Genomic DNA, 114980 nt, shown 5'->3' on the forward strand with positions numbered 1-114980 from the left:
CGAGCCGCCGCCCCGTCCGCCCCGCGAGCATCCTTTCCCGCGGCGGCGGCGGCGGCCCTGCGCGCTTGGCCGGGGGTGGGCGCCGCCGCCGCTCTGACCCGCTTCTCCTTCCCTTCACGTGACTCCTTCCCTCACACGTGTCCCAGGCGCACCCTGCTCGGCTTGGGAGAGGAAGCCGCCGGCGAGCTGCTCGGCCCGAGTCGTTCGCCCGGGGCCGCCCGGGAGGGAGGGAGGGAGGCAGGCGGCGGCGGCGGCGGCCTGGCGAGCAGGTGGAGCGGCCGGGCGGGCGCGCGGTGCGCTGGCCCCCTGTCCCGCCCGGCGCGCCGCCCGGCCGGGCTGAGATGATCGGGGGGCGTCGGTGGCGGTCGGGGGGCGTCGGCGGTGGCGGCGGGGCCCCCGGGCGGTGGGGCTAGTGGGGGCGGCGGGTCCGGGCCATGGGCTGCCTGCAGAGCGTGGCGTGCAAGGCGCGCGTGCGGCGGGAGCACATCGTGGTGTCGGACGTGTCGGCGTGCATCGAGCCGGGCGCCACGGCCCTGGAGGAGACGTCGCCCATCGTGCTGCGCTACCGAACGCCCTACTTCCGCGCCGCCGCGCGCGTCCTCATGCCGCCCATCCCGCGGCGCCACACCTGGGTGGTGGGCTGGATCCAGGCCTGCAACCACATGGAGTTCTACAACACCTACAGTGACCTGGGCATGTGAGTGGCGCCGGGAAGAGGAGGGGGGTCACGGGGGGGGGTCGCCAGAGGAACCCAGCAGCCTCCCCGAGCCTGCGCCCTCCCTCCCTCCCTCCCACAAAGATGGCTGTCCCCTCCTCCCCCAAAGGGAAAGGCCACCGAGGCTGCCCCGGGAGCAAGAGCACCCCCCTCGGGCCAGGTGGGGGTGGGACGGCGCCCTGGGGAGCAGAGCAGCCCCTTCCTTAGCTGCCGTCTATGGGCAAAGGCTGCTCTTCCTTGCCTAGAGTTTTCCGGGGCCAAGCAGCCCAAATCGCAGCAAACCCAAAGAAGAAATTGCTCAGATGTCTACAGTCGAAATACAAGCCCCCGTGGCAGTTCTCAAGTAAAAGTGAAACTGGGAGCGGTTGGTGAGGTGGCCGAGTCTTCTGTCCTCTCATGTAGCTTGGCCCTCAGCTCCTATGCCCTCCCCTTTGGATGCTCCAACACCTACAGCAACAGGGCCCTTTGTGAGCAGTGCTAATTGAGCTCACCTGGGCAGGTGAGTGCACCTGTCCTCATGCCACCAGGCACCCTTCTCCGCCTGCAAGAAAGCACCTTGGACAGTGCACTGCTGTGCCAACCACTGCAAAGCTACACATCCCCCTTTAGGTGTAGTATCAGGAAAGGGAATCTTCTGTCCTGGCAGTGAATTTCCTCCTGTTGCTAGAAGACTCAACAGCACTTTGGAGCTCCTTTTCATGTGGCTGCCTTGGGCCTCGTGGTAATTTGGAATAACTTGATACTCTTGAACTCTTATCCTTCCTAAGCAGCAATCATAATAATATATGATTTTTACATTGTACTGTACTCTTATTTCAGAAATCCTTATAGCAATTTTGTAAGAGAAGTCAATGGATTGTCTCCATATGAGGAGCTGAGGGATAGTAGTAGCAACATAAAAAAAACCTGTACTGTATGACAGATTCTGCAAAAGAAACCCTTTGCCAGTTTGTTAATTGTCACCGTCTCCCCCTTCTGATAGTAAAGACTGTGTCAGGCCCTGGCAAGGTTCTTTGGGGAAGCAGTTGCATTGTGGGAGTTTCCCAGCAACACTGCCACCAGATAAAAGGCATTGTGCTTGACATTTGTGGGGAACATGGCCTTCATGCAAAAAGTGGAGTTGATCCTTAAATCGAATAAAGGCTATTTGTGATTTAAAGGTCAAGGCCAGCATTTTGAAGTCTTCCCTGACATAGATTGCTGCTGATAGGCCCAAGGCTCGTTCCCATTCATAAATTGCCCCCCACATTTTGGATGTTTCTGAACAGTGTTCAAAGGCAGTTCAGCATAGAACATTCAATCATGGGAAAAAGAAAGTACACACCCTCTTTGAATTCTGTGGTTTTGCACTTAAGGACATAATAGCAATCACCTGTTCCTTAGAAGGTCTTAAAATTGTAGAACCACCTTTAGCAGCAATAACTTGAACTAATTGTTTTCTGTAGGACTTAATCTATCTCTCACATCGATGTGGAGGAATTTTGGCCCACTCTAATGACTGGGCCATTGCAACCCCTTGATTCTGTTCTTTTTCAGCCATTCTGTTGTAGATTTGCTGGTTGGGATCATTGTCCTGTTGCATGACCCAATTTCAGCCAAGCTTCAGCTGTTGGGCAGATGGCCTCACATTTGACTCTAGAATATATAAATGTTCATGGTCAACTCAATGACTGCAAGGTTTCCAGGTCCTGTGGCTGCAAAACAAGCCCCAGTCATCACCCCTCCACCACTGGGCTTGACAGTTGCCATGGGTTGTTTGTGCTGATATGCTGTGTTTGGTTTTCACCAAACATGGTGCTGTGCATTACGGCCAAACATCCCCACTTTGGTCTCGTTTGTCCAAAGGACATTGTTCCAGAACAATGTTTCTTTTTCAGTTGCATTAAGATCCTGCCACAGTAGATATATTAATACTGGCGGTGCTGCAATACTCTTTGTTATTTAAGTGAACAATGGAATGGGGTAGAAATGAATCAGGTTGCATGAGGTATGCACATACTGTGTGTGTGTGTGTGTGTGTGTGTGTGTGTGTGTGAGAGAGAGAGAGAGAGAGAGAGAGAGAGAGAGAGGTGTTGTTGGGTCTGGAGCAAGCACAACTCCCAACATCGCTGGCAATTGGCCTAATGAGAGTTGGATGGCAACAGCATTGGGGGGGGGACAGGTTCCTTATCCCTATTTTAGAGAGAAATGTGGTATCTCAAAGAGCAGCACTACACTTTACCAGAAGAGTGATTAGCAGCAGGAACAGGTTAATGATGTAGCTCTAGAGTAATTGCTATCCCTGTGATCTCTTTCTCTTGTGATTCCTTTGTTCTCATACTGTGATATGGGGAAATAGATAGAGTGGATCCAATCCTGAATCCATCCCTCCTACTGGAATCCCTGAGGTTGAGGCTGATGGATTAGTGCACTTGAAAGTGTTGGGCACAGTCGGCTTCCTGCTGCTTCAGTGGCACCATTGCAAAAGGTGCCAGTCTAGGGATGCTGTCTATGTGAGAAGGTTGTGTTGCAATCAATACATGCTAGCCAAAGCTATTTGCTCAGAAGGCTGTCTGCTGCTGAAGTGTTGTACATCACTTTACTTCAGCTCCTTTGCCATTTACAACGGTAGTTTTTAATCTTTCCAGGCCTGGGATATACATTTAGATACAACCTGAAGCATAGGACTCACTTTTACTATTTTTTCTATACCTTTTATTGTATATTGTGTCTATCATTCCCCTTGCCCTCCTATTTCCCCCCTCCTCTCTCTTGCTCTTAAACATTCTTAACCCATGTCTTGGTTTTGTTTTTGCTTTGTCCCTCTAGGTCAAGCTGGGAACTCCCAGACTTGAGAGAAGGGCGTGTAAAAGCCATCAGTGACTCGGATGGCGTGAGCTACCCCTGGTATGGGAACACCACAGAAACAGTGACCTTGATTGGCCCCACCAATAAGGTCTCCAGGTTCTCCGTCAGTATGAATGACAATTTCTACCCCAGCGTGACATGGGCTGTTCCTGTGAGTGACAGCAATGTGCCACTACTAACCAGGATCAAACGGGACCAAAGCTTTACGACGTGGCTCGTAGCCATGAATATGACCACCAAGGAAAAGATTATTTTGCAGACTATAAAGTGGAGGATGCGAGTGAACATTGAAGTTGATCCCATGCAGCTCTTGGGCAAGCGAGCCCGGCTAGTGGGGAGGACTCAGCAGGAGCAGCCCAAAATTTTGAGCAGAATGGAACCCATCCCACCAAATGCACTAGTGAAACCCAATGCCAATGATGCCCAGGTCCTTATGTGGAGACCCAAAAGAGGACCGCCTTTGGTAGTGATACCACCCAAATAAAAGATACACTTGATGGTATCAATGAGGGCTTTTGCCACCACTGGCATGGATAACTGAGCCAAAGAAGACCTCCGTGTTCACCTGCCTTTTGCAATACAAGTGCAAATAGGGCGTCTTCAAGACAGCGTGAGATCACAATGGCCAGTGCTGGGCCACAGCAGAGTAGCTGGATTTACGGACTTTGGAAGAAGATTTAGGTTGTTTCACACTTCACGTGTGTTCTCATGTGGAAAGAGGCTGAAACACAGAGATCCAGAGTTTGATTTCCAGTGCCTGTGGCCAATGCTGCTTTCCAGCCAACTAGATGTAGTCCTGGAGGCTGTTCTTACCAGACATTCTGTGCAATGCCTGTTCTTTGGGTTAAGGCAGGAAGGGATGGCATATCCCCACAACATGATACCTATGCATTTTTGATTGATAATCAATATTATCACCTGCTCGTTAGAAGGAAGAAAATGTTTACAAAGGGGGAGAACAAGAATGCCGTCTGTTAAGCTTCACTCTTGTAGAAAGTGCAGCTTTAGCCTGAGGAAACTGTCCATGGTGCTGAACTAAAACACATTTTGAACTACCAATAATATCACCCACTCTCCCTTTTTCTGGGGCTAATTGATTCGGCCTCATCGGGTTCAGACCTTTTGCATGTTTCTCAGTGTGTTTCACGTAGTTGTAAGTGTAGGAGTTCTGCCATAGTTTTCTATGCTGTGGGTGAAATGCAAGGCAAATCAACTGGCTATACCTTCAAAACAAAACAAAACAAAACAAAAAACCACTTATCATCCCCAACTCTGCTTTTTATCAAAGCACAGTTAATCTGTATTTCAAAAGTTTGTCTGTGCACAGTATGTTTCTCCAGCTCAGTGGGAAAGGGTTATATCTGGCATGCTGGAAGAAGACCCAGAAAAGCCCAGGCACAATATTGCTCAGTGCTTGGGGTGTGTGTGTGTTGTTGGCATGCTGTTTCTGCCCTAGGAAGATTCAGACTGCCATTGAACAAGGAAAATGGGTAATGTTGGAAACGCTGCTTCTTTCCATATCCTCCCAATCAGCGACAGTTTTGCTCATGGTGGAGAAAAGACTGGGAGAAAGAACCCCACCTGGAGCAAAAGCATTCTCTTGTTAATGGACAGTCAGAGCTGCACAGAAGCTCACAAGGTTAGATGCCACTGACTTACTGACTGGCTGGCTGGTTTGTTTGTTTGTTTGTTTGTTTGTTTATTTATTTCCCACTTTTCCTCCAAGGAATGGAGGGTGGCATACATGGCTCCCTCATTTTGTCTCCACAACAGCTCTGTGAAGTAGCTTAGGCTGAGAGAGAATGACTTGTCCAAGATCACAAAATGACCTTCGTGGCTGAGTGGGGATTTGGATCTGGGTTGCCCAGTCCTTGTCCAACACTATTTGAAAATGCATGACATAGAGGGAAGGTTTTCTGAAAATTATTCCTTTCCCATATTTATTGTAGTTAAGGAAAGTATTATTAGATCATCCCATATTTGAGGTAATTTTTTTGATTTTATGTAGGATAAATGAAGATTGGAAGGTAATGGGGAACTTCTGTATCTTTGTGAGCATTTGTCAGAAGCACAGATTGGCAGCTTCTTTGCTTACGATGGTGATGGTGTCCTAACAGGAACGGGAAGAGAACCTATGGAGTTTAGCTCCTGTGAAATCTCCAGAGATGTGCATTCAGCTTACTTCTCTTTCTGCTCTGTTGCTGACTCCCAGCCAACACCTGTTCTGGAAAACTGGGAGGAGGAACACAGGGCAGTTGACTCTAGCTCCAAGCTTTGGTTTTTGGTTCTCCAGCTGTGGAAATGGAGCATTAAAAGGCTCTTGAGCAAAATTACTGTAGAAAAGTGTATAGAATATCAGAACTACTGACATTAACTCCCAGAATAATGTGAACATACTACTTTGGATAGAAAATGTAGATGAGAGATGAACAGAAGTTGAAGATTTATGTTGAGAATTATAACAAACAACTGGTTGCAGAATCCATAATAGCACAGCAAGTGTGGCCTTTCTGTGGATTCCCACCATAATTCTGCAAGTAGTCAGCTGCTGGCCTTAAGATTTAAATTTTCAAGTGAGCAGAGATTGGCACTCCTAAAGAGTGATACATTTTCCACTGAGTTTTTCATTTATTCCCATCTTTTAGAGCTGTGATTTCATTAGTCTCCAGGTTCCTCACTCAGCTCTGCAGCTGAAGTGCCCAGGGAGGTCTAATCAAAGCAGAATAGAGTGATATTTATCATGATCTGGGCACTATATTTCTGTTGATGTAGCTTAGAATTGTCTTAGCTTTTTTAGCTGCCGCTTCATCCTGCTGACTCATGTTTAGCTACTAAAACCCCTAGATCCTTTTTACATGTACTGCTGCTAAGCCAGGTATCACCTATTCTATATTTGGGCACCTTAGTTAGCCTACCATAATGCAGAACTTCATATTCATTTTTGTTGAAATTCATTTTGCTTGTTTGGTTTTGTAAGTTTTGGCCCAGATCCTGCCAAGATCACCTTGATTCCTGCATCTAAGTATTAGCAAGAACTCTCAGTTTAGTGCCATTTGGAAATTTGATGAGCAAACATTGGGCAGCACTGGGTATAGGGATACCCTGAGGGTTTCTAGGTTGACCCATTGAAGAGCACTCTTTGGGAACAGAACCTAGCTTTCCATCAAAAATAAAATGAGAGAGCTTGTTGAAAATTGTTAAGATACTTTGTGCACATCTGCATCCCTGATCTAGCAAGCCATTAGCTGCAGCCCAAAAGAAGGAGATGAAATTTGCTTGACATGAACTCCTGCTGGCTCTTTGTAACCATTGTGCTTTTTAAAAGACAGACCAACTGTCTTTAAACTCTGTTTAGATTTTTTCTAAGCATTGGTGCCAAGTGAACTTGCCAGGGTCCTTTTGTGTCGCTATCTTCAAAAGGGGAGAATTTGCTCACCATCAGTCACCTAGCACGCTACCTGTTCTCCAATAAGGCTCAAAAATTACAGGGACTCTGCTATTATATCTGCAATGCAGCTCATGTGGCCCTCGACTTGATTTCGTTTAGGGCAGCTGGGTGTTGCTGTTTGCATCTTGAGTAATAATTCCCTTAATTATTTCATCTATCTTTTTATTTTTTGGCAGAATTTCACTTTTGGGAGAAGACAGAGGTGAAGTGGGAGTTGAGCAGTCCCATCTTCTCTCTGTCTTCCACTCACATTTCCACTCAACTGATCTATGGTTTTCTTGTTGTTCCACTTGCTCCAGACTGGCTCCTTGTTGTTTTTAACCTTTCTCACAAGCCTAAGTTCGTCCTGAGCTTTAGCCCCCTGACACTTGCCCCACAAGTTTGGCTGTTCATGTGTCCTCATCCATGAGAGTCTGCCCATGTTTTCATCTCTGATAAAGAGCATTGGAGGAATGTAACCAAATAACTGGTATCGGTTCTCCTTGCAACTTGACTTTACTTCAAGCTCCTTCACTGTTTGAGATACTGTAACTAAAAAGTGTTTGTGTGTGTATTTTAAGAACTGTGTTGCTCAAGTGAAAATCAATCGGGGTGGTGATTCAAGAGGTCCCTCTTAGGCACACTGCAGGACCTCACTGCTTCTTGGGTGAGTGAGAGCATGAAACTCAATAGATACAACTTAAGGTGCAGGGAATGTTCAGGGTGAATGAGCTCAAGATGTTCAAAGCAGGGACTAATATATTGTAAGGACTTTAGTCTTTGTTTGAGTGTGATGCCCAGCTGTGAAGGAATGCAGGTGTGTAGCCCACTAACTAATTTCAGGCCCAAGTCAAAACTGGTCCCCACTCCAGGGGAAACCATGAGGCTGCTTTTTGTCAATAGCAAAAAATAAATCCCTACGCAGAGAGCCAAGAACATGAAACATTTGGCACAACTGGTTCAGATACAGGATTAGGGGGTCATCAGAAGGGTCTCTGGCAGTGCCTGGGTCAGCTGTTCTGACATACAATAGGTAGAAGATCCCAAGAAATGGGTATATTTAGAATGGGATAGAGTCCTAGGAAAGCAAGAAAAATGCAGAGAAGGTAACGGGCCAGTTCTCAAATTACGTTTGGGGCAAGAGAACGCCTGACCCCTTACCCTTTCATTGACCCCCTTAGCTCCTGTTTCTAATGGCTGCAGAAAGCATTATTGGGCTAAAATTGGGTGATACAAGGTGGCTTGTGGGTTTCATTAAGCCCCCCCCTTTCTCATATAACAAACGACTAGCATCTTTAGAGGGAATGGAAAGCCAAAAGAGTATGGCCAACAGTCAAAGAGGCGAGGATGACTGATGCTACATATTGATTGAAAATAGCCAAGCAGATCTTTATGGGGCCGACATCTACCAATGTAAATATGCAAGCCTTTCAGTTAAAGCAGCAGCCCTCCCTTCCAAATTCTCACCTGTGCATAGGGCAATCCTATTTCTAAAAATTAATGCTCCCCTCATCTCATAACTGTTGAGCATTCTCTTTTGATTAAATTATTTTGCATTAAGGATGTACAAAATGGGCACATTTTGCATTCTCAATGGTTCCTAGCCCTTAATAGGTTTTGGAAGCACTGCTGTTGTTATTTTAAGAAAGTGTTTTGGTGTCTGCAAGAGAGCAAGGAGCTTAGCACTATACAGTGGTCAATTTTTTAAAAGTTGAGGTTGTATTGGTTAGGAATTAATATAGACATAAAAATATAAGCATTCACTTGGATATAATGACCTCGTTTGCATGTATTTTTAAACGATAGTGAAATAAATGACAGTTTAAAGGTGAACACTCAGTGTGCTGGTGCACACTATTGGAGTTGTGGCCCCTTCACTTCCCCCCCCAACTGCTGCAACCTCAGTGATGATTTAGACCAGGCTTCCTCAACCTCGGCCCTCCATATGTTTTGAGATTACAATTCCCATAATCCCTGACCACTGGTCCTGCTAGCTAGGGATCATGGGAGTTGTAGGCCAAAAACATCTGGAGGGCCAAGGTTGAGGAAGCCTCATTTTTAGACCAATAAATTTGTGGCTTTTCAGATATATGATTCAGCCGCTATCATCCACCTTAGGAGACAAAAACTATGGCTGAGAATGAGCTTCCTTTCTGCCAAGTTTTGTGCATATTATCCAGCAACAGCCATTGGCACAATAAAACATCCTGCCTGCACTGTTTCAACTTTCTAGGGCAGGCATATCCAGACTTCAGCCCTCCAGATGTTTTGGACTACAATTCCCATCATCCCTGACCACTGGTCCTGTTAGCTAGGGATAATGGGAGTTGTAGGCCAAAACATCTGGAGGGCCGCAGTTTGGGGATGCCTGTTCTAGGGGCTGGCAGCCTTGGCAGTTTTTGCTTTCCCCAGTTCTTCAGGCTATCTTAGAAAATTTTACTGGATCCCACTTGCAACTTGCTATACATTGGATTCAGTGAGTTAACTTACAGGGAACTGTGTGGCAAATTGCACCTTGGATCAGTTAAGTGGACTTTCTGGACCCTACCAACCTGTAATCGTTGCCTCTACCAAATGTGTGCAGTCTTATCAGTTTGCCATGTATGTTTTGAAATGGTTCCCTCATCTTCTTGAAGCAGCCTTCCCCAATGTGCTCCGGCTGCTTTAGACAAAACTCCATCACCCCCAGCAACATGCTCAACGGCCAGGGATGATGGGAGTTATAGTCCAAACTGCAGGCTGAGAGCACCAGGGTGCAGAAGGCTGTTTCAAAAGGATCCAACATCTCTCAGGGATAAAAACAGAGCCTGTTTGTAGAATGGGGACTCAAACTTTCTCCAGCTCTGAAACTGGACATTAACCTTCTCCAGTGCCCAAGCTGCCTTTTGTGCAAATGCATTTCACACCTGTGCCTTTGCACAATGAGCTCCAGCCTCGGGGGGGGGGGGGGGGAGGCATGCATAGGAGCCGCATCCCCAAGATCTGGTACAGGAGGCTGGGAGGTCTGCCTTCACCACTAGAGCCAGTAAAATCCTCATGGACTTTTCAGATCCATCTTCTGGGGCCTCAGGAGTAGAGCAGCCTCCGCCTTGGCTCTCGCAGATCTCAGAGCTGGGTGGCGGCAACTCTGCTAAAAATGCCTTGCCCTTTTTGCGAGAAAGCTCTTCCTGCGCTGGACCCTGGGTTTATCCCACACTTGTCCTCTGCTTAGCAAGCACAGGTCTGAGCAGTTTTGCCTCTGCCCTGCTGCTGGATTCCCCCCCCCCCCCAGGAAGCCTGCTCTTTTAGCACTACATCTGCAGAAAATCCAACGGCTGTTTGTTCCAATGCAGTTTTCCTAGAAGGGGGGGGGGGAGCAGCAGGGTAAATGGAAGTGTGGATGAGCCGAGAAAGCAGCCCTCTACAACTCCATGCCAAATTCTGTGCTTATGTTAATGTTGTGCATCAGGGAAGCAAGCACACTTTGTGTTCTGGACTTGAACATGAACTGCTTTAAACTGAAGGCTACTCAGCTTATTTATTTGATCTATTTATTTTAAGTTATTTTTTTCAATTAAGAGACACATGCACCCTCCCTCAGGCGAGCTCCCGAGTATGCAAGGTCTACAGAAAACTGTGTGTGTGTCCGTCCGATTGTACTGAAACAAAGAGCTATTCATTGTCTTAAGCTTCAACCTTGTTTGTAGTTGTCCTTTTTCAAAAGGATTGGGGGCTCTGAATACAACTTCCATTAAAGCAGGGGTTAGAGAAAGAAGGTTGAATCTATTCCTTTCAGTGTGAGATTCTCCTTTCATACCTTTGTCTGCTCTTTTTGGATCTCCCTCACCAGTAGCAGACATCCGGGCTCTCAAATTTCAGTGGTGCCCAGCATGTCACTAACATTTGGCAGCCCCGCCTCTCAGGGCTGTTCTACAGCATCCTTCTTGTGGTGCCCAGTGCAGCCAAACTGGTCCCAATACTCTAAGACTGCCTCTGCCCTTGCATCCTCATTTTTCTTCTTTCTCCCTTTGTGGGGTGTGTGTGTGTGTCCTTTACTCCTGCAGTATTAGATGTTCCCAGTTTCCAGAGATATTTATAGGAGCAGGAGCATGTGGAAGTCACTTTGGAAAGAAAAATCAGGTATTCTGCCATTTTGAAAAGGCTGGAAGCAGGGAAGGAAGAGGAAAGCGGGCTTTGCAGAGTGCCTTAAAAGACTGACTTTAATCTGTGATGGGAAGGGGATTGCTCTTTATCTCTGAGGGCCAGGCAATGTTGCATTCCACTTCTCTGGGATTTTTAACCAATTGTCAAATACATCATGTATTGCAAACAGAAGGCTGTTTTCTTTCTTTAGGGGAGATGGGGCAGGTTTAAAGGCAGGTTTACTGGCTTCCAAATGTCTAACATTTGGGAGAGGATTCCGTGGACGTTCGTGGTGAAATCAACCAGGAAACTGACTAAACTAGAGGCTCCGATGATCTGTCTCTGTCTCACATCTGCTTTTCTCATTTCTTGGTTATGGTTCAAAGATGATAACATGATGCCTAACCCAACACATGCGTGTGTTTTTCCTGGTAGATACCTTGAAAAACATTTTAAGCATCTGTAAGATGGAACTCTTCAGGAGGGCTTCTCTGGCCAATTTCAAATAATGAGGCAGTTGATGGAGAAATTATCCCCTCAAGTTCAGGAGGCCAGGGAGTGTGGGGAATGCAGCACTGCTATTTGGGGCTGGGAGACCAACTCCAGAGTGGGAAGAGGAAGGGTCTCCTCAAAGCTCCTGGCTAGTGTCCTGCTAAAAATGACCAACTCAGCCTGATAAACTTTAAACAACTGCTGCAAGGGTGCTTGGCAGATCTCTGCTGGAAAGGCATTTCACGGTATGGCACTGGGAATGCTAAATACCTGACTTCTGGCTGAACCCATTTGGGCTTCTGAAACATAGGCGGTCACTATTAGCTCTTCTCCAGATGATCTTGGCGTAGAAAGGCTGAGGCAGTCTTAGGTCAAGAATTTTGTAGACTGAATCTCGCCTGGCAACATATGCAGCAGTTTTCATGCCCTCCAAGTGTCCCTATTTTCCAGGGATAGTCCTGGAATTATGAAAGCCATCCCAGCTTCTGATTTGATCCCAGAATGTCCCCATTTCCCCCACTGGTGCCACTACCACCAAGCTTAGGGCGGAGGAGCCAGTGCTTGTATGAGTGGTGGGGTGGCTGCATTGGGAGCATCCCACTGCCTCTCTTTGGCCACTGCTGCCAGCCTCCTCCCTTGGGCAGCTTGTAGCAGCTGTGGAGGAGGAGAGGCTGCTGCCAAAGCCCAGCCCTGTGTGACGCTCCGACTCTGAAGGGCAGGTAGAAAGAAGGGGGAGCAGAGCGGAGCGCAAGGAGTCCTGCTTAAAAAAATAATAATCAAAAAAAGCTTTGTGTCCGCGTCTAATCTTGTCCCCTTTCTAAAATTCATTTATTGGTGTATTTTTCTTTTTGCACATCTACCAAAGAATGAAATCATATCAAATCAGGATTGAGGGTTTTTTCAGGATGGTGCTGTGTCCCATTGGTGTAATGGTGGTGAAAATGCTCGGGGGTGTGTGTGTGTCGAGGAGGGTCAGTTGGTGGGGTGAGAAAAGGCCCTATTTTCATCTGAGGAATGTTTGCAGGGGGTGAGTTTTAGCAGAAGTGTTGTCAACCATCTGCGCCCATCAGAAGTTTGACTGCTGCATTTCACACCAGATGGAGTTCTGGACTAGGCCTAAGGGAGCAATCCAGTATGGAGGTCACCAGTGCATGGACTAGAGTGGCCAGGCTACCCAAATCCAGATGTAGCTGATGGACCACCTGAAACACTTGAGCCTTGCTCCTTCAGAGGGAGTGCAACCCCATTCAGAATAGGAAATGGGTTTGTCAGCTGTACATGGGAGCCACCTACCCAGTCACACTCCATTTGTTGGACCTCTTCCACTCTGCCACTACATTCTGGCCAGGCTTGCTCAGCCACGCCCTATTCAAATGTTATGGAGAAACAGGTGTGCGCCATCAGCATATTGACCACCAAAATCAGGTTCAGGTTGACGTTAAATAGGATTTGGGGACAAAAGAGTGCCCTGTGGGACCCCATAGCAGAAGTGCCAGGGGGCCAAAAAACACTCCCCCTGCCCTACTTGGTATGTACTCCACTGCACAGGCAGGAAGGGCAACATTGCAATACAGCACCTCCCAATACTCAGTCAAGGATACTGTGGTCTCAAGATTGGAAAGAAAAACTGAGTATCAAACTGGAAATCTTTTAGGCACTACAAAACTCAGTTGTTTTGCTATAACAGACAACCATAGGAAATTAGCGTAATTATTAACAGAGAAATCCAATCTATCACACAATCAAATCCAGCTATTAGGAAATGATGGTGCACCTGGTGCAGGGCAAACTTCAGAAATCCTCTCCTCCCATTACCATGACAGGCATCCTTTGGGTCTCCCTCCCACTCAGCCCCAACTAATCTGCTGTTGCAGGCAAGGGGGGGGGAGCCAGATGGTTGGCGTGGGCTGTCACTCAAGTTAATCCAGCTCAATGCTAGAGAAAGAGAGCTTCAGCCCAGCTAAAAATGTCTGGTATCGTGGACAGAAACTGGCCTTGCCTTTCTGCTGGGCAAGTGTTTCATGCCATCTCAACCGGTGAACAACCCTCTTTCTCCATGACCCCCTTATCTCTCAGGGTGGTGTGCCAAAGAACAAAATCAAAGTGGTTCTGGGTTGACATGCAAGCGGGGAGCTCAGAGACAGGAGGTCCAAATTGGGGGAAGCTCAGGATCTCACTAGCCCCTTTCTCCACAGCATGCATCATTTTATGAAAGCCCTTTCATCTCTCCCCCAAACTTCCTTCTAAACTAAACAGCTCCAGATGCTGTAACGTCTCCCCACAGCCGACTTGCTCCAGCCTCTTCATGATTTGGGTTGCCTTTTTCTGCACCTTTCACAGCTTTATTTTTAGGTGCAGCAACAGCCCATTCTCCTTCTGTCACGTTCCCAGCCCTCATTCATAGTTCAGTAAAGGAGACCATTCTAAATTTTGCAATGCATGTTTTGATAACACATGTAGAATGACATAGTTTATGTGTGCAAACAGAACTCACGTGTACAGATTTTTTAAAATACAGAATTCTAGAGCCCCTGATGTTACACCTAGCAAAGAGTAGTCAGCGTGACCAAAATTATAAACAAAAACCACAATACACTTTTCATGCCACCTTTATTAAGGCTGAATATTACATCTTGAAAACAATAATTACTGAAAAGAGCACAGTTCTCCCAAGAGTTCTCCCACCTGACCTCATCCAGAGATTCCATCTAAACCCTGAAGAACAAACCTCCTAGACTTGCAGGCAAAACAAGTGGCTCTTCCTATTCCCCTTCTAGGACAGGAGCAGGAAGCTTCTAATATTTAGCTGTGGCTTCTCAGCCAGCCAGGACCCAAAACACCAGAGGACATACAAGCACCTTCTCTCTCCAACCACACCATTAAGGTGGGTGGGTGTGGTAGAGAACTTTGTTGACTGCTTCAATCTGTATCAGCGCAACCCTACACTGAGCACCATGGCACACACACACACCCCTTTTACTTGTGTCCTGGTCACTCCCCATTCATTCCCAGGGCCGTCAGAAATGATCACTATTAGCCCTGCTCATTGAAGTCAGTATCGATACATTGCTCCCTGGCTGGGACAGACACACAACACTCTTGTGTTCAGCACCACTAGGATGAACATGCAGAACTTCTGATGATCCAAAGGCATCAGCTGAATACCAGTTCTGAGTCTGGCTCAGGAATACTTGGGAAGGCAGAGTATGTGGCCGTACAGTCACATGGGTGGAGACTTAAGGCCAAGTGGCACTCAGAGCTGTATATACCTTCCTCTCATCACTAAGATTAGCCCGTTGCAAAACTATTGCTCAGCAGTAGGGGGGTGAAAACGGACGTTCTCAGCCCAGGTGAGACTTCAGTTGAAACCTTTTCCTTTTAACAGCTCCCCCATCTCTCATCATATCAGAGCCCAATTTCTCAAGCCAAAAATGGTGCTTTCCTTACCCCCTTCCCTCCCTTCTTAGCTGGTAATACAAACCTGAGGTCCAGATGTGATTTGAAGCTAGTGGCAGAGCCATTTGGGCACCCGGTTCTTGTTCAATTCTTGCCTCCTATGCCTTGCACACAGCATGATCTCCCCCAAAGACAGGGATGTCCCCTTTCCATTCCACAAAACCTAGAAATCATCAGCATCCTCACTGTAGGAATGTATTGCCCCATGTTGGGAGTTTGGAGCAGAGCCACCCTAGGAAGGCAAAATCTGACCCCGGAAGCAAGAGTCCTCAGCACAGACTCAGCAATCTATCCATCAGACAGAAAAGAAGCCATTCAGCCCGGCAAGTGTGTTTGTACATGGGGCTGTAAATACAGGGCAGGAACCAAGGGCATTCAGTCCCTAAGGCAGCAGCCCTGAGGTCAATGTGGCCGGCTGCTTGCTTCTGAGTGCTGCTGCAGGCGGGGAGGAGTGTAGCCATTCAGGCAGCCGTTGGGCTGGCGCTTGCCAAGGCCTCCGTTCAGAATGTCCTGGATGTGCTGCACAATCAGATTGATGGCCACTGGGCAGAGAAGAGGAGGAGTGATTAGAATATAGTCCACATAGAGTCCCATGTTTCCTTCAAAATGCCTCATCGCCCTCCACATACTCAACATCTCAGCAGCTCTACTCCACACCATGGTCCTCTCTTAACAAATCTATCCTTGATTTGCAGAGTTGGAAGGGACCCCAAAAGTCATTTAATCCCACCCCATGCAATGCAGGAATAAGAAAAGAAATTGTTGCATTGTTTCTCAGTATTACCCTCTCCAGATTCACAATCTCCAGAAACAGGTGCACAAGTCAAAAGCAAGTATTGTACACAATTGGTTCCGGAAGTCTGTACTTCACCTGAAGCAAACTTTCCCATTGAAAGTAATGGAAAGTGGATTAATCCGTTCCAGATGGGTCCGTGGAGTACTTAAACTGAAAGTACTCAAAGCGAAGCGTACTTAAACCGAGGTATGACTGTACATGGAAGGTCAACTACTCACCAAGATTATCCACGCCCCTTGGGATAATCACATCAGCATACTTCTTGGTCTGCCAGAAAGATAAAATCACATTACAGGGTGCTGCAGGTGAAATCCGGAGCTGTTACCCAGACCCATTTGAGAGAACTGCTTTAGAATTTTCTCTCCTCAGCTCAAACAGCTGACGAAGGAATGAATGCTGAAGATACCTTTCTTGCTCCTCTTTTCCCCTGGCAGAACTGCTGCCAGCTTCCACATTTCACAGCAAAAAAGAGGAGGAGACTTTGTGGCACTTTAAGTACCTAAGCAGAGCCTGCTGGATCAGGCCAAAGGCCCAACTAGTCCAGCACTCACAGTGCCCCCAGTGCATAACTCTCTCCACCTGTCGTTCCCAGAAACTGCAATTCAGAACACACAGACTGTGCTGAGGAGACACTGCTAGCCCTTCCCTGAACTAGAGACATAGAGAAAATTAATTTTAAGTTGTTATTATTAATCCACACCCATGAGATATGGATTTGTATGCACATTTACACAGTATCTAGTCTACGGGAATTTATGCCATGATACATTTGTTACATCTTTCTGTTGCAGGATCACTTGAGGAAGCTCTGCAGAAAGAGCCCCTGCAATTGCAGCAGAGATGCAGTCACAGAAAGTCCTCAGCCCTTATGGGAACAGATAAGAGTGTGAGAAATTGTGGCAAGTGCAAAGAGCCTGCAAAAAACCAAGGGTTTTTGTTACTGACGCCCAACTGAAACTTCATGTGTAGTCAACCAAGTGGCACAATTTATTTTGAGCACATTTGTGGAAAGGACAGCACAAAAATACCCAGAGTTCATCTCGCTCAGGGACAGGAATACAAAGCTCTAACTGGGAAGAGAAAGCACCCAACCAGTCCCCCCCCCCCCCGTGAGCCTCCCAGGCACCCACTCCCAAAGAGGCCAGAGCTGCAAAAGCTCTCGGGCTGCCATATCCTTTACTCACAGGCAAGCAGAATTCTTCAAAGGCTGGCTTCACAAATGTAATATACTGAGATAAGATCTGCTCCAGGTCCCTGCCTCTCTCGCTTATGTCTCGGAGAACTGCAGGGGGGAAAGAAAGAAACCATGAGGAGGCGAAGGCAGCTGCACTGACAGGTGGCCCAGCCAAGCAGAAGATGGGGCTCTAAGCGGCTTGCTTTTACTTTTTCTGCAAAAAGAAAGGCTTTAACTACAGAGAGAGAGTTTCCCTTTAAACAAAGGAAATAAAACTCGAATACCAAAGTATGCCCCCCCCCCGGAAAGTCAATAAGAACAGGAACTTGTGCTGAGTGGGGAAAATACAACACGGCACGACTCAAAGCCAACTTGGAAAGGAGTATGCGGAGCAAGATGCATGTAAGACACCACAGGGCCACTCCCACAGTGCTTATTAACAGTAGCCTCCAAAGACGGTGGGCTCCGCAGCCACAGCAGCTCTCAGCCCTGCCTGCCCCCAGGTTGCTCGCATGAGGAAGCCAGTGCCCCTCCCAACTGGGAGATGCTGCTGGACCACGGGGTCTGCAGGAGGCAAGGGGAGGCCCAAAGCCTATACAAGCCAGGCTAGCCCCTCGGGGGCAAAAGTCACATCCCAGGGGGAGACAGCAACCAAATGGGCCTTTGCAGGTTCCCCACAAACTCTGCAGCCAGGGAGGAACCTCCTGGGGGTGGGGAACTCCCGGGGTCCCCTGCACAGGCGCCCCAGGCAGCCAATTTCATCCAGGCAAGCTCCATCTTTACAGTAAATTCTCTATCATTTTCCATCTCCTCAACCCTGAACCACCAGGAGCCTCAAGAGGTTTGCAAGGCCCTGGGGGAAGGAGGCAGCTGATCTTTAGAGAGCAGGAGGGAGAGAAAACTACTGCTGGAGGCAGAAGCCGAAGAGCAGCAGGCGGAGGAACAGATTGAGTGTAGGAAGACAAAGTAAAGGTTTTTCAAAATGGTTTCCCCAACTTTTCTGTGCTGTGCCTGGGGGCTGCTGGCAGAGGAAGCAATAGAGTGTCTTGCAGTGGAGCTGCCAGAAGTTTAACTGGCAGGGGGGCTGCCCTGCCCCTAGATGTAGCCTTTCGAAAGGGTGGGTAGGACCCCCTTCCTCCACTATTGTCAGGGACTGGGGAGGGGAGGGGAGGGGGAGGAATGGCGGATACCGCCTCCTCTGCCTGCACCTGCCAGAGAAGAGGAAGACAGTATAGATTTACAACAGGAGTTTGCAAAAGGTCACAGCTCAAAGGCTGCAGGGGGGAGAAGCTGGGAAATATTGGGAGGGGAGCAGGAAGCAGCAGGAAGCCCAGGGGAGAGACAGCTGAGAAGACTCAGTGTCTTTAGAAAGCATTCCAGGCCCCCCAACCCCAGAGGGCATTGAAAGCGGGAGAACAGAAAGCTCAGATCAGCCAACGTGGAAGCCTGACAACTGTAAGAAAACAAGGTTTCCCCACCACCACCACCGTGTTATCCTGAAGTGCAATGCTTTGCTTTTGCACTGTTGTGAACTTCATTTTTTAAATAAACTTTTTTACTCCCCTCTTCATCCGAAAAGGCTACCAACTTACCCCTGCGGGAGAGTCGGGTGTCTGCATCTGTGTCCACAAAGAGCTTCATCTGGAATAGGTCCCGAACCTCTTGGTTGTAGAAGGCCAGGATGCCCTCAAATAGCACCACATCAGCAGGGTACACAGTCACTGCCTCTTCTTTGCTGTTAAGAGGTGCAAAAGAGATTAATGCATGGATGGCAGGTCAGGAAAGCCATGTGGATGAATGACAATGGGGTCTGATCCAAAGCTCTTATGGTGCTCCCGTTTTTGTTATATTAGGTTATTGTTCATGTTTAAATGAATTTTATTTATTTGTATATGTTTAGGTAACATGGAGCCAAAACATGGCATATAATTATTTGTATAAATAAAATGATTGGGAGCAGATTGAACTGCAATTTCCTGAGAATTCTTTTCAGCCCAAGAAAAAAGTGAGAAAACCTGTGGACTTTGATTGGTTTAACACCAAGAAAAGGAAGGGATGAGCACATAAAGGTTTTTCCTCTTTCCCAAGCCTATCACTCAGAACTCAGTATGCCCGTGAACTACAACTGAGGACTCCAAAGTTCTCAAATGGATCCATGAACTTAAAATGGTAGTTTAGGAACAGACAGACAAAGACCTGCAGGAAGCAGCCTCAGCTTGGACACATGGAGCCACTCCGCCAAAGAGGTCAAGACTTTTGCTGCAAACTTTTTATAGTTCTCAGCTGCTGCTTCTGAGGCACAGACACACCAGATATGCACATGGTTCTTAGATGGGTGCAGACTGCAGAGGCATATAACTGATGAAATAAACTTTGGTCCATAAAAGCTTATGCAAGTTTGATGGCATCCCAATATTCTGTTTTTCAAACATTTTGTGAGGTAGTATGTCTTGACACTACAAAAATGTATGTATGGACACTACAAAAATAACAGAATTATGAGACTAAAGAATCTAAGTACTGAATTTTAGCATCAGAAATGTCACTAAAAATTACTTTAGATGTTTCCAGTGGTTTTTGGTTTTATTTCTACAGCACCACCCATGGATCCTTGGTTTCATAAGCAAAGATGACAAATCTGGAAGGTGTTTATAATCTAAACTTGAATAGTGGTGAGAGACCTTAACACCGTATGTTCAAATATATTTTATCAGCACTGGAAAACTACACAAAAGTATTAGAACAAGAGAAACCAATTTACCAATATACAGTCATACCTTGGAAGTCAAACGGAATCTGTTCCAGAAGTCCATTCGACTTCCAAAACGTTCAAAAACCAAAGCTCAGCTTCTGATTGGCTGCAGGAGCTTCCAAGCCATGGAAGCCCCGTCGGATGTTCAGCTTCCAAATGAACGTTTGAAAACCGGAACACTCATTTCTGGGTTTTGACGTTCGGGAGCCAAAATGTTCGAGAACTAAACTGTTCGACTTCAAAGGTACAACTGTACTGTATATAAAAGGTGGTGAGGCAGGAAAGGTGAGGAGAAGACAGGAACTGGAAACCACTAGGAAAGGTATTTAATTGGAAATATATAAACTTTTTCCCCCAAAGAGAAAGACAGGTGACACTATTCTCCTTTAAAGGGGTAAACTGCCAGAGATTATGGGCTCTAGTTCTCTTATCTGGTTTTTCTTCTTATCCTCCTCCCACAAGTGCTCTCTCCAGGTCTTTGGGGCTACCCTCCTGCTCAAATAAGTTATGATCATAGAATCAGAATTAGAGTTGGAAGGGACCCTGGGGATCATCTAGCCCAACCCCCTGCAATGCAGGAATACACAGCTGTCCCATACAGGGATCAATGTCCAGTGCTTCCAGTATCCTTGCAGTTTGTGCCACTTCATTTGTTGAGAAGCAGCAGCTTAAATGCAAAGCCCCAGTGAGAAGCAAGTCTTGCTTTACAAAGGCATTCTGTGAAATGGCAGTGAGATTTGTGCTTCTGGAGTTTCAGGGCAAGGGTCCTGATTTATTTATTCCAAGTTGCACAAGATGTTCTCCTCTAGCTTGCAAGGGTACCTAGTGAAACGTATCAAGACACCCCTGGGTTGGTCTGCCTGTTGAGATCTTGGTCCTAGAGTTTAATTAGTTCTTTTTAAGTCTTCCTCTGCCGGCTGCATGTCCAGGCATACTGCACTGATCCATTTAATTAAGAAGACTTTCAGGTTGGATTTTCTCATCCTCAAATTTAAATGTCTCCTGTTTTCAGGTCAGCTGCCTGATAATGGTGAGCTTTATTAGGGTGAGCTGTTTTCTTACTTTCTTATAATGTTAACTTGCCATGTCACAGTATTTACTAGCTGCAACTTCTGGGTCCATTAATTTTAATAAGATTTCAGCTTATTTCTAATCTACAGTATTTGTAATAAGACTTCATTCCAGGCTGAGAAAAGTTATTGTCACTTTAGAAATGGGCAAGGAGTTCATTGGGACTCTGCATGGGAGTTTTGGTGACTTTTGACAGTCTGCATTCACCACCAGATAAAGCTCAGTTTTGCTAGCTGATGTTCCTGGGTAGTGCAGAGCTTCTTGTACCAGAAACATAGGATTTCAAGTTCACTTCTTTCACTCCTTTCATCACCCAGTTTTTAAAGCAAACTCAGAGTTTCTAAATTAATCTGTTATTTGGGTGTGAGGGAATTATGCAGCCACGACACTTGATAAGACACGCCCCATAAAATCTTGATAAGACACGCCCCATAAAATCTCCCTGCTCCCCCAAATGGATTTGTTGGTTTAAAAAGGCATTTCTGTTAAATTTCTCACAAAAATCTTCCCCAAGTGCTAAGATTGCACAATTGTGCCTCCAATGATAGTTTACAGCGTTCTGTGGGATCTGGGAATGCAAAACTAAAGTTGCTTCCTTTTTATTTTTTCCTATCGGGAATGTTCCTTGTCTGTAGGGCTTAGAATTGCCCTGTGGAAATCAGTCCCGAGTGCTCACTGGAAGGAGAGATCATGAAGCTGAGGCTCCAATACTTTGGCCACCGCATGAGAAGAGAAGACTCCCTGGAAAAGACCCTGATGTTGGGAAAGATTGAGGGCACTAGGAGAAGGGGACGACAGAGGACGAGATGGTTGGACGGTGTTCTTGAAGCTACCAACGTGAGTTTGACCAAACTGCGGGAGGCAGTGCAAGACAGGAGTGCCTGGCATGCTATGGTCCATGGGGTCACGAAGAGTCGGACACGACTAAACGACTAAACAACAACAACAATAACAACAATGGACAGTCTTGGCTTTGTCAAGAGGTTCAGTCTGACTGGATTCAGGATTCTTTTCGGAGAAAACAGTACAAAAAGGAGATCAGTAGTAGGGAAAGCTCCCTGCTGGTATGTCACAACTTGCTACCTCCTCAGGTTATGCAAACTAAAAAGCAAACATAGAAACAGGAAAAGAACCCATCCACATGGATAAGTGGCCCTGTACCAAAGGAGCCTAAACTGAGAGGATGTAAGAGATTTCATTCACAAGATGCATGCACAATGTTCACAGTCTGCTTCCATGGATCCCTTCAGCTTCTCTGAGGAGTCCAGCTTTAAAAGGCCCCTCATCATTTGGAATAGCTCTGGTCTGTTGGCAAGAAGAGGACAGATGCAATGGGGGAGGAAAGGAAACCAAGTCTTGTCGTCATCATTGCCATGGAGTTGCCCAAAAATAAACTCTAGACCAAGCACCTCCTACCCACGTCTAGACCAAACATGCCTTAGGGAAACCATTTCTTAATCTTTTACCATGTATTTGCATACTGGAGTGCTCATGTTGCGACCAGCCTTGGATCGGGGTGTGACCCATGCATGGGGCCCAACCCACCAGTTGAAGACCACTAGGCTACAATTCACTGGATTTGGAATAGTGAAATGGAATGAAGGGAACAGCTCCTTTCATTGCAGGAAACACACCCAACACAACATGGGAGTCCACCTCTGTTTTCTTCTACCAAAGAAAACACTAGATTAGTGTTTACCGCCGATAAACAGAAGGGAAGTGGGAAGAACTGTTTTACAATTTTGCTTTGACTAGAGTCTAGTCCAGTGTTTTTCAACCTTTTTTGGGCAAAGGCACACTTGTTTCATGAAAAAAATCACGAGGCACACCACCATTAGAAAATGTTAAAAAATTTAACTCTGTGCCTATATTGACTATATATAAAGTAATTTTTCAATTTTTCCCATGGCACACCAGGCAACACTAGTGTGCCGCGGAACAGTAGTTGAAAAACACTGGACTAGACCATTAGACATTACAGGTTGGTTTGGGGCCAAGATGCAGCATTTACATTTATGCAAATGTTTTCCACCATGGGCTCACTGGAAGGATCTGCTAATGAGAAGTGATGCAGACAGAAAACGCCACGTCCAAAGCACAGAGCAAAAGAGGGGAGAAGCAGACTTACCGAGAATGCGAGACAAAGTCATAAACGGGGATCTGAACTGTTTTCCCTTCCAATAGCTCTCTAAGAGTTTTGACGATCAGCTCATTGTCAAAGGCATCTGTAGCAAGAATGAGAGAGGGGAAGTTAAATAGCTGTGTCTCTCAGTGCAAGGTAGGTCTCCCTAGTGAGGCAGAGAAAGCCTCAGAGGAAAGCATAAACGTCCCACAAAACCTTCCTAGTTAGGTGAAGTCTTCTGGATCATGAGAAAGCTACAATTTTTGGCTAACCAGAAATTGTGCCTGCCAGGTTTCTACCCAGTGCCACTCAACAGCTCTGACTGCGGCACCAGCCAAGAAAGCCCCCAAACTCTTACTTCCTGCTCTGGAACAGGAAAGGGAGGACCATTTTGGCTGCCATTTTGGCTCTGCCTGGCAAGTGATCCAGGAGCCTTGGCCAAACACCCTCTGGGTATTGGGGGGGGGGAATCACGGGAGGGGTCACTGGGTAGCTGCCAGATAATTCCTCTCCAATTCTGCAATTTCAAGCTTGGGAGAAATGGTTGCCACACTCAGTGGAGAGGAACAGTCCTTTCATCAGAGTGAACAAGATTATCTGAGCAACTTTGCTCTCATGGTTCCTTTCTATCTGAAAGAAGTTTACACAGAACATTCCACTGTTGTGGGAAATCTGAAGCTTGCGAATGAGTAAAAAGGCCTCTTCAGCTTTGGAACCTGTACAATGGGGGGGGGGGAAGCCACCAGGAGGCCTGCCTTCTACCTTATTCTTCCTCCCCCTGCTTCTTTGCTCATTGTAGTTTCGCCTTGGCTTTATATTGTTTTCCACTATACCGTATATCATTGTTTTAATTTAATTTTTGATAGCTATGGATCAGCTCTACCTCTCTTTTTCTGAGGCCTGTAACCTGCTAATTTAGGTAGCCACTTCATCTAAATAATAATCAAAATTATTAATTACTTATTGTTATTACTTCAATGATCAGCATCATGAATGACCAGAACATTGTATATTATGTAACTTGGGTAGCTGAAGGGAAGGAAGAATTTATTAAGCTTGTACTCCAAGCAAATTTAAAGTAGCAGGATGAACACAAGAGGTTTGCAGGGAAAAGGGTCATAGCTGCCAAGTTTTCCCTTTTCTCGCAAGGAAGCCTATTCAGCATAAGGGAAAATCCCTTTAAAAAAGGGATAACTTGGCAGCTATGAAAAGGGTTATTGTTGTTTTTCTTCTTTTATTATGAATTTTGTGTTTTTATCTTGCATTTTTTGCTGTGAACTGTTCTAAGATCTATAGATGAAGGGCAGCATATAAATTTAACAACAACAACAATAGCAATAACAATCTATCCTATTGTCAAGGTGGGGCCTCCTCTCAACAGCTTTCAAATGATCTCTCTTGAGAAGGGCAGGTTGTTTTGACATTGCAATTTCCCAGTTCTGTCTTTGGGAAGTCTAAGCAGAAGCTAAGGAAAAAGCCTATGCCCCTCCACTCCCTTCCTAGGCTTCAGGATTGAGTTACCTGGGTGGTCAAAGTTGAACTGGCCTTTGAGAGCTTTGGCTTTTTGCTCTGTACTGAGCACACGATAGAAGCTGTCCTGGCTCAGAATCACCACCTGTTTCTGGCGATGGTCTACTTCATTCTGACCAAGCAGTTGGACTATTTTGGCACAGACAGAGGACTGCAAAAGATTCAAAGTGAGAGAGAGAGAGAGAATCATAATATAAGTGGACTGAAGGACTGACAGGTGTTGACCCTCCAGTTGCAAAGGACCCAACTTATCTGCAAGCTTCCAAGGGGCAGGGGGCCCCTCTGGAAAGGACTACGGCCCGATCTGCCAAATATATAACTGTGTCTCCTGGAGAGAACAGAAAAGCAAAGGCCCTGCAACACCCAGACCAGCAGGAACATGTTCATAGTACTGTACATGGATCAAGCATGGAAAACTTCTTTTGTAAATGTTGCAGGCATACTTTCCCTTCATTAACAGGCAGTCCTTTCATTCCTGTTAGTTCTCCCCTTTTTAGCTTACATACCCGCAATTAATTTAATCTCCTTGCCTCTCCCTCACCAAGGAGGAGACAGCTTTGTGCCCCATGGCTGGAAGGCATTCCAAGCACCTCCCGACCCCGACCCCCCACTCAATATGCTGTCAGAAGGGGCAGGCAGGCATGTGTCTTCAGCTGCTTCCCTTTCCACATATAGATATAAATCGGTGGATCCCAAAATCAGTAGCTAGAGCATTAGGCGATGACAACACCTGAGCATTGTCATCATAGGCAGAAAATAGATTCTTATGTAGGCTTTGGCCCACTGCTCTGTCCTGCTCCAGCACCTGACTGAACTGTCTTTTGTCCATCTGCTTCTCTCCCAGGGAGGATTTCATGTCTCCTGCTGGTCTTTCAGATGTCAACAGACCATCCCTCCCCAACCTTGGGCTAAGGGTAGTGCAACTTGCTTCCAGTTCAGTCTGCAACCTTCTTTCCAGCACTCATCAAGTGCATCATATCTGGGCACTGGGGAGGATGACCAAGCAGGGAAAGCTCCACTATTTTATGGGACTTGGGCTCAGCCCAGGCCAGGCCAAGGTCACAGCAGGCCTGTTCTGATGTTCCTGACAGAAGGTCTCATTGTAAGTACTCCAGTTTGCTACACTTGTCAAAGGAACAGGATAAATCTACCAGGCAGCAGAAGAGCTTACTGAGACTTTCTGCAGGGCTCCTAACTTGTGATCATTCTACCGGAAGCAAAGCTCACTTCACTGGCTCAGCTGGGAGCAACATTTGCCTCCTCCCCTCCCAGAACATCCCTAGCTGTTACCTTTTTGCATAGTCATTATAACAAATTCTATAGGAAACCTACAACATATTGCAGTTTATCCTTAGTCCCCAATATGCGTGCTCCAAATCAGGGTTCTAGTTTGCATGGAACAAACATCTCACAGTACATTTCTGGCACTCTTTGAGGACACTTTCTCCCTTTCCCACCTACCCAAATCTTTTCCCACTGTGCTATATGGTACTAGAAGGCTGCCAGTCCTGAAGCAGAGAAGAAGAAGAGAGCCTTTTAACCTCATGGGATGTATCCCCCCTAATTCCAATTCCTATTTCCAGGATCCCCTTCATGGATCAAGCGAAGGGGCTTGAATAACTCAGAGAAGCTATGAGCTATGCCATGCAGGGCCACCCAAGACGGACAGGTCATAGTGGAGAGTTTTGACTAAACGTGATCCACCTGGAGAAGGAACTGGCAAGCCACTCCAGTATCCCTGCCAAGAAAACTCCATGGACAAAGACAACAGGCATATAAAAGTTATGACGCTGGAAGATGAGCCCCTCAGGTTGGAAGGCGTCCAACATACTACTGAGGAAGAGCAGAGGACAAGTACAAGTAGATTCAGAGTTGATGAAGTGGCTGGGCCAAAGCCGAAAGGTCGCTCAGTTGCGGATATGCCTGGAAGTGAAAGGAAAGTCCAATGCTGTAAAGAAAAATATTGCATTTGACCAAACTGCGGGAGGCAAATTCTGGCAAACTACTTGTGGAATCTTGCAAGAAACAGATTTTTAAAAGTTAAGTTAAGTGCTTGGCGTGCTATGGTCCATGGGGTCACAAAGAGTCGGACACGACTAAACAACAATTTCCAGGATATCAGCAACTGCTATGGGTTCAAACAGGCAAATTCCCCTCAATCTTCCTCCATTTGCCTTTGCTTCTACTGTACTGACATGTTAACAGCTGATGTTTCAATTATCACCATCCCCTGGCCTAATAGCAAACTCTGATGACTGAGCACCTGCCAGCCTGGAAGTGAAAGGGGACCGCCAAAAAACAAGGCAATGGTTTCTACATACAGTACTCAGGAGACACAGGAGCATTTAAATCTGCAAATTGACAAAGATTTTTTTAAAATACACCCCAAGATAACCTGAGAGACCCCAGAATTTACAGAAAGCTGATGGGAGTCAAGCCTAGACAGACAAGAAATCCTGCCAACCCAACACAGTTGACACACAATGCTAGGGTCAGTTGACAAAAATTAAAAAGAAACAAGGAAAATGGAGGGAAGAGGGCAACAGCCCATTCAGGCCTGTAACAGCTTAAAGCAAGTGTCCTAGAAATGGAGATAAGTTAGTAGGGTACAAACAATGAAGCTTAAAAAAACCCATCCCTCCCTGAACTAGACAAGGAAGTTTTACAATCACAACTGTAGAGTTGGAAGGGACCCCCAAGAGTCATCTAGTCTAATCCGTGCAATGCAGGAATCACAGTTAAAGAACCCCTCACAGATGACCACCCAACTTCTTTAGAAACCTCCCATGAAGGAGAGTGACATCTAAAGGGGTGCACATGGAAGATGAAGCAAGCTTGTTTTCTCCTGCTCCAGAGGGTAGAACCCGAACCAATGGATTCAAGTTACAAGACAGGAGATCCCAACTAAACATTAAAGGGAACTTCCTGACCATAACAGCTGTTCAACAGTGGAACTGTCTCCACCTATGATAAATGTAGGTCTTTCCAAGTTCTAATACCCCATTGTACATGTAAAACTAATGGTGTAAAACTTGCTTTCCTTAGAGCTGGCAGATTTTTATCTGCACTCCCGAATATTGTATTAACTTGTGGCAGGATTTAAAACCCATCTGTTTCTGAATGATTGATTAGTTAGCGGGAGAAACGCCTATTCTCAGCAACAGTCTCCCCCTACCATTTGGGTATAATGATGGTGGACTTTGTATTGACATTCATTTTTAAACTGTTTACAGCAGGGGTCAGCAAACCTTTTCAGCAGGGGGCCGGTCCACTGTCCCTCAGAGCTTGTAGGGGGCGGCACTATATATTTTTTTGGGGGGGGGAATGAACAAATTCCTATGCCCCACAAATAACCCAGTGGTGCATTTTAAATAAAAGCACACATTCTACTCATGTAAAAACACACCGATTCCTGGACTGTCCGTGGGCCGGATTTAGAAGGCGAGTGGGCTGGATCTGGGCCCCGGACTTTAGTTTACATGGTTTACAGACTCATTAGAAATAACTTGTTTATAGAAGAGAAATATCATGAGCTGCTGCTGCTGCTGACCAGTGAACACCTACCATTTGTTTTAGAGTTGACACACTAGTCCACCGGCATCTCCATAAGCCACCTACCAGCCTGGTGCACCTAACCCTAACCTTAAAGCAAGAAGAGCCTCGTGGCGTCTGAGGCTGCCAGCTGCTTCTGCCAGTGCCTTGTGACTCTCTGCCCCTGCAGGAGGTAGCAGAGAGCTGAGCTGCACAGGAATCAAAAGCACCACTGGCTGGCTATATTTGCATAGCACACAGACCCATGATTTGTGATATATAGCCAGGAAATAAATGATTAAACAGTTATCATGATGCAGACTTCAAAACCAGTTCTGAATGTTATGTTGATACCGCCCAGCCCTACCTTAGAAAGGAGAAAAATTTTGTTCTGCCCTGGCAGTCACCACCATGACACCCCTCTCTCCATGTACTGGCAGAGTGTCTAGGAGCACAGCTTCCCGTTGAGCCACAAACGGTTTAGACATGCTGGCCACATGACCCGGAAAGCTGTCTGCGGACAAATGCCAGCTCCCTCGGCCTGAAAAGTTCCATGAGCGCCGCACCCCATAGTCACCTTTGACTGGACTTAACCATCCAGGGGTCCTTTACCTTTACCCAGATCTCTCTCTTTAATGTTATTTCCTTGTTAGCTGTTATTTTTGGTTCACATATAAGGCCCAAAGAGAACCTTGTTGATTTTTACCATGAGTACATCTGTCTTGTACTTTGGCTGCTTAGCACTAGAAAACAAGGAAAATTGGGGAGGTGGAACTTATTGATAAAATTCTTAAACAGAAAGCAAACAAATACTTTTTCAATTACTTTTATTGATTGTCAAATTATTAAAAATCATTGCCAAATTAATTCAATGCAATAGGAAACAAACAATTACTGGCCACTTGATTCAGCTGTTAAAAGTGGGAGTTGTCATTTCAAACCAAATAAAACTCATTATTTAAAAACATCTCTTAATTTGTTTTCCTAATAGAGCTCAGGAAATAGTTTAAGAAAAATGGAGGAACTGATTGTACAGCTCTCAAGTTTCTTAGAAGTTGAGGGAATGGTGACACCTGTGTTGCATCTGCAGAGAAACCCAGAAAGGAAGAACCTGCAGGGCTCAAAACTACAAACCACCAATTGGAAGGGCAGGTGCAAGATGAAACCTAGAATTCTGACATGCTGTTTTGCTTCAAGATTATCAAGTCTCAGGAACAACACAAAGCCTGCAAAAATGTGGGAGGGATATCAAGAGTTTTCAAGTGGTCATTTTAATACCAGTATACCCGTGTTTCTCCGAAAATAAGACACCGTCTTATATTTATTTTTCCTCAAAAAAACACACGCTATGGCTTATTTTCAGGGGATGTCTTATTTCTTAATTAAGTATCGTACAGTTTAACCTATCACTATGCCTACTCACTGCCTATCACTATGGCTTACTTTTGGGGTATGGCTTATATTCATTGAATGCTTAAAAATCCTGCTATGGCTTATTTTATGGCTACGTCTTATTTTCGATGAAACAGGGTATAACCCCCAAGCATGCAGGATCTTAAGGACTTGAGGGGAGAAAACAGAAACAAGACTAGAGTTTCATCTGTCCAGCTGCAGGCAGATGTCCGCAGAAGCAGAAAGAGAGAAGGATCCCACCAATCCGGGCCATATTCCTGCCACCAAGGGATAAGCCAGCAGAGCAAAGCCACCCTGAGGACTTTCTAGCCGCTGAAGTACAGGCTAAGCTCTTATTTTCCCCTAGAACAGGAAAGTTAGAATCTGGCTTTTGTCTTGCGGGAATGTGGAGACACCCAGCTGCACAAGGAACCCGACTGGGTTGTTGCCCCCCCCCCCAACACCCGCGGTCCTGCAAACAGAGCATCGCCTGGGGAATAATGGATGCCATCGTTGTACCTGCATTTTGGGGGAAACTTTTCGCCATTACACAGTACTTCAATGCAGGCCCTCGAGGCCCTCAGGCCGCTCTTCCCGGGCCCCAGCCAACCGGCCTCTAGCGCGGAGGCTGCGCGCACGTGGCGGACGCGCTACCCCCCTCCCTCCCTCCCTCCCTCAGCCACGGAGGCGCCTGTGAGGTCGCAGAGCCGCCCCAGCCGGGCTCCTTTCCATCTGGATGGCGACAGTGCCTCTGAGCACGTGCAGAGAGGCGCCTGGAGCGGGGAAGCGCGCCGCCGCCGCCCGCCCTCCCGCTCACCTTGCCGCTGGCGGTCCCTCCGCCGACCCCGATGAGGAAAGGCTCCCCGCCGCCAACAGCTCCGTCGCCGGGCGGCCTCCCGCGGCCCTGCACGCCCTGCTCGCTGTCCCCGGCCATGGCAGTTCCCGCTCGCCTGCGGCCGGCGCCTCCTCGCTGCCTGTCCCTCGCAGGACCGCCCCCTCCCGCACGTGGGAAGCGCCCGTCACGTGTACAGGTCACCGGGGCGGCCTGGCTTCTCTTTCGTGAGGGAAAAGCAGCGGCCCGGCGTGTCCCTCGGCCGCATCGGGTGCAGCCCGCGCACCAAGAGTCTCATTCGTCAGCGAAAGAGGCAGCAGCGACTCCGAAAGGGCCTTTCTCCTCCGGGGGGTGGGCGCGGGGGTCCCGTGTGCTCTTGAATGGCAGCGCCCCTCGCCACGGGGAGGCGGGCGATGGGAGGGGCGGGCCAATCAGGTCCAGGCACCGCGGACCGCTGATTGGGGGAAGGCCCCCTCCGTCCCTTCCCCCGCGTCCTGGCAGGTGAAGTTTGCGATTGGCCGAGCGAGACCCGCGTTCTCTGCGGCTGTCGAGACCGAGGACAAGCTCGACCAACCGCCAGGAGGGACGCGGAGGCCAGCGAGGCCGGAAGCAGAGCGGCGCGCGTGTCTCGAGAGCGCCTCGCGGATTTCCGGTTGGGCCCAACTTCCGGCCGCCCAAGATGAGCACCATGTTCGCCGACACCGTCCTTATCGTCTTCATCTCGGTGTGCACGGCGCTGCTGGCCGAGGGTGAGGGGAGCCGTGGGCCGGGGTGTTGCGGAGAGGAGAGGGCGGGCAAAGGGGCTGCAGGCCCACTAAGGACACCCGTGATGGTCTCTCAGCGGTGGGTGGGGCTCACGGGTGGCGTCTCCAGGCGAGAAACATCTGGTGGAGCCTCCCCTGGGAGGGACTAGCTGGCAGCCGTGGGAACGGCAGTGCGGTGGCCAGAGGAGCTTCTCTCCCCATTCTGAAGGGATAGACAAAGGGATCCACCTAAATTTCCTCGTCATTCTGAAAGGCACAGGAATCTCGCCGCCCCACATCGGCAACAGGATGAGTCATACAGCCCCGCAACATGCTTTGAATTACTCAAGTTGGAATTTCCAAATACTGTAAAACAAATCCTGCCTGGGAGGGAGCTGAGTTGCACATGAGCAGGGGGGCAGCTGCATCAAGTAAATCAATAAAAATACTTAACCAACTGAGGTCCTGCCCATCCCCAGCATGAAGCCTGTCTCCCCACCCCCAGTAAATCCTGGCTCCACCCATGGAGTTGCATCACTTCATCTTCAGGAGTGGATTAAACCATCCTAGTATATGCTAATTGTGACTTCATTCTAGATCCTTATCTAGCCAAACCAATGAATGCCAGTTTGCAGGGGGGGGGCGGAGAGTTGTGGACTGTCCTTGAATTCTTTGTACAGTGATACCTTGGTTCTCAAACGCCTTGGTGCTCAAACAACTTGGAACCCAAACACTGCAAACCCGAAAATAAGTGTTCTGGTTTGCGATCTTTTTTTGGAAGCCGGACATGCTCCATTTTGGGTGTTATGGTGAGGTCTTTAAGAGTCTGGAATGGATTAATCCATTTTGCATTATTTTCCATGGGAACTCGCACCTTGGTTTTGGAATGGACTTCTGGAACGGGTTAAGTTTGAGAACCTAGGTACCACTGTACTGCAGCTACTGTTGCACTAGCACCTGCAATGGTTACAATGGTGTCTTCTTGCCATTCTGTAACTTAGGTGCAGGGAATGAAGAGACATGTGTAGATGGCACTTTCAGGAGCAATGGTGATGTTGATGCTTGCAGCCCAACTCAAAATTCCAGTCTGTTGTTTTCAGATGCTCCTACTCATGCACCAAAGCCTCTATTAAAGCACCGTCAATATCTCAAAGTTCATGTGCTCACAAGACCTACCATGATGGGCAATGGGCTTCATCTCTCTTGGAAAGTGACATCAGTTGCTAGGGGCTCCCATCTCTGACTTTGTGAATGATGGTTGAGTCATGCATGCTCTCACTGGGCTGGTGGAATCAGGTTGGGAATAGCTTGTACTGCATGGTACTGCAGTTGTAGGAAGGAGACAGTAAGCTATGCTACTAAGGCTCAAGTTACTGGGTTTGGAAGTCCTCTGGCAGTCATGTTGAGTGCTTTGTAGATACATCGGTTATTCTGTCTCCTGATTATTATGCTATTTGTTTCAGGGATAACATGGGTGCTAGTTTATAGAACAGACAAGTACAAGCGGCTGAAAGCAGAAGTGGAGAAGCAGAGTAAAAAATGTAAGTGCAGATGCATGATGGAGCTTGTCTTGTCCAACAACACTCCAATTCTGGGCAATATTTCTTTAAATTGAGCTTAACTGCTTTATCTTGAAATAAATGGATCCCTCATCATGGATTTGTCTGCAAACCACCCAGAGAATGCAGTTATATGGCTGATAAATAAATAGTCATGCACTGTGTATTAACGTGAAACCCTTCATGAGCTTTCATGGACTAGTGTCTATTCCATCAGATCCATGATGTATTATTTTAAATAGGCAGGTGTATGTACACACATAGAGATCAAACTTTAAAAAGGGAGTAAATGTGAGCAGGAAGCTCAGCAAAGTTGGTGGTGGTTTTTTTAAAAAAAAGAAAACTCAGCAAAGTATTTTGTGCTTCATGAAGCTTATGTTACAATATGAACTCCATTCTGGAGGCTTTCACTTCTGGACACTTACAGCACCATCCTAAACATGTTTGCTCGGAAGTAAGACCCATTAATTTCAACTAAGATAAACCAGTATAGAATTGAAGCCTTATAATAATATAATTTAGGCAAAAATAAGCATTTCACCGTTATTAATCATTTTTCAGATCTTGCCTGCCATACCCATTGGTCTGATTTTGTTATAGAGATTTTGATGAGGCCTGAGGGTCAATGAGAAGAGGGAACATTTTCTTTATGAAAAAACTTGCTGTGTTGTTTTATCTCTGCAGTGGAAAAGAAAAAGGAAACAATTACAGAATCAGCTGGCCGACAGCAGAAAAAGAAAATAGGTAACATTGGGGGGCTACATGGTTTGTCATGTTTCAATGTTCAGAGTGGATAGGCAGACTAATGCCCAGGGGCCAGGTCCAGCCCAATTGTCTTCTAAATCTGGCCCGCGGATAGTCCGGGAATCAGCATGTTTTTACATGAGTAGAATGTGTCCTTTTATTTAAAATACATCTCTGGGTTAGTTGTGGGGCATATGAATTAGTTCATTTCCCCCCCCCAAATATAGTCCGGCCCCCCACAAGGTCTGAGGGACAGTGGACCAGCCCCCTGCTGAAAACGTTTTTTTGTTTTGTTTCGACTACGGCAGACCAACACAGCTACCTACCTGTAAATATTCTTAGTGAAATAGCAGAGGGGCTCAAGTGAAACAAAAGCAGCAGGGATTAGGCGACAAACCAGTACATTTGTAGTATAAAAAGTGATGGCATTTCAGCAGGAAGCTACAGGATGTGCACTGAATGGAAATGAAGAAATAAACATATTATTTCTCAAAAGTGCTATATCTTTTTCAGATGCTACCTATTTTTATTTCCAATAAAACATATTTTTGGCAAAAATCTATATATTGGGGATGAGAGTGAAAGATCATGAGTAAAACACTTGAATCTTCCTTTTCTTTTTTACAGTAGTAGCTGTTGTTATAGCACTAATATCTCCCATTAATATAATATTTATTTAAAAATTCTTTTTAAGCAAATATAACCAGTGATAGGGACGCGGGTGGCGCTGTGGGTTAAACTACAGAGCCTAGGGCTTGCAGATAAGAAGGTCAGCGGTTCAAATTCCTGTGATGGGGTGAGCTCCCGTTGCTCGGTCCCAGCTCCTGCCAACCTAGCAGTTCGAAAGGAAGTCAAAGTGCAAGTAGATAAATAGGTACCGTCTGGGGGTGTACTTCCGTTTTGTTGGCATGGCCTTCCCTTGCTCGGTGCTGCGGTGGCAGTGGGACCCAGCGCTTCCCCCCCCCCCACACACACAACACATGCTGGGCCCGTGCTTGCTCGCCCCGCTCCCTCGGCGTGCTCCACTCTCCTGGCCTCGAGAAGTGTGATCCCCGACTCTCAGCAGAACAGAGCCAAGCTGAGGCTGCTTATTCCCCTTGGCGCTAGCAAGGATGGCCCTCCAAGCAGCTGCTTTGCTTGCTCGCCCGCCCGCCTGCATCAATGGCCCCCTTCTTCACTTCTGGGTCCCTCTACTGTGGAAAGTGCCGACTGCAGGCAAACGGAATGGCAGGTGCGCGGCTCTTTGGGCTCCCTGGCTCCAGCTGCCCACCTGCGTTGCCGCACCCTCCTCTGGGAAGGAGGTGGGCGGGTGAAGCAGCCGCTTGGAGGGCCATCCTTGCTGGCACCGACTGCCCCTCAGCTTACCTCTGCTTGGTTCTGTTCTGCTGAGGGTCGGGGATTGCTCTGCCAGTGGGAAGATGGCGACGGAAGGAGCAAGTGAGGAACCTGGCTCTGGCAACTGGGGCTATCCGGAGAAAGCAGTAGGCAGAGTGCAGGGCTTGCAGCGCGCTGCTCTGGGCTGGAGGCGGCTCCTTTATTCAACACTGCCGCCAGGCTGACCTCTGTGCTCACTCAATCTCAAACTGGTGCTTTGCCCCAGGCAGGAGAAGACGCACCTCTCAAGGCTGGGAGAGCGGAGTTTGCCGAGGGAGCAGGGCGAGCATGCGTGGGCCTGGCATGTGTTGTAGGGGGAAAGCGCGCATCTTTAAGCAGAGGGAGGGGGTGTCTTGGTGTCTGTGCCTCCGGAGAAATGGGGGCTGGAGGGCTCAGGCACGGGCAGACCCAGGGGTCTCTCCTGCCTCCAATGCAGGTTGTCAGAGAGAGATCGGGGAGGGGAAGTCTGACTGACCCTGTAGACAAGTGAAGAGGCGACCATGGGAGGCGCAGGACGGCATGGGCAGGATGCTGGTGGTGCTGCCGCTGCAGTAAGGATTTTTATACTGGGTAGTAGATTGCAGGCTGGTCTATTGCTTTCATTTTATGGATCAATGGCCTCGTTAGATAGTAAAATTCATGTTAAATTGCTGTTTTAGGGGTTGTTTTTCTGGGAAAGCACACCTTGGTTTAAGAGCACTTTGGTTTAAGAAAGGACTTCCGGAACGGATTAGGTTTGTAAACCAAGGTACCACTGTATACACTTTTGCATTATTTGGATGGTTTGTATTGAGAAACGCTCTTGAGCTTCCATGGGGAGGAACAGGATTGCTACTACAGTATCTGTACTGAATGTCAGAGCACCTGAAGTGGGTTGGTGACCTTTACATGCCTCGGACTTTCAGTATGCCTTTTTGTTGCCGCTTTCCTGCTGCAAGTCCCTCATAGGCTTATTGGGAGCAAGTTCCTGACTTTGTGACCTGCAGTAATTTGTTTCTCTTTTTCAGAGAGGCAGGAGGAGAAGCTGAAGAACAACAACAGGGATCTGTCAATGGTGAGGAAACAGCAAATTGAACCTTTATTGTAAAACTCTTTGGGAAAGTGATTCCTAAATCAAGAAAGTAATAATAAGGAGTAGGAGTAGGAACTGGGGCAGCTTTTCGGAAAAGCAGTGTGTTTAACCTGCAGACATTAGAACTAGGAAGTGAGCACCAAATTCCACTATCTCTGTGGGATGCAACACTTAAGAAAGTGTAGAAGTGAACTGAAGAGATGCCTAGTTTTCATGTAAACTCATCAACAGCTCCCATCAACTAATGCTACATTTCACTTTTCGATTACTAATGCCTGTGAAGTATTGTCTGTCAACCAACCCCACCTGCTTGATGTTCTGTTGGGCAGTAGAACACCCGTGCTACTGTCTCTCTCACCTGTTGCCATGCTTGTATTCTGTGCCCAGTTGGCACCACCCTTGGCCACTTGCTGTGCAATTTACCGGTACCTCTGCTGGTTACATTATCTGCTATTGCAGATGCTATTGAAAAAAACATTACTGAGAAAGAACATATAATTCCTGGTTGTTCAGTTTGTTTTTATGCTTTTATTCAAGATATTACCAAGATATTAAAATGACCAAAAAATTCTATAATGTTAGTACAAAATGTCAATGAAAACTCAGTTATATTGCATACATTAATTAAACAACACAGGTTATATAGTTAACATCTAATACAACTAATATCAAGCTGTGATTTTTTAACTTTTTTAATGGTGGTGTGCCACGTGATTTTTTTCGCGGAACAAGTGTGCCGTGGCCCAAAAAAGGTTGAGAAACACTGGCTTATTTGAAACTCCTTATGTGGCTTGTAATGTTTTGGTTCCCATTTGCTAACTGTAGTGTTAAGGCAGGCAGTGGTACAATACCTGTGCAACTACATGATGCCTCTTTTAATTGTATGTCATGAGTCCTGACATCTATGCCCTGTGTAGGGTGTTGGAATATGGAGGAGAATACGCTAAACGATGAGCAGTCTACAGTCAAGCATATCTCCCACCACCCCTGCCCCAGTCCTCCTCCTGTGGAATGGGAGACTGATGCTAGTTGGTAAACAGTGGGCTCTCGGCAGGAAGAAGGGGTGCAGTGGTTCAAAAACTGGGATTGGGAAACCAGTGCATGTTAGTCCCAGCAGGATATTAAGACTGGACACACCTCTTATGAAGGAAGAAAAACTCTTCCTCATTGAGACCTAGTAAGCAATCATGTTCTGAGCATATACCAACAAAATGGCCCAGTCTCATGAATGTCAACCACACAGATGCAAAAGGTCAGCTCAACATTTCCTATTAATTAGTAACCAAGTTTGAGCTTCGGGATAAAAGATGCCAACTCATAACAAAAAAGAGCAGGGAAGATGCATAATATGAGGCCATTACTTGTTTTTGTGTGTGTTTTTTTTAAAGTCAGCATCACTGATAGGTTAGGAGGCAAGCTATTGGTGACCTTCACTGCTGATCTGAGCCCCTTCAAGTAGAAATAGGGATGGTTGTTTTAAATGCAACCAACCATAGTTAGACAATTTAACGAGTGCTAATGCTGTTAGTTTTGCCAGCCAGTTAAGCTTTTAAAATCTACTTTGCTTCACTTAGACTGAGAGCAAGTTGGCATCTGGAAGTCAAGTGCTAGTACAGAGGTCGGCAACCCAAGGCCCATTGGCTGGAAGCAGCCAATGAGGGTCACTTAATCAGCCCACAAGCCGCCCCCCAACCTAGCTGCCCGCTCAGCGAGTCCACACGCGCTGCGCTAAACTGGCGCAGTGCAGCGCAGGGACTCTCTTCCACAGCTCTGGAAATTGCTTCTGCACATGCCCAGATGCCAGAAATCGGATCTGCGCATGTCTGCTGCACCGGAAATCGCTTCTGCGCATGTCCAGATGCCAAAAATCGCTTCTGTGTGGGCACAATTTTTGGCATCTGGGCATGTGCAAAATCAATTTCTGGCGTTGCGGACATGCGCAGATGCAATTTGTGGCATCGCGCTCCACCAGTCCAGCCTACGGAGGATTTCCACGGGAGTGATCTGGTCTATGCCCGGTAAGCCTTGCTGCCCCCTGTGCTAGTACATTTCCTGGGCTAACCTTCTATAGCAGGGGTCCCCAAACTTACCCGGCTTTGGGCTGGATGCCCGCTGCGCCAATCATGCGGAGGGCGGGGAGCACGCAGCTGGGCGCAGCCATGCGCATGCAAAAATGCTATTTCTGGCACACTCTCGGCCTGGAAAGTGCCGGAAATTGCTTCTGCGCATGTGCAGGAGCCTCTTCCAACCCGGAAGTACACAGGAAATGACGCAAGTGCAAGCTATTTCCGTCGCTTTTCCGGGTCGGAAGTGGGCAGCCGCGCCACGCCGGTAAGAGCAGGCGGCGGTGGGGGTCGCTGGGGGCCGCATAAAAGAGCCTCCCGGGCCGTAGTTTTGGGGACCCCTGTTCTGTAGCCTTTGGGCCATAAACATCCAATGGCCTCACCAAGGTGGCTCCAGATAATGCATATACACATCCCAGTTGATTCATCAGTTTTTGTGGGAGGAGGCACTCGGTGGCAATAGTCTCTTCTCCATTGAATCTGCATTTGCCAGGCACTAATATGGGTCCTCAATTGTTCTTTTGACTGCAGGTTCGCATGAAGTCCATGTTTGCAATTGGTTTTTGTTTCACTGCTCTGATGGGAATGTTCAATTCCATGTAAGTGGTTACCACTCTGCTTTTCTTTAAGAAATGTTAACAATGCTCTATGTTCTCTTCTTCCTTCATGGTACAGTAAGCCCACAACTTATGTCGGGGCTACATCCTTGGCATAGCGCCCAATGCCAAAACTGTGTATAGCCAAAACACATTGGGTGATATGGCAGGTGGGATTGCCAGAGTTTATTTCCCACCCACCCCCTTTGTATTTTATTTTTTTTTTGCCGTGCGCATAAAGCTGAATATGCTCAAGTTAAGTGTGTACCGTATATGTTTTCCATAGCTCACTGTGCCTTCCTGGAACTGCATGGAATTAGCATAAAAGGAAAGAGTGTTGGTGCAGACATGGTTGCAGCCATGGTAGCCATTCTTGCAAGTGGTTGCAATCTTCTACTTTTATCCCAAATATTCAGTGTTACGGTTCTAGCAGAAATTAGCTGAGAGCTCCTCACACTAGCAATATGGATTCTCACTGGTAATTTTGGTAGCTTTTCATAGTAGAAAAGGTTCTTTGCAATTCTCATTTATCTCCCCAGCATTTCTGTGAGATGAGCTAAGCTAAGATCAAGTAATTTGGTCAGGACTACTCTGTGAGCTTTATGCTTGAGGAGACATGAACCAGGATATTTAAACACAACCCTCAAGCAACTCAAAGGTTGAGTTTGACATTGACATTTTAAAAGAGGTTAACCTATTCTTCCGTTATGGTGTTTGTATAAATACACCCAATGTGGTCGTGAGGAAAATGACCGTAGATTTCAGATCAGAAAGACCTTGACTTTGAGATGCTGGACTAGATTTTGGTGTGTTCCAGCCAGGTTTTTCTTACACTATATTAAAAGTGAGTTTTTGTAAGAACTCTCAAAGTGACTTAGTCATAATCACTTTGATAATTAGATTATATTCCCCCATTCATCTTTCTTCCCTAACAATGTAAAAGGCATGGTGCCCACACCCTGCAGCACTTCCTGCTAATTTTTCTTTTATCTGTGTCCAGAAAAGAAGACAGGAACCACGTAGAATATCACAACACTGTCAGAGGGAGATAAACATCCGTTCCTATCCGTTCTGCCAAAAATGCCTTTGTTCTCCATTTGGCACTTACTGGAAGTGCAGCTCCTTGTATTGTTAACTCTGCAGGAAGAAACACTCATTTAAGAGTTTACAGTACCAGAAGCACCTGCTGAAAACGAGAGAGAGAGAGAGAGAGCTTCAGATAGCAATGCACTATAGGACATGCAGTTAGAAACTAGTGAGGCAGATGCCTAGAGTCCACCATCTACATTTGTCTTGCACTTCTCTCCCTGCCAGGAGCTTAAAATACACAAGTTTCTTTTCTCCTCTGTATAAGTAGAGCCTGGAAGAAACTTCATTCCCCTTTGGCAACTCATAAAATGTTTTCAAAACCCAGTTTGGTTAATTGATTTCTGAGAAGTTTGTCCCTTATTTTACATGCTGTTGTTCTCTTTCTGTTAAAGGATCTGAACACTGAGTGACAATATTGGACCTGAGCGATCTGGGCTCAGCTCCAAAACACAGTTGTACAGCCTTCAATCTATACCTCAGAGGGTTGGGGCAGTGGATGAAGTATGTCCCTGCTCTGGGTTGTAAACAAAAGGGTTTTTCTTTATCTCTGTACACCTAAAGAAATTGTGGTTGCTCTAATTGGAAGAGGACTAATCTGCTTTGAACCAAATACTATATATAGTTAAATTTGGCGTTTTCACTTGGGAGCTACAGCTACAAATGTCCTGTAGTCCTCATATTATATTCCAGTGGCTTAAGGTTTCTCGTGGCACAGACTCTTCACAATCTGATTCTTTCTGGGTAAGTTCTACTACAGTCAAAGCTCGGTTCCCAAACGGCTCTGTTTTGGAACATTTCAGCTCCCAAACGCTGAATACCTGGAAGTAAATGTTCCGGTTTTCGAACATTTTTCAGAAACCAAACGGCTTCTGGGGAGTTCCCCCCCCCTTTTTTCTCCATTGACTTTGCCAACCGCTCTTTGATCCTCGGTTGTCGGAATGTTTCAGAAGTTGAACGGTCTTCTAGAACGGATTACATTAGACAACCGAGGTTGGACTGTACCAGTATGTGTTTACAGACTTATTCCATCGTTTTAAGCACAAACAGCTCTAAGGTCAAACTGTCAGTTCAGTTCAGCACCTCTTACAGTACCATAAATCTGGTACCTCTGAGTGATTTAAGTTAAGATGGATTCCTTTCCTGGATAGAGCCAGAATATGGCAGTCAGAAACAGTGTCCAGGCAGAAATCACTGAAATGTCTGGGAAAATCCAGACATATGGCAACCCATGTCGGAAGTCTAGATTTTGGTGAATTTCTAAAAAGCTCAATGACTCCCCCCACAAAAAAAGGAAACAACTTTTGTGTCCAGTTTTTCACTTTTTACCATTTTTACCATGTACCATGCTACAGTGGTACCTCGACTTACAAATTTAATCCGTTCCGAACGGACCTTCGTAAGTCGAAGCCAGTGGGGGGGATTAAAAAATTCGTAAGTTGAAAAAATCCTATCTAAACCGCATCCAAAATGGCGGACGGAACTCTGTTTGTAACTCAAAACATTCGTAGGTCGAGTCATTCGTAAGTCAAGGTACCCCTGTATGTCTTGAATGTTAACACTGTTTGGCTTAAATGCTCCATCTGCTGCCTTGTTTGGAGAATGTGAGTCTGGACCGCAGACGACTTGTACTGATAACCAAGTGCATCTGTATGCTTTCCCCAGATTTGATGGCCGAGTGGTAGCCAAGCTCCCCTTTGTGCCACTTTCCTACATCCAGGGTTTGTCCCATCGCAATCTTCTGGGTGAGGATTATACAGATTGTTCCTTCATCTTCCTCTACATTCTCTGCACTATGTCTATTCGGCAGGTAAGTGCTGCTCTGTGGAAGGTTGCCTTATTCAGAAACTTTGCTTGGAACACCGTGTTTCCCACTTTATTACTTTTATCATAATTGACAACTACAATGGTGTGATATAAAGATGCAGTTGTAGCCTTCTTTGCTTCCTTCCTTTCCCCTAGCCTTCCACCATTTTGATACTCATTTGTATGAGCTTGATATTTTTTCTCAGGCTTATTCAATAACCACTCATTCAGGGGGCACATGTATCAAATAAGAATTGTCTCCAGATTATTGTAAATGAGGGAGTGCTGCTCTCCCTTATTTTTGGAGGCCACAAATGACCAGCGTAAGCGGACACAGAGCAATGGATTCAAACTACAAGAAAGAAGATTCCACCTAAACATTAGGAAGAACTTCCTGACAGCAAGGGCTGTTCAGCAGTGCAATTTGTTGCCAAGGAGTGTGGTGGTGGAGTCTCCTTTGGAGGTCTTTAAGCAGAGGCTTGACAGCCATATGTCAGGAATGCTTTGATGGTGTTTCCTGCTTGGCAGGGGGTTGGACTGGATGGCCCTTGTGGTCTCTTCCAACTCTATGATTCTAAGTATTTTTGTTGCGTCTGTGTTTGTAAGCATATCTGAAGTCTCGTATTATAATAATGGTATTTCATGTCCATGTCCCCAGTATCCTTGCCTTTGTACTTCCTATTTTAAAAACAGCCAAATTCAACTCAGAAATTGGCAGGACATGCTTAGCAGTTAGACAGGCTTATATAAGAGCAAGTGATCTTTTACATATACTGGTCATAAGTTCTTAGTGCTGAAAACAAACCAGCAGTCATTGCAGCTGTTTAAACGGAAGAGTAATGTGGTCCCAATAACTAGCTCTGGTTAACAGTCGGGTGCCTCATTCGGCATGGGCTAGTTTTACGTGCGCCATGCACATGCAATTAGACATTGCAGTACAGTAAGCCCACAAAATGTCTTGGGGCTACATTCTGGGGAAAGCAGAAAAAGCCAAAATCGCATGTAGTCAAAAGGGTGGGTGGGAGTGGCAGTCTTTTTTTCCCTGGACTCCCACCCCCTTTTTTGTTTTTTTAGAAGCTGAATGCACACAAGTTAAATGTGTGTACTTTAATGTATAAACTTTGTAATATATTGTTTGGAATCTGTTGATGAGTGGAAGTACATTAGAGAGACAATGCAGTATTGCAGAACTGTTGATGGAAGAGGGTAGCAGAGATTTGAGTGGTGATCTCCAGGAGACGTGAACAGCTTAGGTCTCAATTGATTTGCCCTTGGATGTTTTGATGTTGAGGAAATGTTTTGAGCCTTGGCTGGGACACTGCTCACTCCTGACTTGAGCTTGAGGTTGCCTGAAATACGGTGGTCCCTCGACTTATGAAGTACTCGACTTACAAAATTTCGAGTTACGAATGAAAAATGGTTGTGTGCTTACATTTTTTTCGACATCCAAAAGGAAAACCGTTGCGGTTTAGATGGGGTTTTCTCGACTTACGAATTTTTCCGTTTCCAATGCATTCCTATGGGTAATCGCTTTTTTCGACTTACAAACTTTTCGACCTACGAATGTGCATTCGGAACGGATTAAATTTGTAAGTCGAGGGACCACTGTATCTCTCTGCAGTGAGCAGCTTCCTCTGTGCTGTTTCCATGTCCCCTTGGCACGTCAATCCTGCCTTGGAGTTCTTCCTGCTTCCTGCTGGGGGTGTGAAGTGCTGCATGGATTGTTTTTCAAGGCCCCTTAAGTGGCTAGGAAAGTAAACCAACATCTGGACTGGGTGTGAAGATGTACATCCTGTCCCTTGTTTGTTCTGCCTCTGACCACTCCATGCGACAACTTGGCGGATTAAAATGACTCAAGGCAGATTGTTCACATTTCCTCTTCCTTAACTGAGTTGCCTCTGTTAGCATGGACTAATTTATAGAACCTTAAAGACTAACCAATTTTATTACAACACAAATATTCATGGACTAGAGCCCATTCATCAAATGCATGCAGAGTGAGATGCTCTATTGTCAGAGGTTTGTGTGTGTCACACAGATATATACATATGCAGACATACAGTGTAAATGGGGGTTGGGAGAATTTAAAGTTGGAGTTGAATGGAGTGCAAAAGTATAGTCAGAGATAATTCAGTTAGAGCTTATCTGTAGGCAAAACTATCATTCACCACAGGAGTGGTGGGCAGTGCTGAGATGATTGTATCAAGTGGCAGCACAATTAGATCTTAAGTTTATGCTAAAGGAGCACAGTGATGTGTCCCAGCAGCAGTTATTGGTAATAAACAGAGTAGCTTTAGCATTGCTGAGAAAATTAAAACACTTAGTGGGACAAGAAATGGGATGTTTTTCTTTGCATGTGTGTGTACTCTGTGCAACCTCCACTTTGATCTGTGTTTGGGGTTCCATGTCACTCTGTATAAAACAGAGCTCTCGATCCCTGTTCCCTATAATGTGGAATCTAAAAACTGCTGTGACTTTTGGTCAAAATGAATGAAATTTGCTTCGAAATAGGGTTGGAGAAAGGGGATTTGATGTTTTCAACCAGTACAAAGTTCTAGGGGTTTAATGTGTATGGGAGGGTCAGAGCCTTCTAGTTTCATATTTTGAAAGTGGGGTAGTGGGGGTTTGTCTCTTGCTCTTTCTTAATTTAAGCAATTAAAAGGTGGTTAAGTGGTGTGTATTCTAGCTTGTGCATTTTTTAAAACTTGCAACTTTACACCAGCCTTTCCAGTGCTAGACCTTCCACACCTCTGATAGGCCTGGCAATGTCAGGCTGTCTAGAACAGGCATCCCCAAACTTCAGCCCTCCAGATGTTTTGAACTACAATTCCCATCTTCCCCAACCACTGGTCCTGTTAGCTAGGGATCATGGGAGTTGTAGGCCAAAACATCTGGAGGGCCGCAGTTTGGTGATGCCTGGTCTAGAATGCTACTTGCAGAGTTTGGAGGAACACTGGTTTTGTTTGTTTCTTTGCTTGGAGTAAAATAGTTTTCTAAAAACTTTAATGATTTTTTTAGCTAGTGAAAACCAATGCTGTGCTCTTCAGTGCTCTGTGGGCAAAGCATAGAGCTATTCCATATAAAAGAGTACAAATACAAGAAGGCTTTGTGGGGACTCTGTTCTGACTATGCTGGGAAGACCCCTCAGTCACCCCAGTTGGACCCTACACAATACACGAAAGCAAACCAACATGAGTTTGTGTTTTTCTCCTGTTTGTCAGAATATTCAGAAGCTGTTGGGTTTGGCTCCTTCTCGAGCTGCCACCAAGCAAGCTGGAGGATTCCTTGGCCCCCCACCTCAATCTGGGAAGTTCTCCTGAAATAAGAGAAGTAATTTATTGCACCTCACTAGTCAAAACATCCTGACTTTGCAAGAAACTCTCGATTGCACAGAAGGCTTCCTGAACATGTTGCATATGTAACTATCATATCTTTGTTTTGCAAAGAGAACAGCACTGAAGCACATCTTTGGGCTAGATCTTGCACTTACTACTCTGGGGAATTGGAGAAATATATTAGTGGAATTAAAAGGAGTGCTGTGCGGCTTCAGTGAAAACTTCAGCAAAGTTTGATGAGAAAAGAGTGACTTAGAAGTAAACAACAGTAGTATTCTTTGTTAGAAGAATCTCGTGTAATAACTTTTACCAAAGTGAAAATAAAAGAAAAATTGTACTGTCTCTGTGCTTCCAGTTCATATAGTTCACCTCAGACACTATTCTGAGCAAGGCTTTTATTCCACAAACTCCTGACAGCTGCAGAACAGCAGCATTGGTTTGTTTCAGCCACTGGCTTCCCCTGGACGTTTTTCGATTGCAGTTGGTTAAGATTAGCATTGTATATAAGCAATGTCAAGAGACAGTTGAGGGGGGCTTTGCTTGCTGCAGAGTCAAATTGCTTGATTTCAAGTCTCCGGCATCTTCCTCCATTTGTAGTGCTGCTCCAAAAGTTTCACATCTACCTCAAGGTGGGTCGTTTCCAAGGCACACATTTTCTTCATATCTCCTGTGATGCAGTTTTCCTGTATGACAGCTTTCATTGCCTCCCACACAGTTGAAAGAAAATAAAAAAGATTCCTTCCAGTAGCACCTTAGAGACCAACTAAGTTTGTCATTGGTATGAGCTTTCGTGTGCATGGACACTTCTTCAGATACCCATACAGTTGCAGTTCTGATTCCTTCTGTGCTGGTTCCAAATACGACTTCCATTCTTCCCCAATGTGCTTGACCACCAGGTGGTACTGCAACATCATGGGAGGGAATCGCCGGGCCATTACAACCTTGTCAAAGATTTGTATTATTTCCCTTACTAGGACATGATCTGAGACTGGCTCAGTGCCCGCCTGCATGATTCAACAAAAGACAAAGGGACAAAATCAATATGAGTGTATAGCTCATGGGGATGAGGCTAGAAACAAAAGTTGGGTGAAGCAAATGCCATGCACCAATGAATTTAAAGTATTGTAACGCTTTGGCAAAAGTATTGGCTTGTGTTTTCATTTTAGAAGTTATGGAGCCCTTGCTATCCATGTGACCATCAGAAATCACATTTTAATCACCACCTAACATGACAAAAAGGCGTTTCCATGCTGCTCTGGTTCTCCGGAAGCGGCTTAGTCATGCTGGCCACATGACCTAGAAGCTGTACGCCGGCTCCCTCGGCCAATAACGCGAGATGAGCGCCACAACCCCAGAGTCGGTCACGACTGGACCTAATGGTCAGGGGTCCCTTTACCTTTTAACATGACAACACCTTCTTGAAAAGACACCAGAGTTTGAAAGGTTCTTTTTAGAAACAGGGTTTGCCCTTCACTGGGTCAGTAAACAGAAGCTATAGTTATGGTAGTTAAGCTCCCTTTTGGCAAAAAAAGATCTGCCAGCAGCATCTTGTAAAACATCTTGAACTGCCCCAAATTCAATTAATTTGAAATAAGGGGTGCTTTAGAGCAGTGGTTCCCAACAGGTGGTCCGCAGACCCCCAGGGGTCCGCGAGCTATGCCAGAGGGGTCCGCAAGATGCTATTAGAATAAAAAATATATTAAATATATTTTGTATGATAACAGATTTTTTGTTTTGGCCGCTTCCTGCATGAGCAGAGTTTAGCGCAAAACTAGAATTAGATAGAGGCAGTAGTTCTGCTGTATGCCGTTAGGTGGCGCTTTACAAACACTACTGTTTTGCAAAGAGGCAGCGCACGCATTCTACTAACGCTCACCTCCCCAAGATGCTTTGCACGCATCGGCTTCATTTGTGCGCTACTGCGCAGGTACCCTGTCTTCTCCATTCCCCTCCCTCCTTCCTGGCGCGCGCTGCCTCTTTGCAAAACAGTAGTGTTTGTAAACAAAGCGTTCTTTTCACGGAAGCTACAGTTCGTGTAGTTAAAAATGGACCGTTGGTTAAAAAGTGGTTCGTTAAAACGACAAAGGCCTACAGATGAAGAGGAAGAACTGTAAAAAACGTATAAATATAAAATATAAAAAGACTCTTAATTTGGCTCTCACTTTTTAATTTTAGGATTAGGAATTAATGGGGGTCCTTGTCACAATAGCAGCTCGATGAGGGGTCCTCGAGAAAATTTTGTTGGGAACCCATGCTTTAGAGCAGGCCTCCCCAAACTGTGGCCCTCCAGATGTTTTGGCCTACAACTCCCATGATCCCTAGCTAACAGGACCAGTGGTCAGGGAAGATGGGAATTGTAGTCCAAAACATCTGGAGGGCCAAAGTTTGGGGATGCCTGCTTTAGAGGGTCCTGGAGAGGAGAGCAGTGCATCACAGCCTTGCAAACACAGAGCTTTATTAGGATACTTTAAAACGCAGTATTAAATGATTTTGAAATAGTAACAAATCTTATTACTGTGAAACTGCGCAGCGTAAAATTGGAAAAAGCATTGCGCACCTTCAGTCTCAGAGCAGTATGGACTGCCATAACAGTGTACCGTATAAGTTAACTTCCTATAGAAGAGCTACTAATAACCAGCCAAATAAGTTTATATAACAATGAGCTGTATCGTACATATCAAGATACAACTGTTCAATGTGTTTTCATTATAGTAATAACTTGTGTGTAAACATTTCTTTTTATTCATTTTTTGGGTATGTATTAATAGAATTGCTAATAAAATACATCTAGAAGAGCGCTGGGTTTAGGTTGCAGTTACCTGGGAGTGAGTCTCGTGGATCTCAGCTTATTTCTTATTTCTGAGTAGACGGGTAGAGAACTGTGCTGCCTAGATTCTACCTATCGGAACAGCAGAAAGTGCACACGACGCACGTTGACGGGAGACTAATTTGGGGGCAACAAAAAGATTCTATCTAGTGCGGAGAGTGGGATTGTTACACTATTACACTTTTTACCTCTGGATGGTTTCCCATCAACACGCAAGTCTTAAAACCTGCTTGGATCCTCTCTCTCTGCCCGATTCAGGCGCAGCAGCAGAGGCGCAGCAGCCTCGTTCCTCTGTCCAGGCAGGGGCTTCCCCTTCGCTTCCTGGGCCCGCGGGGGCGGGGCGCCCTCTCCTCCCGGCGCCGCCCTCCCTCCCCTCCCCTCCCCTCCCCTCGCCCCGCCTGCTCCCTCGGCCGCTCCCGGGCTGCGCGGACGTGGTGCAGGAGGCGGAGTGAGTGAGGGTCGCGGTGAGGGGGGCCGGGGGTCCCAGGGTGGGTGGGGGTCCCACCGCGTCCCCAGGGCAGCGGGCCGGGAAGCCCCTTCGCTTCCGGCGCCCGGAGAAGCGCTTCGAGGCCCCGCTCGGCCTCTGGGCCTTCCCGGACGGGCCTCCCCTTTTCCTGCGAAGGGTCCCGGGGAGGGAGGTGTCGGCTGGGCCTGGAGCTCCAAGGTTTATCCTGCCTAAGGACTTGCGACCAACGGAAGGAAAACACGCCCCCTCCATGCCGTACCATAAATGGAGTGTGTGTGTTGGGGGGGGGGTACCTGTGAAACCCCCACCAGCTTCGAAGAGGCCCCCGGTTGTTAAAGGCGGGAGGCCTGTGAGAGAGAGGAATGTTTCCGCCTGGCGCCCAAAGCTCGCTAATGGTGGCACCAGGAGCCTCCCACCGAGCAGGGGGCCTCTGCAGAAAAGGCCCCGGCAGAGGAGGAGATGCTAGCTTGGCTGCTCTGCCTTGGTTGGGCCCTTTCCCAAATCATGAAAGCGGGAAATGAAAGGAGGACCTTGCAGCAAAGCCGGGTTTGGCGCTATAGCACCCCCTCTTGTCCCCCCTAAAGCGCCATAAAGCAAGCCTGGTGGTATTTTAAGGACCAGCCAATTGGTTATGGTGTGAGCTTTCATAGATTCTACAAATATTCTCTGCGCCTGTGGAATTTTATCAGCAAAGCACAAACAAATGCACTGTTCCAACTTCAAGAAACAAAGTAAAATACTTGAGCATATGGATTTTCATGTTTTAAACTCCCTTAACTCATTGCTTTTGCTCTCTTCCCACCAATAATTACTAAAATATGTGGAAAACGACAAGGACTTAATATGTGCCCCCCCCCAAGTAACCTCAGGGCCACAATAAAACTTAGCTCCAGGAGAGTGTCTTCCATGAGATGGTATTGAATAGCCGCTGGCCAAACGTTTTGAGGAGAAGAACCTGTCAAGGGGCTGTGCCCATGATACTGTGGTATATAGATGTGATGAAGGAACAGTGTTGGGGCTGCTCCAAGTCTTGATGTGTTCATGTCTCTGTGAGATGCTATTGAATCACATCTGACCCAAGTCACATCCAGAGCCATCCATTTAATGTGCATTCAGAACCTTTGTTGTGTTGGGAATTTTAGCTCTGTGAACAAACTGTAAAAAAAGAGTAAGAGATAGGGGCATACACCCCACAGGAAGCTTTTGGGCCACCCTGAAGCCCACACCCATGCTGGGGATTGCATCAATTGTGGAGCCTCAAAACAGTTTACAAAAGATTCTCAACACCATACTCTAATCTCCCTCCCCTCCCCCACCCCCATGGGCTGTTGGGGGGGGGTTCTCCTGACCCCTTCCAGAGCCAGTTTGGAGGCCACCATATGGATGCAGGATGAAGCTTTTGCTGCTCTTGCTTTTGATTTTTCCGGGTGCCACGCTAGGCCCTCTCCCACTGTGCTCCTCTGAGGCTCTGGAGTGGCTCTGAGCAACTGGTTTTCACTCGGCACAAGTTGAAAGGAGCTTTCCCTCTGTTGGCTGATTTGTGTGGCCTTTCTCTTGGGGACAATCTGTAGCCAACTGCGTAAAATAATAGGAGGGTTTAAAAGAGGATTGTACATGGCTCTGTGTTTTATAGACATGCTTGAAATTCATTGAAGGGTAAAACTTGATAAGATAGTGTGCTTTATGTTGTTTTTATGAACTGCCCTAGTAGCTCTGCTGGAGGGCAGTATACAAATCAGATAAATGACACAGCTGTAGGCAGATTCCCATGCACCTTGTCTGCTACTTCTTCCGTCCGATGCAGCCTTGATCCTGCTTGCCAGCTGTCCGATGCTTCACAATTCCCGCTTCTTACTCATTCTGCCTGGTTTTCCTGGTCTGCTCCGCTGTGCAGCAATGAGCAGCATCACTGGCGCATTTCAAGTGCAGCAGCCCCTCAACTACCGAGAGGATGCCCGCATGGAGCCTGTGGATGGAGATCACAGCGAGGAGACGTATGAGCCAGCAACTGGTAATTATCTCCAGGGTGACATTCGGGGAGGGGGGGATGTGGGCTTCAGGGAGGGCAGCCTGGTTGCAGCAAAAGGTGGCTTTGGAAACCCCCCCCCCCCGACTCTGTAGTACATCAATTTGCTATTGACATGGCATTTTAGATAACATTCACATTCAGTGAGGTGAGGTGAGATTATTATCGAGAATATTCTCCACAAACTGTAAATTCTAATGTAAGAACCAGTTTTACACCACTCATTTAAAAAATCTAGGAGAGAATAAATCAAGCTGTGATATTGCCAGTGTAAGTAATGAATAATGTTTTTTTTTTAATCCAGTTACATTACTGGGTGTTGTGTCATTCACCATTGGCAGTTCTGAAATGTGAGCTACAGAAAACTTTGTTTGTTTGTTTTAGAAGTGCTTTTCATTTAATTTGATGAACATTTGAATTCATATGTATTTCAACTATATGTCATAGCCTTTTTTTCTATTTTGGTGTGACCTTATTCTTAGCAATTCTATACCCTTGGCCATACAGTGTGATTTTTTATTTTATTTTACAGAAAGTAGATTAATGCTTTATACACTTAAAGTACCTAAGCCTATATAGTTATGTGTAACAGCATGTGAAGTGGCCTGGATTTAAACAGTTGACATTTCCATATTTTTATTTAGTGCCAGTAGCTGGTTTTTGCAGTGCCTCTCCTATTTTAAATGAAAATTCTCTAATATTTTCATTAATTGAGAATATTCTCCAAAAGATTATTCTCAAGAATTTAACATCACTGTTCACATTACTCAAATAAGTTTCTGGCTTAGATTTATTCCAACCAGAAGAAACAGGAATCTATGACCTTTGAAGCTGCTGGCTGGCTGCACTCGTGCCAAGGTGCATTCTGAGTTGTTTATCTTATCTTTTAATGCTTGAACTTTGAATCTGCTGATTGGTAAAAAATGTGGCTGAGGGCTGATATGCAAGACTTGCAAATAATTGAGACAGTGGAACACTAGCATTTGTCCAGGCACATGTATTTCTTAAACTATTGTACTTGCTGTAACAATAAATGATAAATCTATATATATATATATATAAATGTTCCCACTGCATGTGCATAAGACAGCCTTTCACCGTAACCACTGAACCGAATTGCATCAAATTAGGACAAAGCGTACCTTGCCCATCAGGGGGGATCTGGCATAATTTTTTTTTGAACACCTTTCATACCTAAAATAATGATTAAACACACACAAAAGTGGCGTGCAAATTATACATCACCAGCAGAAGGTCTGAAGACTCCAGCAGCATCCAATAGAAAGGCAGATCGCGCACTGTCACCAGCAAAAGTTCTGAAGGGCAGCGCCAAATAATGACGTCATCAACCGAGCAACTGAAAACACCAAGGCGGCCATTACCAGACAACCCACAGAGTCAGGCAAGGAATGGAGATACAGGGCGGAGGCCTCTGCTCGCATTTAAATACTAGCCCAAGCCAAGGCCGACAGACCAGGCCTCGCCTCTACTTTAAAGCCTACAAACTAGGGCTCTGCTCTACTTTACAAACTAGGCCTTGACTCTACTTTACAGCCCACAGACTTGGCCCAGCTGCACAACTATAATAAGACACCTGGACAACTATAAGACATACATGTGAAAATGATGCTAAATGCTAAACATGAGTGATGCAACAGCAAAAAAAGTACCGGTAATGCTATTCTAGGCTGCATCAACAAATGTGTAGTGAACCAAACAAGGGAAGTAATAGAACTGCTCTATTCTGCCTTGTGTCAGAGCCGTAGCTATGGTAGGGCTAGCCAGGGGTTTTTTTTGCTCCGGGTGAGGTCTTCAGAGGGGCACCATTGAGGCTCCTGGACAGTGTGTGTGTGTGTGTACACAAATGTGTGTTGGGGTGTGTGCCAAACTACGTCTTTGACCCAGGTGAAATACAAGTCTAGTTTCATCCCTGCTTGTGGTGTCCAGTTCTCAGCATCACAGTTTAAGAAGGATGTTGACAAGCTGGAACCTATGCAGGGGAGGGTGACCAAGGTAGTCAAGGGTCTGGAAGCCCAGCCTTATCAGTTGAGGGAGCCTGGGAAAGAGGAGACTGAGAAGAAATATCACCATTTTCAAATATCTTAAGAGCTGTCATATGGAAGATAAAGCAAGCTTGTTTTCTCCTGCTTTGAAGGGTAGGATTCGAACCAATGGATTCATGTTAAAAGAAGGGAGATCCAACTAAACATCTGGAAAAACAGTAAGAGCTGTTCGGCAGTGGAACAGTCTCCCACGGGAGGTGGTGGCCTCTCCTTGGAGGGTTTTAAGCAGAGGTTGGGTGGCCATCGATGTCAGGGATGCTTTAAGCAGAGATTCCTGCATTGTAGGGGGTTGGACCACATGAATCCCAGAATCCTTTCCAATTCTATGATAAGTCAGAGAGTCTTATTGTCTGTCATTTACCAAAAATCATTGATACTTTACTTTATCATTTTCCCTCAAGCATGGATTTCCCCCTCTAATAATTAATAAATAAAGACCATTTATTCAGTTCCCTGTGTATGACTATGTCTCTTTATATGTCTGACTACACAATATAATAACGTCAGATCCTGTTTTCAACACAAACCTTTTAGAGCAACTCCTTCAGAGATGTGCAGTGTCAAATATTTGGCAAGTCACTTTCTTGCTACAGTTAGCAAATCAACAACAAGCAAATATTGAACTTGGCTTGTTATATTATTCAATCATTATTCAATAAAACTATTTGGGGAGAAAAGGCAATTTTAAAAAATCTGTGGTAATGCATTTTCCATCATAAACCAAAGTGTCCTGATGTCATTACTGTGCCATCAAATGAGATAGCGGTTGCTGAGTTTCCAACGTGTCTGAGAAGTCAGACCATTTCCCACCCAATTTAATTGCCATAGGATATTGCTTATATAAGCTTATTTTATTTTTAATTATTATCTTGTTCATTGACAACAAAGAACCAAATTTGATCTCATTTTTGACAGAATTACAAGCCTGGTAGATGAAGGGAACACTGTGGATGTAGCCTATCTTGATTTCAGCAAGGCCTTTGACAAGGTGCCCCATGATATTCTTGTAAAGAAGCTGGTAAAATGTGGGCTAGACAATGCTACCATTCAGTGGATTTGTAACTGGCTGACTGACCGAACCCAAAGGGTGCTCATCAATGGCTCCTCCTCATCCTGGAGAGAAGTGACTAGTGGGGTGCCACAGGGTTCTGTCTTGGGCCCAGTCTTATTCAACATCTTTATCACTGACTTGGATGATGGGCTTGAGGGCATCCTGAGCAAGCTTGCAGATGACACCAAATTGGGAGGGGTGGCTAATACCCCAGAGGACAGGATCACACTTCAAAATGACCTTAACAGATTAGACAACTGGGCCAAAGCAAACAAGATGAATTTTAACAAGGAGAAATGTAAAGTACTACACTTGGGCAAATAAAAAATAAAAAAATGAAAGGCACAAATACAGGATGGGTGACACCTGGCTTGAGAGCAGTACATGTGAAAAGGATCTATGAGTCTAGGTAGACTACAAACTTGACGAGTCAACAGTGTGATGCAGCAGCTAAAAAAGCCAATGCAATTCTGGGCTGCATCAATAGGAGTATAGCATCTAGATCAAGGGAAGTAATAGTACCGCTGTATTCTGCTCTGGTCAGACCTGACCTGGAGTATTGTGTCCAGTTCTGGGAACCACAGTTCAAGAAGGATACTGACAAGCTGTAACGTGTCCAGAAGAGGGCAACCAAAATGGTCAAAGGCCTGGAAACGATGCCTTATGAGGAACGGCTTAGGGAGCTGGGTATGTTTAGCCTGGAGAAGAGAAGGTTAAGGGGTGATATGATAGAGCCATATTCAAATATATAAAAAGATGTCATATAGAGGAGGGAGAAAGGTTGTTTTCTGTTGCTCCAGAGAAGCGGACACAGAGCAATGGATTCAAACTACAAGAAAGAAGATTCCATCTAAACATTAGGAAGAACTTCCTGACAGTAAGAGCTGTTCAGCAGTGGAATTTGCTACCAAGGAGTGTGGTGGAGTCTCCTTCTTTGGAGGTCTTTAAGCGGAGGCTTGACAGCCATCTGTCAGGAATGCTTTGATGGTGTTTCCTGCTTGGCAGGGGGTTGGACTGGATGGCCCTTGTGGTCTCTTCCAACTCTATGATTCTATGATTCTACAATACTCCAGTCTTGAACATCAATTTGTGTTCTTATGCTAATTACCCTGCTAAAAGTGGGCAGTGACAGAGCTGTGAGTTACTGCCTGCCCTTTTCCTTCTGGTTTTCCCCTCACCACTTTCATGAAAGTAGGCCAAGGGCCATGAATTGCTTACCCCTGCTGCAGGCATGGGTGTGATGGGACGCTTCAGGCTTTTCCTCTTGGTCATGTTGCAGAATGAATTGCTTTTCCTGTTCAGCACGCAGCCTGCAGTCCTATGCAGAAGATAATAGATGAACCATGCTATGTCTCTTAAGAAGCATAGGAAAAAGAAAGAATAGAGACCCTGCCCTATAAATAGTTGCTGATGTACAATATTCAGAAGAATTCCTTATCAAGCCTGAATCCAGAGAGGCTCAATTGGACATATCGCAATGGCCTTTACTTCTCAAAAACTTTGACAAGCTGAAAGTGAGGGCAGCATGCTGCACACTCCTTCCTTCTGGTTGCAATCTCTTAAGGAGGGTGATTGGCGATTGTTCAATTCAAACAAGCCTCCCAGCCCTTCTGTGAAGTGGTGGCCTGAGTCTGCTGCATCCTCCATGTTGAGAAGACTGCACAGTGGCATGCTGGACCCCAAAGTGCCTGGGGGTCTGATTGTGTGCATTGAGCAAGCCACATGCGTATGAATATGATTGGGTACTTTCTGGGTGAGCTGTGCAGCTGGGACCTGCACCTGGATGGTATGTGTGCACCTGGGCTTGTGCAAGTGTGCTATGGGGTCATGGGAGACAAGGACAGTAAGGGGACTGTATGATGTGCTGGATGCCTAGTGGCAATATGACAACTGCAAGTATGAGACTTTTCTCAGGAGGGTGATCTTCCCTTTGGAGAAGCTGCTGACATCCCACAAGCGACTGGTTATGAACGGTGTTATGGTGAAAAGAGCATGTGACCTGGCCTGCTGTGGTATGAAGACAGCCTCAAAGTCCATCAGAAAGTTGTTAACAGCACAAAAGGAGAGGCCATTTGGACAGCCAGTACCTTGATGACAACTGCAGTGATTTCTGCTTGCAGTCATGGAGTTATTCCAAAAATCAAGCATGTGATAATGGGAAAGGCCCCTACCTATGCTCACAAGTGGGGGCTTGTCCTGAAAGCTGCCCAGAAGACGACGATCAAGGCGAGTCTTACTGGATGCTCACAGCAAGCCCCATGAGATAGCTCCCCAGGCCTGGAAGTAGAACTATGTGGATTACCTTAGGGTTGCTGGAAAGGAAAGGGTAAAAGAGGAAGTCATCCCAGTGGAGCCAGACAAAGAAGGTCATGGAGAGTGTTGGGGAACATGGAGCAGCAGCCTCATCTCCCTCAGACAGACTCCAGAGCTACAAGCAGAAATCAAGGAAGGAGAAGGAGAAGGAGAAGGAGAAGGAGAAGGAGAAGGAGAAGGAGAAGAAGAAGAAGAAGAAGAAGAAGAAGAAGAAGAAGAAGAAGAAGAAGAAGAAGAAGAAGAAGAAGAAGAAGGAAGAGACGGTAGAATCAGAGCTTGCTGGGAGTGGCGGGAAGCTAGTTGAAATGGACAGTGGCACAAATGTGAAGAAGAAGGAAAAGAAGAAGATATTTTCTTTCTTTACCAAGTTTCCGGTTACAGTTGCGAACATATAAATTAAGCATGTAAGTAATAGCTATTGACATCTCAAAAGATTTTCAGTCAACTCATCGTAGAAGTAAAAGCATGGGGGGAAATGCAGGAGAAACCACTTTTGCCTCCACTTTTAACCTTCCTTATGACTGGTGGAAACAGGATGCATTATGCAACGCAAGCAATTTACAAATTAAAGAAATTGTGCAAACTTGCTTAATCAGTATGATTGTGCAGAATTCTGCTTTTCTTGTTGCTGAATGTGGACTCTCTTGGGTGCATGTTTTTTAAGTGTGCATTGGTCTATTTTTGTGTTGTGAACCTTCCTGAGATCTGTGGTTGAAGGGCAGTATACAAATTTAATTAATAAGTCCTCTTTCTGTATTGTGGCTTTTCCAAATTAAGGAACGCGGCCATTCAGATACAAAAGGAATAAATTTGTAATAGTAACATAAAATCAAAATGCAAGATCTGCTTCTGTAAGAGCTTTTTGTAACAGAGGTATGCTAACAAGTTGTGCTTTAGAAACCTGAATTATTGTTGTTGTGTTTTCCCTTCAGGGCGAGTTATTGGCAAATTTCTCTTCTCTGGAGAGAAGGAAGTAGATTTGGCTGTGCAAAGTGCACAAGCTGCATTTAAAATATGGAGTCAGAAGTCAGGCATGGAACGGAGCACTGTCCTGCTGGAGGCTGCCAGGATAATCCGGGTATGTGTTAAAAATCACATGATCAGGCAGCGTTGGCTGCTTTCCAAGGGGATACCTTTTCAGCCATTGCCCACCAATTTTGACTTGGCTTCATAACTCTAGTTTGTGGTTGCTGCTGGCCTCTCTCTTCTCCTGAGTTCTCTGCAATACTTGAAGAATGAGAGATCTTGTGCAAGGTGTCAATAGAAGGAGAGGTTGCTAGAGAGGGAAATGCATTTGGAAGCCAGATTTGTGGACTCTGGTTTGCAGTGCTGTGTTTGCAGCGCTCACTAACCTATTAACAGCTCTCGGTAAGTAAAAGTCACCTTTGCTCAGATTGAAAGTGTTGGGGTGTCCTTGCCTGCCCAACCTTATCATTCTGCTCAGCGCTGCTTTGTATGACGTGCTTGGAAGCCTTTGGATCATAGCTGCCGCCCTTCTGCAGCTATGTTATGCCTCTGCCATATAGCCATTGCTTAATTTGCCAAAAAGAGTTATGGCGTTTTTATTCTTGTTGGCTGGCTGCATTATTCTGAATTATTTTTACTTTAGTGGTATTTTGATAAGTTTTAATGTTTGTTTTTATTTTGCATGTTGCTTAAAGGCTCATTGCAGGAGGTTGCTGGTAGTTTAACAAAATAATAAATAAGAGCAGTTCATGGGAAAAGCCCTCTTGGTCCTGCCGCGTCCTGTCATTACAGCTACACATGTTACAGCTACTTGGAGTTGCATGTTTCCTCCATGATGCTGCTCACCTTGTGGAATGTTCCCCCCCCATACACACACACACACACACACACACACACCCTGAGCATCCGGCAGGGGCCAAAAGTACTGCTATTTTAAAAAGGTAAAGGGACCCTGACCATTAGGTCCAGTCGTGACCGACTCTGGGGTTGCGCGCTCATCTCGCATTATTGGCCAAGGGAGTCGGCGTATAGCTTCCAGGTCATGTGGCCAACATGACAAAGCCGCTTCTGGAGAACCAGAGCAGCACATGGAAACGCCGTTTACCTTCCCACCAGAGCAGTACCTATTTATCTACTTGCACTTTCAAACTGCTAGGTTGGCAGGAGCTGGGACCCAGCAACGTCACAGGGATTCGAACCGCCAACCTTCTGATCGGCAAGCCCTAGGCTCTGTGGTTTAACCCACTGCTATTTTACCAGCTACTAAAAATGTATCTGTTCACTGAGGCCTTCCTGTTGTACCTGTTTTATTGTTCCTTAGACACAGCAGATATAAATGTTTATAAATGTAGTTTTTTAGTGAATTGCCTTCAGTTATTATAGTGCACACTGCCTTGGCATCTTCTGCTTCAAAAGTGGTATATACATTATTTTAATAAACGAATGACTAGAAATAGTTGATTATAGAGCACAAAGAAATATGCACAAATGTATATCACTTCGCAGTTCTAGCTTTTTTGGCACAGACTTTCTTTTGGGATCATGAAGAGTTGGACACGACTAAATGACTAAACAACAAAGAGGAAGCTTGGGCAGCCACTTAATTCCAGTTCCACTTGCTGCTAGCATAGTTTGAGTCATACTGCGTCTCTGTTGGGATTCCAGGAGCGAAGGGAAGAAATAGCTACCTTGGAAACAATCAATAATGGCAAATCCATAACTGAAGCCCGAATAGATGTTGATACATCTTGGCAGTGTCTGCAGTATTATGCCGGCTTAGCTGGCTCCCTAGCAGGTGAGTCTGCAAACTCCATTTGTTAGTTCTGCTTTGTTAGCTGTATTTTTTCATTCTTCCCATGTAGTCTAATACACTCCTTGGAACAGTGCAGAAGTCAAATGTGGGTAACACATTCAAGTCATGGGAGGAGCCTGAATGTTCAGACAGGAAACATTTGTTGTTCAGATAATAAGTTTTTCCAGAATTCTTGTATGCCGCTTTATGCAGTGATGTCTGGGGTCCAGCTCTTCTCCTGGGCGTGAAAAATGGTCCTGTGTGTGCAGTGTTGTGTACTTGCTGAAACTAATATGTCATCATGTGGCTCAGCTGCAAAGGAAAGAATCAGGATTACCAGTTCTCCTTTGCATCAGAAAGCTGGCCCGTTTTAAATATGCAATAAAAAAGGTGCCAAGTTTAAAGAGCAGTGACTTCTTGATATGCAAAGGAAGAATTGGGAGTGCACTTAAAACATTCTCAATTCTTCTTCCTTGTATCCACAGCTTGAGCTTTCTCACACCTGTCACCATATATGATGGGCAAATTTTGCCCCAAACAACCTGCTGAGCCAACCTCTGAGACCTAGCAAGCTGAATAAGCAGGCTGGAGCTTCCCCATCACTAGTCTAATATTTAAAATGCATTCTTTCTTCTTTTTAAAGCCGCAGAAAGAAACTTCACAGGCAGCCACAGCCAACCAGGGCTCCTTCCGATGTTCCCATGCTGAATTTGTTATGTTCCAGTGAGCACGTGGGGAGTTTCACTCTGTGGAATGGGGAGATGACTTGGGTGGTGGATGTATCAGCAAATCCCGATCTTTAGCTGCTGATAGATCACAGTGTTGAAAACCAGATATCGCCCAGGTAGCCAATTCAGAGCTGAAAGCTTATCACAGAAAGCGCCACGTGGGAAGAAATGCAAAAGCTATTAGGCTACAAAGCAAAACAGAACCCTTTCACCTCAAAAAGACAGTTAAGGAAAACTCCCAGTATAAATACACCTTTGGGAATTGGAGTATAGTGCTGGAAGATCATGCAGCGGCTAAATCAATATCTGCAGTCACTGGTGACCTTGTTACAACCTTGAACCACACAGGTGGTAAATTGGAGCAATTAAATGCAATCTTTTTTCCTCAGGAAGAAGGTTGCACCCAGAATCCAAAGCATAAAGCCATTCAAATGGACTCAAGGAATGGGGATTTATTTGCAATCCTGTTCTTTTTATAATATAAAATATACCATATGTTTCATACACTTTTTATTCGTACCTTTTTTAAATGGTTTGGTTTGGTTTGTTGTGGTTTTTACTTTGCAAGCCCCCCTGACCAGCTGTCCTGCTCCTGCCCATTTTGCTTTGTCCTTCCTGTCCAGGCCAGCACATCCAGCTTCCTGGGGGATCCTTTGCTTATACGAGAAGAGAACCTCTTGGAGTCTGTGTTGGAATAGGAGCCTGGAACTACCCTTTCCAGATTGCCTGCTGGAAGTCTGCCCCAGCTCTGGCCTGTGGTAAAAGAGATGCTCTATTTGAGGAGTAAGAATGTGGGGGTCATCTCAACAGCTAGTAGCAGGGGGTGGCTTTGTAGGGCGCACAGGCATGGAATAGGGAACAATACTCTGCAATATTATAAATGCAAGTATATAAATGGCAGGTGAAGAAGAGAGAGAACACATTAATGTGTATTGTGAGGCCACCAAATTAAGATGGGGCTTGACGGGATGAGCATTGTGGTGGCTTCATTTCTTGCTTCTGTCCTAGTAGAAGCCTTTACTCAACAATCATGTTTGGATTGGGTATCAGAGAGGCCAAATCCATTCCCCACCACCCCATCTTTCTCCTTTGCACCTCCAGATAGAGTTAATGCACAGCTGTTCTTTCCCCCTAGGTAACGCCATGGTCTTCAAGCCTTCTCCCTTCACCCCTGTCTCCACCGTGATGCTGGCAGAGATCTACCATGAGGCTGGAGTTCCCAAGGGGCTTTTCAATGTGGTGCAAGGTGGAGTTGCCACAGGCCAGTTCCTGTGCAAGCACCCGAATGTGGCCAAGGTCTCTTTCACCGGGAGCGTTCCTACAGGAATCAAGGTACAGGACACCAATGCTGGCTGGCAATATTGAACTGCAAAGTTTAGCCCTATGGCTTCCAAATTGGTAAGGCTATAGGAGCACAAACATGCGATGCAGAGGTCAGTTTGGAGTACCTGACATGCCTCTGGAGTGGGGAAGGCCAGCTGGAGAGGCCCCAGAGAGCAGGACAGGAGAAGTTTCTGTTTATGCCTTTGCCATTTGCTTCAGTCAAATCCCTTTGGGCTTTTGAATTGCTAGAGGACAGTGTGTTTTGAGTAAGCCGCAGATGCAAAGCATGTCAACAATGCACTTACAGTCAGTGCTTTCCATGTTGTATCCTCTGGGGAAACCGCTAGCAGTTCCACTGCCTGCCTTTCAATCCATGTTGCTGGAGAATCGTCTGGCAAGACACATGAAAAGCAAGATGAAATTTCAGTCCTGAGTGGTTAAATCTATCATGTGTTGCAAAATGCTTTTATGCATGGAAGACAGAGTTGAGTTAGTGTAACATCACTGTAGGCTCAGAATTGCTCGACATTTTATCCTGACATCACCAGAAAGTATCTTCCGTAAGCAAAAGATGTAGATGCTTATTCAGCAGACTGCCAAATGAGGATGTCCCTTCTCACTTGTCTAGCGATTTTGCAGAGTTGTGATAGACTTGCTTGTGTTGCTCATACACCTTGTTCCATCTTTGCTTCAATAGATCATGGAGATGGCAGCCCAAGGGATCAAGCCAGTTACTCTGGAGTTGGGGGGCAAATCCCCCCTTATTATCTTCTCTGACTGTGTCCTGGAGAATGCTGTAAAAGGAGCTCTCATGGCCAACTTCCTCACACAAGGCGAGGTGTGGACCTCCTGAGGAGCTTGTTTATGTCTTGTCAGGGAAGTCCAAAGTTCAGTGGTAACATTCTTCTACAGCTGAAAAAGAAATCTGTCATTTCTAAATTACTGCAGCATAGGCGGCCTTGGTTTTTAAGATAAATGACATGAAAACAGATGCCTGTGAAGTCTCAACTATTTAGGGCAAGAGGCCAAGGCCTCTCCCTTTCTTACTGGTGTGAGCAGTGATTAAACTATTATCGTTTGGCCTGCTAGGTTCACATTTGGCCCTTTGATGCAATTTGTTGTATTTAGTCCACTCCTGAACTTGAAGCCTTAAGGCTCAATCAAGAGTACTCATGTTGTAACTGCAAGCCAGACTTTCTTCAAGATACCACTAACAAGAATATAACATTTGATTATATTTTTTTACTGACATGGGGTTCCATTTGGATTTGGGGCCATTTCTGCTGTGCTTTGTTCCGTAGTTCACTCTTGACTGCTCTTTATATTTTCCCCACATGGTGGCACTGAGGGTCCTAAGAAAGTCGTTGTGCTCTACTTCTCAACAAACATTTTTCTTATCTCATTCAAGGGAGGGCAGCTCCAGTTTTTCTGGTGGGCTAGAGTCTCAATACTCAGAGGACACATAAGAAGACACTCTTATAGTCTAACATTTGTATGCTATGCAAAAAGTGGCACTACGGCTCACACTCTTGTACTGTGCGGAAGAGTCTGACTTTCTTCATTCCCATGAGATTTTAAATCAGTGCCAAAGATCCAGTGAGCAGGTGGCTCATTGTTGCTACCAGAGCTGGCAAGCAAGGTGGGGTTGGTTGGCTGGCTGGTTGTCTGGTACTTTCTTAGATCTCTCTCTGTGCCTCAGGTTTGTTGCAATGGCACTCGGGTGTTTGTGCAAAGCGAGATACTGAATTCCTTCACCAAGGAAGTCATAAAACAGACGCAGGATATCAAAATTGGCGACCCCCTGCTGGAAGACACACGGATGGGAGCACTTATCAACCGCTCCCACCTGGAGAAGGTGTTGAGCTTTGTTAAACAAGCAAAGGATCAGGTGAGAGTCATGAAGTATATCAGAAAGCAGAGGATAGCCTCTCTTCACCCCGAGAACATCATACAGACACCACATTCTGTGCTCATAACAAAGGCTGTGCCTGGCAAGGCATACATGGAGTTTTGATACAGTCATACGTCATGTTACGTCCACTTCAGGATGCGTCTTTTCAGGTTACGGACGCGCCAAACCCGGAAGTCCCGTTACTTCCAGGTTTGGCGTGTCCGTAACCTGCGTGCATGTGCAGAAGCGCTAAGTCACGCTTTGCGCAGAAGCGCCGCATTACATCATGCGTGTGCGCAGATGCGGCGCTTCATGTTGCGGCCTTTACATGTTGCGAACCGGCTGCCAGAACAGATCCCGTTCGCAACATGAGGTACCACTGTATATATGAAGTTGCGTTCCCCTCTTTTGCTAGGTTCTGAGGGACTGCACCTGAACACTTCCTGATAACTTACAGGAAAGTTGACTTTGTGGGGTGTGCTGTCAGTGTGCCTCCCCATAACTAGCAAAAGCAGATTCAGCTATTCATGTCAAGCAAATAAATAGGGATCTTTTGCAGGGGTGACCATACTTCAGTTCTCTGTTTATGGATCTAGCAGGTCGCTTCAGATCAGTTGGCGTACATTCTCCCTGCAGGATTAAAGGTTTTGAAGTCCAGAGTCAATATAAACCCAAGGAATCTGAGACCAATTGACTATTCACATTTAAGGACTTTGTCCCTCAATTCTACTTTGTCTTCTGGCAAGGGTTATGACTTTTGCTTGCATGGTGCTCAGATTATCTCTTTTCAAGACTGAATAATGCTCTCAGTTGCAGAAGAGCCCTATGGAGACTGGGATGGACTGGCCAAAGAACTAGAAATAGAGGGCCTTGTCCAGCAAAGTAGTTATGTTATTGCAGCAACGTCTGTCCCTTCCCTCTCCTCTCATCTCCCTAAATCTGTTCTAGGGGTTGCCCAACCCTCTGGAGCATATCTGGGGAGGCTGTGCAAGGAGGGGGGCAAGAGGGAAAGAGACAGAGAGGGGAAATTCCATTGCGCAAACGGAAACCCATGGCTAATGCTAGGACTTCACTGGATGCTTCCCATAGTAGTTTCCTTTGAAGGATTAATGGTCTGCTCTGGACATTTTGCCTTTACAGGGCGCAATGGTGCTGTGTGGAGGAGAAGCCTATGTGCCAGATGACCCTAAGTTGAGTGGCGGCTTTTACATGTCTCCCTGTGTGCTAGGTATGAACCCCATTATTGGTTGAAGGGGATGGAAGATGAGCACAGTGCACAGATTTGTATGGCATTTTTAGCTTAAGAAATTGGCCTCCTTACAATCTTTCCTGAGCTTGAGAAAGGATGGTGGCCCCTTTCATTGTTCTGCAGGCGTCTGATGCTGTGATCTGAACTACATGCCCAGAAGACTTGTTTGGGATGGTACTCAAGGTTCACATGTTGAATGGTCTGTACTATAAATAACCTCCTGTGCAGAGAAGTAATTTCGCCTCCTTACATAGGAGTTTTATTTGTGCAGGAAGCTTTCATCTATAGAGTATGGAGGGTGCAGTAAATAATTCAGTTGCCAGGCACTGAGATCCTGTCCACACTTTACTTGGAAGCAAGTCCTGTTGTACAAAGTGGGACTTATTTTCAAATAAAAATGCATAGACTTAGGCTGATAGTTTATCCAGATCTAAAGCAACAAGCAGGTAGTTCTGATCAACTCCAAGCACGCCTGGAGGATGCAGACCATTTGGATCCCTTCCAATCGGGATTCAGGCCTCATCATGGGACTGAAACTGCCTTGGTTGCGCTGGTTGATGATCTTCGGCGGGCTAGGGACAAAGGTGAGAGCTGTTTCCTAGTTCTGCTAGATCTCTCAGCGGCTTTTGACACCATCTACCATAACATCCTTCTGGACCGTCTTGAGGGGCTGGGGGCACTGTTATACAGTGGTTCCATTCCCCCTGAGTTGTGTCCAGAAAGGTGGGGGGGGGATGAGTGTTCAGACCCCTGGGCTCTCACTTGTGGGGTGCCTCAGGGTTCTGTCCTCTCCCCCATGCTTTTTAACATTTACATGAAGCCGCTGGGAGAGATCATCAGGGGGTTTGGGCTGGGTGTTCATCAATATGCGGATGATATCCAGCTCTACCTCTTTTAAATCAGAACCTGTGAAGGCAGTGAAGGTCTTGTGTGAGTGTCTGGAGGTGGTTGGAGGATGGATGGTGGCTAACGGATTGAGGTTGAATCCTGACGAGACAGAAGTACTGTTTGTGGGGAACGGGTGGGCAGGTGTGGAGGACTCCCTGGTCCTGAATGGGGTAACTGCCCCTGAAGGATCAGGTGTGCAGCCTGGGAGTCATTTTGGGCTCACAGCTGTCCATGGAGGCGCAGGTCAATTCTGTGTCCAGGGCAGCTATTTATCAGCTCCATCTGGTACGCAGGCTGAGACCCTACCTGCCCACAGACTGTCTTGCCAGAGTGGTGCCAATTCTAGTTATCTCTCGCTTGGACTACTGCAATGCGCTCTATGTGGGGCTACCTTTGCAGGTGACTCGGAAACTGCAATTAATCCAGAATGCGGCAGCTAGACTGGTGAATGGGAGTAGCCGCCGAAACCATATAACACCAGTCCTGAAATATCTCCATTGGCTCCCAGTACGTTTCCGAGGACAATTCAAAGTGTTGGTGCTGACTTTTAAAGCCCTAAACTGCCTCAGTCCTGTATACATGAAGGAGCGTCTCCACCCCCATTGTCCAACCCGGACACTGAGGTCCAGTGCCGAGGGCCTTCTGGCGGTTCCCTCACTGCAAGAAGTGAGGTTACAGGGAACCAGGCAGAGGGCCTTCTCGGTAATGGCGCCTGCCCTGTGGAATGCCCTCCCAGCAGATGTCAAGGCAATAAGCAACTATTTTACTTTTAAAAGACAACTGAAGGCGGCCCTGTTTAGGGAAGTTTTTAATGTTTGATGCTGTATTGTTTTTAATATTCTGTTGGAAGCCTCCCAAAGTGGCTGGGGAAACCCAGCCAGATGGGCAGGGTATAAACTATTATTATTATGAAATCCCAATTTGTTTCATAACTGCAGGATAACTGGGTGGGAAAATCTGTTTCTTCCTCACTTGTGCATTCAGAACAGTTGCACACCTATTTAATATAATTTGATCACTTCTGTGTTGCTCTCAGGAAACTGTAATGACAACATGACATGTGTACAAGAAGAGATTTTTGGGCCTGTCATGTCCATCCTGCCCTTTGACACCGAAGAGGAAGTCCTAGAAAGAGCCAACAACACTCGTTTTGGCCTGGCAGGAGGTGTCTTTACCAGGTACCATCAAGGAAGGGCATAGGTTTCAGGAAGGGAGATGGAAAATGAAACAGGGGGCCAGACTGGACAGTAAATGGGGCTGCCTGCTCTGTAATGTGGCATCTGTGGAAGATGGAAGTTGGGAAGCAGCACATCAGCCCAGAGCATGATGGCCAATGCTTGCTGTCCAGTTGCCTCTGCTAAGTTGGAATTGTGTGCCATCCTCATCAGCTGGCATTGCTCCAAAGTGACAGCTGTGCCTAGTGGCATTTGGCCTACTCTAGCCTGTCCCATTGGAAAGGAAGGCCAGGGAACACCACAAGGTTTCTGGGCCATGGGAGACGCACTGGTGCTTCACCCCATCCTTCTGCTTCCTAGGGACATCCAGCGGGCTCATCGAGTCGTGGCTGGACTCCAGGCGGGGATGTGCTTCATCAACAACTACAACGTCAGCCCTGTGGAGCTGCCCTTCGGAGGATACAAGATGTCAGGTGAGCTGCTCCGCTGGTGGCTACAGTGCTGGGCTTTGGTTCTCAGCATATTATGTGCTAGTTGGCAAAAGGGAATCGAAATATTAGCCAGGCTTGGGTTGTGGACCAAGAGAGCTGCAGCCTTTTGCGGGGATGTGGTGCTGGCCAAGAATGCTGGTGTCATTTAGTTCCTCTGGCTTAAGGTCGTTCTGGGTGTTGGCCATACAGCCTGCCTGAAACAGTTGGAGATACATACATCTGTTGTTTGCAGTGCTCACCCTGTGAGAAAGGACATGCACATGCTAACTCCAGCTTTTAGGTTCACCTGTACATACACTTAAGTAAGGAAGTCCCTTCCCTTGGGTCCTTTGCATTCTCACAGGTAAGTTGCCAGCAAGCTTGCCTCTGAATCCTTCACAAGGAAAAACATATTTTTAAGAGCAAATAGTTGCTTCAGAAGGGACCCAGGTGGCGCTGTGGGTTAAAGCACTGAGCCTAGGGCTTGCTGATCAGAAGGTCAGCGGTTCGAATCCCTGTGACGGGGTGAGCTCCCGTTGCTCGGTCCCAGCTCCTGCCAACCTAGCAGTTCGAAAGCATGTCAAAATGCAAGTAGATAAACAGGAACCGCTACAGCGGGAAGGTAAACGGCGTTTCCGTGTGCTGCTCTGGTTCGCCAGAAGTGGCTTTCTCATGCTGGCCACATGACCTGGAAGCTATATGCCGGCTCCCTCGGCCAATAATGCGAGATGAGCGCGCAACCCCAGAGTCGGTCACGACTGGACCTAATGGTCAGGGGTCCCTTTACCTTTACCTTTAGTGGCTTCAGCATCAGATGCCATGTTCTCCATTCCATGGTACAATTCCTGCCATGCAGTTTTCCAGAGTTATTCTCACAGGGAGCCATAGAGTTGCAGTCTTACCACAGACCTCTCTCTTTTGCAGGGTTTGGCCGAGAGAATGGCGAAGCAGCAATAGAATATTACTCTCAGCTGAAGACTGTCTGTGTGGAGATGGGCAATGTGGAATCAGTGTTCTAATGGCCTGGTCTTGTCCGTTTATTCCAGCTAACACACATCTGAAGTGCTGTGTGCCGTGGGGGGTTGAATGTGTGGCACTCTTGCTGCCCGCTCTTCCTTTGAATTCCCTCTGCTGCCTTGAAATAATTCACAGTGGAGATAGGAGAAAAAGTTCCTATCCACCAGTTCTCACATTCTGCCTCTTGCTTAATTTTCTGACACTAGGAGCAGTGCATGCCAAAAACCACCTGCTCCTGTTTATAGGGGCTGTGACAACATATCTGCTTGCGAGATCTCTATTTTAGCTGTCAAGTAATCAGACATCTACTGCCGCAATGATATATCTGCTACCTTTTCTAAGCTGTCACTTTTGTACACAGTTTTCTGAGCAAATAAAAGAGCTGCTTTTTCAATATTAATTGCATAGACCAAGAGGTAATAGCTCTCTTTGCCGTCAAGGGACACCTGTGCTGTGGGGGTGGGGGGTGGGGGGAGCATATATACATACACAAAGTTTGGCCGTCCCTGTGGACCCATCACAGACATGCGATCCATAGGGCCCCAATAGCTATTTGATTTAAATGTAAAATTCAGCCGGGGGGGGGGCTGGCGGGGTGACAAGCGGCATTGTTCACCCACATGTGACAGTTTCACATGGTGAATGCCGGCCTCTGGTGGAACTGCCTTCAACCCAGAGGCCATCAGCTGTGTCCAGGTGGGAAGGAGCCATGGCTGCTTTAAAGAGGGATGGAGCTCTGTGGCAAAACATGCCACTTAGGTAGGAAGCAATGTCACTGCAGCATTTTGTAAAAAGCGGATTATCAGCTAGCTTCAGACTCAATTCCCCAAAGTTGGGAGCCTCTACCTCCACCTGGAACAAAATCTGTCACATGTTCCTTCCTTACAGATTATGAGAACGCAGCAGCGGTGGTTCCCTCTCTGGCTTCCCCACTGAGCCATGGGTGCTTCAGCTGAGATTCCTGCCTTGCAACCCTTGGGGTCCCTTCCAACTCTACAATTCTAGGGCTCTAAGTGGATTGCAGGTGACCTTTTCCCTTAGTCTGTAAGAGGGGAAATGGGCATTTTGAGGAGCATTTGCCAGACATCCTTCCCCACAGCCTGAGCAAGACTTGCTCTGCTCCGTAGGGCCAGTATTGCCCTTGGAGCAGTAAGTCTGGGGTCTTTGGGCTTGTCCTGTAAAACAGAATCTAGAATTGTAGAGTTGGGGGACCCCAAGGACCATCTAGTCCAGCCACTTGCAATGCAGAAATAGCACAAGGCATGTGGCCAAGTTTTTGGGACTACAGTTCCCATCATCCCTGAGCACTGGTCCTGTTAGCTAGGGATGATGGGAGTTGTAGTCCCAAACATTAGGAGGGCCAAGTTTGGCCATGCCTGCCCTAAAGATCAAAGTGGAAAGCCAAGACAAATGTGGTATGTTGTGAATCTGTTTCCTGGGAATGCCTCTGGAAGACCTTTGCCTCCTCTTCAGGGGCGGCACCATCCCTCGCACCATCCCTCTTTGCACGGCAAAGCAGACAGCTCTAAAGTGAAAGGTTTTGATCCTGAATTCTAGCACCTCCAAGCTGGTGAAGAAGGGAAACGTCGGAAACTCTGTTAGAGGGCTACTCCCATATCTGTCCAGTTTACTCACATTCCTGCCTGTTCTGAGGAGAAAAATGTCTCACCTCTTCACAGAAACTGTCCTGGAGCTTTCTTAGTTTCCTCCCCAGACATCTTGCCCTTTAAGGGAGAAGGGAGGACCACCGTCGAGAGGCTAAAGCAGAGCTTTCCAAACTGCCGGCTGCAGCGTGTCATGCGAATGCTCCCCAGCTTCCTCCCGGGGCTGGAAAGGGTTATAACCTCCAGTTTGATAATAAAACTGAATTGCTGTGTCGTGAAATGATGCATGTCTAAAAAGTGAGTCCAAAAAGCATGACAAATTTGGAAAACTGAGCTGGAGTGTTAGCTGCACGTTCTGTCCACTTTGCACCTTCCATGGCGACAGGAGAAGAGCCCCTGGAATAGGGGCAGAAAGGAGACCCTGTGGAGCTGCAGCTTAAGGGAGATCTGTGAGGTCCTTTTATGCCTTTTGGGTGGGGGCAACTCTTTCGCTTACGGGGCGTTCCAAGAAGAGGAGCTCTCCATCTATGATGGAGGTCCTTTCCCTCTTGGTAAATGTACAGTGAGGGCGGAGTGGAGTGTAGAAGAGGAAGCCTGCCAAACCAGTTGCCTTATCAAGGCGCAATGGCTTTAGTTGGTCAGCAGAAGACCAAAGAAGGAGCTCGATGTTGCTCTCTAGATGGCTAGTTTAGGCACTTTCCACACTTCTCTCACACTCGACCACATGAACCTCTTGCCACACAGAGATTGGGGTGCCGCGCGACAATATGTTTCCATCCAAGCTGGTGAACTCTGTATATTTCTAAACAAGTAGATTTTGCTAGTTTGCATCTTCCCTGCAAATCATCTTTTCCTTTTGTGGTCATTTCTTTTTTTAGATTGTCATGCTGAGATTGTTGTTGTTGTTTTCTAAGCTGCCCTGTGAGCTTTTCTGGCTGAAAAGCAGGGTATAAATATTTTGAATGAATATCAGTATGTGGGAAGGGGCAAGGTAGGAATACGGCTGGGGGAGGGGAGGCCCCTCTCTAATGGGAACATTGCATCTGCACACCCTCCCTGAAGAATAGCAACACAAGGCATCCTACTTTCCCTGTTCCCTGTCTTCAGGCAGCACAGTAAGCGTTCACTTGTAAGCAGAGGAGGCGGGAATGCCGACGTCTTACTCGCGACCGAGTTGTAGGCGAATGTAGAATTGAACATGGGAAAGGCCGTTCCTTTCCATGGGAGCCTACAGACATTTGTCTCTGCAACACTTACCCCTCCATGGCTGTGCACCGAAAAGCCTTGAAGCTGAGATGGAGCTGCTCGAAGAGCAGGCATCTGCCAGCCCAGTAGGAGAGTCATCTGGAGTTTTTCTGACTTCATGGGAATTAATAATAATAATTTATACCCCGCCCATCTGGCCGGGTTCCCCCAGCCACTCTGGGCGGCTTCCAACAAAATATTAAAATACAGAAATCCATCAAACATTAAAAGCTTCCCTAAACAGGGCTGCCTTAAGATGCCTTCTAAAGGTCTGTTAATTATTTTTCTCTTTGACCTCTGGTGGGAGGGCATTCCACAGGGTGGGTGCCACTACCGAGAAGGCCCTCTGCCTGGTTCCCTGTAACTTGGCTTCTCGTAGCGAGGGAACCGCCAGAAGGCCCTCCGCACTGGACCTCAGTGTCCGGGCAGAACGATGGGGGAGGAGACGTTCCTTCAGGTATACTAGACTGAGGCCGTTTAGGGCTTTAAAGGTCAGCACCAACACTTTGAATTGTGCTCGGAAATGTACTGGGAGCCAATGTAGGTCTTTCAGGACCGGTGTTATGTGGTCTCGGCGGCCGCTCCCAGTCACCAGTCTAGCTGCCGCATTCTGGGTTAGTTGTAGTTTCCGAGTCACCTTCAAAGGTAGCCCCACGTAGAGCGCATTGCAGTAGTCCAAGCGGGAAATAACCAGATAACCAGCACCACTCTGGCTAGACAGTCTGCAGGCAGGTAGGGTCTCAGCCTGCGTACCAGATGGATCTGATAGACAGCTGCCCTGGACACAGAATTGACCTGCGCCTCCATGGACAGCTGTGAGTCCAAAATGACTCCCAGGCTGCGCACCCGGTCCTTCAGGGGCACAGTTATCCCATTCAGGACCAGGGAGTCCTCCACACCTGCCCGCCTCCTGTCCCCCATAAACAGTACTTCTGTCTTGTCAGGATTCAACCTCAATCTGTTAGCTGCCATCCATCCTCCCACCGCCTTCAGGCACTCACATAACTTGTTGTGGAGGATACTGTGGGGAAAGAGAAGAATTGGGAGAATCTCCCTTGCTAATTTGGTCTGCTGTGAAGGCTTCTGATGTTCCCTCCGTTCTCACAGCAGTTTTCCCACCATCTCCCAAAGTCTTATGGCATGTTTATGATGATGATCAGCATTTCTCAGGCCCCTTAATGTCAGAATAAAAATAACTGCCCTTAATGTGCCCTGTTTTCATAAATAGGAAATCCAAAATATTAATGGAATGTGCTTTGACTGAGGTGAACTTCTGTAAACAGCCAGCTTCTGTTTTCCATAGCAGGCAGATGTCAATGTTTAGACGCAACTCGTTCTTGGTCCACGGAGAAGGCAGGGTGGGGAGCCTAAAGCTAAAAGCAAAATCGGTCACTGGCAAAAAGTGGTCATCAAAACCCTAAAGTGTGAAAGGAACTTCTTGGACTGAGGTCAGGATAAAAGCATCCCTGGTAGGTTGCTGTTCAACCTCCTTTCTGAAGCTTCCAAAGGAGTTTATTCCATTATGATACTTGCAGCGCAGCAAGCAAAGAGGCTGGCCCTGCTGCCATATTCTCAGGAGAGCAAGAGGGCTGCGTTGCTGCTCAACCTTTGGCCACAAATTCTTGAAATCAGCTTATCACTGCCAACGTAGCAGCTCCTCCCTTCACTAGCCATGGTACCTTTTCTCCTTGCAGTTGCAGGAAGGAGCCAATATCACTTGAGTGATCTTGCGAGTAAAAACAGTTTCTTGCTTGGTTGAGCCCAGTACAGTGGGGATTTCCACATTAGTCTTTAAATGTGCAATTCTCATTCTGCCCTGGAGAAGGTGAGTGAAAATTGAGGTGACGGGGATGCATGGAAAGCTCTGTAGCTTACAGTTGGAAAACAATGGGTGGCAGTGTTTAAAACCCTCATCTGGAGTAGCCCTTGTGTTTGATCACAAAGGGAAGCTTTGTGGTCTTTCCAGGCAGCAGCTTGCATCACAGAGTAGTACCGTTATGTTAAATCTGGATCTGGGAAGAGCCACCGTTCAGCCATTCTCTTGTTTCCTCAATTCTGAGAGATGTGGATAGCGACTAGGGTCATTTTCAAATTGACCTACATTCATGAAAATAAAATATGTGTTGTATAACAACATTTATATGTGATGCCAAAAGCATGCAAGGACAGCAGAGACACCTTTGAAAAAACCCATTGCTAGCTTGCTTCAAGGATGCCGCCATGCCTCAGCCTCTGTGCAAAAAGGCGAAAATACTGTTGTTACTGGGATAGCGTATGTCTGCTTAAACAATTGAAGGGTGCTCTATAGATGCTGGATGTTAATGTGTGGTGAATGTTAGATGTCACTAGTCTATAGGTTTGCTGTGAAGATGAGACAGATAGTGAAACTACAACTGCCACCTCAGTGGGAAAAGGAGAAAAGCAAAGAAAAAGCTGCTCACACACTCAGGGTCAGAGTGCAAATTAAAAATATGTTGAACCCCCTGCCATGCTGGGGAATGGAGATCCTAATCTTTAAGGTGAGCAACTTATAAGCACATTAAAATCTAAGAAAAGACCTGCAGGATCCGGCCCATGGCCCTTCTAGTCCAACATCCTGTACTCAAAGGAAGCCCACAAGCAGGACCCCTGGGCAACAGCAGCAACTCTCCCCGCTTGTGAATCCCAGCAATGCAACCAGAAGGATTTGCTGCCTCAAACACGGAAAGGCAGGACAGCCAGGAATCCGTCTAAAACCATCCCAGACTGACGGCCATCACTACGCAAAACAGGGGGCATGTCTAGATCAGGGGTGGCCAACTCCCAAGAGACTGCAATCTACTCACAGAGTTAAAAACTGGCAGTGATCTACCCCCTTTTGGGGGGTTCAGGTCAAAGTTGTTGAGCTTTTTTTTAGGAGGGGAAGCCCTGTTTCTTTGGGGTTTAGGTTAAAGTTGTTGAGCATAAGAAAGGCATATGGGCTGCCTCCGTAGATTTCTATCTCATCTTTCAGTGCACAGTGTGTTTTACAAACCCTATATTGAGAGAGAGAGAATGGCTTGAACAAGGCCATCCAAGGGCTGAATAGGAATTTGGAGTGGCTCTCTCACTCTTTCTCAGTCCTGGCCAGCCCCATGTCCTGCTACATTTGGGCTCCCTGGCCAAGAGTTTTCTCCAAGGTGTGTCCCCCCCCCCCCAATCTTTCCTTCTATCTAGACATCTCCTGTCAACAGTCTGTCAACAGGCTATAATTAATCCCCACAGATAATTATATGGTGATTAATTATAGCCACACCATAAATATTGGATATCACATTATCTCTGGAAAAACGGAGATTCTGACTGAACATCAGGCAGAACTTTCTAACAGACATGGAGAGATTGTGGACTCTCCTTCCTTGGAGGTTTCTAAGCAGATGTTGGATGGGCATCTGTCAGGGGGTTGAGCTGGATGACCCTCAAGGTCCCTTCCAATCCTATGATTCTGTCTCCTTCCTCTGCTATGCCAAAAATAGAGTATGGGTGGTTATTCTGTTTGTGCAATGCTCTCCTCAGGTAGGGTCAGCTGGCACCTTTAGGTGCCAGGCAAAAGCATTCCTCTTCAACCAGGTCTTTGGCTGATTGACATTTGATGAACTTTTAAATGGGGATTATTATTATTATTATTATTATTATTATTATTATTATTATTATTTTGTTTTTGTTGTTGTTCTTATGTATTTTGGGGTTTTATATTGATATCTACAGCTGAATGGTTGTATGATAATAATAATAATAATAATAATAATAATAATAATAATAATAATAATAATAATAATAATAAGTGTGTGGTATAGGCAAAAGCAGCAAAAAATGGATATTGTATAAATAACCTTCCCCTTTTTCTTGGTCTCAGGCAGTTACAACCATACATCTGTTGCAAAGACAGCCAGCTTCCTGTTTGATTCATTCCGCTCATTATCTGTCCGTTTCCACCCACGCCCAGCGTAACAGATTGTTTTTTGCTTTGATGACTAAATGTTTATAGCAACCAGAATTTCCACAAACCTCTGAAATGGCACAGCAAGAGTTTCCTATTCATGTTCTTGGTGTCAGATTATTTGCTTGGGAACAGCTTGCTATGTCAAGAGACTGTTTGGGTTCTTTGGCAAGAAGCTGCAATTTTCTTCTGAGAACAGAATAGCAGATGTCTACTGTATTTCCAGCCTCACTCACCAGGGGTCTCGGTCTTTTTAAAAACCACCCATGTTATCTAAGGCTTCTCAAGCTATTGAAGAATACTCAGCCACCTGCTTTGTAACAGATTAATTTATCATATCAATGTATTTGTATTTTACCCAATATTACCCAAACACCAATCTAGGTGTCGGAATGAAGTGGAAAAACCGCATTTAAAGTAAGTGGGAGCTCACTTCCTGTCAGAAGGATGTATCACCTTTATTATTTTATTTTTCATTCCCTATTGCAGCAGCAAACGTGAACAAAAATACCCTTAAGAACAGATAAAGGCACTTTTAACTTGCTGCTTTGGGAGTTTGAAGTGACCAAGTTGCTAGTTAGATGGATTTACCATTTAAACAACCAATTATGCAGCAGTAACTTTAAAATTTCCTGCAGTGAACCACAATAAAGGCAGCATATTTCATCCAAGCTTTTTTGAACGCATATTATCCCTACCCTATCATGATCTGACATTTGTCACATTTATCTCTTTGCAGTCTGGCAAATGAATTTTAATGCCAATGCCTTTGTTGCACGTTCACCTAATGATTAGCAGTAGCTATAGTTGTAGCAGCTGCAGTAGAACTGGCAGAAGGAAAGGGCGACCCTTGACCCTTCCTTCTAAAAATAAGTGAAAGGTTCCATTTAGGTTTTCCTTTCCTCCCTTCAGTAGGATTGCTTAAGTTCAAGTCTACAAAAAGGCTCTGGCAGAGACAGTAATTTCGACAATCCAAGTATCTGGCTGCTGCAGTAGGAGATGCAGAGCCCAAATGCTCAAGGAACAAGAGTGGCGTCACCTTATTCTGTAAATATTAGAGCCTCATATAGTGTACAAAAAGAAGGGTCAATTTGTGACTACAGTTCAAAACATTGCTCTTTCAGTGCAGAACCTCTGCAGCAGAATATCCCCTCAAAAAGAAAGTGTGGACTAGTAAATTATAAGTAAAATACATATAAATGTAAAATGTAAATGACATAGTAAATTGGGTATGTGTATTGTGCCATGGTTTAGGAATACAGTGGTACCTCGACTTACGAATGAGTCGACTTGCGAATGTTTCGAGTTACGAACAGAGTTCCATCCACCATTTTGGATGCTGTTTAAATAGGATTTTTTCAACTTACGAATTTTTTTTAAAAAATTCCCCATTGGCTTCGCCTTCGAATTTTTTGACTTACGAAGGTCCATTCGGAACGGATTAAATTCGTAAGTCGAGGTACCACTGTATTTGAGAAGCTCCTTCAATGTGCAACTTGTGTAAGACACTGTTGACCGTCTTCACTGTAAGACACTGGTTCTCAAACTGAGCCTTGGCCATCTTTCCCGGAGTCTTCTTCCTCCTCTTCCTCTTCCTCCTCCTGTTTGCTGCCTCCCAGATTCCCAGTCTCCCCCTCCGCCCACTCTCCAGTTCTGTCACCCTTTATGCCAAGGGTCCTCTCATGGGCTCAGGGCAAGGAAGAGCACAAGCACATCTAGGGGAAGCAGGAAGTTTGCCTTTGTTTGCTTGCTGCAGCATCCCTGACAACAGATGTGGCGTGAGGAGGTTGGCTGTCCTTGTCTGTCGCTGATGTGCAGGTATCTGGGGATTTATACTGTGATTCCTTCACTGTGTGTCTTGCCCTTCCCCTGCTCCCTTTTCAAGGAGCAAATGAGGCTTCAGTATGATGACTGCTTGCTACTGCTGTCGATCTGCTTAAAATCCCACCCCACAAAAAAACCAAAATCCACCCCAGTTTCAGTTAGTTTCACACATAGGGCTTGAGAAATGCAAGAAACAGCAAAGTAGCTTGATAGCGTGTGTGCCCCCTCCGGGGGGGGGGGAGTTGTTTTGTTTTGTTTTTTGTAACACCCTTCCCTAGCAAAAAACCCCACCAGCACCAATAACCTCCCTCCTTTTTTTTGAGAGTCCCCCAGTTCTATGAGGTGAGATGTAAAGATAGCCCTGACAGTGAGGAGTGTCTTCTGTGTTTCCCTCTCCTTCTATCTCCAACATCCCTCCCCCCTCTTCTTCTCTACTTCTCCCCCCAGGCGAGGGGGGGCAGCAGAGCCAAAGCAGGGTCTGCTGATGCAGTCCCTCGGAATTCTACCAGGGGTCTGAAGCCTCTTGCTGATTGGCTACTAAGACAGTAGTCAGAGGGGGTGGAGCCTCTTGTTGATTGGCTACCAAGACAGCAGCCAGAGGTGGATGGAGCAACACTTTTGGCTATGATGGATGTCACCAACTAAACAATTTCAGCGCATGAATGGAATTTTCCATGGGTGCAATTGTGGGATGTGTTACATCAGTACAGTCAATTACAACATGCTTTACTTCCTAGCAGGGCCGGCTCTAGGGATAGTCTGGGTGGTGCGGGGTGCCAGGGCACCGGCCTGGTGGGGGGGCGCCACACGGCAGAGCCGCATGGAATGCATACTGCGCACTGCACCCGTCCACCAGCTGCGGCAAGAAATGGAGCGGGGCGGGGGCACCAGAGCGATCTCCGCACCACGGCGCCAGGGCACCCAACGTGCTTGAGACGGCCCTTCTTCCTAGAGTAGACAGAGACAGGGGGATGTGTATGTTCCTGATCCTGCTCTAAGTGACTCAGCATATGAGTGTGACTCTATAAAAGCTGAGTCACGCAGCCATGTTCTGCCCTGTTAGTTCCTGTTCGATTCAACTCATAGTTAAGTCTAATCCATTTTGTTAGCACTTAGGCCCATCCTCACAAAGGATGCAAGCCATGTTATTTGTTTGTAACCTGAAGCTTAAAGCCTGCCTTCTAGGATGTGTACTGTGAACAACTTGTAAGTAAGCTTATTGTTATACTTTTAAATACAGACTTGTGAGTCTTTATTATATTTTAGGAGGGGACAATCTGGGCAAGCCAGACTGGATTAGTCATTTTGTAGAGATTCAAACGAATCTCCCAGCCAGCTTCCGTGAGTAGAGAGGGGATTTGCTCTGCTACGTCACTCACTAGCGTGAGTGAAGGAAGGATAATACTTAACAAATATTTCTAATCCTAAACATCCCCACAGCAATGGCTAGTATCCATTCCATCTGGGATGCCAAAGGAGATCCCAAAGGGTCTGCTCAAGAGCCTCCAGGGCAGCATTTTCTTAAAGATATTGAGCAAATACCAGCACATCACGCCAAAGATGAGCTGCAGCAAACCTCTTCAAATCAGGATTTTATTACTGAGACACAATCATCATCATTGACAGCAGAGTCTAAAAGCAGGGCTAGGCTTTGGGCAGGAATTCATTTCCAAGAACCTCTGGTCTCCACCTCCAAGTATGTTTCCACTTATACAGAGCAGGAAATCTCCCAGTTATCTAGCATGATGCCTCTTTTGAAAGCCTTCATAATAAGCTAGCTTGCTACATGTTTGGGGGGGGGAGGCACATGGTGGCTATTACGATTTGTGAAACTGCCGGAATCCACAGCCAATTCCATCCTTCCAGCTCTAAAAAGAAGGCAAAGAGAATTCTGTGAGCAAAACGGATCTAAGCCATCAGGGCTACAAAAGCAATCCTGGCTCTATCAAGAAGAAGCTCTAATAACAGTTATTTACCTGAACTTCATTTGAAGGTGTGGCTTTCAGCCCCTCCACGGCCAAACCCTGAAAGGAAACCAGACAAAATCAATACTCATTTTCCACCTCTGGTTATCTATCCATGAAAAAAGCCACTCTGACCCCTGAGCCCACCCAAGATGAGGCTCTGAATGGGCCTAGGCCAGCTCAGGAAGAGTGACCCGCAGTGCTTTGCCAGGACTTTTTAAAGCTAATGGCAATTCCCTCTCTTGTAGCCTCCCAGACACGTACAGAAAAGGGGTTCATCCAGAGTTATCCAGGGATCTGAAAAGTCATCTTAATTTAATGAAAGGACAGTACATCTCTAGTTTGGTGGACCATGATCACCAAGGAGCGAGCTTCCTCAATCCCTGCCACATGGAAAGGCAGCTCCTCCAAAGGATACATTTGGCTATTTGGCTCTTCTGCAGCAATTAGCCTCTCAAACAGAGACTGAAGATCATTTCCCAGACCCACCAGTGAATGGGTGCAGAAATCCTAGTTTGGGGATTTGGGGCTATGTCCACACTCAGATTACAGGAAATGTTGAAGCCATTAAAAAACAGATTCTTCCGGGTGTTTCTTAGAAAAACATATCAAATAAAAAAGCATATCAAATAATCTTATTTTACTGTTTTAACAATGTAAAATGTATTATTTACAACATAGAATATAAAAGGCAAGGCAAGAAGAAGTCACATGCAATTTACCTATATGCTCGTTTCATAGACTTAGTGCGGAAATATATATTGCATCTGAGTGTTCAGTATAAGAATTATTATTCTCTAATACTGTAGATTGTCTTACATTATTTTTAAAATAAAAGCATTTAATGTTGGGACCCACCCTAGTTTTGTAAATAGTTTAAACATATAGTTGCATACTTTGTACCAGACCAAATACTCTCATTTTATCTGAATGGAAATTGTAAAAATATCAATAAGCATTTACAATGTGTTGTTTTTTCCAGTGTTTCCCCATGTCTTCAGAATGATCTAACTGCACGGAAGGTGTGAAGAGATGGGAAATGGAGCCTTGGACATGTTGCAAAGACAACACACATTAACGTACAACAGCAAACAGCGGAGGCACTTAATGTGCAGCCCAGCCAGCATCCGGTTTATAACTACCATACTTCACAGAGAGAGTTCTGCCTCTTGTGAGCCAGACAGGTTCCAATATATGTGGGGATATTCCGGCATGTGATCCTATTTCCATAAAATGAAATCTTTGGAGCAACAAGTGCTTGTCCAGAGGATTCCTACCTTTTGGTCCAAACAAGGCAGCATAGCAAGGGTGGTTGCAATAAGGCTTCCCATCATGCTGCAGAGAGAATACAAACATCTCAGAGGAAGCAGGGGAGGCGGGACAGTTGATGGAACCCAGTCCAGCTTTGGGGGATTGTAGAATCTGTGGAAGACGGGGCAGACCCCCAGCCACCAACCAATTCCTGCTGGAGGCTAAGAAGGCAGAGCCTTGGGGCATAAACAAAGCCTGCTGCTCAGAGCAGCTGCCTGCAGATCTGTTTGCCCTGCCAGAGTAGAGTCCACAAATAATGGCAAAGCAGGGGGGGGGGCAATTTTGACAAACCATTGTGACAGTCCCCTCACAAACAAACAAACAACCCCCCACAAGAATCTCTCCTTTCCAAAACCCCAAACCAACCCCTCCAAAACCTCCCACTCCACATTCCCCCACCTACCCAGCAATATTTCCTCTGACTCCTTTTAAAACACACAGAGAGAGGGGGGGGGGAAGAAAGAAAGGATAACCTTCAGTTCCCCCACCCAGGAAGAAACCCAAACTCACTCATTCCACAGCTCAAAATAAACTCTCACAAAGATACCATGGTAACACAACACACCCACACCCACTCAGGAAGCCATTCAAACACAAGCCATTCAAACAGGCACTCCACCCCACCCTGCCAGCATCGCCAAGGCTCCCCCCCGCCCCCCTTCTAGGCAGCCCAGCTCCCTTTCCCCATGCACACCCCTCTTCCTGTTCTCAGAAGAGGCTGCTGGGCTGGGTGTGCTGCAAAGCAACCTTCCAGCTGCACCCCCCTCTTCCTTTTCTGCTCAGCCTCTGTGCAGAGAGAAGGGAGCAGGATGGCCGGGGGTACGAGGAACGGGACTCTCTCCCCCCAAAGTTAAACTAAAAAAGAAGAAGTAACTCTATAATAATCAGGAGGGGCCGTGCTGCACAGTGTTGGGTGATCCTCGTGGCAAATCATTGCAGTCCCTGCTTTGCTCCTTCCCATGAGCATGAGAAACAGGACACTTGCAAACCAGGGTGTTGTTTGTTAGCTGGTGGTTACTGTGGTGTGAGAACCGGGCATCCTGGCAGCACAAACATGACCTGCAGCCAACTAATCTGAACAATAAGGCTGTCTGTCATCTGGCGTTCCTTCTGAATTGTTTCCCTCAGGGAACACTCCTCATGTACATGCACTCCTGAACGGTAGGAGACCAGTTAATAAGCTGCCAAAAGAAATGTTTTTGTGAACCTCTTTTCCTTCTACTCATATGTATGTGCAAGGGACACAACGGGAACCACAGTAATTTAACCGGGGGGAAACAACCACCCACCAATAAATTGCGTAAACCATGGGTCCTGTGTAGAACTTTAAAAAGGAATCAGCACAGGTAGCTTTTAGAAATATAATTAATGATATCATATATGGTTCTCCCCAATGAGACATGTGAAAAACAGTAAGAAACAGGTGACCAGAAATCCTGGACTAAAGTCCATTTCACATATTCTGCTGGGAGGTGGCATATAAATGTAATAAATAATCAGAGAAAGAAGCCAGTGGCTTTAGGTAGCAGGCTACTATCTGCACAGTCTGTCAGAGCAAGCAAACATCACAATTTGCTTCTGTTGCTCAACCCACTTTAGAGACACCTGCATATGTTTGCAGCAAATTATTCAGAAGCATCACGTCAGAAAAAGCCACCTGGGAAAGTGCAGTTACTCTGCAAACTGGCTCCACCTGGAAGTTTGTAATGCAGGCAAGAAGCAGCCACCTCAAACCTCGACTTACCTCTGCATGGCCACCTGCCGTCAGGGTCTTGCTGCATTTCTCGCACTTCAAGCACGGCCGATGCCAGTCTTTCCCCAGGGAGGTGACTTTCTCAGCTGCCATGGCAGGGATACAAACAAGAAATAATGATGAAATGGCTCAGAGAAACCTAGACCTCAGGCTGCATCCTGTCAGTGCTCCCCACCACACCAACATGGGAAGCTGGAAGAAGGCAAATGGGCTCCAATGCACATCCGAGGGATGTCGAGGGATGGCAAATGGGGCCATCTGCTTGCAGGGCATGTGTCAATCACTAAGCTATAGCCCTAGCCCCCTGTCTTTCCAAATTATTATTATTTATACCCCACCCATCTGGCTGGTTTTCCCCAACCACTCTGGGCAGCTTCCAACTGAATATTAAAAACACATTACAGTATTAAACATTAAAAATTTCCCTAAACAGGGCTGCCTTCAGATGTCTTTTAAAAGTAAGATAGTTGCTTATTTCCTTGACATCTGATGGGAGGGCGTTCCACAGGGCAGGTGCCACTACCGAAAAGGCCCTCTGCCTGGTTCCCTGTAACCTCACTTCTTGCAGGGAGGGAACTGCCAGAAGGGCCTCAGAGCTGGACCTCAGTGTCCGGGCAGAACAATGGGAGTGGAGACGCTCCTTCAGGGATACTGGGCTGAGGCCATTTAGGGCTTTAAAGGTCAGCAACAACACTTTGAACTGTGCTCGGAAACGTACTGGGAGCCAATGCAGATCTCTCAGGACTGGTGTTATATGGTCTCGGCGGCCGCTCCCAGTCACCAGTCTAGCTGCTGCATTCTGGATTAATTGCAGTTTCCTAGTCACCTTCAAAGGTAGCCCCACATAGAGCACATTGCAGTAGTCCAAGCGGGAGATAAGTAGAGCATGCACCACTCTGGCAAGACAGTCTGCAGGCAGGTAGGGTCTCAGCCTGCGTACCAGATGGCACCAAATTCAATCCAGTTTCAATCAAGTATTATTAATCCAAAGAGAAAACAATAAGAGAACCATATACAAGTGCTGACACAAGAGCCAAAATCAAACGTTAAACAGATAGCATGTACAAATTAAAGGCAAACCAGTCTTTATAGTCTTTGAGGCTATCTAGCGGTCAGCAAGTGGCAGCAGGTCGAACGAGGTGTCAATGGTAGTAGACAGGCTGCCGGCGTTTTTTTGCCTGTTTCGCCCATATGACGGGCTTCTTCAGTAGTTCTCCTTGTACTTTTATGTTTAGTGCATTCACTGGTGGTATAAACCAGGTCTTATTAGTATTCGAATTAAGACACTAATATACATATAAACAGAACAAATATCAAAAACAGTACTTACAATTTGTATGAAACCACTTATCTTGGCTTAGGCCACAATGCTCAGGTGTTTTTTCAAAAGGTTCTCTCATTTACATATTCACTGGTAATACAAATCAAATTCTAATTATTGTTTGAAATAATACAGTAATACAATTTCTAAAATACATGTACACAAAAAGAGATACTTACATTTCTTGTATTCAGAGTATTTTTGGTTTGAGCATGTATTGACTAAGCAAATATCCTGTGTTTGGAGCACACTTATATACAAAAAGTTGGTTCACAGGTGATAATAATTAAAGATGACAATTAGGAGGGGGCAGAAGAATGTGAGTACTGATAACACTTACAGTATCTCTATGATTACTGTATGTTATACTGCTAGTGTGTTCGTTTAAATGAATACAGAAAGGTCAAGATCTGAGTTTAAACCGTCCGGTTGTAATGTCTTAAACATAAAAATCAATTTAGTTTCTTGTTGTCTCAATATTTTTAGGATATCCTGCTTGTGGTATTTCTTGGGTGTGTACTGCCATAAGCCAAAAAACATTAAATCGGAGTCACTGTGTTTCATTTGTAAAAAATGAGGTGTAAGAGGGGCTTCCATCACTTTATTGCGGATGCGTGATCTGTGTTCTCCTATACGTACCTTTAGTGCCCGCGTGGTGCTGCCTATATACAGTTTGTTGCAAGGGCACCGTATGCAATAAACTACGTTCTTGGAGTTGCATGTGGTCATGGAGTTGATTTTAAAAGTGAACTGCATATGTTCACTTTTTATTTCTTTTACTTGTAAACTGTAGGGGCACATATTGCATGAGCCGCATCTATAGTGGCCTTTAGTGACAATGGATGGTGATTCCAAACAATCAGCTTTGACCAATTGATTGCGCAAAGTTCCTTTCTTCCTCAACCCTAAAAGGGGGGGATCTTTACAGCCAGGTATGTCTTCCACAATATGCCAATGTTTATATATAATGTTTCTAATGTGGCTGGCCAGGGGTGTGAAATCCATCCCCATGACCAGGCGGCTGGGTTTTCTGTTTTTAATGCTATCAGACCGTGTTTCAAGCAAATTTTTTCGATTGCGACCGTCTACACGTCTGTATGCGTCCTGTATGATACAATTAGGGTAGCCCCGGTTAACGAGAGCTTTTTCTAGCTGATGAGCCGCATTTCTATAGTCTCTCTTGTCTGTAGCATTCCTTTTCAGTCTGATTAACTGTCCGTATGGTAAATTTCTTTTTAAATGAGAAGGGTGACTTGAAGAGTAATGGAGTAGGGAGTAACAATCCGTTAATTTCTTATATGGTTTGAATGCCAAGGTGTTTCTATTTGAAATGTAGACCACTACATCCAAAAATGGAATTTCTTTTTTGTGATACTGACAAGTAAATTTTAGATGGGAATCCAATGTGTTCACCCATTCTTGGAATGCAATACATGTTGCTTCAGATTTAAAAATTATGAGCAAATCATCAATGTATCTTTTAATCAGAATGATGTCATTTGTAAAGGGGTTAGATTCAGAAAAAAAAATGTTTGTTTTCAAAGTCAATCATGTGAATGTTTGCTACCGATGGGGCCAATGCCGCGCCCATAGCAACCCCCTTGGTTTGGATGTAGAAGTCATTTTTATACCTGAAGAAATTATTTTCAAAAACAATATCCAGTAATTGGATTAAAAAATAATAAGGAGGGGTTTGTTCTTGTCTGGAACGTAGTAAATTTTCAATGGTCCCTCTTATGGTCTCTAGTGGGATATTAGTGTAGAGAGAACCTACATCGAGTGTTGCCAGGATCGCTCCTCTAGGCACGGGAAGGTCTTCCAGTTTAGCAATAAGATCTTTAGTGTCTCGGATATATGTGGTGGTGGCAGTGGAGTATTCAAATATAAATGAGTCTAGGTACTTGGATAAGGGTTCAGTGAGTGAACCAACAGCTGAGACAATAGGACGGCCCGGGGGTGGTGTGATATTTTTATGGATCTTGGGGAGAGTGTAAAAGATAGGGACCCGTGGATTTTTACAAAGTAGGAACTCGGCGGTTTGTATAGAAATATAATCTAGCGCTAGAGCCTCATTGACCGTGATACGAATAAGGTTAGAAACTTTCTGAGTGGGATCATAACTAAGAGGTAAATAATATCTTCTGTCGGCCAATTGCCTGTTTATTTCCCGTTCATAAGTGACTGTGTCCATTAAGACAATAGCCCCTCCTTTGTCCGCAGGTTTAATTGTGATGGAGCGGTCATTCGCCAAGTTATGAATTAGCTCTTGTTGTTCTCTAGTTATATTATGTCTAGTAGGGATATGACGTTTTTCCAATCTGTCTAAGTCTTTTATAATTTCATGATGAAAAGCTTCTATCCTAAAATCCTGGTTATGGGGGATGAAGGTTGAAGAAGCCCGTCATATGGGCGAAACAGGCAAAAAAACGCCGGCAGCCTGTCTACTACCATTGACACCTCGTTCGACCTGCTGCCACTTGCTGACCGCTAGATAGCCTCAAAGACTATAAAGACTGGTTTGCCTTTAATTTGTACATGCTATCTGTTTAACGTTTGATTTTGGCTCTTGTGTCAGCACTTGTATATGGTTCTCTTATTGTTTTCTCTTTGGATTAATAATACTTGATTGAAACTGGATTGAATTTGGTGCCTTTGCGTGCTGCTTGTTTTATTTTGGACTTTTGAAGAAATTGGCAGCATTAGCCCATCATCTTTGTTTTTGTTGTACCTATGGCTTCTGGCACTCATGTGTTTGGTTACACTGAAGAAGAACAATCCCGCATTGTAGGGGATTTTCCCTTAGATGAGGAAGAAGGGAGGGACATGGTGAATGTTTTAGAGGATTTAATGGACTTGGGGAGGAAAAGAACTAGAGCATATTCACATGCATCTACGCTCTCGGAATATGTTAGATCCAATATGATTCCAAGGGGATTAAGGGTTCTTAAACAACCCAGTCTTTACAAAGGAGATGAAGAATTTGTCATGAAATGGACTGGTATACTCAATAGATGCGCCATTGATTTAATGTTACTAATCATCGAAAAATCTAAGTCCGAAATGAACAAATTTGACCATGAAATAGAGAGGATTAAAAAAGATTTCAAGAAGGAAAGTGACAAAACCACATTTGATAGAGAAATAAAAATTTTTGAAGATTCTATTAATGAATTTAGTAAAGAGTTAAAATTATACAAAAGGAAAAAATTCAATAGAGATAAAGATGATTATGCAAACAATAGAGTGTACAATTGGTCTAAATATGAAAATAGAAACAATAGGTTTTTTGACAGAAAAACCAAATATCCACAAACAAAAAACGACACTACTATTCCGGATGAGAACAGTAGCATTTCTAGCAGAGGATCATCAGAATCAACATCTGAGTTTAGACAATTAAGACCCAGACAACATACACAGTATGACCCTCACAGGCGCAGGGGCAGAGGGAAGAACAGATAACTGTCGTTAATCTGTCAAGCCGGATACTCTCCTCGGATGAGTTGAGAGTACTCAGTTTAGGCTTAAATTTTGCTCCCACCCAAAAATATTCAGCCCTAAGCACTCGCATTGATGTGTATAAAATGATTCGTCAACTGAAACTAAAATTATTATTTCAGTCCAACACTGATACCTTGGACACTAGTACTCCTTTTAAAACCAAATCAACCTTCATCCCCCATAACCAGGATTTTAGGATAGAAGCTTTTCATCATGAAATTATAAAAGACTTAGACAGATTGGAAAAACGTCATATCCCTACTAGACATAATATAACTAGAGAACAACAAGAGCTAATTCATAACTTGGCGAATGACCGCTCCATCACAATTAAACCTGCGGACAAAGGAGGGGCTATTGTCTTAATGGACACAGTCACTTATGAACGGGAAATAAACAGGCAATTGGCCGACAGAAGATATTATTTACCTCTTAGTTATGATCCCACTCAGAAAGTTTCTAACCTTATTCGTATCACGGTCAATGAGGCTCTAGCGCTAGATTATATTTCTATACAAACCGCCGAGTTCCTACTTTGTAAAAATCCACGGGTCCCTATCTTTTACACTCTCCCCAAGATCCATAAAAATATCACACCACCCCCGGGCCGTCCTATTGTCTCAGCTGTTGGTTCACTCACTGAACCCTTATCCAAGTACCTAGACTCATTTATATTTGAATACTCCACTGCCACCACCACATATATCCGAGACACTAAAGATCTTATTGCTAAACTGGAAGACCTTCCCGTGCCTAGAGGAGCGATCCTGGCAACACTTGATGTAGGTTCTCTCTACACTAATATCCCACTAGAGACCATAAGAGGGACCATTGAAAATTTACTACGTTCCAGACAAGAACAAACCCCTCCTTATTATTTTTTAATCCAATTACTGGATATTGTTTTTGAAAATAATTTCTTCAGGTATAAAAATGACTTCTACATCCAAACCAAGGGGGTTGCTATGGGCGCGGCATTGGCCCCATCGGTAGCAAACATTCACATGATTGACTTTGAAAACAAACATTTTTTTTCTGAATCTAACCCCTTTACAAATGACATCATTCTGATTAAAAGATACATTGATGATTTGCTCATAATTTTTAAATCTGAAGCAACATGTATTGCATTCCAAGAATGGGTGAACACATTGGATTCCCATCTAAAATTTACTTGTCAGTATCACAAAAAAGAAATTCCATTTTTGGATGTAGTGGTCTACATTTCAAATAGAAACACCTTGGCATTCAAACCATATAAGAAATTAACGGATTGTTACTCCCTACTCCATTACTCTTCAAGTCACCCTTCTCATTTAAAAAGAAATTTACCATACGGACAGTTAATCAGACTGAAAAGGAATGCTACAGACAAGAGAGACTATAGAAATGCGGCTCATCAGCTAGAAAAAGCTCTCGTTAACCGGGGCTACCCTAATTGTATCATACAGGACGCATACAGACGTGTAGACGGTCGCAATCGAAAAAATTTGCTTGAAACACGGTCTGATAGCATTAAAAACAGAAAACCCAGCCGCCTGGTCATGGGGATGGATTTCACACCCCTGGCCAGCCACATTAGAAACATTATATATAAACATTGGCATATTGTGGAAGACATACCTGGCTGTAAAGATCCCCCCCTTTTAGGGTTGAGGAAGAAAGGAACTTTGCGCAATCAATTGGTCAAAGCTGATTGTTTGGAATCACCATCCATTGTCACTAAAGGCCACTATAGATGCGGCTCATGCAATATGTGCCCCTACAGTTTACAAGTAAAAGAAATAAAAAGTGAACATATGCAGTTCACTTTTAAAATCAACTCCATGACCACATGCAACTCCAAGAACGTAGTTTATTGCATACGGTGCCCTTGCAACAAACTGTATATAGGCAGCACCACGCGGGCACTAAAGGTACGTATAGGAGAACACAGATCACGCATCCGCAATAAAGTGATGGAAGCCCCTCTTACACCTCATTTTTTACAAATGAAACACAGTGACTCCGATTTAATGTTTTTTGGCTTATGGCAGTACACACCCAAGAAATACCACAAGCAGGATATCCTAAAAATATTGAGACAACAAGAAACTAAATTGATTTTTATGTTTAAGACATTACAACCGGACGGTTTAAACTCAGATCTTGACCTTTCTGTATTCATTTAAACGAACACACTAGCAGTATAACATACAGTAATCATAGAGATACTGTAAGTGTTATCAGTACTCACATTCTTCTGCCCCCTCCTAATTGTCATCTTTAATTATTATCACCTGTGAACCAACTTTTTGTATATAAGTGTGCTCCAAACACAGGATATTTGCTTAGTCAATACATGCTCAAACCAAAAATACTCTGAATACAAGAAATGTAAGTATCTCTTTTTGTGTACATGTATTTTAGAAATTGTATTACTGTATTATTTCAAACAATAATTAGAATTTGATTTGTATTACCAGTGAATATGTAAATGAGAGAACCTTTTGAAAAAACACCTGAGCATTGTGGCCTAAGCCAAGATAAGTGGTTTCATACAAATTGTAAGTACTGTTTTTGATATTTGTTCTGTTTATATGTATATTAGTGTCTTAATTCGAATACTAATAAGACCTGGTTTATACCACCAGTGAATGCACTAAACATAAAAGTACAAGGAGAACTACTGAAGAAGCCCGTCATATGGGCGAAACAGGCAAAAAAACGCCGGCAGCCTGTCTACTACCATTGACACCTCGTTCGACCTGCTGCCACTTGCTGACCGCTAGATAGCCTCAAAGACTATAAAGACTGGTTTGCCTTTAATTTGTACATGCTATCTGTTTAACGTTTGATTTTGGCTCTTGTGTCAGCACTTGTATATGGTTCTCTTATTGTTTTCTCTTTGGATTAATAATACTTGATTGAAACTGGATTGAATTTGGTGCCTTTGCGTGCTGCTTGTTTTATTTTGGACTTTTGAAGAAATTGGCAGCATTAGCCCATCATCTTTGTTTTTGTTGTACCTATGGCTTCTGGCACTCATGTGTTTGGTTACACTGAAGAAGAACAATCCCGCATTGTAGGGGATTTTCCCTTAGATGAGGAAGAAGGGAGGGACATGGTGAATGTTTTAGAGGATTTAATGGACTTGGGGAGGAAAAGAACTAGAGCATATTCACATGCATCTACGCTCTCGGAATATGTTAGATCCAATATGATTCCAAGGGGATTAAGGGTTCTTAAACAACCCAGTCTTTACAAAGGAGATGAAGAATTTGTCATGAAATGGACTGGTATACTCAATAGATGCGCCATTGATTTAATGTTACTAATCATCGAAAAATCTAAGTCCGAAATGAACAAATTTGACCATGAAATAGAGAGGATTAAAAAAGATTTCAAGAAGGAAAGTGACAAAACCACATTTGATAGAGAAATAAAAAATTTTGAAGATTCTATTAATGAATTTAGTAAAGAGTTAAAATTATACAAAAGGAAAAAATTCAATAGAGATAAAGATGATTATGCAAACAATAGAGTGTACAATTGGTCTAAATATGAAAATAGAAACAATAGGTTTTTTGACAGAAAAACCAAATATCCACAAACAAAAAACGACACTACTATTCCGGATGAGAACAGTAGCATTTCTAGCAGAGGATCATCAGAATCAACATCTGAGTTTAGACAATTAAGACCCAGACAACATACACAGTATGACCCTCACAGGCGCAGGGGCAGAGGGAAGAACAGATAACTGTCGTTAATCTGTCAAGCCGGATACTCTCCTCGGATGAGTTGAGAGTACTCAGTTTAGGCTTAAATTTTGCTCCCACCCAAAAATATTCAGCCCTAAGCACTCGCATTGATGTGTATAAAATGATTCGTCAACTGAAACTAAAATTATTATTTCAGTCCAACACTGATACCTTGGACACTAGTACTCCTTTTAAAACCAAATCAACCTTCATCCCCCATAACCAGGATTTTAGGATAGAAGCTTTTCATCATGAAATTATAAAAGACTTAGACAGATTGGAAAAACGTCATATCCCTACTAGACATAATATAACTAGAGAACAACAAGAGCTAATTCATAACTTGGCGAATGACCGCTCCATCACAATTAAACCTGCGGACAAAGGAGGGGCTATTGTCTTAATGGACACAGTCACTTATGAACGGGAAATAAACAGGCAATTGGCCGACAGAAGATATTATTTACCTCTTAGTTATGATCCCACTCAGAAAGTTTCTAACCTTATTCGTATCACGGTCAATGAGGCTCTAGCGCTAGATTATATTTCTATACAAACCGCCGAGTTCCTACTTTGTAAAAATCCACGGGTCCCTATCTTTTACACTCTCCCCAAGATCCATAAAAATATCACACCACCCCCGGGCCGTCCTATTGTCTCAGCTGTTGGTTCACTCACTGAACCCTTATCCAAGTACCTAGACTCATTTATATTTGAATACTCCACTGCCACCACCACATATATCCGAGACACTAAAGATCTTATTGCTAAACTGGAAGACCTTCCCGTGCCTAGAGGAGCGATCCTGGCAACACTCGATGTAGGTTCTCTCTACACTAATATCCCACTAGAGACCATAAGAGGGACCATTGAAAATTTACTACGTTCCAGACAAGAACAAACCCCTCCTTATTATTTTTTAATCCAATTACTGGATATTGTTTTTGAAAATAATTTCTTCAGGTATAAAAATGACTTCTACATCCAAACCAAGGGGGTTGCTATGGGCGCGGCATTGGCCCCATCGGTAGCAAACATTCACATGATTGACTTTGAAAACAAACATTTTTTTTCTGAATCTAACCCCTTTACAAATGACATCATTCTGATTAAAAGATACATTGATGATTTGCTCATAATTTTTAAATCTGAAGCAACATGTATTGCATTCCAAGAATGGGTGAACACATTGGATTCCCATCTAAAATTTACTTGTCAGTATCACAAAAAAGAAATTCCATTTTTGGATGTAGTGGTCTACATTTCAAATAGAAACACCTTGGCATTCAAACCATATAAGAAATTAACGGATTGTTACTCCCTACTCCATTACTCTTCAAGTCACCCTTCTCATTTAAAAAGAAATTTACCATACGGACAGTTAATCAGACTGAAAAGGAATGCTACAGACAAGAGAGACTATAGAAATGCGGCTCATCAGCTAGAAAAAGCTCTCGTTAACCGGGGCTACCCTAATTGTATCATACAGGACGCATACAGACGTGTAGACGGTCGCAATCGAAAAAATTTGCTTGAAACACGGTCTGATAGCATTAAAAACAGAAAACCCAGCCGCCTGGTCATGGGGATGGATTTCACACCCCTGGCCAGCCACATTAGAAACATTATATATAAACATTGGCATATTGTGGAAGACATACCTGGCTGTAAAGATCCCCCCCTTTTAGGGTTGAGGAAGAAAGGAACTTTGCGCAATCAATTGGTCAAAGCTGATTGTTTGGAATCACCATCCATTGTCACTAAAGGCCACTATAGATGCGGCTCATGCAATATGTGCCCCTACAGTTTACAAGTAAAAGAAATAAAAAGTGAACATATGCAGTTCACTTTTAAAATCAACTCCATGACCACATGCAACTCCAAGAACGTAGTTTATTGCATACGGTGCCCTTGCAACAAACTGTATATAGGCAGCACCACGCGGGCACTAAAGGTACGTATAGGAGAACACAGATCACGCATCCGCAATAAAGTGATGGAAGCCCCTCTTACACCTCATTTTTTACAAATGAAACACAGTGACTCCGATTTAATGTTTTTTGGCTTATGGCAGTACACACCCAAGAAATACCACAAGCAGGATATCCTAAAAATATTGAGACAACAAGAAACTAAATTGATTTTTATGTTTAAGACATTACAACCGGACGGTTTAAACTCAGATCTTGACCTTTCTGTATTCATTTAAACGAACACACTAGCAGTATAACATACAGTAATCATAGAGATACTGTAAGTGTTATCAGTACTCACATTCTTCTGCCCCCTCCTAATTGTCATCTTTAATTATTATCACCTGTGAACCAACTTTTTGTATATAAGTGTGCTCCAAACACAGGATATTTGCTTAGTCAATACATGCTCAAACCAAAAATACTCTGAATACAAGAAATGTAAGTATCTCTTTTTGTGTACATGTATTTTAGAAATTGTATTACTGTATTATTTCAAACAATAATTAGAATTTGATTTGTATTACCAGTGAATATGTAAATGAGAGAACCTTTTGAAAAAACACCTGAGCATTGTGGCCTAAGCCAAGATAAGTGGTTTCATACAAATTGTAAGTACTGTTTTTGATATTTGTTCTGTTTATATGTATATTAGTGTCTTAATTCGAATACTAATAAGACCTGGTTTATACCACCAGTGAATGCACTAAACATAAAAGTACAAGGAGAACTACTGAAGAAGCCCGTCATATGGGCGAAACAGGCAAAAAAACGCCGGCAGCCTGTCTACTACCATTGACACCTCGTTCGACCTGCTGCCACTTGCTGACCGCTAGATAGCCTCAAAGACTATAAAGACTGGTTTGCCTTTAATTTGTACATGCTATCTGTTTAACGTTTGATTTTGGCTCTTGTGTCAGCACTTGTATATGGTTCTCTTATTGTTTTCTCTTTGGATTAATAATACTTGATTGAAACTGGATTGAATTTGGTGCCTTTGCGTGCTGCTTGTTTTATTTTGGACTTTTGAAGAAATTGGCAGCATTAGCCCATCATCTTTGTTTTTGCGTACCAGATGGAGCTGATAGACAGCTGCCCTGGACACAGAATTGACCTGCGCCTCCATGGGCAGCTGTGATTCCAGAATGACTCCCAGGCTGCGCACCTGGTCCTTCAGGGGCACAGTTACCCCTTTCAGGACCAGGGAGTCCTCCACACCTGCTCGCCCCGTCACCCAAAAACAGTACTTCTGTCTTGTCAGGATTCAACCTCAATCCACATTATTTATGTATGCTACTATGGTGCCGAGAATTCTGATAGCACAAAACTGGAAGACTGGAGAAATTCCCACAGAAGAAAAATGGCAGGAGAAATTGATGAACTATGCAGAACTGGCAAAACTGACAGATAGACTATGAGAAAAGAACAACAGTGACTTTGAAAAAGAGTGGGAACCTTTCATAATATATCTGCAGAAACAAAAAAAGAACATTGACTTGATGGCAGGATTTAAATAAACACTCATATCTTTATTGATAGAGAACATTTAAAATAAGGTATAAATGATACAGTAGATTGTAAGAAACAGCAGTATGTAATAAGGGGGCAACAAACCAGAAATGGAAGCTGTGGGAAGCCTGGGAGGGAAGGGGTGAAGGTGTGTAACATGTATGTTATTGATATAATATGTTTGTAATGACAGAAAAGAAAGTTAAAAATTTATTTAAAAAGAAAAAGAAAAAAGGATTCAACCTCAATCCGTTATCCACCACCCATCCTCCAACTGCCTCCAGTCACTCACACAGGACCTTCACTGGTTCCAATTTGAAAGAGAGATAGAGCTGGGTATCATCCGCATACTGATGAACACCCAGCCCAAACCCCCTGATGATCTCTCCCAGCAGCTTCATATAAATGTTAAAAAGCATTGGAGAGAGGACAGAACCCTGAGGCACCCCACAAGTGAGAGCCCAGTATACTAGCACTCAGTGTTAGTGGCTCCTTAAACCCGGGTTACAGTCACCAAAACGGAATGCCTAGTTGCCATTTGGGGGGCAGATGGTTCAAAAGCCATATTTATCCATACATTTCAATCCTGAAATTCATTCTAACTGTGCAGATATAGTACAGATAGAATTCTACAGGATGTGTTGCTGATGTGTGAAAACAGTCAAAATCCAAGGATCTCCAGACATGCAGCTCCAGGTGCCATCCTGGCATCTTCACCTGGTTGCAAGTGGCCGAAAGCCAGGTGCAAAATGTGCTTGGCGCCTGGCAAATTTTGAACTCTGCAAGCCCCAAACCAAGAACGTGGTTTGCAGTGACACATTTGTCCAAATAGATCACCTACTTCTTCAGCTTCTGAGGGACTGCAGGCAGACAGCCTCTCCTGCCACAAGTATCATTTGAATTAACTTGCCACTTCAACTCAAGTCAAACACATAGAGGCAAGCATTCTATGAATTCAACCGCCACCAGTACAATCTTTTATCTGCTTCCCCTCCTAGTCCTATTTACAAAGGGTGTCATTTTAATAAGGCTCCTTCAACTACTGCAGCTCACAAATATTTCCCAAGGGACAAGGGTTAGATTTTTCACAGCAACATTGTTTAGCTTTATGTTCACACTTAAAGATCCATTGTTCCAAGCACTGCCTAGTTTCAAACATGCCTTGAGGTGCTCCTGCAAGTTCATTTTCTTTTGCAGCAGTGTAATAGCTTTGCCACTTCGGAATACAGTACTGTGGTCCTGCTCTTTGTCATTTAGAAATCTGCAAAAGTTTCCAGATCACAAACTACAAACTATAGGAAAAACAACAAAATCAGGCAAATATCCACTACATGCAGAAAGAGAAGAGTTTGCTGGACACACTTCAAAAAATAAAGTTTTTTTTAAAAGGCTACACCACTGCTGTTTACAATTTATAAGGGCTGGGAGATTTAAAGGGCTTTGCAGGTACATTTTGAAGCAAGAGCAACATTGCTAGATTTCTGTTGATCTGGCCCTGCATTAACACCTTAAGCAAATAGGTAAGAAAATGCTAAAAGCAGCACAGGATGAAAGGTGATATGAGCCAACTCAAGTCAGTGGCATCAAGCCAGCTCTGTCTACAGAAAACTTCTAGCTACTTCCCCATGAACTGGAACTATCAATGTCAAAGGCAATCATTTCCTGTTAACCGTTTCCTGTTCAACAGCACCCACTACATGAAAAGAAAAGTGACATGAGCAAAGTGTTCTGGTTTTTCTAAATACAGTACAGCAGTGGCAGGATGCATATCTGTCTTGAAGCCTCACCCATCTAAGGAGGAAGCTGCCTGTGGTCGTGTGCCCTGGCCTCTGCACATGCTCAGAACTCCCCTTCCCATGTTGTAAGACTCCAGGCAGGGCTGAGTTCTGCTGCAGATCAGAAATGACTGCACATATAGTTGGATTTGTACATTTTGTCCTCAGATGCACAGAGGACTTCTGAAATTGATTACCGCGTCTTAGAGGTGAACACCGTGTCTGCTTGGCAGTCCAGACTCCCTCAGATGATGCTTGAACACTAATTCTCTGGGTCCCATACAAACTTGTAACACAAATACACATTTTCCCTATTTGAAAAAAGGATGCTTAATTGGTGGTCTTTAGCTTTCTTAGATTCATTTGTTTAATCTTTTTATGGTTCTGGCAGCCTGTTTTGTATTTCCAGTATGCTGTGACTGTATGTTCATTCTACATGAGTGATGTATCACTTAGACATTGTTCATTTTTAAATGTGTGTGTGTGTGTGTGTGTGTGTGTGTGTGTAAAGCAAGAATATTTTACATAATCATTCACAATCATAAACATACATACACATAAATATTGATCTGTATGTGAACATATGAATCTAAGTTCTTGGCAGCCCTGTATCCATTATACTGTACCCAATTCTATTTCGGGGACTGTCAGAACTCACTTACGGTAGCCATTTCCTCTCTAATAGTTTTGTAATGACACATCATCACAGTTAGTTCTATTACCTCTAATTTCCCCCCAAACTTTCCTGATTAGTTCATTTTTTGGTCCTCTGTTCTGTTGTTTCTACGATCAGTATCCTTGCAATGGATTGGTATCCTTGCATAATCTGTATTTTATGTTTTTTAATGCTCTTGTCATTGTGTAAAATTCAGCAAGCGTAAAGATGGAGCTGCATCTATTTGTATGTGAAACATTTCCTTAAATATTTCTATTACCATTTGCCAATATTACTGCTTTCTTACAAGGCTCCCCCCCAAATAAAAATCACCTTTTGGTTCCTGTCAAATCCAACACTTTCCCTCTCCTGATTTACAGATTTTCCCCTCCAATATACACATGGAGTCCAGTACCACTGAACTGCCATTTTTATTTAATTTTATTTATAAGATATGGCAATTGAAAAATTAGAGCCCCTCTGAAACAAAAACTGGATATTTTGTTCATCAACTAGTTTTCAAAATTATTTCCTTGGAATTTCTCTATTTGTACTGTAATTCAATTTCATCATATGATTATGGATTATTTACCTATGGTTTTTTTATAAATAATTTGAGAATACTTGAGGTATCTTTCAGTTTGTTTGACTCAGTCTTATCCTTCCAAATTTCCTAACTTCTTGTCAGCCTGTTCGGAAAAGTCCCAATTTGTAAATACTGATCTCTGAGTGGGTCTACCTTCAATTTTGCTTATACTTTGTTCAATGGTCTGGAATCTTTCCAATCTTGAAAGATTTTCTGTTTATTTTCTTTCCATATCTGGAGGTTTCCCAATTGTCCTTTTAGATTGATCTGTTCATCTTCTAGTAGAGAAGCCAATGGGGAGGGTTTGAGGGATGAGAGCAGTTTATATTGATGCCACATCATGTTTATTACATGTGACTCCCCTCTGTAAAATGTTTGCCTATCTTCTTTACTTGTCCATAGTGATACTTAATATTGGGGTGCCAACTCACCCTCAGGATTGATGTCACACAGGGAGGGGCTCGGACGCAGAAGCACAGACCCTGCCTCTAGGTCCAAGCCCCCCCCCCTCCCCAAAAGGCTGCCTCACTGGCTGGATGCAGAGCAGAGGGCGAAGCTGAACTGCTTCTCTCTTGCTCTCTGGGAGGCAGCACCCACCCCTGCTGCCGGCCAGCCTTTTTCATTGACTTTGTGGGTGCCCAGCCCCCACAACTGTATTCTTATGGGTGCCCAAGCAACTCCTATGCTTCGTCTTGGTCTTAACTGAATATTCCTCCTATGGTCTATGTCTCTATGATATTTCCTCATCTGGCACCATGCCCGAGCAGACCTGCTGGATCAATATTGCAACTTACCGGTATGTCTGGAAGACTCCCATCCTCTCATCTTGTTTCCTCTCCGCACCATCCAGGTTCCTTCCTACTCATTTTCCTCTATCCTATTGTCCCCACCTCACCCCCCCCCCCAGCTTAGTGCTATTCTATTGGGCCTGCATTGCAAATAGGGCTGTAGGGAGCAGATTCCTTGACAATAGTCTTGGTTCTTCCCAGTAGGGAGTGGCCGGCTGGCTGGCCTCCCGTTCTCTGGGTCTGCCAGACAACAGGCTTGGCAAGGCCGTCGAACTTGGCTCTTCTGTGCCTTCGCCACACCACGGACCAGCCCATGTCGTCACAAAGAGCCCGAGCCTGCGGATCTCCCCCTCGGCATCTCCGTGTCCCCGATCACTGGCCGCTTGGGCCTCCCTCTGTTACCCCGGAGAGACTCCCCGGGAGCGCGTGCTCCGAGGTTGCTCTGCTCCCGCAAATCTGGACGCAGCTGTCGAGGTTCTCCTTTCGAAGCCCCGCCCGCCCGTCCTGCAATCTGGCCTCCGTTTCTCCCAGGTGAAGCCGGGTTGCCCACCGAGCCCCGTCCAGACGCGCATTTGCCCGACCCTCCCGCCTCCGCTGCGCCGCCGGTCGGGAAACCCGCCGCGAGGACCGCCAGCAGCTTCGCCAAAGCAACCCTCCGGAGGGGACGTCGCGGGGACGGGCGCCTCTCCGGCCGGCAGCGCCCTTTTGCCCAGCCTCGCCCGCCGGGGCTCCCGGAGGAGGGCGGCAAGCGGCGGGTCCACGAAGCAGGCTTGGGCGCGCGCTGCCCGCGCGAGAGACGCGCCCCCGAAGGGCTCCGCCTCGGTCCTGAGTCCGCTCGCGCCCCGGGCGGCCCCGATCTAGGGCAAGAAAGCCTCCCTGCGCAGGATCGGGCGGGCTACTCCCTGCTGCTCGGAGCCCACCACCCCTGCCTAGGCGCCCCGACGGGCTTCCCTTCCAGGTGCCGCCGGCAGTGCGGAGCGACGGGCGCAGTCTTACCGAAGTACACCTCCTTCTGGCACTTGGGGCACTTGGGCATGGCGGTGGCGGCGGCGGCGGCGTCAAGCACTCGGTCACCCCGACGGAGGGCAGCGGTCGCAGCTTACTAGCGGAGAGCCGTTGCACTGCCTGCTCGCTCGCTCGCTCGCGGAGAGGATCCTGCTTTGCCTGGGCGCCCCCGACCACGCCCGCCTTGGCCGCACCCTCGAAGCTTCGCCAGCGACGCCTCGCCCTTTCCTCGGACCCAGCGGGCGGGAGACCCAGGGCGGCGGCGGGTGGAGAAAGCAAAAGGCCATGCCCGAGATGGAGCGAGTCGGGAGACAGTTTCAAAAGGGTTGTGCATTTGGGCGCAACCGAAGCTCCTCCAAGTTTGCAGCAGCCTGAATTAAACAGGCAGCAGCCTTTTGAACTCGGCGGGCTCAGAAATGACCTGGGTACCAACCAACCAGTGTAGTTGTTTAACGGAATACATTCCCAGCAGGTACAGTAGTTGGAATTCAGTTGTTTCCAAAGGCGGCTGTGCATAGCTGCCAAGTTTTCCCTTTTCTCGCGAGGAAGCCTATTCAGCATAAGGGAAAATCCCTTAAAAAAAGGGATAACTTGGCAGCTATGCGGCTGTGTCATCTTCAGTTGTTTCCAAAGGCGGTCATCTTAGTGATGACCAGAGATGGAGATAGGGGGCTAAGCTCTTTCTGACCAGTAATGAATACAGAAAGAGAGGAAGCTGTTTTATCCCAGGTCAGATGATCAGTCCATCTAGCTCAGTGTTGTTCACACTGACTGGCAACAGCTCTCCAGGATTTGAGGCAGGGTTCTCTCCCACCAGCCCGACCTGGAGATGCCATGGGGGAACTGACCCTGGAACCTTCTGCATGCCAAGCAGCTGCTGTACCCCTGAACTAGAGCAATTCCCCAGTGGCAAGCTGATAGAAGGCATTCTAGGTCCAGAGTCCCTATGCACCTCTAGTGATATCCCTGGGTCTAGGACTAGGTATACACACATACACACACACACAGAGAGATGGTGAACTCGCTCCTTTAAGGGGGTACAGGCAGCTCCATCCAACACTGGTTGAACTACCAACCTGATCCCATGACCCCACCTTGCCTGAATTGAGTTTCACTTTATTGGCTCTCATTCAGTGCATTAATGTGCTCAAGCACTGATTCAGCACTTCTCTATCTCATCTGAATCAGAGTATTATTGCTCTCCTTGGAACCCTCCCGTCTGAATCAGTAATATATCATTGGCTGGCACAGGAACAAGTTGAGGCTAAGGAAGGAGAGTGGGACTCTTGCCTCCACTGCCGTGTGTATGTTAATAGAACAGCTACACTGCTGGTGGTTCTTACATGCTGAACTAACCCAGCGTAAAACAGATTTTGGGTGGAATTCCTGTAACTTCAGATCAGCATCTTTGTCTTACAAAAAGAAAAGTTAGAGCTTCGTCCTTTGAGTGTTGGAGTTCCTTCCCATAATAGCTGCTTGGCTCCCATCATGGGCGTACCCAGCGAGGGGTGGGGGGCAGCTCCCCCCCCCCCGAAGCAAAAAATAATTAAATGGTTATAAAGTGATGAAATGAAACAAAATTAGGTAGGGCGATGTCGAATAATCAGTTGTTTACTACATTGAAATGGTGTAAAAACCGAGAAGTATCTAGAGCCAACTAGCGACTGGTAGAGGAATCTATGTCAGCGCTGGATAGGGAGTGAAAGAAGTGGGACGGAGCGAATGGTCGAGGCGGCGTGCTCCTTCCCCACCATGCAAGATGCCTGCTTCGCCTCTATCCGGAGGAAACGACGGCGTGAAGAGCCGCCACGGAGCAGATGCAGCCGAGCCCGGGCTGCTCTCCCTGCTGCCGTGGGGGGGGGCAGCACTGCTCCCAGAGACCAGCCGTTCGGTGCCCCTTCTGCGCCCCTGGTGGCCAGACGCCCTGGCGCCTTGCGCCACCCAACCCGGGCCTAGAGACGGCCCTGCATATCAGCATATTTGCATTGAGAAGTACAACGCCTATGGACATAAAGATTGTGTTTGTCTGCAATAGCGACTAGCTAATTGATAGGCCTCTACTCCAGGAACTCTTCCTTTAAGAACATCTAAGCTAGTGGTGATAACTAGTTTAGATGTATTCAAGTCTCCAGGGCCAGATGAACTACATCCAAGAGTATTAAAAGAACTGGCAGAGGTGATTTCAGAACCACTGGCAATAATCTTTGAAAATTCCTGGAGAACAGGCGAAGTTCCAGCAGAGTGGAGGAGGGCAAATGTTGTCCCTATTTTCAAAAAGGGGGAAAGAGAGGACCCAAACAATTACCGCCCAGTCAGCCTGACATCAATACCAGGAAAGATTCTAGACCAGATCATTAAGCAAACGGTCTGTGAGCACCTAGAAAGAAACGCTGTGATCACTAAAAGTCAGCATGGGTTTCTGAAAAATAAGTCATGTCAGAATAAGTCATGAGAGCTTGGAGTGCAGCGACTGAGGAAGGAGCAGAAGGTGAGCTGAGCTTGGGAGACACTCTGTAGGTTTTGTGGCTTTGTCTTTTGGGGCTGTGTGTTAGTAAGTTTGTGTGCTTATTTGTTTTCTTACTTGTTTGTGTGCTTGTGCTGGTTTTCTAGAGCTGCTGCCTCTTGGATTTGGGTGACTGTCCAGGCTTGTGTGGGTGTTTGTTTCTGGCTGTGACCTTGTTTGTTTCTGGCTGTGACCTTTCACCTAGAAGTGTGAGTCAGGAGGGACAGGTGATTAGCTGTGGGCGGAGCTAGTCAGAGCTTGGAGTGCAGCGGCAGTTTGACCCATCTTTTTGATCTAGGGCAGCAAGTCTCACACGTTTGTTAGGGGGGACCTAGGCCTCTTCCTCTTTCCCCCTTGACTTCAAGGTTTTCAAGATGGAGGTGGAGGGAACAACCGTTGTCACCTGCAATTCCTGTGCAATGTTTGTTTTCTTGCCAAAGGATGTGGGTAGCTACACCTGCAACAATTGCAAGTTGGTTGCCCTACTAGAAAACAAGGTTGCCCTTCTGGAAGAGAAGGTGCAGCAGCTTCAGGGGCGTGTATCTACGCTCCAGAGAATTAAAGAGCTGGAGCTTTTCTTGGATGCAGCAGAGCACACTGTCTGCACCAAGGAGGAGACAGGGGATCTCCCTGAGGAGGAGGTCAGTTCCCCAACACAGCAGCCAGATGTATGGAGGAACGTGACTCATAGAAGTAGAAGGCCCAGGGATCGCTCTGAGTGCTTAGAATTACACAACTGTTTTGAAGTGCTCATGGAAGACGAGGAACAGACTCCACCTGAGGATCTCTCCCTCATCACAATTGATGAGGAAAATGAAGACGAGCAGCAAAGTCAGTCCTCCGGGAATATGCAGGTAACCTTGGAAGGGACAGCACATGGAAGAATCCCAACCAAGCCTATGAAGAGGCGTGTAGTGGTGATAGGGGATTCCCTACTGAGGGGTACAGAAGCAGTGATCTGTGGGCCTGACAAGATGTCTCGAGAGGTGTGCTGTCTACCTGGGGCCAAGATCAAAGATGTAACAGAACGGCTGCAAGGAATCATAAAACCCACCGACAAATACCCCTTCCTTTTGGTGCATGTGGGAACCAATGACACTGCAAGCCATAGCTTACAGAAGATCAAAAATGATTATGAGGCTCTGGGCAGGAAGTTGAAGCAATTAGATGCACAAATTGTCATCTCTTCTGTCCTCCCAGTTGAACGACATGGCCCAGGGAGAGAGGGAAAAATAGGGGAAGTGAACAACTGGCTTCGCAAATGGTGCAAACAGGAACGGTTTGGATTCCTAGATCACGGTCTGCAGTTTCTTGAAGATGGACTTCTGGCAAGTGATGGACTGCACCTCACAAAAGTTGGGAGGAATGTTTTTGCCACAAAACTCAAAAACCTCATCAGGAGGGCTTTAAACTGACTTATGTGGGGGAGGGAGACAGTGGTCCTGAAGGTAGAAGTCTATCAAATGCTGAAGATGATCATCCAAATGTCAAGGACCAAATGGAGCAAGCAGCATGCAGACCTAGTGGTGGGACGAAAATATCCTTAAATAAGAGACATGGGGGAATGATCAACGGTCTTCAATGTCTGTATACTAATGCACAGAGCATGGGAAATAAACAAGATGAACTTGAGCTCTTGGTACAGCAAACTAAATATGACATAATAGGCATCACTGAAACCTGGTGGGATGAGTCTCATGACTGGAATGTAGTAATAGAGGGATACAATCTATTTAAGAGAAATAGACCAAACAGGAAAGGAGGAGGAGTAACTTTATATGTTAGGGATATGTATACCTGTGAAGAGATCCAGGATTTAAAACTTCAAAGCCAAATTGAGAGTATCTGGGTCAAAATTAAGGGAGAGAAAAACAACAGTGATCTCATTGTGGGAGTTTACTATAGATCCCCAAGCCAAACTGAGGACACAGATGATGCCTTCCTGGAACAGATGGCCAAGCATTCCAAAGGAAGTGAGATAGTAGTAATGGGGGATTTCAACTATCCTGATATTTGTTGGATGTCAAACTCAGCCAAGAGCATAAGGTCGAACAGATTCCTCACTGGCCTTGCAGACAACTTCATTGTCCAGAAAGTGGGAGAAGCAACAAGAGGATCAGCCATTTTAGATCTGGTCCTAACCAATAGTGATGACTTGGTTAGTGGGGTAGAAGTGGCAGGATCATTAGGTGGGAGTGACCATGCTCTTCTGGAGTTTATTATCCAGCGGAAAGGAGCAACCAAGCATACTAAGGTCCAAATTCTAGACTTTAAGAAAGCCGACTTCAGAAAACTTAGGGAAACGCTGGGTGAAATCCCATGGACAGTAATACTAAAAGGGAAGGGAGTTCATGATGGTTGGGAGTTTGTTAAAAGGGAGATATTAAAAGCACGACTTCAGGCAATACCAATGAGACGGAAACATGGAAGGTGCCTAAAGAAGCCAGGATGGCTATTGTCAGAGGGCCTGGTATGGCTACTCTAGAGTAACGACTCCAGCATGGTCTTTTAAGGTTTTTATTAAGTGCTGATTATTTACAGTGTTCAGAGCAGTAAAAATGCATCCTTAAGGTGAGGTGTCTGAACTCCCGAATGGCGATTGGCGCGTTTTCTTCCAGCACCACAGCTTTGGCAGACCCAACCTCTTCCCCCTACGTTTGCGTCGCAATTCGGGAGTTGGGGGAATTGGCCTCCCCCCTGTGCGTCCTACTTCCTGTCCCACCTGCGGCCTGGGCTCCACAACCTTGCCTGAGCCTCGGACACCACTTCCTGACTCTCCGCTGGAGGCAGAGCTCTCCTTACTCTCTCCCGCGCTTGGGGATGGGCTGGAACTTAAGATGGGAGGGACTTCCCTGTATCCCTCGTCCCTCACATCCATCCCCCTCCCAGGCTCCTCTCCCCCCCTTCCTAGTGGCTCTCCGCTTGCTGGGGACGAGTGAAACCCCAAGAAGTCTGTGGCATCCGAGCCTGTGGGTGTAAAAATTTCCCCCCAATCCTGCGATCTTTCTCCTTCCCCCTGAGAAGACGGGAATCCCAAGAAGTCAGTGGCGTCAGAGCTGGTGGGAGTAAAAATGTTCTGCCAGTCCTCTCCTGCCTCTGACGTCGTTGACCTCGGTGAAACCCACACCTCTTCTTCCGTGTCCTCAAATTCCGCTTCCCATCTCCATGGAGAGCTGCTGCCTGCTATCCCTTCCTCCTGCCCCTCCCCCTCTCCCTCCCTTTCCATGTGCCAGGGCTTGGGCCTGTGGGGGAACAGGGCGTGGAACTCTTCCACTAAAAATTCCTCAGGTACTTCTGTGGCCGGTATCCACTCATTGTGGGACGGCGGAGTGTCCTCCCATGCTATCAGGTACTCCAGTCCTCTCACCCCTCTCCTTGAGTCTAAAATCTCAGTTGCCTCATTGAGCTGTCGGGCGTCTCCCGTCTCCCCCCCTCCCTCTGGAGGCTGATCGCTGTCCCTGAACCTGGTACTTTCCCTGTACGGCGACAGCAGCGATCTATGAAACACTGGGTGCACTCTCATGTCCTCCGGCAGTGCTAGCCTGAAGGCTACCGGGTTGACCTGTTGCGTGACCGTGAAGGGGCCCAGCCTCCTGGGTGCTAACTTCTTGCATCGCCCCCTGGTGGGAAGACCTTCCGAGGATAACCAAACCTTGTCCCCCACCCTGATGACCTCTCCCGGTCGCCTGTGGCGATCTGCCCCCTTCTTGTACGCTTCCTTGGCCCTCTCCAAGTGTTCTCTGAGCTGCTGGTGCACCGTCTCCAGGTCCTCTGCCCAATCCTCTGCCTGTGGGCCCTCTTCCTCCTCCTCCCCCTCCCTCTCCGGGAAAGATCTGAGGTCGCGCCCGTAGTTGGCCTTAAAGGGCGACACCCCTGTGGAGACGTGCACCGCATTGTTGTAGGCAAATTCTGCCAGTGGCAGGCGATCCACCCAGTCCGTTTGCCTCTGGCTGACGTAACATCTCAGGTACTGCTGCAGAATGGCGTTGACCCGCTCCGCCTGTCCATTGGTTTGCGGGTGCCTAGCCGTCGACAAGCTGACCTCCACCTGCAGGAGGTTCATTAGCCGCCGCCAGAACCTGGAAACAAATTGGCGGCCACGATCCGAAATAACCCTTAAAGGCAATCCATGCAGTCTGAATACGTGGTCAACAAACAGTTTGGCCGTCTCTTCTGCCGAGACCGCCCTGGCACACGGTATAAAATGGCACATTTTGGACATGAGGTCCACCACCACCAACACTGCGGTCTTGCCCCTGGACGACGGCAGGTCTGTGATGAAGTCCATGGACACTACTTCCCACGGCCTGTGCGGTGTGGCTAAGGGCTCCAGCAAACCAGCTGGTGGCGCTCTGACCACCTTTGCTCGCTGGCAGGTGTCACATCCCCTTACATAATCCCGAACATCCTCCCGCACCCCTGGCCACCAGAAGTGTCTCATGACTAGGTGAGTGGTTTTGTCCCTTCCAAAATGACCCGCCGTTGGGTTGTCGTGCATCTGCTTGAGGGCCTTACCTCTCAGCTGTCTGGTTGGCAGGTACAGGGCTCCCTTGTAAAAAAGCAAACCCCTCCTTTCCTCAAAGTCTTTGGCCTGCTCCCCCCCTCTCAGTTCTCTGAAGATGCGGGTGGCAAATTCATCCGCTGCTGTCAGTGCTGTGAGTTCTGCCTCGCTCACCACTGTTGCTCCGCAGGACCATGCTGATGGGGGGAAAATATGCCTGGGTGCCGGTGGCAACTCCTCCTCCATGTACTCTGGCTTGCGGGAGAGGGCATCCGCCCTGACATTCTGCTCCCCCGGGATGTAGTGGATGGAGAAGTTGAAGTTCGAGAAGAACTCTGCCCACCGTATCTGCCGCTGGTTGAGCACCCTGGCAGTTCTCCAGAACTCCAGGTTCTTGTGGTCTGTGCACACCTGGATGGGGTGCTTGGCGCCCACCAGGAAGTGTCGCCAGTGCTGGAACGCAGCGTGGATCGCGAGAAGTTCCCTGTCAAACACTGTGTAGTTGCGTTCCGGCTGGGTCAGCTTCCTGGAGAAGAAGGCACAGGGTCTCCACTCTCTGTTGGCGTCCAGTTGCAACAGAATCGCTCCCAGAGCCTTGTCCGAAGCATCTGTCTCCAGGCGTAGGGGCGCATCCTGCACCACGTGGAACAGGTGCTGGTCTGAAGCGAATACCCTCTTGAGGCTTTCGAACGCTGCTTGCGCCTCTGGTGTCCACCGGAACTTCTGCTTGCCTCTCAGGCAGTCGGTGATAGGAGCCGTGACGCGAGAGAAGTTCTTGATGAACTTCCTGTAGAAGTTCGCGAAGCCTAGTAGGCGTTGGGCATCTTTGCGCGTCCTGGGGCTGTGCCAGTCCAGGATGGCCTGCACCTTGTCCTTGTCCATCGCCAGCCCCTTGTCTGACAGCTTGTAGCCTAGGAAGTCCACTTCTTTGGTGTGAAACTTGCACTTCTCCAGCTTCACATACAGGTGGTTGTCCTTCAGGCGCTGCAACACCTCCCTGACATCCTTCACATGCTGCACTGGGTCATTGGAGTAGATAAGGATGTCATCCAGAAAGACCAAGCAGTTCTTGAAGAGGAGGGACCCCAGGACGTGGTGCATGAAGGCCTGGAAGCATGCTGAGCCCCCTTGCAACCCGAAGGGCATCACCAGATATTCAAAAGAGCCCAGAGGCGTGAACATCGTGGTTTTCCATTCATCACCCTCCCGGATCCTAATCAAGTTGTACGCCCCTCTTAGGTCGAGCTTGGTGAAGATCTTGCCCCTGCGTGCCGCTGTCAGGAGATCATCCACTCTGGGCATGGGGAAAGCCATTGGCTCTGTCACCGAATTCAGCCGTCTAAAATCCACCACCAGACGGCGCTGTTGCGTGTCTTTCTTGTCCACCCAGAAGACCGGGCTGCCCCCTGCTGCCTTGCTTTCTCTGATGAACCCCCGCTTGAGGTTCTTGTCGATGAAAGCGCGCAGATCCTCCAGTTCCTGATCTGACATGGCGTACAGCTTGGCTGGGGGTATAGTTGCCCCTGGCACCAGGTTGATCTGGCAGTCAAAAGGCCTGTGTGGGGGTAGGTGGTCGGACTCCGCTTCGCTGAAGACCTCCTGCAGGTCCCAGTACGGCTTGGGTATTGCCTCACCCCCCTTGACGTGCATGGTGGCCACCGTGGCTATCGGAGGCCCCTCCCCTGGTTGGTGCTGCATGCAATGTTCCAGACAAAAGTCCGATCCAAAAGTGATGCATCTCTGGTGCCAACTTATGGAGGGGTCGTGGCGCGTCAGCCAGCTCATGCCCAAGACGATGGGGGGGTCTGAGATGGTTGTGACGTTGAAAGCCAGTGTCTCTGAGTGCCTTCCCACCGTCATTCTCATGGGGGGGGTTTGATGCGTGATGGCCCCTCCCAGCAGCTCTCTGCCGTCAATGGTGGCCACGTGCAGGGGAAAATCCAGCTGCAGAAGTTGGATCTGGTGCTCTTCCGCAAAGTTTCTCGAGAAGAAGTTGGCTGAGGCACCACTGTCAATTAAGGCGAGGACTGTCAGGGGATAGCCATTTGGGAGCGTGAGCGTGACTTCTAGAACCACTCCTGCTCTGGGAGGGGTGGGCTGGCTGTGCTCCTCTCTGTGCGGGTGGGCGGGCGGGGGCTGTTGTCTGCTGACTGTGCCTGGCCGCTCCCCCTTGTCTCCTGCAGCCAGGCTGTCTCGTTTCCCTGCTGTGGTGCTGCGTCAGCTGGGGAAGGTACAACCGTTCCCGCCTTTCCTTGCCACTCTCTGCGATGAGGGCAGTCTCTGACGCGATGCCTGGGGGAGTTGCAGAGAAAGCAATTCCCGCCTCTTCCCTCCTTGCGTCTTGGCGCCGCCGGGGTTTGAAAAGCCCGCGCGCGCGCTCCTCCGATCTCCATCGGTTCCGGCTCTGGGCTTGGCCTGGGCGGGTGTGGGGGCGGGCCCTGGGGTGGGGTTTGGTGATGTGGTCTGTCCTGGGAGCGTGGGAACCAAGGTTTTGCTGCGCGCGTCGCTTGTTTGTCATTCCATCTGGATTCCTGTCTCACCCCCACCGCTAGCGCCGCTTTGCTTAACTCATCCATAGTTCGCGGTTTGGGACCTCTTGCCAGCTCATCCTTAACGTCTGCGTGCAAACCCATGTAGAAGGCTGATTTCACTGGCTCACTTTGCAGATCCCACCCCAGTTTGTGCACCAGCATGGTGAATCTCGCCCAGTAGTCCCTAACTGTCGATTTTCCTTGTGTTAAGTTATGAAGCTCCTCTTTAGTGGCCTCCATTTCACTGTCACTAGCGTACATTATTTTTAAAGCTTCTAGAAATAATTTTGCGTTCTTCATGCAAGGATTTTTTTGCGCGATGAGCGGTCTTACCCATTCTCGGGCGGCCCCCGTCAAATGCTCTATGATAAAGGAGACTCTGTGCGCGTCATCTGGGAATTCTGCTGCATGCAATTCCAGCGCATAATTTATTTCTGTCTCGAATCCTAGGTACTCCCTAGGGTCGCCGCTAAACTTGGTGACTAGGCTCTGTCCCCTTCTCACTTGGACTAGCTGCGGCTGGGGCACCCCCCCACCTCTAGCGGCTTTCTCCTCTTCCAACTTCTTCTGTAGGTCCAAAACCATCACCCTTAGCTGTTTCTCAGTCTCCTCTTTTGTCCTCACCTGGTCCACCAGCTTGTTCAGCTCCTCCTGCGCCCCTCGCGCTTCCTCCTGAGCGGCATGCAATTGCTGCTGTGCGTGCGCTGTGAGGTTCTGCAGCTCCTGCTTCGCTGCTTCGGCCTCCAGCCTCCAATGCTCAGCCTCTTGAGCGCTCATCGCTGCACTCCAAAGTAGCCAAAAAAAGATTCGGGAGTTGCTGTCAGAGGGCCTGGTATGGCTACTCTAGAGTAACGACTCCAGCATGGTCTTTTAAGGTTTTTATTAAGTGCTGATTATTTACAGTGTTCAGAGCAGTAAAAATGCATCCTTAAGGTGAGGTGTCTGAACTCCCGAATGGCGATTGGCGCGTTTTCTTCCAGCACCACAGCTTTGGCAGACCCAACCTCTTCCCCCTACGTTTGCGTCGCAATTCGGGAGTTGGGGGAATTGGCCTCCCCCCTGTGCGTCCTACTTCCTGTCCCACCTGCGGCCTGGGCTCCACAACCTTGCCTGAGCCTCGGACACCACTTCCTGACTCTCCGCTGGAGGCAGAGCTCTCCTTACTCTCTCCCGCGCTTGGGGATGGGCTGGAACTTAAGATGGGAGGGACTTCCCTGTATCCCTCGTCCCTCACAGCTATCTAAAGAACTTTTGACTGAGTTAAGATTTAAAAGGGATATGTACAAAAAATGGAAAAGGGGGAAAATCTCCAGAGAGGAATTCAAACATATAGCCAGCACGTGTAGAGACAAAGTCAGAAAAGCTAAAGCACAGAATGAACTCAGGCTCGCCAGAGAGGTTAAAAGCAACAAAAAGGGCTTTTATGGGTATGTCCGTAGCAAAAGGAAAAACAAGGAAACAGTGGGGTCACTCAGAGGAGAAGATGGTGAAATGCAAACAGGGGACAGAGAAAGGGCAGAACTCCTCAATGCCTTCTTTGCCTCAGTCTTCTCCAAGAAAGAAAAAAACGCCCGACCTGAAGAATATGGAGCAGATGATTCAGCAGGGGAAACACAGCCCAGAATAAGTAAGGAGGTAGTACAAGAATACTTGGCTAGTTTAGATGTATTCAAGTCTCCAGGGCCAGATGAACTACATCCAAGAGTATTAAAAGAACTGGCAGAGGTGATTTCAGAACCACTGGCAATAATCTTTGAAAATTCCTGGAGAACAGGCGAAGTTCCAGCAGACTGGAGGAGGGCAAATGTTGTCCCTATTTTCAAAAAGGGGAAAGAGAGGACCCAAACAATTACCGCCCAGTCAGCCTGACATCAATACCAGGAAAGATTCTAGAGCAGATCATTAAGCAAACAGTCTGTGAGCACCTAGAAAGAAACTCTGTGATCACTAAAAGTCAGCATGGGTTCCTGAAAAATAAGTCATGTCAGACTAATCTGATCTCATTTTTTGACAGAATTACAAGCCTGGTAGATGAAGGGAACGCTGTGGATGTAGCCTATCTTGATTTCAGCAAGGCCTTTGACAAGGTGCCCCATGATATTCTTGTAAAGAAGCTGGTAAAATGTGGGCTAGACAATGCTACCATTCAGTGGATTTGTAGCTGGCTTACTGACCGGACCCAAAGGGTGCTCATCAATGGCTCCTCCTCATCCTGGAGAGTAGTGACTAGTGGGGTGCCACAGGGTTCTGTCTTGGGCCCAGTCTTGTTCAACATCTTTATCAATGACTTGGATGATGGGCTTGAGGGCATCCTGAGCAAGTTTGCAGATGACACCAAATTGGGAGGGGTGGCTAACACCCCAGAGGACAGGATCACACTTCAGAATGACCTTAACAGATTAGACAACTGGGCCAAAGCAAACAAGATGAATTTTAACAAGGAGAAATGTAAAGTACTACACTTGGGCAAAAAAAAAGAAAGGCACAAATACAGGATGGGAGACACCTGGCTTGAGAGCAGTACATGTGAAAAGGATCTAGGAGTCTTGGTAGACCACAAACTTGACATGAGTCAGCAGTGTGATGCAGCAGCTAAAAAAGCCAATGCAATTCTGGGCTGCATCAATAGGAGTATAGCATCTAGATCAAGGGAAGTAATAGTACCACTGTATTCTGCTCTGGTCAGACCTCACCTGGAGTACTGTGTCCAGTTCTGGGCACCACAGTTCAAGAAGGATACTGATAAGCTGGAACGTGTCCAGAAGAGGGCAACCAAAATGGTCAAAGGCCTGGAAATGATGCCTTATGAGGAACGGCTTAGGGAGCTGGGTATGTTTAGCCTGGAGAAGAGAAGGTTAAGGGGTGATATGATAACCATGTTCAAATATATAAAAGGATGTCATATAGAGGAGGGAGAAAGGTTGTTTTCTGCTGCTCCAGAGAAGCGGACACGGAGCAACGGATTCAAACTACAAGAAAGAAAATTCCACCTAAACATTAGGAAGAACTTCCTGACAGTAAGAGCTGTTCGGCAGTGGAATTTGCTGCCAAGGAGTGTGGTGGAGTCTCCTTCTTTGGAGGTCTTTAAGCAGAGGCTTGACAGCCATCTGTCAGGAATGCTTTGATGGTGTTTCCTGCTTGGCAGGGGGTTGGACTGGATGGCCCTTGTGGTCTCTTCCAACTCTATGATTCTATGATTCTATGATTCTATGATTCTATAATCTGATCCCATTTTTTGACAGAATTACAAGCCTGGTAGATGAAGGTAACACTGTGGATGTAGCCTATCTTGATTTCAGCAAGGCCTTTGACAAGGTGCCCCATGATATTTTTGTAAAGAAGCTGGTAAAATGCAGGCTAGACAATGCTACCATTCAGTGGATTAAACATCTTTATCAATGACTTGGATGATGGGCTTGAGGGCATCCTGAGCAAGTTTGCATATGACACCAAATTGGGAGGGGTGGCTAATACCCCAGAGGACAGGATCACACTTCAAAATGACCTTAACAGATTAGACAACTGGGCCAAAGCAAACAAGATGAATTTTAACAGGGAGAAATGTAAAGTACTACAATTGGGCAAAAAAAATAAAAAAAATGAAAGGCACAAATACAGGATGGGTGACACCTGGCTTGAGAGCAGTACATGTGAAAAGGAGCTAGGAGTCTTGGTAGACCACAAACTTGACATGAGTCAGCAGTGTGATGCAGCAGCTAAAAAAGCCAATGCAATTCTGGGCTGCATCAATAGGAGTATAGCATCTAGATCAAGGGAAGTAATAGTACCACTGTATTCTGCTCTGGTCAGACCTCACCTGGAGTACTGTGTCCAGGTGATATGATAGCCATGTTCAAATATATAAAAGGATGTCATATAGAGGAGGGAGAAAGATTGTTTTCTGCTGCTCCAGAGAAGTGGACATGGAGCAATGGATTCACATTACAAGAAAGAAGATTCCACCTAAACATTAGGAAGAACGTCCTGACAGTAAAAGCTGTTAGACAGTGGAACTTGCTGCCAAGGAGTGTGGTGGAGTCTCCTTCTTTGGAGGTCTTTAAGCAGAGGCTTGAGAGCCATATGTCAATAATGCTTTGATGGTGTTTCCAGCTTGGCAGGGGGTTGGACTGGATGGCCCTCGTGGTCTCTTCCAACTCTATGATTCTATGAAAAACACGCTGATTCCCGGACTGTCCATGGGCCGGATTGAGAAGGTGATTGGGCTGCATTCGGCCCACGGGCCTTAGGTTGCCTACCCCTGCCCTAGGCTCAGTGGTTTAGACCACATCGCCACCCGCATCCCCTACTTATTTAGCGTGGTGAAAACTCATGCAGACTATGGCTAGCTCTTCTAATTGAGTGAATGGACAACAAAACAAAGAAACAAACCTTTTTTTTAATCGAGGGGGTTCATTTGTGTATTTTTCAATGATTACATTCCATTTTTTGTAAAGGTGTAGATTTTTTTTTACAATTGTTTATGTTTTAAATGCTATTGGGTGACAGAGAGAAGGTGGAACTGCTCATCACCTCTGCCTTCACTCCAAAGGAAAGCAATGCCCAACCTGGTGATAAGAGAATAAATGGTGTAAGGAGGGAGCTGCAGTCTGAGAAAGGAAAAGAGGTGCTACTTTAAAGGAATTCAGATCTCCAGGACCTGATGAGCTGCATCCAAGGGTTCTAGAATCATAGAATCGTAGAGTTGGAAGAGACCACAAGGGCCATCCAGTCCAACCCCCTGCCAAGCAGGAAACACCATCAAAGCATTCCTGACAGATGGCTGTCAAGCCTCCGCTTAAAGACCTCCAAAGAAGGAGAATAAAAAAGCTTGCAGATGGAATCTCAGAGCCTCTGTCTAGAACTGTCATGGAAATAGGAATTATAGAACTTATAAACTTTGGTTCATTTATTGTGAGGCATGATGGGAGAAAGGGAAGACTCCATGGTGTAAGGATGCGAACTGGTTCTTTAAGCCAGTCTCTACCCCCCCCCCCACTTAGTCTGTTTGTAGAAGGTGAGTTAATTGCCTCAAAGCTGTAAAGAGGCCCATCTGTTGTCTGATTAGCCCTGATTTACATTTGTATGGCAGGGCTGTGGGATGCGAAAGGAGGATGTAAAGGTAAAGGTAAAGGTAAAGGTACCCCTGACCATTAGGTCCAGTATTGACCGACTCTGGGGTTGCACCGCTCATCTCGCGTTATTGGCCGAAGGAGCTGGCGTACAGCTTCCAGGTCATGTGGCCAGCATGACAAAGCCGCTTCTGGCAAACCAGAGCAGCGAATGGAAATGCCGTTTACCTTCCCACCAGAGCAGTACCTATTTATCTGCTTGCACTTTGACGTGCTTTCGAACTGCTAGGTTGGCAGGAATAGGTCAAAAAAGATCAGGAGACCCTTTTCCACCTGAAGGTCTATTGTACATCAATATTAGACTGAGAAGAAATGAGGAGTCACCCTCAGACATTCCAGGGCCCACTTATTGCTTAACTATGGACAGCTGTGAGTTATGCTTTACACCTAAAGTCATTGGCAAGTCTTAATTAATACAGCTATTTGATTGGTTCAAAAACGGAACCCCACGGGGGGGGCAAATTGGATAAGAATAGTTGCTCCGGTAATGGAAATTTGCAGTTTGCTCGTCACCCTATTGGAACTCAGATCTATACGTATGTATTAGCTAGAGAAATTATATACTGTACTTTGTTATTTTCCTGTCTGCAACCTCTTTAAGAAATATGCACTGATTTTTAAGTTGTCTTGTTTTAACCTTTTAAATAAATTTTGGAACAGGAATATTATTTTTTCCTGGTTTGTGTGTGCTTTGCTGAGCGGAGGGCAAAACTGATCTGGTCCCTAAACCATTTGGTCACTTACCATTGTGTTAAGTTGCTGGCGCCATGTTAAGGTGGGCCATAGTCCTGTAACAACCTTTTGAATGAATCTTTTGTAGGCTGGGTTTGGTAAAGGAAAACCAAACCGGTTGAACTTCTGTCTGTGTCTCACAAAGAGATCAAAGAACCTTGCAACCTGGAAAGGGCAGAGGGATTTCTTCTCCGGTCTCTCCCCCTAAGGTGCTTGCGTGGGAACGGAGAGGTGGTGGCAGATTCTGCTGAGTTTGTTTTGGCTACGTTTTGCAGGAGGTTTGCAACTCTTGCCATTCCTACCAAGTTGTCCGACATCAGGAGGGGTGGCTGGGAGGGGTGAGGGTTGCTGAAACCTGACAATAACCTTTGAGAATTTTGGGACAAGTGAGGTCCCTGCAGACTGGAGGCGGACAATGTCCCTATCTTCAAAAGCAGGGTGGAGGAGGGGAGACCTAGGTAACTACCAACCAATCAGCTTGACATTGGTGTCTGGAAAGGTCTTAGAACAGATAGTTAAACAGTCAGTCTGTGAGCACTTAGAAAAGGATGCCGTGATTATTAAGACCCAGCATAAAAAGGTAAAGGTAAAGGGACCCCTGACCATTAGGTCCAGTTGCGACTGACTCTGGGGTTGCGCGCTCATCTCGCATTATTGGCCGAGGGAGCCGGCGTATAGCTTCCGGATCATGTGGCCAGCATGACTAAGCCGCTTCTGGCAAACCAGAGCAGCACATGGAAACACCATTTACCTTCCCGCTGTAGCGGTTCCTATTTATCTACTTGCATTTTGATGTGCTTTCGAACTGCTAGGTTGGCAGGAGCTGGGACCAAGCAACGGGATTCGTCACAGGGATTCGAACCGCCGACCTTCTGATCAGCAAGCCCTAGGCTTAGTGGTTTAACCCACAGCGCCACCTGGGTCCCATAAAACCCAGCATAGGTTTCTCAAAAATAAGTCATGCCAGACCAATATCATTTCTTTTTTTGATGGAGTTACAAGCTTGGTAGGTAAGGGGAATGCTGTGTATATTGATTTCAGTAAGGCTTTTGGCAAAGTCCCTCATGATAGAGGGACTCCTGAAATTTGGGTTGGACAAGGTAACTGTTAGGTGAATTTGTAGCTGGTTGACTGATCAAACCCATTAATGCTCACCAACAGTTCCTCTTCATCCTGGGAAAAAGTGACACTTGGAGAGCCTCAGGGTTCTATCCTGGGCCCATTTTTGTTTATAAATGATGTGGATGAAAGAATTGGGCTGCTCATTGAATTTGCAAATAACACCAATCTGGGATGGGTAGCTAATGCTGCAGAAGACAGAATCAGGATTCAAGATAACCTTAACAGATTGGAGAAATGGGCAAAAACGAACAGGAATTTCAATAGGGACAAATGGCAGGCTCTGCACTTAGGAAGCATATAAGACAGGGGACAACTGGCCAGTAGCTCATGTGAAAAGGATCTAGAGGTTTTAGTGGACCACAGGCTTAACATGAGTCAACAATGTGGTGCAGCACCAAAAAAAGCAATGTTATTCTTTTGGACAAAGAGGCTCAACATTCATTCATTCATTGAATTTATATACCGCCCTATACCCGGAGGCCTCAGGGCAGTTTACAATAAAAATCACAAAATATAACATCAAAAATAAAAATAATTCAGTACCCCCCACAAAACAGCCACCTTTTAAAGGGCATAGGATGTTGATCTGTCAAGCAAAGGCCTGGTTAAAAAGGAACATTTTTACCTGGCGCCTAAAGGTGTATAATGAAGGCGCCAGGCAAACTTCCCTGGGGAGAGCATTCCACAGACGGGGAGCCACAAAGAGAAGGCCCGTTCTTGTGTTGCCACCCTCCAGACCTCTCAAGGAGTCTGGTGTCTTTATGGTTGATTCACACACACACACATATATACCATATAACCTGTGTCTAGATGCAGTGGCGTAGCACAGGTTACTAGCACCTGGGGCAGGGCAAGTGTTGTGCCCCCCCCCCCCCGGTGGTGCTGGGCTGTTGCTGGGGAAGCTGACTGCAGCTCCCTCACACGCTGGAACTGAGCAGAGAAGAGGCACAGCAATGCTGCTCCTGGCGCTCCTCTCTGCTGCTTCCACATGGGCCAATGCTGAGCAAGAGGCCTCTGCAGCTCCCTGGGGCGCTCCAGAGAGCAGCAGGGGGGGAGTGACACGGC

At 46.1% G+C, this 114980-nt stretch overlaps 5 protein-coding genes, 1 long non-coding RNA gene and 1 pseudogene across 9 annotated transcripts; 4 read left to right on the forward strand and 3 right to left on the reverse strand.

Moving 5' to 3' along the window:
• The first annotated feature begins 398 nt into the window (after window positions 1-398).
• FAM78B (family with sequence similarity 78 member B) lies at window positions 399-6752 on the forward strand. The gene is made up of 2 exons (XM_035102424.3): window positions 399-697; window positions 3524-6752. The coding sequence occupies exons 1-2, from the start codon at window positions 435-437 to the stop codon at window positions 4044-4046; spliced, it is 786 nt and encodes a 261-aa protein (XP_034958315.1). The 5' UTR covers window positions 399-434; the 3' UTR covers window positions 4047-6752.
• Window positions 6753-14196: 7444 nt separating this feature from the next.
• Window positions 14197-30787, reverse strand: UCK2 (uridine-cytidine kinase 2). 2 transcript variants are annotated; one of them, XM_035102411.3, is made up of 7 exons: window positions 30245-30787; window positions 24496-24655; window positions 22981-23077; window positions 18622-18764; window positions 17040-17137; window positions 16074-16122; window positions 14197-15601 (listed from the first exon to the last, which is right to left on the reverse strand). In XM_035102411.3, exons 1-7 carry the CDS (start codon window positions 30359-30361, stop codon window positions 15462-15464), a joined length of 804 nt encoding a protein of 267 aa, XP_034958302.1. In that variant the 5' UTR covers window positions 30362-30787; the 3' UTR covers window positions 14197-15461. The 2 variants fall into 2 exon arrangements, with proteins under 2 accessions (XP_034958302.1, XP_088530965.1); XM_088674839.1 differs by having other exon boundaries at window positions 29947-30256.
• A 143-nt stretch (window positions 30788-30930) lies between these two features.
• On the forward strand, window positions 30931-44979 carry TMCO1 (transmembrane and coiled-coil domains 1). Of its 2 annotated transcripts, XM_035102412.3 has the most exons (7): window positions 30931-31008; window positions 32466-32543; window positions 33246-33305; window positions 35687-35733; window positions 38346-38413; window positions 41162-41306; window positions 44524-44979. In XM_035102412.3, exons 1-7 carry the CDS (start codon window positions 30939-30941, stop codon window positions 44620-44622), a joined length of 567 nt encoding a protein of 188 aa, XP_034958303.1. In that variant the 5' UTR covers window positions 30931-30938; the 3' UTR covers window positions 44623-44979. The 2 variants fall into 2 exon arrangements, with proteins under 2 accessions (XP_034958303.1, XP_088530966.1); XM_088674840.1 differs by lacking the exon at window positions 41162-41306.
• ALDH9A1 (aldehyde dehydrogenase 9 family member A1) lies at window positions 41288-67282 on the forward strand. 2 transcript variants are annotated; one of them, XM_035102410.3, is made up of 12 exons: window positions 41288-41306; window positions 49735-49941; window positions 56316-56461; window positions 58015-58144; window positions 59493-59627; window positions 60005-60201; window positions 60890-61030; window positions 61892-62080; window positions 63224-63311; window positions 65257-65398; window positions 65756-65868; window positions 66790-67282. In XM_035102410.3, the coding sequence occupies exons 2-12, from the start codon at window positions 49761-49763 to the stop codon at window positions 66882-66884; spliced, it is 1557 nt and encodes a 518-aa protein (XP_034958301.3). In that variant the 5' UTR covers window positions 41288-41306; window positions 49735-49760; the 3' UTR covers window positions 66885-67282. The 2 variants fall into 2 exon arrangements, with proteins under 2 accessions (XP_034958301.3, XP_034958300.3); XM_035102409.3 differs by lacking the exon at window positions 41288-41306 and adding an exon at window positions 47880-47912.
• On the forward strand, window positions 54812-55924 carry LOC148684950 (H/ACA ribonucleoprotein complex subunit DKC1 pseudogene; annotated as a pseudogene).
• A 9810-nt stretch (window positions 67283-77092) lies between the features above and the next one.
• CRIP1 (cysteine rich protein 1) lies at window positions 77093-97531 on the reverse strand. Its single transcript, XM_035102414.3, has 5 exons — window positions 97389-97531; window positions 80533-80627; window positions 78755-78812; window positions 77490-77537; window positions 77093-77381 (listed from the first exon to the last, which is right to left on the reverse strand). Exons 1-4 carry the CDS (start codon window positions 97426-97428, stop codon window positions 77497-77499), a joined length of 234 nt encoding a protein of 77 aa, XP_034958305.1. The 5' UTR covers window positions 97429-97531; the 3' UTR covers window positions 77093-77381; window positions 77490-77496.
• On the reverse strand, window positions 81491-81994 carry LOC148684951 (uncharacterized). Its single transcript, XR_015951221.1, has 2 exons — window positions 81872-81994; window positions 81491-81784 (listed from the first exon to the last, which is right to left on the reverse strand). It is a non-coding gene; the product is annotated as an uncharacterized LOC148684951 (long non-coding RNA).
• Window positions 97532-114980: the final 17449 nt, after the last annotated feature.

This window comes from Zootoca vivipara, chromosome 7, assembly GCF_965207765.1.
Source record: "Zootoca vivipara chromosome 7, rZooViv2.hap1.1, whole genome shotgun sequence".
NCBI classification, from domain to species: domain Eukaryota; kingdom Metazoa; phylum Chordata; class Lepidosauria; order Squamata; family Lacertidae; genus Zootoca; species Zootoca vivipara.

Coding starts and splice junctions, on each gene's coding strand:
- FAM78B (XM_035102424.3), top strand. CDS start 435: ATGGGCTGCCTGCAGAGCGTGGCGTGCAAGGCGCGCGTGCGGCGGGAG. Junction 698..3,523: donor ACCTACAGTGACCTGGGCAT/GTGAGTGGCGCC, acceptor TTGTCCCTCTAG/GTCAAGCTGGGAACTCCCAG.
- UCK2 (XM_035102411.3), bottom strand. CDS start 30,361: ATGGCCGGGGACAGCGAGCAGGGCGTGCAGGGCCGCGGGAGGCCGCCC. Junction 24,656..30,244: donor GAGGGACCGCCAGCGGCAAG/GTGAGCGGGAGG, acceptor AATCTTTTGCAG/TCCTCTGTCTGTGCCAAAAT. Junction 15,602..16,073: donor AAGGGGCGTGGATAATCTTG/GTGAGTAGTTGA, acceptor TTCTCTGCCCAG/TGGCCATCAATCTGATTGTG.
- TMCO1 (XM_035102412.3), top strand. CDS start 30,939: ATGAGCACCATGTTCGCCGACACCGTCCTTATCGTCTTCATCTCGGTG. Junction 31,009..32,465: donor CACGGCGCTGCTGGCCGAGG/GTGAGGGGAGCC, acceptor TATTTGTTTCAG/GGATAACATGGGTGCTAGTT. Junction 41,307..44,523: donor GCACTATGTCTATTCGGCAG/GTAAGTGCTGCT, acceptor CCTGTTTGTCAG/AATATTCAGAAGCTGTTGGG.
- ALDH9A1 (XM_035102410.3), top strand. CDS start 49,761: ATGCTTCACAATTCCCGCTTCTTACTCATTCTGCCTGGTTTTCCTGGT. Junction 49,942..56,315: donor GACGTATGAGCCAGCAACTG/GTAATTATCTCC, acceptor TTTTCCCTTCAG/GGCGAGTTATTGGCAAATTT. Junction 63,312..65,256: donor CATGTCTCCCTGTGTGCTAG/GTATGAACCCCA, acceptor TGTTGCTCTCAG/GAAACTGTAATGACAACATG.
- CRIP1 (XM_035102414.3), bottom strand. CDS start 97,428: ATGCCCAAGTGCCCCAAGTGCCAGAAGGAGGTGTACTTCG. Junction 80,628..97,388: donor CCAGAAGGAGGTGTACTTCG/GTAAGACTGCGC, acceptor CTGCCATGGCAG/CTGAGAAAGTCACCTCCCTG. Junction 78,813..80,532: donor CGGCAGGTGGCCATGCAGAG/GTAAGTCGAGGT, acceptor TTCTCTCTGCAG/CATGATGGGAAGCCTTATTG.